Raw genomic sequence first — 144,179 nt, 5'->3', positions numbered from 1 at the left:
AAATAAATTTGTTGAATGGTTATGAAATACAAATAAAAGTCAACTTAGTTTCATCGTAAGCGAATGATTCCGGTCTCGTATAAACGTTTGATGCTGTAGGATATCCGCCATGTTCTCTTAGGTCAAATAGGTCAAATCGCTAATTAACCAATCAAAAAGCTGGATGATGCCAACGTGTTCAAATTACCATAGCTTATTTAAATATGTTAATGTTATTGAACGCAATGCGGAAGAGATTGATGTTGTAGTACGATATTTTGGCTTGGATTTTGATGCGAAAACGGCATGATTTTTTTTAAATAAAAAAATTAGTTGTTTTTAAAAAATAAACTGGCCATCTGAAGAATAATTTAACATTGTTCACAGTGATAACAGCTCATTCTCGAAAGGAAGCTTACCCGCTCACGCTAGTCATGATAAAAATCATACACGTGTACTCTTGAATAGACAGACGTCAATGACTACGGTAAAACTTACTCTATTTTAGCCGGCAAGATTGATTGAAATGTCTGAAAAATGACGCCAAAATACACCTTAAAAGTCCCATTTTATTTTCTTAAATCCCATTTTATTTTTTATTCCAAAGGCGAATTTACGGCAGAATTTGGTACCTCAAATAAGGGACACGTGAGCTTTGATTCTAACCGGATACACTGCACTGGGTCGGGGAGATAGTTTGCTAAACTTCCATGTATCTTTTGTCCAATGGGTACCTGTACTTCGAACATTCGCAAGTTTTCCTAGGTAGTGCGAGACAGCTTTGTCTTTTGACCTATTAGTTTTGTGCTGACCTCTTCTCCGCGTCTTGATGTTTTGTTTTGCTTGTCATAATACTCACTGATTGATGACTTTGTTTAGATTTTGAGTTACAACTCGGCCACGACCTTTGCTTTTACCGTGAAACATGAGGAAGTTTACGTCAATTGACGGACATTGCATTTTTTTAAAACTAATGAAGCACACTGTCTATCATCCTCATTTTTTCATTTGCTGATTTCTATTCTGAAAAATTCGACCGTCCGAAAATGCACCTTAATTTTGACTCTAAAAACACGTCACATTTCTAACACCAATTATTTAAAACCGGTCGAAATTTTCAAGTTTTTACGGTACTTTAGATATCAGTGTGAAAGCTTAAAATTGGTTAATTATGCAAATTAGGTAATTAATATGTACAGATTGTAACCCACAATTATTCAGGTCTGTCTATTGTCCTACAGCATCCATGTACATTCATTGATATGTGATGTATAGTACCTGAGATATCAGTGTGAAAGTTGGTTAATTATGCAAATTAGGTGATTAATATGCACAAATATTTACCGGAAACTAATTGGGTCTGCATAATTCTAGATTCATTGAAATGTGATGATTAGTACTTTAGATATCAGTAGAAAAGCTGAAAATTAATTATGCAAATTAGGTAATTAATATGCACAATTATTTACCCTAAGACTAATCAGGTCTCTGCATAGTCCTAAAGGATCTATGTACCATGTTTCATTGAAATGCGATGATTAGTACTTGAGATACCCATGGAAAAGCTGAAAATTAACTAATTATGCAAATTAGGTGATTAATATGCACAAATATTTATCGAAAACAATCAATCTCTACATAATCCTTGAGTATGTAAGTACCAAGTTTCATTGAAATGTAATGCTAACTACTTATATCAAATGCTGAAAATTAATTAATTATGCAAATTAGGTAATTAATATGTACTGATATTACCATAAAAACTATCAGGTCTGTGCAGTGTTGTATGACATCTATGTACCAAGTTTCATTGAAATGTGATGATTAGTACTTGAGATATCAGTGGAAAAACCGAAAATTGACTAATCATTATGCAAATTAGGTAATTAGTATCCACGGATTATTACCAAAAACTAATCAAAACCTAGCATTAGTTCAGAGCATCTATGTACCAAGTTTCATCAAAATCCAATGAGTGGTTGTTTAGATATCAGTGGAACAGTCATGGAACCACTAAAAAATAGCTAATTATCATGCAAATTAGGTAATTAATATGCACGGATTTTTACCAAAAATTAATCAAATCTGCGCATATGTTCAGAGCATCTATGTACCAAGTTTCATCAAAATCCAATGAGTGGTTCTTTAGATATCAGTGGAACAGTCATAGAACAGCTAAAAATTAGCTAATTATCATGCAAATTAGGTAATTAACGAGCATGGATTTTTACCAAAACCTAATCAAATCTGCGCATTGGCCCAGAGCATCTATGCACCAAGTTTTATCAAAAACCGATGTATGGTTCTTGAGATAGCAGTGGAACAGTCGGACACACATACACACATACACACATACACACACACATACACACATACACACATACACACATACAGACACACTAACTGCAAAGACTCCCATTTTGTGCTTCGCACATGGGAGTCAACAAAAAGTCACAATACTGAAACTTTCAAAGTAGTTACAGAATCAAATAGAAATACAAATCAGTACTGAGAATACAGTAACAAGCATTGGCAACATTCACAAAATTTACATAAATTAAAATTGCTACAAAATATATACACACTTAACACCAAATGTAAATGTCAACTTACAGTTAAGATACCTCATGCTGCTGAGTGGAAAGCAAATTTAATGTGAAAGCAAACATGTTAGTAAAGCTTGAATTATATTTTATGATATCAGTGTTGGTGTAGAATAGGGGTTCATATTTATCACTAGAAAATATGATTTTAGTGATAAAATCAGTACATACCAAATACTTTCATGATGAATAAACTTCACATGGTATGATATAAATCATAGAACATTACCAAACCTCGTCTTTGATTTTGTCAATGGCGACAATGAAGTTGAAGCATTTCCTGCCCTCTTATGACAAGATTGTGTAATTACTTCATATCCTTTGTTTGTTCAATGCACAAGGCACATTACAAATTAGTAAATTAGTGTTAAGAATACTGTTGAAGAGGTATTGACATGTCATTGCTGCCCATAAAAAGATGATAAGGCATGGTGTAATATATGACAGAATGTCATGCTATGTTTTGTTGGATATGAAAGCAAATTTAACGAGTGATGCAGTAAATCCTGTGGCCATATATTTTCACAAGTGACACGAGTGAAATTGCAGCATGGATTGAATTGCAGCCATCAAAGAGATTCTCATTATAGCCAAAATCATTTATTTACAGCATATAGAATTACCGGTACATGTACCTACATTGTAGGTTTCATTTTCAAGGTGATTTTGTATATACTTACCAACTGATTTTGCCTACAGTGGTGTCCACAAGTCATACAGTCAAGGCAGTTATTATAGTATTGCATATAAAATCCATCATGGCAAGGACTACACCTGAACAAAAAAGAAAATTTCAGTCATTATAGATGTGATGAAAAAATAATGTTTTTGAGTGGAAATTTATTTAGTTTACCCTACAAATTGCAGATGATATTAATTAATGTACTATTAATCAAAGCAATAATGATGCTTCTCACAATTAGTTGTGAATAACCCTGGAAAAATCTGTGAACATATTTTTTAGCTAAAAACAAGATTGAACCATATCACTTTTACACATGAATTTGTCGTTTAATTGTTTTGGGAATGATGTTTTGCGTATTTGCAAAATGAGAATGTTATATAAAACATACCTTTTTGTTTTTGAAGCACTAGTGCGAAATCTTTCCTCCATATGAGTCCCAGGGTAACATAGAAAATCATGTATCGGTAATTCAATTTCTTCAAAGCCCTTCAGCCTCAGTTTGTAACATTTTCTCCCAGCATATACGATTGAAACCTACGAAGATAACATGGAAAAGAAGTACTTGAACTGTACAGTGCTGTACGAATAGACCATTTTCCGTTCACTGCGAGAATCACACGTTATGCGTGAAATCGAACGTAAAAACAGGACAAACAATGGTCATAGCGTCGTAGTCGCGTCAAACATCGCGTGGGATTCGACAAACGCGAAAGTATTTCGGGGACATTTCCATGCTTAATAATGTGCTGTCCACATTTGATGATAGGCAATTTCGATTAAGTAAGGGTATTCGGAAGCAATATTCCTCTGTCGAAGATCGGCCGGTCAATGTAAGCTGCGAAATAAAGAAATTCTAGTTCAAAATCAAATCGTTCGATTTTTGCGGCAGACGTTCGACGCGCGTCTTTCATGCATCTCGCGAGATCTCGCAATTGTATGGAAAATCACCTATTTGTCAGACATTCTAGCCATGCTGAATTTGGTATTTTACCTGGTATATACAATACCATATTTCTGCTATTAGAAGTACATGTACACCGACATTTGGATGTATTGTATGCTGGAACATTAAAATATGCCTATATAGATAGACATTACCATTTAAGGGATCGCACCCACTGCTAATTAAGGCAAATATTAAAAATATATTGATACTTAGGAGTTTGCCATGAAAATAATACCACAGTGGTTCATGAGCCGAAAACTGATATTAAACTTACCATATAGCCTCTGAAGAAATTTGATTTGCACACATAACTCCTCCCTGAACAGGCATGCCTCTCCTATCATTTTGTACTTTTGACTACTTTTGACTACTTAGTAGGCTAGTGAAGTAAGTTTATAAACAAGAGAAATGCATGCTAAATAATTAGAATAATCAATTGTTCATAACTTAGTGATGATGTAATCAATTATTTTAATCAATTATTATTATTATTATTATTATTATTATTATTATTATTATTATTATTATTATTATTTGTTGTTGCCATACCAATTGATTTTATAATTTATCATGGTGTTCACAGTAATTAGTGGTAGGTGTTCTACAAATAATACAAATATGAATGCAAGTTTAATGTACTGCTCTTTACATGGTAGTCGATTTGTCATTTCTTGAACCTAGAAATTTTGTTTCCTATGAAGTTTTTTTATTGATTTACATTCATATGGGACCAAAGAACAATTTTAGCTTGGTTACCAAAATTGCAACATTGGGCAACTCTGCTAATTTGCATAATCCAAGATGGCCACCAAACGTCATTTTGAAAATGTAAATTTTGACCCACCCGTCCTACTATAGTGTGTAATACCTCTTTTTAAGGGTTTTCTTGTGTGTAGAATTCATTTCTGATGTTATTTTTTTATTTGCAGGTCAACGTTTAGTGCTAAAGGTCAGGTCAATATTAACTTTGACCTTTATTATTTTATTTATTTATATTTGAATAGCAGTAGCGAATATTGCACCTAAACGTTTGAAATGAATTATTGTTTTTTTTTCTAATTTTACTGTTTCTTTTCTGGGTATCAGAGATGACTGATGCTGGGAAATGCCTCCTGCCAACCTGCAGCAAGTCTGGGCGACTAAAAACATTCAAATTACAAGCCGTGCAAAGACTTATTGCATGTGCAACAGAGCGGCATGATGATGAAACCCTTACTAGAATGCAGGATGTTTTGGACTCTCAAGGAGAGGATGCATCAGTAGAAGTTCATCAAGGCTGCTACTGTTCATTCACCTCTAAGGATCATATTAAACAAGTTGTTAATAAGAAGAGAAAGGAAGGTTTACTAGATAGTGATGAACCTCCCGCTGCCAGAATCAGAAGATCACAAGTGACAGAGTTTCATTTTAAGAAACAATGCTTGTTTTGTGCAGCAGTTTGTGAACCTGTTAATCCTAAACATCCCGATAGGTGGGACAGAGTGGTACAGTGTGAAAGAAAGGGTCTCAAAGATGCTCCACCTTTCAATGATGTTGTACTACAGTATTGTGATGATCGAAATGATTTGTGGAGTCGAAAAGTTGCTATGCGTTGACATGGTGTACATGACTTATCTGCAGCTGAGGCACAGTATCACGTTCGCTGTTATGATGAATTCAGAAAAATTCCCATGCATGCTGACCAGAGCCCAATGATTGATGATACTGCATTGAAGCTGCTTGTTGATGAGATGTATACTAAAAGAAAACTATGTACTTGGACTTCTATTGAACTGTATGATAAGTATGTGAGTCATGGTGGTCAGTTGTCACGAAAGCAAATGTTTACCAATCTGGTTACGTATTTGGGTGATGATGTGGCGGTGCTTTACATTGAGGGTTGTGCATCTATTGTTGGTTTTCGGGAGTTTGTAGTTTGTAGGCAAAATCTTAAAGTTTGTCAAAGTGGACACATTGGATGAGGACAAAAAGGATGCTTTGGTCCGAAAGATCAAAACTGAGGCACGTGAAATTCCTTCCAATAACAAAATATATGATCTTGGTGACTTTACATTTGCCAAAACAAAAGAACACACTAGTGCCACACTGCTCAGGTTTGTCTCCAAGCTGGTATCACATGGTGAAATTACAAAGGCATCACTGAGTTTATCACAATCAATACAATATCACATTACCAATACACGAACCCAAACAGCACTTGGGTTGGATGTGAAACTACATCACAAGTTTGGTAGCAGTGATCTCATTCAAATTTTGAATGGACATGGATATACTGTGTCATATGATGAGGTGTTACGGTTCCGCAAGTCAGCGGCAAAGTATGTTGGTGATAATGCTGCCACACTGCATAGGATGATGGGACTCACGCAAACAGTTGGAGTCGTATTTGGTTGGTATGATAACTTTGACTTGCTGGTGTCAACCCCAAATGGTCGCCGTGAGACACATGCCATGGCCACAGAATTTCAGATGCATCCTGCTGGGATCATTGAGACTGTAAACATTCAGACGGTCATCAGCACAATTGTAATCCCACGCCTTACATCCAAGCAGGCCAAGTCTGTGGGTAATAGCAAGGCCATAACAATTATACACTACACTGGTCTTAAGAAAGTAATTCCTCCTGCCGTACCAACTGACAAGACCACTGGGATCAGTTTCAATGAAGTATGTGCTCGTCAGGCCAGTCTGATGGCTGCACAAGAAAAAGACACACAGTGGCTCAACAGCTTGAGAGAAGGGCAAGATGCTATGGAGTGGAATGGTTTCAACAATCAGCTTGCCAGGAACCATAGCATACTAAGACCTGGCAGCACGTATATGTTTGGTCCTTTGATTGATGCACCTCCTTCCCACCCAGACACGATACTTACAACCCTGACATACATGCAGGGGTCGCTGGTCGACATGGGAATGACATATGTTCACCTCACTATGGACATGCAGCTGTTTGTTGTAACAAAGCAGGTATGCTGGAACCAGCCAGTGCAGTTCTATAATGTAATCGCTCATCCTGGTGGAATGCATATTATACAGTCATTCCTCAGCAGCATTGGAAAACTAATGCAAGGTTCAGCTCTGGAAGTGTATGTGGCTGCAGCATATGGAGGGCTGACAGGCATATTCAATTGCAAATCCTGGGTGAAAGCAATGAGAGCCTTTCGTGGTGTATCAGCATCAATCTTGAAGCGTTTTCTATCAACTGGGCCAAAGACATTTGAACAGATAGAGAAGTACCTGACAATGCTCGCCTCCATCCCACTGGCCGGCACTGGGTAGACAACTTTATTCTTCCTACACTACTCATCCACCAGTTTGAACGTGCAGAGAGAGAAGGTAACATTTACTTGAAGCAGCAATCCTTGGAGCGAATGATGAAGTACTTCTTCCTTGCTGGCCATGTGCAATATGCTCGATATTTGACCCAGTACCTGCTGGAGATGCGCAGACATCATGCCATAGAAGCTATGCCAGACCTTGTCTGTCGGCACCATGATGGATATTGGAATGCTGTCTCTGCTGACCAGTTTGGTGAGCAGACTGCTATTAAGATGGGAAAAGGAGCTCTCAAGGGAATGACACTGTCTGCTGAGCTTGTGTGTGAGTGGATTGATGCATTCCCTATCACTGTACATGTATCAGACTGTGTGGATCGTATGTACTCTGCTTATACACCAGGAAAAAATGCACAGAGACAGCACAAAGAAGAGTAAAGCATCGACGTGTCTTGGATGCAAAAGATAGAAGTCTCATTGATGCAGAGGTTGAGAAGTATCCTCACCCACTAGAAGATCATCGACCTCATCTGTACAATCCAGTCACTGGCCAAATTGCCCCCTCTGTTGTGAATATTGCTGACTCGATTGCGATTGGAGAAAAAATGGAGAGAAAATACATTGCCAGTCTTCCTAATGGTTTTTACAACCCTATAAGTAGCCCTATCAAGACAATGTCTATTCTCAAGAAAAACGTGAAGGGCAACAAAGTCAGGCCAGTAATAGACCTTGAAAACATTTTTCTTCGGTTATTGGTGATTGGTCAGCAAAGACAGATGAAGCTTGAGCCGCTGTTTGCCTATGAACTGTGTGCTGTGCCTGCATCAATCATCGATGAGTATGGTTGTCTTCGCAAAGGTAGCAAGTCAGAGCTGGTTAAACGACTAGCTGTGCCTGAGACATTGCCAACATCAGCTGATATTGTCATCGTGGATGTTTCACAGTTGTTCTACCATATTGTATGGCCACATAAGGGTAGTCAGATCTAATCACATCCATTCACAGACGTTTGAGTCATTACCCAGCTGCTACTGAGAAAATCATTGTCTTCGACAAGTACCAAGATGTCTCTGCAAAGGATCATGAGAGAATGCGTCGGGCTGGGGATATTATTACCGACTATGAACTTTCTATCACAAGTTCTTTACCCAAACGAGATGTCATTCTGAAAAGCAAAAACAACAAGCGGAGACTTGCGAGTATGTTGCACACCTTCAGTGTTGAAGACAATGTGACAATGGATAATCATATTGACAGGGCATTTGGTCATGATGAGGCAGATATAACTATGGTTTCCTATGTCATTGTGGCAGCTAACTCTGGAAAGGCTGTGATACGTGTGCTTAGTGATGACACTGATGTGTTTGTTCTGTTAGTGTATTGGGTGTATCGAATGGACCTACAGTGCAAAGTACAGATAGAGCGTTGGGATGGGACACTCCTGAATATTAATGCAACCTGTGCTAACCTAGGCCCAAAATGTTGCAACTCCTGGGAATGCATGCCCTCAGTGGGTGCGACACGACCTCATATCTGTATGGCAAAGGCAAGATTGGTGCACTAAAAACTTTGCTAGCAGGGAACTTCCCAGGTTTAGCTGATGTGCTGGGTGAGGTGGCTGCCACAGATGATGATTTGCTAGAGGCAGTAAAACCCTTTCTTCTGGCTCTTTATGGCCAGCTACCAGGAACTACTATGGAATCTGCCCGCTTTACATTGTTCACCAAAAAGAAGAAATATCCTAAAGTGATGGCACTTCCTCCAACGACACCCAACCTCTTGCAGCATGTTTTAAGGGCTCATTTACAAGTGATGTTGTGGAAAGCAGCAGACGATCAAGTTCCACCTGTTGAGTCAGCTGATATCACAAAATTTGGATGGGAGATCCAGGAGAGTACCCCAGTTCCTGTCAGTGCTAAGGGTGACCCAGTACCGCCAGAACTAATTGATGTGATTCAGTGTCAATGCAAAGCACAAGGTAAAAAATGTATCACTGAGGCATGTGGCTGCCACAAAGAACATCTTTCGTGCACGTCATACTGTAATTGCTCTGGTGAATATGGCTGCTGCAATCCATACACGAACAGACGAGATGTTGAAGTTACAGACGAAGTGGGTGTAGACATGGAGACTTTTCAGGATAATGTAGACCAGGATGCTGAGGAAGATTTTGATGATGATGCGGAACAGGAAGATGTGGAGAGTAGTCTTTCTGATCCTGATAATGAGTGGGAGCATACAGATTTTTAATTTCAGATATAAAAGATTAAGACTATCTACTTATTGTGTTATTTTACACTTATTATGAATACCATTTTTGTGTCATGTAATTACAGATTTCACAGAAAGAAAACATGAATAAAGTTAATTATGAATGTTGATAAATTTGTTATTTTTATTTTGTGTTCTAACCTAAGCTTCGCCCTGGGCTTTCACACATGAGATTAACCAGCAAAATAACACCAGGAATAGATTGTATACACAGAAAAACCATTAAAAAGAGGTATTGCACATTATTCTAGAACAAACGGGTCAAAAGTTTAATTTTCCAGATGACGTTTGGTGGCCATCTTGGATTATGCAAATTAGCAGAGTTGCCCAATGTTGCAATTTTGGCAACCAAGCTAAAATTGTTCTTTGGTCCCATATGAATGTAAATCAATAAAAAAACTTCATAGGAAACAACATTTCTTGGTTTAGTATTGGACAGATAGAAATGTCAAACCGACTATGGGTAATATAGAAATTAATTATATTTTTTAGTAAACCATATAAAACAATATGTTTAGATTAAACGAGCTTATTAATTCAAAAAAGAATTTTCTGATTTTATTAATATTTTTTTTCTTGAGTTGGTATGATTCAGAAAAAAAGTTGATTACAGTTACATGTAATTAATTATTATGTAATTAAACTACAGACTATTATAAATTATTGTCAGTTATTTATCTACACAAATTATTATTATTATTATTATTATTTAAATGGCAGTAAAATAAATTATTCTTAGTAAAAAACTGTACAGTTGTAACACATCATAACATTCTGATTTCACTAATACATAGCTTGTTTATTTCCGGTTAGGGATTGTTTTTGTAATATAGAATTATGGAGCCAGTATTCACTTTGAAACGGTCTTTGAACAAGAACATTGATTTTGTTAAATGCATACTATGCCAAGCCCAGAAAGCTGATCCATTGAACAAAATCACAGAAAAGGGTCTGGTAACCTTAAAGGAGGCTATGAAAAAAACGAAAAGACGATGTTTTTGAAAGATTGTGGCCTCTTGTACAGGAACATGAACAGTTTCTCTCAAAAAACCAAAGTGTCACAGGTCATGTCGTAGTAGCTATACTCATAAAAGAGCTATTTGTGAGGTTGCGGCCAAAAGATCTAAACAGGTATCTGAAGATGTGATGCTTTCTGAAGCATCAGGGTACAGGACAACACTAAGAAAAGATACTCCTCTAAATTATAAAGTGGTGTGCTTCTTATGTGAAAAGGAGCGAGATTCGAAAGGAAAACATACTCTTGTGTTAATTGCAACTAAACAGCGTCAAGATTAAATTTTCCAGAAGGCAAAGGAACTAAATGACGAAACAATTCTCCAAAAAATTCAAGGTCATGGTGGCACATATCACACTGATATGATTGCAGCTGACTTTAGATACCATAGATCATGTATGAATGATTTTATGAATAGGCGTTGCAAAAGAACTACTGAAAATGTTAATGTTCAGCAATCAGATCATGATGCAGCGTTTCCAATGCTGATCTCAGAAATAACGCAAAAATTAACTGAGGGTGGTGTTTACTACATGACACAACTAAGAGATAGATATCGTGAAATTCTTTCTGAAAATGGTGTAGAAAATGCACATACATACAGAAGTCAAAGTCTGCAGCAGAGAATTTTGAAGCATTTTGGATCTGATGTGCAGGTGTTGACACAAAAGGGTATGTCAAGTCTGATATGTGCTTCCCATATTACAATTCAAGAACTGTGTTCAATGACTGCAAGGTTAAAACAAAAACTTGATGAAACACGGCTGATTCCAGAGTCTGATACCAGTAGTGATGAGGAAGGCATTCAAAAGATTCAAACTGTCAAGGCAGACTCTTATGCATCAGCCAAATACCTGAAGAGTGCTATTAAGTCTAAAGCAAAAGAGCACAGTAACAGACGCCGACAAATTGATGTTACGTCATCTACTACATCTGAAAATGATTTAGACATTTCCTATAAGCAAGCCTACACAATTGTGCCAGCAGAGTTATACAACCACCTTGCATGGATGGTAAGCAGTGCAGAAGCAACAACTGGAACAGATGGTAGAGTGTTACTCACAAATGAACTAAAAAGAAGGTCCTTAATTTGGCACAGGATGTCATGGCAGCAAACACCTCCATTGCAATGCCAAAGCATGTAGGACTTGCACTCCACGTACTAAGGCAAACGAGGAGTAAGAAGCTACTAACAATGTTCAATAGATTTGGTAATACTACAAGTTATTCAGATGCTCAGCGATATGTTGCTGCTATAGCAGATTCAGTTGAAGAGCAGGTAGAACGAAATGGTTTGTTTATCCCTTCTAATATTAGTGAAGGTGTTTTCATGCACTGTGCATTTGATAATTTAGACTTTCATGAAAATACAAAAGATGGCAAGACTTTGCATGCAACAACGCACAATATATACCAGTATACTGGAGAAATACATAGTTCTGATCCCCCACGGTGCCTCTACCAAAAGGCAGAAAAACAACACTCCATGATCCTGTTGATTTTCATCCTGCAGAATGCCACATGAAGATCTCTTTCCGACATTCCACTGCTCTATTCACACCTATCCTCAGAAACTGGCACAGATCTGTGCAGTGATGACATTGTTTGGTATCTGCTGCGAATGCTACCAACAGGGCAGTTGTTACTTGGAGATGATACTAGAGAAATAACTCCCCCAACATGGAACTCCTTTTATGAGATACTAATCGGTAAGAAATCTGCTAGAACGATTATTGGATATGGACCAATAGTCTCAGAGTCTCCAACAAATCCAGAGATTGCTCAAACTTCACTGGATTATTTCACCAGTTTTACAACAAGAATGGGTCAGGAATGCACAGTTGTCACATGCGATCAAGCAATATATGATATTGTGCAAGGAATAAAGAAGAAATGCTCACAGAAATATAATAATGTTGTAGTGCGACTTGGGAGTTTTCATATAGCTGAGAATTTTATGGGTTCTTATTACTATTGGATTCTTCATGAAGGCCAGTTGTTTCGAAGAAGTCCTACTCACAAATGGTATATTTGGTAGGGGCACAGTTAACAAGATCTTAAATGGAAAAGATTACTATCAAATGTTGAAATGCCATTCGCTAGTCAGTGAAGCAATAATGAGATTGAAATGGGAAGCATTTGAAGAGTGGTTAATGGAAAAAGATTAGGAAATATCACTTGCGAGTTTGTCAGACAAAGCAAACAACCTGCTGAACTGTATGGAGAGAAAAGACACTAGTGGTTCTACAACTAAATTACATGGAGTTAAAGAAACATTACAAGAGTTAATGGTACTGTGGGGTGAATATGAGGAACAATTAAGTGTAACAGCAAGATTCTGGCAATGGTACTTGGACATGGTGTTAATTCTAAGACGGTATATTCATGCTGAGAGGTCATTCAACTGGAGGAAACCTTTAAAGGAGGTGCAGAATATGATCCCATACATTGTGAGCTCTAGACATCAAAATTATATGATATGCCTTCCTATATATCTCCAAGAAATGACACAATTGTCCGACAAATTTCCTGAGGTACACCAGAGATTTCTGGAAGGAGATTTTACAGTCCATCGGACAGAAGGAATCTTCAATGGGGTATAGAGTGACCTTGCCCTGGAGCAGACATACAACAAAGAGGGAAAGACGTCTCTACTGAAAGGAATAACAACACAGAACCCTGCTGCACGTGAGAAGTACATCAAATCTGCTCCAGTAATGACAAAAGTTTCTGAAAACATTAAATCAATGGTGAATATGCAACATTCAACTTCCAGTCATCATGGCGATTCAAGTAATTTATCCATTGAAGAACTTAACATTGTTATGAAAATGAAGAACAGGATTAATGCTGATATGATCAATCCATTTACTTGTACAAACAAGGATGATCTGATAAATATTGCAACTGGTATGAAAGCAAAGTCCACAGATGTTGTTAATGCAAAGAAAATCGGAATTGAAGCTATGAAAAAAAAGCAGAAGAAGAGATGTTGTCTAAAATTGAACCACCAAACATTGTAACATTTTCAACAGACAGAAAGTCAACCAAATCAAAAGGTTCTTTGTTGAAAATGTACCAAGATGAATCTGTGGTTACAAGAATGCTTTGTTTTTTACAAGACACAGACCAGAAACATGAAGCATTCAAATATGAATGGTGTAGCTGCTACAATTGATGAACTATCTTGCTTGTGTCACGAAGAAGCAGATACCAGACTTATTGCACTTTTGGCATACTGCACATCATCACTTGGATATCAATGTGCTGTTGTTCAAGCAACAGATACTGACATCTTAATATTGTGTTTCTATCATTATTGTATGCTAGACAATCTTTTGGAGCTGTGGGTTGAGAAAATGGGCTTGTTTCTCCCTATTCATGATCTGGTGTCGGCCCTGTGCCAAAAATATGGAAATAGTCCCCAAAATCTGGCTTCTGCTGTCTTGGCTGTGTACACGTTAACTGGTTGTGACACTGTGAGTTACCCATTTCGACAGGGGAAGCGAAAAGCAGCAAAGGTTGCACTTTCCATTGTCGGAAGCTTGGATTGCTTGGCTGCATTTGGAAATGAAGGTGAAGACGCCATAGTGACACAACGAGTTATTGACCAAGCAAGAAAAACGTTTGTTCAACTTTATGGACACACAGGATTTGAATCCCTTGACATACTTCGAGAACATTTATTTGAGGGGAGGCAAGGGGGGTAGCTGGTACGGTTTTACGGGAAATAAAAAGGGCTTTTCACAATTTACGAAGAAAAAAAAGACGTTTTTACAGTTTACAGTGTTAACAAATGGAACATTGAATGGTCCGAAGAGCTCTCCGACTCAAATTCTCCACCATTGCTGCGCCGTGTGAAGAGACGCATGCGCATATTACCCTCGTAATGCTCTTCATTCGATTAGAGGGCCTTTTACGTCTTGACATTCAATTTTGTAGTGAATTGTGTCATCTAGTCGTTTTACAGTTTCTAAAATGTAATTTCCCTGGATTATTCCTTACGATTTTTTTTATTTGGATGTGAATTTTTGTACGTACGAGAAAAATGACACATTTTTAGTGTTCGAAAAAAATATTTGATTGATTACGTTGTACGTCTAGCCTGTGATTACAGAATTACGGAATTTATTTTTTCTATTTACGTTGTACGAACAAAAAAATATTGCAATTATGTTGAACGAAAATAACCCTTGCCCCTCCCCCCTTATTTGCAACAAGAAATAGGGAATTGAGAGCATTGCCTCCAACTGAAGATGCATTCTACCAGCATTTATTAAGAGCATTATATCAGCTGTTAATATACAAACGAGCACGTATGAACGATATGAACTTGCCACCCGTTATTAACTTTGGCCGTTTTGTGGAGAGCGGAAAGCTAGTTCCCGTAATGACAAAACCGAGTAAACCTAGCACTGTAAAGTCCACATATTGCAAATGTGTGAAATCCCATTGTCTGCGAGAATGTTCTTGTGCTAGAGCTAACATTCCCTGCATAGTTGCTTGTAAATGTACAGGGGACTCAAATAAAAGTGAACGAGTTGCTATAATCTCAGACTCTGATTCTGATAGCTGCTATGCAATGTTATAATTGTAACTATATGTAACTATATGCTATTGTTTTATTGTGATAGATAATAAATATGTGATAATTTTTGTTCTTTGCTGCTAAAATTGTAGTTCAGTCTCATAAATTATGCCTCTATAAATTGCAAAAATATCAGTTAATCCTAGAATGAAGTTATTTGAAAATCGCATACATTAATTATAAAATATGCAAATTAGCTCATTAATATGCACATGCGGTAATTATATTAACTTTGCACTATTCAAACAACAAGTTATAAAACCATGTTTACTATTATTTAAGCATTTCCTTGGCAAAATACATTAAGTTAGTTCATGTATTTCCAAATGTGAAATATAATTTCGATTTTTATATCGCGGCAGGGGCACTTATTACAAAACAGCTATAACAAATTTGCGCAAGAGGTTTCAGCTTGCCAACAATTTCCACCCCAATTAGATGTAATGTGTTAAAATATATTAATAAATAAAATTAAAGATAAACTAACAAAAAAGAATATTAATTATTGGCGATCCGCTTCGCTAGATTGCCCTTTTGTCGTTTTGTGTGTGTGTGTGTGGGGGGGTGATTTCCAGTGTTTTCACGTATTATTTCTTCTGTGATTTTTTTTGCTTGGCCGATTTTCTCAAACATGGCAGGTCACACTTTCACCCTAGTTATTAGGAAAAATCGGAAAAAAAATGATTTTGTTTTTTTGATAGCTTCGAGCCAAATGTATCTCCTTCTACAAATTTGGGATAAAACATCCTAGACATAGCTCATTCTACTCAGCTTGAGTGTGGGCACAAAGTAACTATTTAAATTTTTGATATCTCTTTTTATTACCGAGAAACTTCACCAGCACCGGCTTTTAACTCCTCTGTGATTTTTTTGGCTCGGCTGATTTTGTTCATACTTCACAGGTAGGTCGTACCGTCACTAATTGAAAAAAAAAATCCTGGCCCACCACTGCCATTGCAACAGCTAAAAACTGATTTTTGAATACTTTTGCCCCAAATGTATTATCTCCTACCAGTTTTGTAATAGCAGTGTTCAGATGATTATGCTTTTTATTTTGGCTCAGATGATCATGCTTTTTTATTTTGGCTGTTGCGCACTGGAAAAAGATCGCCAACGCCGACGTTGTTACACTGCATCAACGTAATCCCAACGCAACTTTGAACTTTGAATGAACTGTAAATGCTGCCTTCATTCTAGAAAATACTATCGCAAAACGGTTGGAAATGTAACAGCAGAATACGTCCTAGTAATAAACTAAGTGACTTCTAAAGACTGAATGTTTTTTGCGAACTTCGTATACAGGGCCCATTTAGTTATAAATTGACGTTAGCTTCACTATTTTGTCCCGGACTGTTTACTAGTACTTACTTACTTGTCAGTGTCTGACTATTATATACAGCCCAGAACACGTCAGAATAGTAAAACAAAAAATCAGGAAATGTCAGTTGCCCGTGCTTTGAGAGCCGTTGAACCAAAACAATTTGTCACCCTTCGCCGTCCACAGCATCGATATGATTTTATATTGCAAAGAAAAGAACACTAAATGCAGCTATTCCGGTCACCAACCGAATCATCAATTTTCATGAGTTATGCAACTGGTATTTCCATCTATTTGCTTAATGGTCTGAACTTAAAAATTGTCAAGTTCGAAAGTGTGTTTTTACCGTGACGTACAGTGACGCGAACATACAACTACGTGTTGAACAGGAAGTCCATCTTGGGCTAGTGGCATTGTTAAATTTTATAGAGTACAGGAAATGTTTCATTAAGGAATTGTTATGCATATCAAAATCCTTTATTGGAACAGAACATGTTATATATTCACCAAAAACAACGTTGCTATGTTTCTAGGTGACAACCACAGTACCTCTATCCTCTATCTAGAGGGACTGTGGTCTAATAAATACTAGTATACTCGGTCACAGTATCTGATGGGGGAAACCCTTGTTTATTTAACTATTTTTAAACCTGGCTTTTGTTATAAGGTCATGGTGATAAAAGGTGGCCTCTCATTGGTCAATGGAATGGATTTCACTCGTTTCATGTTTAAAGAGCGCCGCCAGCGGTAACTCTGTCAAATTTATGTTGTCGCCTGATTGGCGAAATCGGCTACTATGAAAGAGTTTCTTATGAATACCCCCCCCCCCCCCGAGGTTTGATCATTTAAAATATGTAAATATTTGCAAAAATCAGCCACGCTATTGACGGAATGTGATTTAAAGTACTAATAACTTTGACATTTATATATTTATTTCTAAAAGTTATTTGAATTTTCATTGAATTGAACTTTATTCCTGGACTTTATACTCGTACTGTATTGTCATCGTCCGCCTGCACGGTGTTGTTCCGTTCGGACATTCTTCCCTCTGATAGTGGAGTGCTTCGCCGGAACATTCACCTTGAAAATTCAAGATGCTGTATTGTATCAGAGGTACATTATTTGGGGCATGGAACTATAGTTCTGGGTTTATAGTTCCATGCTTGGGGTTTGTAACTACGGTGACACATGGAACTATAAACCCAGTTCCATGGGGTTTATTGTTCCATGGGTGACATGATACCAAGATCCCGTCACAATCTCGCTCTCGCATAAGCGTTCCACTTTGCGAATGCGCATGCCCGAGGTAACTAGGATACTGGGATGTTCAGGTGGATCAAAATAGCTGCCCACGATATGACGGATTACGAGAACTATATTTTCTGTACATTTTCGATGTATTACATTTTTCACTATGATGGTGACAAGAAAAGTTTATTTTTTTCATTACAAACCTTGAACATTGATATGCGTCATGTCAGAAGGTCGTAGCCTCAGTCTCGCTATCTACGAGAAGAGACTTGAATGGGATCTTGACATGATGTCACCATACAGTACTATGCGAGTTGCAAACCCCAAGTAATGTACCTCTGATTGTTTATTCGTCATGTGACTAACGCTGATTGATCATCTGGAAACACGGATTGAGATACATCGAATACATGTATTAGGAAACGATGTTTTGTACACAGTAAGTTGAATTTATTTATTTATTTATTTATTTATTTACTTATTTATTTAATGTACTTTACATGTGTCGCTGTTCTGCCTTTTTCACAATACTAGTACTCCGATTTGTGCAGGTATTTGTGTGTACGTGTACCCTTCGTTGAACCGCATTGACCAATCACCACAGAGCTACTGTTCCGGAAGTTACACCAACTTTTTTTTTATACAATATTCATGAGGCGATCGGTGTACAGGCTATTTTTAGAGTTGGTGGATTTTTTTTCCCATGCGCGTACGATTTGGCAAGATGGCCTGGAAATGTTACAAGTTTGGTGTTTTTGTATCATTGGTAAGTGGTATTTCCGCTCATGCATGTCTTGGCGATCGCGCATTTTCCGATGTTTCTGGGTTGTTCGTAACCGCAGCCATAAACCTGTCTTTTAAGGTCTATGCTGCAGCTAGGTTGTTCGTCGTGTTTGCGACAACGCAGTCCTTTTCAGAAACAAGTGACTGGCGAATGGAGATTTTCGTGAGTGCCCAACTCCTCAAACCAATGGCGGAATTTTTAATATTGATATTTAGATGGTCGTGTAACTGTCTATAAATGTCGTGGGTTGTACAATCTATTAAAATGATTAATCCTCTTTCTCCCATAATGTAATTTTTAATGTAATTTTAAGGCCATGCAAGCTCCTGTGACCTGTATTATCCAGGGTCACGCCGGCGTCGAGCAGAAAACCAGTAGCGGCTACTTTATCCGTTTTTAGCTCCGCTGTCGACTTTGTCGAGCGGAGCTTATCATATGAGTGATTGTCCGTCGTCGTCCGGCGTCCGTCGTCCGTGTCTTCTTGAAAACTACAAGCCTGAATGCTTTGATACTTGGTGTATACCGGTATGTACCTTGGGTAGACCTCTCTCAGATTTGTTCATTTCATGATCATATCTTCAATTCTCTAATTTTGGTGAATATTTTTGTAATTTTTGGTAAAAAGTGATATTTTCGACTTCCTGTTAAAAACCGCAAGTCTAATTGCTTTGATATTACATATATAGGTACTACTACATGTGGACCACTCTCAGATTTGTTCATTTTGTAATGATATCTTTAGTTCTCTAATTTTAATGAATATTTTTGTCATTTTTGGTAAAAAGTGATATTTTCAACTTCTTGTTAAAAACCGCAAGTCCAATTGCTTTGATATTACATATATAGGTACTACATGTGGACCTCTCTCAGATTTGTTCATTTTGTAATGATATCTTTAATTCTCTAATTTTGGTGAATATATTTGTCATTTTTGGTAAAAAGTGATATTTTCGACTTTTTGTTAAAAACCACAAGTCCAATTGCTTTGATATTACATATATAGGTACTACATGTGGACCTCTCTCAGATTTGTTCATTTTGTAATTATATCGTCAATTCTCTAATTTTGATGAATATTTTTGTCATTTTTGGTAAAAAGTGATATTTTCGACTTCTTGTTAAAAACTGCAAGTCCAATTGCTTTGATATTACATGTATAGGTACTACTTGTGGACCTCTCTCAGATTTGTTCATTTTGCAATGATATCTTTAATTCTCTAATTTTGGTGAATATTTTTGTCATTTTTGGTAAAAAGTGATATTTTCGACTTCTTGTTAAAAACCACAAGTCCAATTGCTTTGATATTACATATATAGGTACTACATGTGGACCACTCTCAAATTTGTTCATTTTGTATAGATATCGTCAATTCTTTAATTTTGGTGAATATTTTTGTCATTTTTGGTAAAAAGTGATATTTTCGACTTCTTGTTAACCGCAAGTCCAATTGCTTTGATACTACATATATAGGTACTACATGTGAACCTCTCTCAGATTTATTCATTTTGTAATGATATCTCTAATTCTCTAATTTTGGTGAATATTTTTGTCATTTTTGGTAAAAAGTGATATTTTCTTCTTGTTAAAAACCACAATCATTTATGGTGAAAAATGTTATTTTTGAATTCTTGTTGAAAACAGTCCCATTGCATTGATACTATGCATAATGTTCATTTTCTAATGATATCTTCTGTTCTTTAATTGAAATGTGCATTGCTAACAGCGGAGCTATCTCAGCCGACAGGCTGCTTGTTAATATTCGTGTGCAATATTTACTGTAATTCATTGGATGCCAACCCCCTATATAGATTATCAAGCCCCTGTGGTGAAATAAATTGTAGTATTTTGATTGGATCCGACACTATCTATGTATCGTTTCGTAAACTTTGAACGAATGAGGACGAACCATCTGCGACTGCGTGGTTGTGTAAGTACTAGCATGGAGGCATCGATATATCCCATATGAATCCCCCTAAAACTGTAACCTCCAAAACCCTGCGTTTCATGTAAAGCTTGTAGTGACCGCTTCAAAATATGTTTAACAATGTTAAAATAATAGTTTACCAGAGATCATGCATTATTCAGTATACCGGTAATGTGAAATACTTTATTTTAGGTGAAATTAATTTTTGTTGAAAATGGAATTTATTATCACTGATTTTTTATGAGTTGAATGTAAAATAGAGGGAAAAAGGAATATTTGTTGGATTTAGTTTTCACTTACTCCTTCCTTCAGTGAAAATTCCAAGGGAAAATAAAATATTTTACAGTACTTGGATTATGGGAACTTTATAGGAGATGCACTTTTGATCCAAAAAGTATTTTGGTGTGGATCTGAAAACTTGATTACCTGGCAACCATCACAGTGAAAACAAATGCTGAAAACTCTCAGAAAATAATACCTTGGGATAGTTGTTGATACTCGATCCCCTGAACAGTGTAACTAGATTACCCCTTCTTGTGTAAAATATACAAATTTGGTTGCTCAGGAATACTTCACAGTTGAGTTTCTGCTGTTTCCTCGACTTAAGCTAATTTCACTAGCTCTTAATTTCAACTGGCGTTCCAAAGCAGCTCATGCAGATCCCATAGAAGTACATGGTACAGTGGTGCACGTCTTTGCAACATTCTGTGATAGCTCCACTCTGAGAATACTTTTATAGGTATACCCTGTTCTTTGGATTAATTCCACTAATCTTCACGAGTCATCATTGGAAACTTACAGTTTTAATGTGTACACATTTTGTGTGCACTGGTTGGCATGGATCGATCATTTTCATCAGGAAAATAGTACAGGATTCTTTCGTAAATTCGCCCATTCGAAAAATCGCCCTGGGCGGTTTCATGGCTGTGCCCTTATTTGGGGTTCAAATTTTCAAAAAATTATCATCAAATATTTTTAGGGGCTTATATTTTCATTGAAAAATCCACTTATACCGATTTTCAATGCCGGCAGTTGGAGCACCCAAAATGAAAGAAACTTCTACAGAAGCTAATCTAAAATTTTATACATTTTTTCTTGCTGGATTAAAAAGTAGATAGCGTATCTTTCTCACATTAACGAACCTCGTGCGCCAAATACAATTATTTTGTTTCATTTTATTAGTAAAAGACGTTTCAAATAAAAACGAACTGCAACTGCATTGCTCGGTAGCAAGTGATCGCGGTATCGCAAAGATTGTGTTCTTTGACCTGACAGGTCAAATCAATAATTAACCAATTAAAACGATGGATGATGCCAACGTGTTCAAAATACCATAGCTCATTTAAATTTGTTAATGTTATTGAACGTAGCTCGGAAGAGATTTGTCAATGTTGTTGTACGATCTTTTGGCTTGGATTTTGATGGAAAAGTGGCATGATTTGTTTTTAAATAAAAAATTTAGTTGTTTTACAAAGATAAACTAAGCATTTGTAGTATAATTCAACATTGTTTACAGCTATAACAGCTTATTGTCGAAACAAAGCTAACCTATTCGCGCTAGTCGCAATAAACATCAATACCGGTACTCTTGAATAGGCATCAATGACTATGGCGAAATTTTTAGGCATCAAAAAAGATTAAAATAACACCTTAAAAAAACTGCCGAAAAACGCCCTGGGCGGTTTCTTGGTCCTAATTTTTTTTTTTTTAAACCTGAACTGCCGTTTAACGGCCCTGGGTGAATTTACGGCAGAATCCGGTATATCTGCATGTTCACTACTGTTGTAATTAAATGTACTGATACATGAATTTGTTCCTGTTAAAAAAATAGCTTACATGTATGTCCACCGTTGTTGCAGGAGATTCACTTTCTGGTTGACAGAAATTCAAACAATGGATGTCACATTTCTATGGTCTATGCAATATTTTTTGGGTTGGGGTGTTCGGCAGCTGCTCAAAAACCTGGACTTCAAAAAAAATTGACGTTCAGGCTGCATTCTTGTCCAAAAATTAAAGTTTCTTTGCCAAAAAGTGGCCTAAATTATTATAAAATGGCTGAAAATCTTAAAATTGGGGGTCAAAAATATCGACTTGACTGTGAAATAATGACCACGTAACAATAAATTAAACATCAGGAAAACCTGTATCAATATAAAGTATATAGTAACAAATTACATTGCTGCAAATCAATATTTCATATCTCACACAAATATATCCATTTGACTACTCATAATACTTTGTATATGTATTTCTGTACATTACTATTTATTTAATTTCTTTATGTTACTGGTGAAATGAAATTTAAATTCAATTTCAATATTACCGTAAAATCTGTATTAGAAGCCGCATTCCTAATAGAAGCCACACCCATCCTTTTTGAACGATTGAGACCAAAAAAATTCACCATTCCTCATATGTGTAGATTCTCTAATAGAAGCCGCATCCCCTCTGTTGCATTGTACCATTTTAATAGAAGCCGCGGCTTTTAATACAGATTTTGGAGTACACATAAAAGCATATATATGTTGGTGCAATCAAACTAAGTACCGGTTTTTCTCATTTATTCAAGGTTTTTACCTGTAGGACATCAGCCGATGGAAATTTACGTCAGTGCTATAAAACAGACCCTGAAAAAAGAACTTTCAAGCTCAGGGATGGTACAACGTGTGACCTTTGTCAACCTGGCAATTTCATGGTGCAGTCATGTACTGCTGATTCTGTAACACAGTAAGAATAAAATCATTTCTGAATTACAGTGAATCATGTTATGCATTCCTTTATGTTCGGGTAATGCAAGTTTGAAGCAGAGGAGTATTTTAAGAGGAGTACAATGACTGTATGTAAAATGATGGTCATTTATAGTATACTAATTTGCGGTAGTAAAAATAATTATTTTTTCAAGTGCACGAATTAATAGCGTAAAAACAGAAATTATTGGTTTTTGGTGCGCGAATTAAAAGAGTACTTTTTGATCGATTCAAAAAGGAGCTGTTTTCATAAATTTATTAGTGATTTGTTTTGTTTTCCAATGAACACGATTACAGGACGTTTTTTTAGTGCCTCTGAGACTCATGGCTAGCGACATTCATGGCGTATAGTCGGGCAGAGAACACGCACTGCGTCAAGGACCACGCACCATGTTACACTTGAAATGAAACAGTGAAATGGCAAAGGTCACTCTGTACACAAACAAACAATGAACACGTGGCTACAAAGTAGTCGTCTGGCTCTGCACTGGCTTTTTTTTATTTTTCTAGGCATCGCCCGGGCGATGTTATGGCAGATATTACGAAGCCCATCTTGTCTGGAAAAATAACCCTTCGTTGATAAAAATGATCTCAGAAAATGTTTAGAAAAAATAATGTTTCGCGTTGACCAAATATAATCATGCAAAGTATAAATTCAAAGTGTTTCAATACATTGGTGAGAGGTCGCATTTTACGTGAACATGCATTAAGAAGAAAAAGCAAGCCAAAGTCAAAACGGGGTGCATCATGGACATGACACAACACACGCTGCAACAACTGAGTGATCAGCGACATCATTTTGGGACGTAATTGAACTTCAAGTACTTCTTTGCAAAACTTGCTGCGTGGAGATGCTGACATCAAGTGTGTGTTGACCGAAGTTTGACCCCAAGTCACGCACTGAACCGGCGCGTTACCTTAGCAACCCTTTTCTTTCATGCCCCGCGCGTCAATCTAGTAAAATTGTACTGTAATTACGCAACTTGTATGCAACTCCGTACTGGCTTTGCTTTTCTAATTACGCAAATTTTGTACCGGCTCTGAATATTTCAACTTCGTAATTTATTGCTTTCATGATAATTAGTTTTTTTAACCACGCGTTTGAATTACGTGAGGCATTGGGCAATGACCTACAGAGTTCATGCACTGATATTTAAATTCGGGCCACCCAGCTTGACACAAATCAATATAGTTACTTTTCATTTGTTCAAAAAATCTTTCAACTCTCACAAATACCATGGACGCAAAGAGTTAACTGGGGTTTAAATGAAAAAGAATGTCTTTCTTGGACAACAAATACGTCAGTACAAGATTATGTGTGCAAGGTTAGATTTATAGAACGTACATGACCGCTTAACTCTGTGTTTTTTACCGAATCCGGTATAATGAAAATGTGACACGAGGTCAATCACCCAACCAATCAAAAACGTTAATTTACGCACCATAGGGCGGTTCACTTAAATGATAAACATAATAGAATAATGGCGGACACTTGGTCGATGCAACCCTGTGGATCAGCGACGAAAAAGCCCTGTACTAAGCTTTCCATCACGGAAATTCGTGACCGATGAATTTTTATCGACTAAGTAATAATCTTGCCCAACATCTGTAGTGTCGTTGGGGAATGATTTTTTTCAGGTCAAATCTTTACCGAACCTAAACTGCATGCTTAACTGAAAGGCTGTGATGACGGAGATCATCTGCGATTGCGGCTACACCAAGTACTGATAACATAAAAACTCAAACAAAATGTATATTTTTAATGTCTTCATGCAATATATTCTGAGTTACCCACTTTATTCTGGCCCACGAATTAATAGGATACAATTTTAAACATGTTTTTGAACGCCGCGAATTAAAAGGATACATTAAAAAATTAGCGTTCGAAAATAAAATGGGTGCGCGAATTAATAGACCGCGAATTAATCAAGTTTTTTACGGTAAATGTTTGTTATTACTTTGCTCTTGTGCATGCACTTTCATAAATGTATCTGTGATTCTAATAAGTAAATTTGTTTTTTGTTTTGTAGAATAGAGCAAATACTATGTACTATGATTATCTGATAAGATAACTAACTTACTCATGCTTAATAACAGATTGTTAGGAATGAGTTTCTGGTCATATACATTTATATGCATGGTCACCTGTCTAGGTGTTGTTTATACATGTACATATGCATAGTCACCTGTCTAGGTGTTGTTTATACATGTACATATGCATAGTCACCTGTCTAGGTGTTGTTTATACATGTACACATATGCATAGTCACCTGTCTAGGTGTTGTTTACATGTACACATATGCATGGTCACCTGTCTAGGTGTTGTTTAAACATGTACATATGCATAGTCACCTCTCTAGGTGCTGTTTACATGTACACATATGCATGGTCACCTGTCTAGGTGTTGTTTAAACATGTACATATGCATAGTCACCTCTCTAGGTGCTGTTTACATGTACACATATGCATGGTCACCTGTCTAGGTGTTGTTTAAACATGTACATATGCATAGTCACCTGTCTAGGTGCTGTTTACATGTATATATGCATATATATAGTCACCTGTCGAGGTGCTGTTTACATGTACATATGTATAGCCACCTGTCTAGGTGTTGTTTACATGTACATATGCATGGTCACCTGTCTAGGTGTTGTTTATACATGTACATATGCATAGTCACCTGTCTAGGTGTTGTTTATACATGTACATATGCATAGTCACCTGTCTAGGTGTTGTTTATACATGTACACATATGCATAGTCACCTGTCTAGGTGTTGTTTACATGTACACATATGCATGGTCACCTGTCTAGGTGTTGTTTATACATGTACATATGCATAGTCACCTGTCTAGGTGTTGTTTATACATGTACATATGCATAGTCACCTGTCTAGGTGTTGTTTATACATGTACACATATGCATAGTCACCTGTCTAGGTGTTGTTTACATGTACACATATGCATGGTCACCTGTCTAGGTGCTGTTTAAACATGTACATATGCATAGTCACCTCTCTAGGTGCTGTTTACATGTACACATATGCATGGTCACCTGTCTAGGTGTTGTTTAAACATGTACATATGCATAGTCACCTCTCTAGGTGCTGTTTACATGTACACATATGCATGGTCACCTGTCTAGGTGTTGTTTAAACATGTACATATGCATAGTCACCTGTCTAGGTGCTGTTTACATGTATATATGCATATATATAGCCACCTGTCGAGGTGCTGTTTACATGTACATATGCATAGCCACCTGTCTAGGTGTTGTTTACATGTACATATGCATGGTCACCTGTCTAGGTGTTGTTTATATATGTACATATGCATAGTCACCTGTCTAGGTGTTGTTTATACATGTACATATGCATAGTCACCTGTCTAGGTGTTGTTTACATGTACACATATGCATGGTCACCTGTCTAGGTGTTGTTTAAACATGTACATATGCATAGTCACCTCTCTAGGTGCTGTTTACATGTATATATGCATAGCCACCTGTCTAGGTGCTGTTTACATGTACATATGCATAGCCACCTGTCTAGGTGCTGTTTACATGTACATATGCATAGTCACCTGTCTAGGTGCTGTTTACATGTATATATGCATAGCCACCTGTCTAGGTGCTGTTTACATGTATATGTGCATATAAATAGCCACCTGTCTAGGTGCTGTTTACATGTACATATGCATGGTCACCTGTCTAGGTGTTGTCTATACATGTACATATGCATAGTCACCTGTCTAGGTGCTGTTTACATGTACACATATGCATGGTCACTTGTCTAGGTGTTGTTTAAACATGTACATATGCATAGTCACCTGTCTAGGTGCTGTTTACATGTTTATATGCATAGCCACCTGTCAAGGTGCTGTTTACATGTACACATATCCATGGTCACCTGTCTAGGTGTTGTTTAAACATGTACATATGTATAGTCACCTGTCTAGGTGCTGTTTACATGTATATATGCATAGCCACCTGTCTAGATGCTGTTTACATGTACATATGCATAGCCACCTGTCTAGGTGTTGTTTATACATGTACATATGCATATCCACCTGTCTAGGTGCTGTTTACATGTACACATATGCATGGTCACCTGTCTAGGAGTTGTTTAAACATGTACATATGCATAGTCACCTGTCTAGGTGCTGTTTACATGTATATATGCATATATATAGCCACCTGTATAGGTGCTGTTTACATGTACATATGCATGGTCACCTGTCTAGGTGTTGTTTATACATGTACATATGCATAGTCACCTGTCTAGGTGTTGTTTATACATGTACATATGCATAGTCACCTGTCTAGGTGTTGTTTATACATGTACATATGCATAGTCACCTGTCTAGGTGTTGGTTACATGTACACATATGCATGGTCACCTGTTTAGGTGTTGTTTAAACATGTACATATGCATAGTCACCTCTCTAGGTGCTGTTTACATGTACACATATGCATGGTCACCTGTCTAGGTGTTGTTTAAACATGTACATATGCATAGTCACCTGTCTAGGTGCTGTTTACATGTATATATGCATATATATAGCCACCTGTCGAGGTGCTGTTTACATGTACATATGCATAGTCACCTCTCTAGGTGCTGTTTACATGTACACATATGCATGGTCACCTGTCTAGGTGTTGTTTAAACATGTACATATGCATAGTCACCTGTCTAGGTGCTGTTTACATGTATATATGCATATATGCATATATATAGCCACCTGTCGAGGTGCTGTTTTCATGTACATATGCATAGCCACCTGTCTAGGTGTTGTTTACATGTACATATGCATGGTCACCTGTCTAGGTGTTGTTTATACATGTACATATGCATGATCACCTGTCTAGGTGTTGCTTACATGTATGTATGCATAGCCAGCTGTTTAGGTGCTGTTTACATGTACATATGCATAGCCACCTGTCTAGGTGTTGTTTATACATGTACATATGCATATCCACCTGTCTAGGTGCTGTTTACATGTACACATATGCATGGTCACCTGTCTAGGTGTTGTTTAAACATGTACATATGCATAGTCACCTGTCTAGGTGCTGTTTACATGTATATATGCATATATATAGCCACCTGTATAGATGCTGTTTACATGTACATATGCATGGTCACCTGTCTAGGTGTTGTTTATACATGTACATATGCATAGTCACCTGTCTAGGTGTTGTTTATACATGTACATATGCATAGTCACCTGTCTAGGTGTTGTTTATACATGTACATATGCATACTCACCTGTCTAGGTGTTGTTTACATGTACACATATGCATGGTCACCTGTCTAGGTGTTGTTTAAACATGTACATATGTATAGTCACCTCTCTAGGTGCTGTTTACATGTATATATGCATAGCCACCTGTCTAGGTGCTGTTTACATGTACATATGCATAGCCACCTGTCTAGGTGTTGTTTATACATGTACATATGCATAGTCACCTGTCTAGGTGCTGTTTACATGTATATATGCATAGCCACCTGTCTAGGTGCTGTTTACATGTATATGTGCATATAAATAGCCACCTGTCTAGGTGCTGTTTACATGTACATATGCATGGTCACTTGTCTAGGTGCTGTTTACATGTACACATATGCATGGTCACCTGTCTAGGTGTTGTTTAAACATGTACATATGCATAGTCACCTGTCTAGGTGCTGTTTACTTGTATATATGCATAGCCACCTGTCAAGGTGCTGTTTACTTGTACACATATCCATGGTCACCTGTCTAGGTGTTGTTTAAACATGTACATATGCATAGTCACCTGTCTAGGTGCTGTTTACATGTATATATGCATAGCCACCTGTCTAGGTGCTGTTTACATGTATATATGCATAGCCACCTGTCTAGGTGCTGTTTACATGTACACATATCCATGGTCACCTGTCTAGGTGTTGTTTAAACATGTACATATGTATAGTCACTTGTCTAGGTGCTGTTTACATGTATATATGCATAGCCACCTGTCTAGATGCTGTTTACATGTACATATGCATAGCCACCTGTCTAGGTGTTGTTTATACATGTACATATGCATAGCCACCTGTCTAGGTGCTGTTTACATGTACATATGCATAGTCACCTGTCTAGGTGATGTTTACATGTATATATGCATAGCCACCTGTCTAGGTGCTGTTTACATGTACATATGCATAGTCACCTGTCTAGGTGCTATTTACATGTACATATGCATAGCCAGCTGTCTAGGTGCTGTTTACATGTACATATACATAGTCACCTGTCTAGATGCTGTTTACATGTACATATGCATAGTCACCTGTCTAGGTGCTGTTTACATGTATGTATGCATAGCCACCTGTCTAGGTGCTGTTTACATGTACATGTGCATAGTCACCTGTCTAGGTGCTGTTTACATGTACATATACATAGTCACCTGTCTAGGTGCTGTTTACATGTACATATGCATAGTCACCTGTCTAGGTGCTGTTTACATGTACATATACATAGTCACCTGTCTAGGTGCTGTTTACATGTACATATACATGGTCACCTGTCTAGGTGCTGTTTACATGTACATATACATAGTCACCTGTCTAGATGCTGTTTACATGTACATATGCATAGTCACCTGTCTAGGTGCTGTTTACATGTATGTATGCATAGCCACCTGTCTAGGTGCTGTTTACATGTACATATGCATAGTCACCTGTCTAGGTGCTGTTTACATGTATGTATGCATAGCCACCTGTCTAGGTGCTGTTTACATGTACATATGCATAGCCACCTGTCTAGATGCTGTTTACATGTATGTATGCATAGCCAGCTCTTTAGGTGCTGTTTACATGTACATATACATAGTCACCTGTCTAGGTGCTGTTTACATGTACATATGCATAGTCACCTGTCTAGGTGCTGTTTACATGTATGTATGCATAGCCACCTGTCTAGGTGCTGTTTACATGTACATATGCATAGTCACCTGTCTAGGTGCTGTTTACATGTATGTATGCATAGCCACCTGTCTAGATGCTGTTTACATGTACATATGCATAGTCACCTGTGTAGATGCTGTTTACATGTACATATGCATAGTCACCTGTCTAGGTGCTGTTTACATGTACATATACATAGCCACCTGTCTAGGTGCTATTTACATGTACATATGCATAGCCTGCTGTCTAGGTGCTGTTTACATGTACATATGCATAGCCACCTGTCTAGATGCTGTTTACATGTATGTATGCATAGCCAGCTCTTTAGGTGCTGTTTACATGTACATATACATAGTCACCTGTCTAGGTGCTGTTTACATGTACATATGCATAGTCACCTGTCTAGGTGCTGTTTACATGTATGTATGCATAGCCACCTGTCTAGGTGCTGTTTACATGTACATATGCATAGTCACCTGTCTAGGTGCTGTTTACATGTACATATGCATAGCCAGCTGTCTAGGTGCTGTTTACATGTACATATACATAGTCACCTGTCTAGGTGCTGTTTACATGTACATATGCATAGCCACCTGTCTAGGTGCTGTTTACATGTACATATGCATAGCCACCTGTCTAGATGCTGTTTACATGTACATATGCATAGTCACCCGTCTAGGTGCTGTTTACATGTACATATGCATAGCCACCTGTCTAGGTGCTGTTTACATGTATGTATGCATAGCCAGCTCTTTAGGTGCTGTTTACATGTACATATGCATAGCCACCTGTCTAGGTGCTGTTTACATGTACATATATGCATGATCACCTGTCTAGGTGTTGCTTACATGTATGTATGCATAGCCAGCTGTTTAGGTGCTGTTTACATGTACATATGCATAGCCACCTGTCTAGGTGCTGTTTACATGTACATATGCATAGCCACCTGTCTAGGTGCTGTTTACATGTACATATATGCATATAGTTTGTAACCCAAAGATTATTTTGGGACTGTTAATTCATTAGAAAACACACAAAAAAAATGGCAACTACAATTGTTATATATTATTTTCAGGTGCAAGTTATGTGAACATAATATGTATTTACCGTATTACAACTTTTGTCAAGAATGCTGGCTATGTTCTGAACGTTGTTTTGGAAAAAATCAAGTGGTAAGTCTATAGTTCTTTCATTAAATTACTGTATTTTGTAATGAAATTTCAAAATACAAGAACTTAAATATTACAGGGTGTGGCTTGGATAATACTATACATATACTTTACATTTTAATCTCCAGATTTCATATCTATCCCGTATAACATTTGGCTGAAACACTACATTTATTGTTGTGGTCGATGCCTACCTGCACTCCTATTTTTTTGAGAAAGTTGTTTATACATTGCATAATAATGTTAATTGGTTTATTATGTAAAATCATGGAGATATATTGCTCGATGGCACTATGAAATAGCGTTCTTCTTGTGTTACAGAGACATGTTTTGAGAAACTTGTCCTAAATGTTTTCCAAAAATCACTAAATTTAGAACAATTCTATAGGGCTCAACTTTGAAAAAAAATTGCATTTTTGACGTTTTGAAACGTAATTTTTGTAAATAATTTCAAATCATCTTATCGGTCTCCAGCCTACTAATTGAGATATGGTATATTGTCATAGGAAATTGACAAAATAGTCTCTATTCCTTAAAAAAAAAAAAAAAAACATTTCTCACCAAAATTAGACTGATGAATGACAACTTTTTTTTAGGTCAATACACTCATAAACCCAAGGAAAACAATTTAGTGAAAAATGAATTTGCATACATGAATAGGCTTCTATGTTAATAGTGATTAATGTTTTCAAACAACTATGTATTTTCATGCTTTCAAGGAAAGAGTCTGTACAATGGGTAAGTGCTGCTGAGTTGGTGAATGATAAAATTAATAAGTGCAGCTTTATGCTGGTTGACTGCTTACATGTTGACTTGATATGTATATTTAACTGAGCTATTTGCTAAGGATGAAACCCTGATTTTTTTTTAACCAATTGATAAGGTAAAAGGAACCTTGATTTTTTTTGGCATGTGTTAACAAGGCTTAATATATAATACTCATGCACATGTCCTTCAAAATGTCTCGTCATAAAACCTGGTGTTTGATCGTTGTTTGATTTTTTCAAATACTGGCATATTGCATGTCTATGGTAATCATACATAGACTGTGCTTCGACATTGACCTTTTAAAGCGAACCTAAATGCGGCCTTAATTTATAGTTGTGTATATTCTAAACTGTTTTTGAAATAATATTGCAGTGGTTTAATTTTGTTTTAATTATAACTGTAGCTTGGATAGGCATTTGAAGTGCTTGCAATTAAACACCTTGGAGGCCATTCATAGAGGGGAATAAACAACGAACGAACATATTTAACATCCGGGTACTTTTCAAAGCTATGACGTGAAAGGCCATAAATACCTCATTCCACATTCAGTTTACCTTTCAAAAATTGTTAGTTACTTTTTTTTTTGGTGAAATCTGTCCAAACACATCCTACTTTGATATCGGTAATTCACTTCTGCATTGTATTACCAAAATGTCTTGCATCGATATGACACAGCATTTAAAAAACAGATATGATCTATCAGGTCAAATGATGTTGTTGCAGGTCAAATGATGTTGTTGCAGGTCAAATGATGTTGTTGCAGGTCAAATGATGTTGTTGCAGATCAAATTGTGAAATTGTGCATTAAGAGTTTGCTGATGAAGACTTTGATTTTGAGCATGTTCCAGCAGACCCTATTAATTTTAACCTTGTTAATTCTGATGTTAAGAAATTAATATCGTAAATAAAATGCATATTTTTTGTGGCCATGCATTTCTGTTTTTTCATTGTAAAAATGTTGTGGAAATCAATGACAACGTAACTAATTTTGCAATTTTATTTTCCCCAAGAAGACGTAATAGGTCACACAGTGAATTACAATTGTCATTTGCACAAGTTACTGTATTTTTATTTTTTTATTTGTTTTTTATTTCATCATTTATTTCTTAGCTAAATGACTGAATTTGATTGCATAACAAACATTTTTCTTGGTGAATGTAAAATTGCAGGTTTTGTGTCTCTAAACAATTGGATAATAAGCTGGGATAATGATGTTAGATGCGTTTGTATTTTAAGTCACAATTTTAAGTAATTATTATTCATGTCCTATGTGACAAAGGTGTCTGGTAATATAGTTATAAACATATGTTACAGTACTGCAAATTACTTTATTTTCACTTGAAATTTATTTTCACTGGAGGAATGATTCAGTGGAAATAAAATCCAGCGAATATACCTTTTTTTCCTATTTTTTTACATTCAACTCTATATAAAACAGCTAAAATGTCTTTTTAGCAAAAATTGTTTTCAGCTAATGATGATAATGATGATGTCACAACACCTTTGCTAGATTGACCAATTGGACTTCTGACATCCATTTTAAATTTATAGCAGTGCATAAGATTAACTGTCCAAATATGGTTGGTTTATTGCTGGCATAATGGTTGTGGCTTCAAGTAATCATAATCATGTAATATTGTTTGTTTCACAGGTTGTCCAGGAGTGCGATGGTGTACATAAAAGAGAATGTGGTTGCGAACCCGGTACTTATCCAATGTATGACAATATGTGTATACGATATTCGTGTCCACCTGGAGAAAGAGTGTCATTGAGAGGTCAGTTAACCAAAAAGCGTTAAATTAGAGTTTTTTCAAACAATTAGAGCATGCCTCACTAAAATACGTTATAAATTGAATTTTTCTCAGTTAAGTAATTCAATAATTTTGCTTTTGATGGAATATAACACATTTTGCAAAATCTAACAAATTATCAAAAAAAAAATTGAAACCTCTAAAATCAAAATGTTGCACCCACCTCGGCCAGAAGGATTAAAATTAGCTGTTGAAATGTGCCATTTTTTACTGTTGATTAAAAAGCACACAATGAGAGTCTTTGCAGTTACCCTGTCTATGTGCATTAGCTATATTAACGTTGCGACAACTTTGACTTATCTTCACACCTAACAAGTGATGACAAACCTACCAAGTGGAGACCCTCACTATTTTTCATAATTTATATTAATATTTTAGCAAATTTAAGTCAAATGCAAGTAGCTCAGGGTAGGTAAAGAAGGAAGATATGGTTCAATTTATATTAATATTAATATTAATATAACTGTACCATACCTACCCCCTTGACTAACTCTAAGATTTGCAAACATTTCTATGTTAAGTCACAGGATGTATGATGTTATTTCTACTTTGTTGCATTTTTATTTAATTAAACAATTTAGATTAAATTAAACTCTAATTAAATCGCAACCCTATATAAGGTTGCATTTTAATCTAAACATAATGCAACTATATTAAAAGTTAATTCAATGCGTATCATCACAACGACAGTAAGATGTTTACGCATTTGTGTGTGTGTACTTTTATTACCGTACTATTGTTACAAGGACAAAAATACAGATATATACAACTTCCAAGCACACTCACACCTTTCTAGGATGTTTTTAATAATGCACAGACCTGATCGGTTTTGGTTTAAAATATGTTCATGAATATCTCATTTGCATAATATTTAGTCAGTTTTTGTTTTTTCCATCAATATCCCGAGTACTAATGTTCTTATTGCAATGAATCTTGGTACATAAATAAAGACAATGCGAGAACCTAATTAGTTGGGTTTAAATACATCCATATTTATTACCTAACTTGCGTAATAATTGTTGGTCTTCCACCATTAAAAGAACAAAACATCACATTCTAATGAATCTAGGTACATAGGTGTCCTGGAACAATGCACTGAGAGCTGATTGGGTTGAAATCTGTGCGTAATAATTATCTAATTTGCATAATAATTAACCAATTTTCACCCTGTATCTCAAAAAACAATTATTGCATTTTATTTCAGTATAAGTAAGTCTTAGAATATCAGTGACTGCAGGGGCCAATGCTTGAGACTTGATTAGTTTTGGATTGAAATTTGAGTACTGTAAAATATTTTATTTTCGCTTGGAATTAATTTTCGCTATTTTTCGCTGCAGGAGTGATTCAGTGAAAATAAAACTCAGCGAATATACCTTTTTTGCTGTGCTATATTTTACATTTACATTGTAACTCGCCAAAAATCAGTGAAAATAAATTCCATACAAAACACCTAAAACTTATTTTCAGCTAAAATAAATTCCAGCTAAAATAAAGTATTTTACAGTATACAAATTGAATAATTTGCATAATCATCACATTTCATTGAAATTTAGTACATAGATGCTCTTGGGGTAATCACAAACATGATTAGTTTAATGATGAAAAACATGCATATTGTTTATCTATTTGTTATTAGCTAATTTCTAATACTCAAAAAATCATATTTAAAGCGCGGCAGTTGTCGCGCCGCGTCCTGTTTGATATGAGACTCATAGCGACGTATACAATGCATGTAAGATACATTGTTTATTTACATGAAATTCGAACACGCGCTGCGCGATGACCACCACGCTTTAAATTGAATTGGGCAGAGGTACTTTGGAATAAATCAAACAGCAAATCATACATGTAGATGTACAATCAAATTAATTTTCTGCAAGTTTTATAAACATCAATACTATTGATAACATTGTTTTTAATGTTGTGTATCTTAAATATCAGACAAATATATTACTCACCAAGATTATTGTTTGAAGGCTAATTTTAAATTTTAAATTACTTATTATGTCTCCAATACTCTTAGCACACCAGATTTCTGTCTAAGCTTTCTTTTATTCTACTTTTAGCCAAGTTTGGTATTGATGTTCGCTGTCGGCGATGTCCGAAAAATACTTACTCCAGTGCTATGAACAGTCTGATCTTTTGTACGCCCCACACAGACTGCTACGCCATCAATCAGGACATTAAGTTTCCAGGCAATGCTACCCATGATGCAGTGTGTGTGAGCCATGAACCAGTTGACGAATTGTTGCCATCAGATGCTTTGAATAATCAAATTAAATCAGATGCTGATAATAAATACAGTGAAGGTATAGGATACTTGTCCTGTAATAACAATTATTAAATGCAGGATATTTTTTAAACGCCTATTACCCTGGGGAGCAGATCCTCTGGCAACCATAAAATTCTGATTGACCAGGGATCACATGTGGCCACAGTCTTCAACTGTGACCTGTCTGATAGTTATTTTGTCCCCAAGGAAGCCATAGAATAATCCATTTTAACTTAGAATTATCAAAAATTCTACACCCTGGTAGGGAGAACCCTATCTCCCTACTTAGTGGAACCGCTAAATTACAGTGCTCCCTATTGCAGTTTTTTTCTAGAAAAACCATTGCCATGTCTTTCTCATTCATATATCCTTTTATTCTGTACTCGTTACTTTTATTTCTTGATCTTCATATTACTGTCATTTTAACCTCTGTGTGCAGTGCAAGTATAGCGTAAAATTATAAAGTACTTAATTTTGTTTTCCACTGTCATTCAGTACTTTCCAGAGGACATTTGAAGCATAGTTGTGTTGCTAGATTAGTCAAACAAGTATGATTGGCACATATAACAATTGATCAACAATTGAAAAATTTGCATATCATAAGTCTATTTAAATGGGACCATGATATGCCATGCATGGTTGTGAACGTCACCTGTGCATGCGTCAGACGGCCATAGCGTGTCATTGTTTACAAACAAGCGTCTACCCATAAGCCTTTGCGTTTTTAGCATGTGTTGCTATCGTCGCTTGGGACTCTATTCCCGTGTGTGCACAGGTGGCGACCCTCCGGCTTTAAGCTATATGCCTATTGTTTACATTTGTACATATCATTTACATTTCAGATGCGATTGTAAACACAACTTCTGATACTGACTTGAGAGACACTTTGGCGAAGTCCAGTGTTAATAACTCATCCAAGGATGTCTTAACATCTACAATGCCTCACAGTGAAGTTTCACCAGAAATTTTACCAGAGAATACGGTAATTAATGTATCAGATGCCATGGCAACAAGAATAGAGCCTGACTTGCTTCAAAGGGAAGTATCACCTGATATCTTATCAAAGAATACAGTATTTAATCAATCAGATCAGATGGAACCTGAGTTGCCAGATAATGGAAAGAAAGGAACTGATCTTGATTCAGTATCAGATACTGTGGGGCCCACATTACCAGATACAGTTCCAGATATTCCACAAGAAAATGAGCTGCCAGATTCCTCTTCAGAGAGTACTGAACCAAAACTGTATGATCCAGATGCCCTGCCAGAGAACATTGAGTCTAATATAAAGGTATACAAACAAATGTATTATAGCTTCCTACTTAATATTTTGAGCCCATGCCATGAGCTTATTCAGGTTTTTGAGGAACATTCAATGCATCTCCGTACCAAGATACATCGTACATCCACCCCTCGCGCTTACTTTGATCTTTGCCGGCAGTTTCCCATCCCTCTTTTAGAGGGTCTATGATGCAAATAGCAAACGATACTTAAATGCACTTTTAATAAAAGCACATCTCCAATAGTAGAGCCTATTAACCAAAAAATTGCATTTGCTGTATAATAAATCTTAGTGCGCTTAGAGCTAATTTAAGATAAGTGCAATATAAATACTCTTTATTATTATTATTATTATTATTATGGCCACACCGACTTAATTTTATGGATGACATCTGCACGCACATTAGTTTTCGTCTGTTCTCAAAAACAAAAAAAATCTCCAGCGACGAGTCTCCACAGATTGTTTTCTGTCTGGAACTTGCCGACTCATATTATCACAAAGTGCCAGCTTGTCGTAAAACTAGTTTTGGACCACCTCAAAACATGCCAATTTTGTCCTAAATGATTCTAACATGACGACCACGTGAGCATAAAAGTTGAGAGGAAAAATGGAGGGATTGTTGTAGACTGGTACGTAATTGACGTCGGCCAGGGAGATGTGACGTTTACACAGCTATACGAGAGTTTGGTAGCGGCAAGCGAGTTTCGCCCAGACAACTTTAAAGACATATTGTCCAGAGTGGCTATCTCGCGTTTCTTCTGCAACGATGAGAGAAATGGGAGAGGAGGGGAGGTGTATGGTGGTCTAAAAGTTGGTCAGGCGACAAGTCAGTTTGGTTGTTTTGTTAGCATTGAAGTCAACAAAACTGCAAAGAAAGCAGAGGAAGTTCCTCGGCCGAAGTCCGCTTTCGAGGTGAAGAAAATTTTCTTCTTATTTTTTTTTCATTATCTGATTTGAATAATTTGCTTGCACACACAGTGCAATGTTTTGTTAGTTATTGTCATAAAATAGTGATATGTACATTCCGCCTTGACTTGTACTGAAAATGGTGTTCATGCTGTACCTTGAATGCAGTGTTTCTGACTGAAGGTACTTCATCATGACTACATGTACGAGAGCTTGTCTGAAATGGTTATACCTGTGAGAGGTGTACATCAACATCAACAAAGACTTCTTGTTGTATTTTTGTTACACTCTGTTCTGTGGTTCAATTTGTAATACCAGCTCCGTAGTCCTGTGGTTTTAGCAGTATTTTTTTTTTTTTTGGCAGGATTTTTTTTTTCGCCCTCCCGCATTAGTTTTCAGGTCTCCAGAGGATGTCATCCATAAAATTAAATCAGTGTTACCTATTTAAATAATACCCAAATTTACATGCACTATTTAAGAAAATATGATATATTATTACTTTTGTAGAATATTGACACCTATCCTGTCAAAGATGAATTTGAGGAGAATGGTGATGGTGTCATTCAAAATAATGATGATGGTGAGAAAGAGAAGGATAGAAATGTTAATCAAGGTACAGGAACTACTGCAGTTTAAGTGAAATTTATGTGATGAATAATAAATTTGTATACCTTGGCAATATAGTCCTGGTAATATACTTATTGAGAATTTCTTCCTATTTAAGTACACTATTTTTTCAGACATTTTGACATGCTAATTATTTATTAATTTACTTAAAAATAACACTTTTGTTTCTTTTCTAGTTTCTACTGTTCCACAGTCAGTCGGTTCAACTGAACAGTCTGATGACACTAATCAAATAAATGAAAAACAATCTAGTTTATATTCCCACACCATTGGTTTGATTGTTAGCGTTGTGTGCATTGTTTTAACTGGGGTATCAGTGACTGGAGCATATATCTGCCATCGTTTTAAGCGTGCAAAGAAGAAGATGTCACCAAAGAGATCACAACAATCTGTAGGTTATTCAATGGTGAATGTAGGCATGGGACCAGAGCAAGGTATTTGTAGTGATTCAGAATTCTTTTCATATTGTATACATGATATCCATTTAAAGCGTGGCTCTGCAATCCTAGGGATTGCACCAGTGCATCATGGGAAATGTCATTTGCATGGACCGCCCAGTTATTTACTTGGTACATAGCTGTTATCATTTCAACTGAAGGTGTTAATTCCGTAATATAACATTTGAAAGGACTTATTAAATGTTGTTTTTAACACATTTGAATTTAAATTACTATTTGAATTTAAAAGCTTTCAACTTTTTTCAGACTCTTACACAACTCTAGATGTGTGTGTAAAGTACTATTATAATCACCTTTACTTAAATTTCCCAAAATAAACTTTATAATTTTATTTACTCCACAGAATATGTTAGTGGTCAAACCACTTTGCGAACTAATTTATCATGTACTCGACTTCTTCAACAAAATCTTGTTCTAAAACCTGGTAAGTCTTGCAAATAATTGTACGTATACTACCTTTTAAAATACTACAACTTTGAAAATTATCTAGAAACTATTATTCCAAAACACACGTCGACAATATAACCAAGCTAAGAATCAGTGCACATACACTGCAAATAGAAATAGGAAAACACAAAAATATTGATCTGATCAAAAAAAAAAATGCTTAATATGGCCAGATTCTACAGTGCAAATATTACAAAAAATGGAGAGATGATCTCTTCAACAAACACAACATACTCCAGGACAATTGCTCTGACTATGAAAATTTGATAAACATACTAAATCGAAAAAATAGACAAATGTTAAAAGAGTTAAAGTGCCTGTGAAATGGCTGCTATTTTCACGCCTAAAATTATCTATTGATACATAAATATTATTAATTTTTATGTTTCTAAGCATGAATTATTTTTTTTAAGTGAAAAAATGTGTTTTAAACTCAGTCTACGACAACTTTATTTTCGTGTATTTTAAAACATAAATTCCCTTTGTGACGTCAGAAGGGAAAGTTGCATGGCAGCTTGCATTGCCGATACGTGTAAATAAAGCAAATTTCTGGTGCTGTTTTCTCATCTTTGACTATATTGACACTTATGTACTTGTTCGTCGAGGAGGATTGGACCATAATGAACACATAGTATCAAGTTTGTTGCATGTGGTTGAGTTAGATGCGAAATATGTCCGGTCTGGTGTAGCTGGTCATCGTGGTCGGCACTGTCACCGGCGCACGTTTGTACACTGTCGCTGGACTCGGGCACTGAACAAAATCAATTGACGCCTGAATTGTCTTGTTATTTAGCAGGTTACTAGGCACATCACTGTTTTATTTCATCGATCGTCTGAGTAAAGAAAACATTTAAAATTAAAATAAAAAGAGAACATATTTTGACATTCTAAACATTAAATTATAGTGATCAATAAAATAGAGAAATAATTAAAAAAAAAAAGACAAATCACAGTTACTAAATAAATGACTGCCGCGTGGAAATAAATTTGTTGAAATGGGTGAACGTGTCGGGTCACGACGGGGAAAAGTGCGTGAATGGCGGCGTTTAATTGGATAACAAAAATAATTGAGAGCAACTCACATACAGACAAATTCAGACGATTTAGCATGATTTTCATAATTATGACATATTAAAAAATACTTGTTGAAAACACATTGGCAGCCCAAGCCTGGATTCTTATTCTATAAATTATTACCCAGATCAAGCAACAAAGGTGTGAATTCGACATTCAACACCAATCACCGGACAATTCAGACACTTTAGTAGCCTGTGAAAATTAAAACAGCCTGAGGGCTGAGTAATTTCCTGTTTGTCCGACGCTTCGTCTTCGTGCCACTATCAAAATTACTGCTAACTTTTACATAACACGGGTGGTCTCTATAAAGCGACATTCAGGATCGCAAAAAAAAATCAAATCATTTGAAACACTTACTCGACGTCTCTCTCCCTTCTGAAATCCGCCTCAGTGATCATGGGCTGGTCCGGAATCTATTTTTTTAAAAACGTTTTGTAATGCGCCTCGTTGTTTTGTCATGGACAAGGACAGTTTTTCGAAAAAAAGAATCTGAGGTGAAGTGAACACTACATATGACGCTGTAAGGAGGAGGTCCACCCTAACTTTTCTCGTTATTTTCACAGCTTTCGTCCACCAATTTTGCACCTTCGGAACGATTGGGAACGTGTAAATACTTACACTATGACTATACGCACTACTGCAACCATCCACAACACAACGTTTAACCATCGTAAATGTTTGTTGGGAAAACAACTTCTAAAAACTAAAATAAAATAAAATAGACAAAAAAAAGGAAGAAACGACGATCAATGTATATATTTTAAAAGTGTGTTGAATGACACAGTGTTATAAAAGTACGGCCCAGGGGTATGGCTTCCTCTCATATTTTAGCATTTGGTGGCGCACTTTCGGCGAGAGTCGGAAATCCAGAAACAGTCGACCGTTTCAGGATAGGTGGACGTGGCTACTGCACGGGAAATATCTCAAATTTACTTGGATACGAGTAATCATTTTCAGCAAAAAAATCAATAACTGCCCATTTCAGTGAGGCACAGATCTAAAATGGGAAACGTGTGGGTGGGCATTGCACAGGCACTTTAAGTAAATTTATTTACCAGTGTTTTACTATGAGGGAAGACAGTTTAAAAAAAAGATTTTATTTTTTATTATACATGTTTTTTATAAATTATCTTTTTTTTCTTTCTTTCTTAACTGTTATATATTTTATTAGTGTTAGTTATATTTGTAATTTTTATTTTCTATCATATTTTATATATATATTACCTTTATTGTATTGATACGATTTCAATAAAGTTAATATTATTATTATTACAACTTTACTTCTACTTAATAAAATAATGACAATTCAGATTTGGTATTTGTTGTATTAAAGCTTTTTAAAATCAATTACAATTAAACTACACATACAATACAATAATAGATTTTAAATAAACTACAACTAAATCACCATACCATTTTGAAAAGATTGTAAGAGCATTGCTCTCCTACTCACACAACCAATGTGCAGGGCTATTAATCCAGCGTTGAGGGGGAATGCATCCATTTCAAAGGTCAAATTTTATAAAATTGTCTTAGTACATAGGAATATCAAAGAACATGCGGAGGTTAGCTCATTAGGCATCAATGCTTACATTTTTGGCTCCCAGGATATTTTCAAAAGACAAAGCCTGCTGTAGATACCCAGTAAACCCTTTTAGTGACTGACTATTTCTGTCACCAATCATAAGTTTTAAACCCACGAAATTTTTTCAGAATTTTTCAAAATTTGGTTCAAAACATTTTAGCCAATTGTACAATATGTCTATTTGGTCCAAAGTTCAGAAAAAAAAATATGGAAAAATACATGAATAGTGGCAAAATGTTGAACCAAAATTTGGCCAGGAAAAATTATGGCCCTCAAGGGTAAATGCATCTCTATTTTTGATAGAATAAATATGGTGTTTATTTCTTCCTATCTTTTAGATAAATATATTGAAGAACTGTTAGAGGATATTGCCAGTGGTGTCCGTAGAAATTACTGGAAGGCCTTCCTGCGATCCAGTCCAAGTCCTGGACTAACAGATAAGGACATTGAAGATATGGAATACAAATATGGCAATGAAGTACTAACTGAGGTTATCTACCAATGTCTGTGTTGTTGGAAGAATCGCTGTGGACTGAATCCACCTTTGAAGGAACTTTTACAGTCCTTGGTAAAATTTGACAATGTTCTGTGTCGTAAAGTGATATGTGAAAACTGTACGTGGGAGGATGTACCAAATACTGCTGCTTGTGATTAAACTATTTACTTTTCTGCCACATTGTGCTTTCGGGGAAAATCAGTTTCAAAATTTAGTCGTCATAAAAATTTATTCAGAATGATCATGATAAATTTGGGTTTGTATATGCGCTAATTATGTACCACTGGTCTGAAACTGATTTTGAGAAAAATATTTTCCAAAAATTAGGGAAATTTTGGTATGATTTTTCCATTGTGCTGTAAATGTATCTGCACTCTATGAATTCTAAATAAGGAACAATTATCTAAGATGGTGTGTGTGTTTCAAAGTTTTAACAGCCTTTCTTAGTCCAGTGCTACACTTGTCAGTTGAGGTGAAGTTACTGTATAAAAATTATGGATATTATACATAACGACAACAGGAGTATTGACTGATGCAAAGTGGAAACCAATATTACCGGTATGCATTGTATGGTTGATATGCATGTATTAACTTTTATACCACCTGACTTTCTTGCCCAAATTTGTCTGCATTTTTTTCGTATATTCTTCAATATTTCTGGAAATGAACCCTAATTTTGGAGCCAACAGACAAAATGTGAGTCAATTTTCAGTTATATTTTCTGAGCTTGAAAAGAGAACTAGTGGTGGAAAAGTTCAAGTGCATTTAACAATAGTTTTTGGCTTGCTCATAGTGAATGGAATAGAAAGTCGTAATAGTGGAAAAATGTCGGCCATTTTCTTCCATGTAAACTTCTTTTTTTTTCTTGCCATTACTTATTACTGTAGAATACTTTATTTTCGCTTGGAATTTATTTTCGCTATTTTCGCTGAAGGGATGATTCCGTGAAAATAAAATCCAGCGAATATACTTTTTTTCATATATTTCACATTAAACTCATCAAAAATCAGTGAAAATAAATTCCAAGCAAAACGCCCAAAAAGCCTTTTCAGCGAAAATTAATTCCAGCGAAAATAAAGTATTCCACAGTATTTTGCCGATCACTATTAAACTTATAGATCACCTGTATACCGGTAGTTTTTGGAGTTGATTTGCTAAAATTTATTGGTTTTTTTTTGGTGATTTTTTTTCAAGTGTCTATACACTAGCAGTGCTGTTTGCACTAATTTATTACAGTGGATATTGTAACCAGTTCTGTAAACAAATGCTGTAACTGGAAATCATTTTTTTAGTAATGTACATAGTTTTACCGATCTAAATTGTTCTTTTACATACTATCATTAATATCACTCAATATAATTTTATTTATTAATAAGATAGAATATCTTATTTGCCAGAAAAGTTTTTTTAGTGTTGGATTACGTTTGCTATATTTTATATTTATTTCCACTCTACCTGCATGTAATGCATTGATTTTCATATACATGTAAGTTGTAAGTTAGTATGTCTAAATAATTTAATAATGTTACTGATGTCTAATAATTTTTATTATATCAAATATTGAAAAAAAAATATTTTTAATAAAAATTATTAAAACATTATTTTAAAGCAATATAGTTTTTTTTTAGTGTTAGATTACATTTGCTATATTTTATATTTTTTTCCACTCTACCTGCATGTAATGCATTGATTTTCATATAAGTTGTAAGTTAGTATGTCTAAATAATTTAATAATGTTACTGATGTCTAATAATTTTTATTATATCAAATATTGAAAAAAAAAATATTTTAATAAAATTATTAAAACATTATTTTAAAGCAATATAGTTTTTTTAGTGTTAGATTACGTTTGCTATATTTTATATTTTTTTCCACTCTACCTGCATGTAATGCATTGATTTTCATATAAGTTGTAAGTTAGTATGTCTAAATAATTTAATAATGTTACTGATGTCTAATAATTTTTATTATATCAAATATTGAAAAAAAAATATTTTTAATAAAAATTATTAAAACATTATTTTAAAGCAATATAGTTTTTTTAGTGTTAGATTACATTTGCTATATTTTATATTTTTTTACACTGTACCTGCATGTAATGCATTAATTTTCATATAAGTTGTAAGTTGGTATGTTTAAATAATTTAATAATGTTACTGATGTCTAATAATTTTTATTATCAAATATTGAAAAAAAAATATTTTTAATAAAAATTATTAAAACAATATATTAAAGCAATATTGTAAAAATATTACATTTTAGGAATACATATTCTACAAATAGTTGTTGATGATAAGTTTCAGTATTTGTGTATTTTGTTTTGATGCGTTTTTGCTTGACAGGCGATATATAGACACAGGCGATGTGTACATCATGTATCATGTAATCACCAACCCTGTGTGAATCATCATATGCAGTAAATACCAGTGTAATACACTGCTTTCTGATTGGATGAATTCTGAAATTAATATCCCAGTATTTTTTCTGAATTTTTTACTCAAAATGGCTGATCATCTGAATTCATAGTTGATGTACCATATTTTCTCTATTACAAGCGCTTCACTGATAGCACATAAAACAAAAATTACCTGAGGGCAGTAATCATTGTATGCCAAATCATTGAGATTTGACTTGGTTTTGTTGTACGTGCGTGCGTGCGTACATACATACTCCTTTGTCATAAATAAATGTATGTGCTAATAATAGAGCAAAAAGAGTTGTTAGTACATTGTACTTAATTCCTGTTGTGTTTTGAGTTCCATCTGTTTGTGTGTTTGTGGATCAGATGTTATTCCTCGTACAATGACAAGTCATAATTGCAGACATATGCATGTTGATTTGTTTCCATTTTAATGACCGACTGTCAGCCATTTTTTGTTTCTAAATGAGCATTTGAACTTGTCATTAACTATGTTTCAGTCATGCTTGGACAATATCATTGAGAACAATGTCATATTAACAATGTCTTGTGAATTTATATTTCTTAATTAATTATCCATACCAAATAATGCTTACATAATCAACTAAACCTTCTGTACATTTTTAATAAAAATAGCAGCAATTCATAGGAAAAAGTTTTACTTTCTGCATAGAATATAATCATTGCAATATGTGTAAATATGTCTTTTACTGTACTGTACAGAGCAAATATTTATATATTAGTATGTATTTATTAGCTCAAAAATTTTAAGGATAAAGAATATAATACTACATAAGAATTTGTTTATATCCCCAAATATTTGACTGTAAAAGCAGTTTCGGTAAACATAATTTAAGTGCTATTATAGAATCCTATTGAATTCTGGGTAATTTGTATATTACTGGTATGCCATGTTCTTGTGAAGAGTGAAGAAAGTTAATGTATCACATGGCGTGTGACATGACAAAGTTGTCTAAAATCTGCAGGCTTGAAGCTTGATACAGTATGCAGTCACATGACTAATGTGTCGCATATCGTGTCACATGACAAAGTTGTCCAAAATCTGCAGGCTTGAAGCTTGATACAGTATGCAGTCACATGACTAATGTGTCGCATGATGTGTCACATGACAAAGTTGTCCAAAATCTGCATGCTTGTAGCTTGATACAGTCTGCAGTCACATGACTAATGTGTCACATAACGTGTCACATGACAAAGTTGTCCAAAATCTGCATGGTTGTAGCTTAATACAGTATGCAGTCACATGACTAATATGTCACATGACGTGTCACATGACAAAGTTGTTCAAAATCTGCATGCTTGTAGCTTGATACAGTATGCAGTCACATGACTAATGTGTCACATATCGTGTCACATGACAAAGTTGTCCAAAATCTGCAGGCTTGAAGCTTGATACAGTATGCAGTCACATGACTAATGTGTCACATATCGTGTCACATGACAAAGTTGTCCAAAATCTGCAGGCTTGAAGCTTGATACAGTATGCAGTCACATGACTAATGTGTCACATGATGTGTCACATGACAAAGTTGTCCAAAATCTGCATGCTTGTAGCTTGATACAGTATGCAGTCACATGACTAATGTGTCACATATCGTGTCACATGACAAAGTTGTCCAAAATCTGCATGGTTGTAGCTTAATACAGTATGCAGTCACATGACTAATATGTCACATGACGTGTCACATGACAAAGTTGTTCAAAATCTGCATGCTTGTAGCTTGATACAGTATGCAGTCACATGACTAATGTGTCACATATCGTGTCCCATGACAAAGTTGTCCAAAATCTGCATGCTTGAAGCTTGATACAGTATGCAGTCACATGACTAATGTGTCACATATCGTGTCACATGACAAAGTTGTCCAAAATCTGCAGGCTTGAAGCTTGATACAGTATGCAGTCACATGACTAATGTGTCACATGATGTGTCACATGACAAAGTTATCCAAAATCTGCATGCTTGTAGCTTGATACAGTATGCAGTCACATGACTAATGTGTCACATATCGTGTCACATGACAAAGTTGTCCAAAATCTGCATGGTTGTAGCTTAATACAGTATGCAGTCACATGACTAATATGTCACATGACGTGTCACATGACAAAGTTGTTCAAAATCTGCATGCTTGTAGCTTGATACAGTATGCAGTCACATGACTAATGTGTCACATATCGTGTCACATGACAAAGTTGTCCAAAATCTGCATGGTTGTAGCTTAATACAGTATGCAGTCACATGACTAATGTGTCACATGACGTGTCACATGACAAAGTTGTTCAAAATCTACATGCTTGTAGCTTGATACAGTATGCAGTTAAATGAGAAATTCTAAGGTAATAACTTTTTTTGGTAATAGATTTTTTTGATATGTAACAGGTGAAATTTGCGTTATTACATTAGTATTCTGATATTTTCAAAACTTTTGTTTTTGTTTCGATATTCTGTTCCTGATATTTTCAAAGCATTTTCTTGTTTCGATAATCTGTTCAGAGTGTCCATTGCAAACTTTGGAGAGACTATTTCATTTTAAGCTACCAAGAGACCCCTGATGTTGATGTAATTTTCCTGTTGGAATTTTTGTAGGTCAGTTTGAATTTATTTCTATCTTCTAAAGAATTGCCCCCAAATCAATACTACAGACTTGTTTTAAATGTTAAGATGTATAAATCATGAAGTGAAACTTATTGTAACTTTTCAAGCTGGTCATGAAAAGAAAAGATTCTTTGAATAAAAATATCATTTCTAAATATGCAAATTATTTTGGCTGATTTTTTTCAAAAATATTATATACTAAAGACCTACATGTATGCCCTACAAAAGATTCATTTCTGGTCCAGGGATGTTTATTAATGTGTTTTTAGCACCATCAAAGATGACAGACCGGTCACTGGTAGCATATCTCTCACTGGGTGAGTGTGCTACAGACTCAATGGGAAGGCTAATTCCACTGGCTGAGATTCATTCACTAACAAATGCGACTTTGGGGGAACCTTGGTTAAGGTCCGCAGATTCTTGTGTTCGACAGAGCCTGGTTGATGCCAGGATAGCGTATTAAAATTGTTATTTGATATGGAGATGGCCGCACAGCCCTGTCATGCAGTCTCAAACATGAATATGACTTCTGTGGCAAAATGCATTATGTGTCAGCACTTGCAATTTGCACATACAAAAAAAAAAGTCAGGAGACACAATAGTGACACTCAATGTCCAGAACTGTCGCCTAGCTGGCACAAAAAAATTAAAAAAAAAAAAAAAGATGATAGAGTGGAGCTGTTTATAAAGGTGATTGTCCACTTTCCCTCCATCTGTCAACAATTCCATTTTTAACTACCGATACCTATTGCTGTGATACTTGGTATGTAGGTACCTTGGGTAGACCTCTGTCAGATTTGGTCATTTTGTAAAGATATCTTCAACAAGATTATAACAATTGTAATTGCCATGGCAATAATTAAGCAACATGGTTGTAATCATATGGCAAGAACATTGTGGGAACACTAATTACCATGGGAAATAGTTACAGAATATATCAACTTTTTTAAAGAGGAAGACACTCTCCAAAGACAGCAGAGCTATTTTGGCTGTTAGGTCATTTGTTTAGTCCCTGTGTGGAAGCAGACCTAAAAGGGAGACTTGTGGATTTACCTTCGTGCATGCATGCATGCATGTGTGTTTGTCCATTCGTATGTCAGCCATCGATTAAGTTCAAATTTCACATACACTGTGAAATACATTATTTTAGCTGGAATTAATATTTGGCTGTTTTTGATGAAGTTTATTTTGATTAGCTGAATGATAAAATATAGGGAAAATGTACATTCACTGATTCATCCTTTCAAGCAAAAATAATTTTAAGTGAAAATAAGTACTGTAAAACATGTTGAAAAGCGGCATGCAATTTTAGCGAATTGTAAAATGACGTAATAGCGAAATGTTGATTTAGCGAATCTTACTTGTCATTGTTGATTTCTTTGTTTGGCGGCCATTTTGAATTGATAATAAAGTCATTAGCGACATCTTGAATTAGCGAATCGGTTCTCTCACTAAATTCGCGAAAAAGACATGCTCGCAAAAAAAACATGTTTTACAGTACTTTACAGAACTCCTGACATTATATTGGATATATAAACATTTGTTTTATGATTCGATTCAAGATGGCTGAATGGCAGCCATTTTTAGGTAAAAAATATACTGGGTATCAATCACACATTTTCACCATTCTGGAAGTGAATCTCAATTGCGCTTTGACAAATTCTATGCAAGCTTGTTATGTATGTTGAACATAATAGGACATTGATGCACATAAATTTATTTTTCAGATCAGGTTAAAATGGCTAGCTGCATGGCAGTCATTTTGTTGTAAAGAATGCTGTTCCAGATTCATATATTTGACATGTCTGGACTGATCAAGTTTAAACTTCACACGTACACATTACATTATACATATCTAATATTACATAATGTTTCATGAGTCAATTCAAGATGGCTGAATGGTAGCCATTTTACGGTCAACAGTGTATTAAATCACACATTTTGGATCTCAGTCATGCATGGACAGATTCTATACAAACTAAGTACATATGTTGAACATAATTGGACCTTGATGTACGTCTTTTTATTTCCTGGATCAGATTCAAAATGGCTGACTGCATGATTACCGGTACCAGTTCTGTATTCGTAAATCTGACATGCCTGGACCAATCAAGTTCAAACTTAACATACCGGTACATCAGACATATGTACATGCATTTTTGTCATCATCAAATTCATAATAGCTAATTGGCTTTCATCTACCAGGGTAATTCTTTAAGGGAGTACATTTCCATGGAGCCATATCTTATACACACTTCACACATACACCAAACATCTGGTCATTTATCTCATGTCCATAAAAAACATTGACAATGGATTTTTAAATTGGTTTGCATTGATATGATGCAGAAAAAAACAAGCTGAAAACATTTGCATGTAGTGTATACCGGTAATACTTTATTTCAACTGGAATTAATTTTCGCTGAATAGACTTTTCAGGTTTTTTGTATGGAATTTATTTTCACTGATTTTTGACGATTTGAATGTAAAATATAGGGAAAAAAGTATATTCACAGGATTTTATTTTCACTGAATCATTCTTTCAGCGAAAATAGAGAAAATTAATTCCAAGCAAAAATAAAGTATTTCACAGTATTTGCATTTGCTCAAATTAGCTAATTAAACTGCATAGACCATATACTATTATTAGTAATTTATCTACACAAACAGTATGCATTAACTTAATTACCAATTGTAAGTACTAAGTATATATAACGAGAATTTATAAAAAAATATGCAAATTAGTTTATCAATATGCGTATAACATTAACAACCTTATTTGTCTGCATGAACAGTAATCATACAAATTTCAATCCATTTGAGTGAACTTGTATAGATAGACAAATAACATGCTAAAAGCAATTAATTATGCAAATTAGTTAATAAATATTCACAGATTAGAAGCTATTACCAGACACTCATCCCAAACCAACTATGTACAAAGTTTCATTTATGTAAACTGTTGTGAAGATATATACACAGAACATGCTAAAACCATTTAATTTTGTGAATTAGCGAATTAAAATGTAAATTGATACAGCCATGAAACTACTCAAGCAGTCCAGTGTAGCATGTTTCAATCCATTCAGTGTGCAAATTGTTGGACAGTAAACAAACATGCTGAAAGTAGATAATTAGTATGCAAATTAGCTAATTGATATGTACTGTTTCCCAAGCGTTTTGGGTCCAAATAGAGTTTCAGGCTTTGTATAGGGAAGAAATGTGTTAACTCCATATTGAAGTTTGCAAAGAGTTGTGGGATAGAAAGTTGAACTGTAGAGGGCGTTTGCTGAGGTGGGGGCTCAAATCTCTTCCATAAAGCCCTATGTTAAAAACAGCTTTTTACCTCTCCTGTTTTCAACCAAAGCGTTGGATTTGTTTTCAATGTATGGTTATATTGTTGGACTTTCCATTAATTTTAATGGGAAGATTGTTTTGAAGGTTTGTATTTATATTTTTTACTGTTTTTGGCTGCAAGCTGTCTAACCGTAAGAACAGGAGTGATAGGTAAGTGTATCTGATTTGTGATTTCTATTCATTTATTCATTCTTATTTATGTTTTATTATTTTCTGTGTCACAGAAAAAAACTTGTCTATTCAAAAATTTTGATTGAATTTAAATCAGATTTAGAAATCTTATAGCCAATGGGTTTTCTTTCACCACATTTTATCTGAAACGCGACGTACGAGGGCGTACTCCAATTATGTCTGTTAGACTTGTTTATTGACAAGTACTGATGACCTGTGGACTCTCAATTAGACACTTCCAAACTGGTTGCATTTCTGAGAATATGGAAGGTAGAAAGACTTACAAATATGTGTGTCTTGTTTACATCATTTTTGTAAGAGCTGGCCACCATTTTATTGCATACATGTGGTTTCAATAAGTTAAAACAATATTTTGATTTCTGTAATCCTTTTTTGGGGGGGGGATTTAACCAGCAAACGCTCATATTGTCGTCTATGGAGTACTATAATTAGTGGCAGCGGCTTAACCACGCATTTAGCGGCTCACAGGCCCTGCATAAATCCCAGTAGCGGCCTTTTGAGGTTACGTTTTGGCATTTATAGGCACTATTTCGACACTAAATAGATATCTAAGTATTATAACCTTTATTTTATTTATTTCTGGGTTCCATAAGCCATACTTAGATCGTCTAAAACTTTTAATTCCGTGTCGTCCTAGGGGGCCAGATAGATTAGATTAGACTAGACTAGACTAGACTAGACTAGACTAGACTAGACTAGACTAGACTAGACTAGACTAGACTAGACTAGACTAACAGACAGACAGACAGACAGACAGACAGACAGACAGACAGACAGACAGACAGACAGATAGATATTTTATTTGACACAAAATTTAGCATGAATGAAAAAAAACATACAATAAATCAATGGTCAAGAAAAACACAAACAAAACAATAGACTAAACTAAAGCTTAGAAATAAAATCAATAAATTTTCCCAAGCAATTGACAATGAAGCTATCTTTAGTGCCTAGCAAGCACTTGAATTTCTCATGAGTTGATAACTTGCAAATGTTGTCATCATAAATTGCTAATTCAGCTTCAAATTTAGTACGAGCTTGTACAATCTGACTATTTTTACAATTGAGTAATACATGAAATTCATCCCCAATAGCCTGTTCATTACATAGAAAACAAAACCTTTGCTCTGGAGGTGTTTTATTATATCTAAGTTTTTCAATTGGCAATGCGTGAGAAGAAATTCGAAACTTAGTGAAGCTGACCCTGTGTTGCACATTTTTGATTTGTTCTAAATATGGTTCAAATTCAAAATTTTGTTTAAACTTGTTAAAAGTACGTAGCTTATTCTTTTCTGGTTTAAATACCGTTGGCAACCAGACTTTATTATAGTAAACTTGTTTGAATTTGGTTTTGAATTCTATAGTGTTAGATTCATCGCTAATTTTAGTTAATGTGAATAATCTTTTAACAAATGCTGTCCATGAATTACCGTTCATTTTATTGTCAGTATTAAAAGCACAGTCCAGAAGATGATTATGTTTAATTGATTTTAGCCTTTCATAATACTTCAATGTTTGTGAACTAATGTCAATAATGAGAGGATAGCTACCAAGTTCAGCTCTAGTTGCTGCATTGCTGGCCTTATTATTAACACCTAAAATCTGTTTGCAAAGTTTAATGTGGAGTTGTTCAAAGTATGTTTTGTCATTAAACAGACTTTGTATAAAATTGTCTTCAGTTATTTCGTTATTTTTTGTTTTAACAAGTTTGAAAGTAAAAGCCCCCATATCTCAGATCCATATAATAAAATGGGTAGGATTGTACTGCGATATAACTGAATAGCATTTTTTGGCGAAACTATATAATTGTGTAGGCTAAGTGTTTGTTTTAATGCACCTATTGCACGCATTGCTTTTTTGACTAGATTATCGATAGCAATTGTAAAATTACCACTACTTTGAAAAGTGATACCTAAGTAGGTATATGTTGGGACAACTTTTACCTGTTGGTCTCCTAAGTAAAATTTGCCATCTATCTTTCTTCCCCTGTTATTAAAAATAATAATTTTAGTTTTGTTAATATTAAGTCCAAGTCTCCATTTGATACAGTAGCTTTTAAACAAATTAAGATTATCTTGTAGTCCTGTACTTGTGTTTGAAAAAATGACAATGTCATCTGCAAAAAGTAGGCAATTAATATTGGTGCCATTAAGACTGACAGACTCAGATTTTTTAAGACTGTCAGATAGGTCATTGATGTATATGTTAAATAATAATGGGCTGAAGTTGCATCCTTGTTTAACACCACTAGATGATACAAATGGTTTGGTGCACCCCTGACCAGTCTTAATAGCATAGCTAGTATTTGAATACATTGATTGAATCAAATTTATACATTTTCCTGTTACTCCTGCTTTCCCTAATTTAAATAATAGCCCTTCACGCCAAACACTATCAAAAGCTTTGCGTAAGTCAACAAAGCAGGCATAAAAATATTTCTTGCCAATGCTATTTGTATATTTATTGATAATTGACTTAAGAATGAAGATGTTGTACTCTGTTGTCCTCCTATTCTTTCTAAATCCAAACTGAGAATCTTGTAAGAAATTATTATTGTTAAGAACATTTTGAATTCTATTATGAATAATGCTATTAAAAATTTTAGATGTACCATTAGAAAGGGCTATTCCCCTGTAATTATTGATATCTGAAATGTTTCCAGATTTGTGAATAGGGACTATATAACTTGTATTCCACTCTGCTGGAAAACATCCACTTGATAAAATTTGATTGAATAGTTTATTAATACAAGCTAATAGTAATGGGTTATAGCACTTAAACATTTCATTGATAATAGAATCAGGACCTGCTGATTTACCACATTTAGTTTTTTTAATTGCAGTAATGATTTCATTGTTGGTAATTTGTTTATCAAGATCTGGATTACCATTGGATTTTTTGTTCAAGCTGTTGACAAAATATTTAACTTCAGAATCAATCTCTGAATTAGAATTTAATGGTTGAAATTTAATGTTTAACAGTGCTGAAAAATAGTCAGTCCAGTCAGTAGTTTGAATTGGGGGTAAATGATTAGTGCTGTTAACGCTATTGAACTCTTTAATATTTTTAATAGCCTCCCAAAAATCTTTTGGGTTTTTATTTTCCAAATTCATTAAATTTTGAAGTAACATCGACTTGAATTCATTTTTCTTAAATTTAACTAGTTTTTTGTAGTTTTTGTTCAAGTTTTTTCTCTGTATTCTCAAGTTTTTTGGTATTTCAAGTTTTTTCTCTGTATTCTCAAGTTTGTTGGTATTTTTTCAAGGATATATAAGAGATAATTAAAATGTACCTCCCAGTTATTACCTACATCATACCAATATATATAATAGTGAGTCCCTATTAGTTTGAGCTTTAGATGTTGACAGGTGAGTGACCTTCCTTTCCACGCTCTACACTAGTGAGCGTGAAGCATGCTGGGAGCGAGCGCCCTCTGTGTGGAGAGTGCTTCCTTTCGTGATATTTAAATTGAAATCCTTACTATGATTATGAGATGCTGTTTCTGATTGGTCTGATATCGAGTATAGTGCTCGCGAAATAATGCAATTGTTTTTCTCATTTTGCTCGTGTTTCTTCGTTAATTCGTTGTCAAAACATTCGGTGCAATTACTCCCCCAATATTTCACTAATAAAGGGGTTAACTAAGTCTAAGTATCTTATAAATTTATCAGAATGCCGTGTGAGACCACAGACTTTTAGCCATTCACGTTCCACTTTTTATAAGCGGTAGCGTGACGTCATAAATTAAAGTCACAAAAAAAAATTCAGTTCTCAAATTGCGGGACGTCTAAAGTTTAGCGCCTTGGTATTTTATAATGTTCATCGCCATTTTAACATTTTAAAGGATTTAGACATATTCTCAACTTTGTCTTGACATATGGTTTATCAATCATTTGACTTGAAACATAAGACCTAACCACGTGACGTGCCAAATGTAACAGCGGCGTTGATTGGAAGACTTTGGGGGGAATTCCATCCGTGTTATTTTTAGAACGTAGTTTGAATGCGGACTATGAATGGCAATGTATGAATGGAGAAGGCGTGTTAATTTTGTAGTAATTTTGTAGTGTTGTGACTATTCGTTTGTATTGATGTCTGGAAAGTCTGTCAGGAAATGGTGGCATGGGTTGTTCTTCTTAATCTTGGTGAGTTAATTATACTAGGACTAGGCATTCGTTTGCGATGGCTGTTTCGCGTCGTTTTTAAGCCCAGATAGGCTTGATAGACGCATGATGTATCATGGATGTACTAGAAGATCTACGTAACACCGGCACGGCGAGGACTGTGGGCCGAATGATCAGCGGAAGGAGGCAAACCTACAGGATTGTACTCGGGGCTAGGCGACACAACCCGAGCCAAGAGAGCGGCCCGAAATCAGCTAGGCTGCATTCCTATTATTTGTTTGGCCCCTCGATCCTGGGGAAATAATTCTTGGCTTCCATGTTGTATCACTGAAATTTACATCCGGGTATCCGGAAGGTAACCTGGAGAGACCCAACATGACGCGGAAATAAGTTTATTTATTATGTACATCCAAATCGGAAGAAGTCACCAGATCAGTAGCCGTGGTTTCGCGGCGTTTTGGGTCCGGGAAGGTATTTTGCTTCGTCTGTCAATTATATATACATCGTCGGTATATAGAATTGACAGACGAAGCAAAATACCTTCCCGGACCCAAAACGCCGCGAAACCACAGCTACCAGATCAGGAGACAAATTCATGTACTTACAGAAATATTTTTTACAACCCTAGGTCAAGAATGTGCAATTTCTAAGACCTGTGCGCGCATTTAGAACAGCAAACTTTCCCAGGGGTCACCCTATATTAAACACCCCGGAGGGGGGGATACTCACATTGAAGTGCTATATGTGTATGTGCCGCCAAAAGGGGTCCCAAATTCACCACTGCTGTCTGAAAAGGGGTATGTTATTTTACCCTGTCTGTCTGGGTATCTTTTTTTCATTATTTCTGTCCGTATTTTTCAAAGACTGTCTCTAGAGCTTGAGTGATCCAACAAGCAGGAGAAGGAAGCTGATTTTTTTTTTTTTCTGTAAAGCCCACTTGCATTTCCCTTGGTACCATTTATGCTTACTGACTGGAAAAGGGTGTCAAATATCCACAGTTTGTCTGAAAACGGGTAGGCAATTTGAGTTTATTTCTGTCTGATAAGGGGTAGGGCTTTCAAACAACTAGCTACATACCCCTGTCAGTATTTTTTGCCCCACACACACACATGCTCATTAACTGTACAAACTGCATTCCTTTTCAAAAGTGTGCAGTATTTTGCAGGAAAAAGAACCTGTCCCCACAGCATTAAAATTAATGATTTTTGTGTGTTAAAATAATTACTGCAATCCCTATACGTACCGGTAAGTGAACACCTTACCTATACAGTGTGTTCTTCCCAGCAGTGCTGCCAAACATGTGCTGCAGTACTGTCACTGGTCTAACCTTGAACCACAGGCATTATCATGACATTCAAAATTAGGCTATTCAAAGATGATTTAGTCATGTGTTAAAAAGTGCTTTAGTTTAAATGAAGTATCATTTTTTCTTAATAACTAGCTTACCACTACTAGTACATTCTCTGATGTTGGACTTCGATGTTATAAAAAAGATTCTGACAAACGAACTTTCAAACTTGATAATGGCTTGACATGTGACCTTTGTGAGCCGGGTAACTATATGACACAGTCATGCACTGTTGCTACGGTAACAAGGTAAGAATTCTATTGCTTCATTTATGAAAATGTAAAACCAAAAATGTCTATATATAAAGTCTCTGTTTCAATCATTTTGATGTAGAAATCTGTGCGTATAAAGACAACTCAAAGAAATCATTTCCACCATTTGATTTGTAAATAAACTATAATCAATTTTAAACTACTGTAAAACATGTCTTTTTTGCAAGCATGTCTTTACAGAGAATTTAGCGAGAGAACTGATTCGCTAATTCAAGATGTCGCTAAGGACTTTATTATAAATTCAAAATGGCCAAGGCTTGGGGTTTTGTATACAGTAATCCGGAACATAAATACCTGGGGCGCTTCTTAATTACACTTAACAGTTTTTCTTTGTTTTTATGGAGGTAATAACTGCGCATTTGTTTTGGCACGCGACAGACAAGAGTATTGTGAAAACAGGAAATCAACAATGACGAGAGATTCCCTAAATCAACATTTCGCTATTACGTCATTTTACCACAACGCTGAACATCGTCTGTCATCATTTTGGCCTTTGAATATAGGATCATTACAGGTGGTCAATGGACTTTCAATTTTATTTACCGGTCCCCGCGGGATAACTGAACTTCCAAGCTGGCTAGCAGCCAGCTTTGTTTTTTCACAAAATCCTAAAAAAAATGTTTAAGTGAGTACTATTGTCATCAACAATTTCAACCTATTCAATTGTTCTCTCCTCCAAAACTGCATAGAATATAGACTAATTTGTGTAACAATATAGTATGTTAATCACCTCTATTGTAATCATTGTTATGCTAAATGGCCTCTATTGTTCACCCATAATTAAACAGTTTGGAAACCCTACTCTTTATAGCCCTGGGAACCCTGTATTCTGTGTTGTTTTTACCAACGTCACTAATATGAGATATTTAGGTGGCAATTTAAGCTTGCTAAATGTTAAGTTACGTTTTGACTGTACTGTACATTGGGATTGCCCAAATGTCATTTTAGGGCAGATGGTCTGTATATGAATCTGGTCACTAACACTGGTTTGATTATATTTGTATATTTATACAGTAAGGCAACAAAAAATTATTTGTTTTAGTTTGAAACTCGCCCTTTGATTTTCTTGTTCCAAATCTTACTGTTTATCATAATAGAGATATTTAAACAACTTATCCAGGCTTAAATATACATGCCCTCCATATAATCTTTATTAAATAATGAGCTCATATTTAATAAATTGAATTTATCTCAGTATTATACAAACGATTCTATCAAAGTATCACAGCCAGAGTCTAATGATAAATTGTTTTTTGTTTTCAGTTGTTCACGATGCGATGAAGGGTTGTATATGCCGTACTATAATTCATGTCCATCGTGTTGGGTGTGTTCAGAAAACTGCAGTGGACGAAATCAAGTGGTATGTCAAAACAAATAATTGTTCTTACTAGTATTTACTAGTATTTATTTGTATTTAATGTTGATTGATTGTTATTCAAATGAATTTTGTTTGTTGAGAAAGCTTCTAAATGTATATTATTCAGTTGTTTTACTACTTTTCAAGTGACATGTGAATGACAGAATTACAGTCTATTTACATATTTTGGTTATGAAATGTGATAAATATATCTTTTAGAAGTGGTAAAAAATACCAAATTTGTTTACATTTTATTAGTCTTCGCTCAGACGAAGTCCGAAAACTTATAATTCGGTCGCCGTGCGTCCGTCTGGAGTCATATCTCAGAATCCTTTGGACCGATTCTGTTCATTCTTTACATGTGCCTAGTATTTTATGTGAGACATATGCACATGCAGTGGTTTAGCGATTTGATTCAAAATGGCCGACTGACAGCCATCTTGTTTTTTGAAAATGTTGTATTTTGGACATGCTTTGTAAGTTTTCATTCAAATTTGGTACATAGATTATACATGTTAGGATACATGTCCTCCGACCGACCGTCCGTCCGCCAGTCTGTCCAGAGTCATATTTCAGAATCCTTTGGACAGATTCCGTTCATTCTTTGCATGTGCCTAGTACCTTATGTGGGACATATGCACATGCAGTGGTTTAGTGATTTGACTCAAAATGGCCGACTTGCAGCCATCTTGTTTTTTGAAAATGTTGTACAATGTATTTTGGACATGCTTTGTCAGTTTTCATTCAAACTTGGTACATAGATTATACATGTTAGGATACATGTCCATGACGATTTCTTTCGCAATTGGATCAAAGATGGCCGACTGTCAGGCATCTTGTTTTGTTTTTTATATGCGATATCTTGGACGTGCTTTGTCAGTTTTCATTCAAATTTGGCACATACTTTATACATGTTAGGATCCATGTCCATGACAATTTGTTTCAAAATCTGATCATGGATGGCCGATTGACATCCATCTGACTTTTTGGCCTTACTACTATATTTCCACAATTTATGTACAATTTTCATTCGTATTTGGCACATACATCATACATGTCAGTTTGTTTCATAATCAGATCAAAGATGGCCGAATAACAGCTGTTTTTATTTTTGGCCATATTACATTGTACTACTACACGAAACACGTGTTTTGATGTAAATAAACAATCTGTTGTATACGCCACTTGGGACTCAAGTTTCAAAGACACGCTCGCGACAACCCCTCCGCTTTAATATGACGAGCACAAAGAGAACTTTCAAAAATTTAACGGGGACTGTGTCATTTTCAATGACTTGATTTATATCTTATTTTTTCATGCAAAACCAGATCTGTTTCTTTGATTACCTGGTACTAAAAATAAACAACACCAAATGTTGAACAATTTTAAAATATCCCATTCTACTTGACTAAATATGTTCAAATTCTTCCAGTTAGTTATTTTTTATGCAATTCATGAAAATTTGGCTTTTGTTAAATCTCAGAGATAATTGAAGTGAACTACAGTTAAACCTGTGTATAGTGTACACCCAAGGGACTTCATAAAAATGGTTGTTATAGACAGGTGATTTTTATATGGAGGTTGGATTGGATTTTTTATGGATCACTAACTCGTACATTTGACATGATATTTGTTTAGAAATAATTAGATAGTACTTTTGCAACAAAAATACATTTATTTGAGCTGATGAAAATCAAAATCTAATAAGTTTGATTTGAGAAAATTAAAATTTGTTTCATAAACAGTATGCTAATTATTATTTCACTCTCTAAACAAAGACTAGTCTCCAGAACTAGGGTGATAGGGTGATCAATAGACCATTTTCCGTTCACTGCGAGAATCACGCGTTATGCGTGAAATCGAACGTAAAAACAGGACAAACAAAGGTCATAGCGTCGTAGTGGCGTCAAACATCGCGTGGGATTCGACAAACGCGAAAGTATTTCGGGGACATTTCCATGCATAATAATGAGCTGTCCACATTTGATGATAGGCAATTTCGATTAAGTAAGGGTATTCGGAAGCAATATTTCTCTGTCGAAGATCGGCCGGTCAATGTAAGCTACGAAATAAAGAAATTCTAGTTCAAAATCAAATCGTTCGATTTTTGCGGCAGACAATCGACGCGCGTCTTTCATGCATCTCGCGAGATCTCGCAATTGTACGAAAAATCACCTATTGAGAAAGGTGGTTTTTATACACAGGTTGCTCATATGTTATGCCTTTGGACTGCCTAAAGTGTAGATACTATAGGTAAGGTAGTCTGGATATAGAAGTTGTCACTGACACTGATGTAAATTTATACAAAATTTCATTACATTGACAAATTCAGGATTGATTTTATTAATTATGGTTCATCATAGGTTGTCCAGAACTGTGATGGTGTTCATGAACAAAAATGTGGTTGCTTGCCGGGTACTTATCCGATTTATGATAGCAGGTGTACAAGACAATCCTGTCCGCCTGGGGAGAGGGTGTCACTGAGAGGTCAGTATAGATAGAAATAGTATACCCTCGATATAACGCAACACTGTTGCAAAAAAAAAAAAAATTGTGATGCAAGACACAATAGTAAATCATACAATGATGCAGTAATCTTGAAAAAAATCTTACTATGAAGTTTAGATTACAATGAAATTAACATTTAAAAACAAAATAAGTTTAGAAGCTCCCTTAAGCCATATACAGTCTTTATTTTATCTTGAATATCCACTCTCCAGCAGTCACCATGGCAACTCAACATGATTTTGTAATTGCATGTACATTTGGGCCACACACTAGATAGAATGTTTAATCAAAACACAATTATTAAGATACTGCTAAGATTTTCTGATGCTGACTAACTTTCCAAACTAACAGTCGTCTGAATCAATCCAGTGCAAGTACACTTTGACATCTGTTCACGATATTTTTGATTACCCAATTCATTGCTTATCAGTATTTTTTAAAAATTTTAGAAAAATACATAAAACACAATTTTAGCAGGAATCATTAGCCATAATTGATTAACTATTTTAAATTGTACTATAATACATGTTGTTTTATTATGTGCAAATATCATTTTTAAAGTTTTATACTTTTTCTTGTAGCTCAGTATGGTTTCGATGTTCGGTGTCGACGTTGTCCGAAGAAAACGTACTCCAGTACGATTAACAGTCGGACATCTTGTACCCCTCGCACTGACTGTTCTGCTCTTGGTCAGATCTTTGAGTTTACTGGCAACAGTACCCATGATGCAGTGTGTGCCGAGATCCCAGCACTTGCACCTCTACCACCAGAGATGACTGCAACAGTTGCTGCATCTGTGAAAGAGAATGAATCAACTGCAACTGCATCTGACGATAATGATTTAATGGATGGTAAGAACCATGTTTTTTTTTTTATATTAATAAATTGTATATTTGTTTATTGACAAAACATTGAATCTGGAGTGGACAGCAGTAATGTCTGAAAAAAAAATGAAAGTTACATTAATTGCAAAGTAAAAAGAAATGGAAAGGTATAATTATAAACTAAATTAGTAAGAAAATAATCTATTGTGAATTGGTGATGGTTTCTGTCTGGATTCACAGTCAATTCGTCCCAATTCACGTTTTGTCCCAACACATTCATGCCACAAGTCTATTCGCTCCAATTCACTTTCGTTCAATTGCGTTTGGTTAGCCTTTATACAAACTTGTGTAGGGAGACTTTTATATATTGGTAACAAGACTATTATGCATGGTGCTTGTATATAAATTACAACAATATTTACTGTGTTTCTCCATCCATACAAAATGTATTTAAAAATAAAAAAACTTTCACCAGATTTACCATTTTTAGAACATTAATTACACTATAATCTTGAAATGAATAACTTGATTTGACAATTGACGGATAAACGTGTTCTGAAGTGTAATAGAATAAATGCTCTTGTATGTACGATGAGTGCGTAATGACGATTACCCAGTAGATATAGTTTGTTAGGATCTTGTTGCACGTATTGGACGAGTCAGTATCAGGCTAACCTAATAAATCGAATGAATCGACTTTGGGAAGAATAAACTTGTGGAATAAATAAAAATTGGGGCGAATAAACTCATTGGAAGATTCAACCTGTGGGACAAATCGGCCATCCACCGCTGTCTGACACTGAAGATGTTTTGTATTAATTTGGCTACTGGAATAGCTGAACGGTGCTCATTAACATTTTTTTTATTTTCAAAATTTTTGTTGGCGAAATCAATAATATGGTTGTTTCTCCACATCTTTGTTGATTGCTGCAAGAGCATGCTAGCATGAAATAAATTCATTTTCATTACATTGTTCATGGATTCTGCACCCTACATCAAACATGTACATATAATTCTAGTCTAATTCCTTCTATCGAACATTATAGTGTCAATTATAGAGGAAGTGTAAAATATATCAAACTGTTTGGAATCATTCATAATTCAGGTACAGTCTAAGCTGTGTATAGTGACTATCTAAATTGTCTTTTATAGACAGGGTGGTCTTTATATGCAGATTAATTATTAAATTTGTGAATCACTATGGACTGATAGTTTGTATACAATGATGGTCACTATCACAGGTTCATTGACAGTATCAACTGATTTCATTGACAGTATCAACTGATTTCATTGACAGTATCAGCTGATTTCATTGACAGTATCAACTGATTTCATTGACAGTATCAGCTGATTTCATTGACAGTATCAACTGATTTCATTGACAGTATCAACTGATTTCATTGACAGTATCAACTGATTTCATTGACAGTATCAACTGATTTCATTGACAGTATCAGTTGATTTCATTGACAGTATCAGTTGATTTCATTGACAGTATCAACTGATTTCATTGACAGTATCAGCTGATTTCATTGACAGTATCAGCTGATTGCATTGACAGTATCAGCTGATTGCATTGACAGTATCAGCTGATTTCATTGACAGTATCAGCTGATTTCATTGACAGTATCAACTGATTTCATTGACAGTATCAACTGATTAGCTGATTGCAATAACCATATTAACTGACTACAATGACAATGCCTGCCAATTTCAATGACTGTATTTAATGACTGTATTAACTGATTTCCAATGACCGTTTAACTGGTTACAATGACTGTATAAGCTGATTTTAATGACTATTAACTGATTTCAATGACGGACTGTATTACCTGATTTCAATGACCATATCAGCTGATTTCAATGATTGTATTCAATTATTCAATGACTGTATCAGCTGATTTCAATGACTGCATTAACTGATTTCAATGACAGTATTAACTGATTTCAATGACTGCATTAACTGATTTCAATGACTACATTAACTGACTTCATTGACTGCATTAACTGATATAAATGACTGTATTAACTGATTTTAATTGTGTGCTATTAATTGTTTCTTGCAAACTGTACTTACTTTGCAGTATCTATGCTTATATAAATTAATGCAGCAGTAATCCAAAGGTAGTAAATCTATCGCTATTTCTGTACATACAATTATTTCTCTATTTGATGTGCTTAATAAGTAAAAAAATCCTGTTATCTATTTTCCAACTAAAACTTTGGTACCACATACATGATGTACATACTGTATTGATCTATTAGCTGCTCATGCACTTGTGAAAATGACAGAGGTATAACTATGTCAAAAAGGTAGTATTTAAATAATTCAGTATATAACGAATGCTATTGTTGGTTTACGTGTATGGTACTTCGATTGGCAATGCCTTCTAGTAGAGAAAACATGTTATTTCACCTTTTATGTGTTTTTGTATTGTTTAGAATTGGCTACTGGTTTAGATCAAATTGTATAGAAAAAAAAATGTGTATTTATTATGTGAAAAATGACCATGGTTGACTTTGGCAGTCATTGAATTAAATCATGTTTGTGTTCTTAAAATATTTTTTTTATTTTTTCATGCACATCTAATGGAGAAATATGGTAATGCTTTACTATTGCCTTAAATTAATGCTAAATATTAAACATAAATGTTAATAAGCTAAAATTATACAGTTCCACAACTTTTTTTAAAAACCTGTCAGACATACATCTTGATGAATAGATGATTTTCCGTACAATTGCGAGATCTTGCGAGATGCATGAAAGACGCGCGTCGAACGTCTGCCGCAAAAATCGAACGATTTGATTTTGAACTCAAAATTCTTTATTTCGTAGCTCACATCAACCGGCCGATCTTTGACAGAGGAATTTTGATTCCGAATATCCTTACTTAATCGAAATTGTCTATCATCAAATGTCGACAGCACATCATTAAGCATGGAAATGTCCCCCAAAATACTTTCATGTTTGTCGAATCCCACGCGATGTTTGACGCCACTACGATGCTATGACCTTTGTTTGTCCTGTTTTTACGTTCGATTTCACACATAACGCGTGATTCTCGCAGTGAACGGAAAATGGTCTATTGTAGCGTCTGTCACTCATCAGAATAGAGCTTGACTGGAATAAGTTAAATTCATGAAATGAACGTAATATATGCATGGTGCGAATGTAAAGAAAATAACATATGTACTGGATATGTACACTCTTCCATGGAAACCGATAAATCTCCAAAATCTTACCGCTGAGTTATCAGATCGGGAGGCTTCTGACTAGCTAATATGATGTTTTAATTTGCTTGTTTTATAATCCCAAAATTGTAATTTACAATTAATTTTAGTAGTTTTGTTGAAATACTAATAATACGACAAAAGTAAAATAGTTGAGGCCATATGGAAGCCTCGATACCATAGGTGATTTATTTTCCATTCACTGCGTGTTCTTTTGTATTGCGTGAAAGGGGAAAAGCCGAGCATCCACCACAAACAATTTTAAATTAATAATTTGATTTTTTCCATAGCTCAATTTCAAAATGCTTATCTTTCAGAGGGGAATTTCTGCTGAGATACCCTTAATACTTCATAAAAACTGATCATCAGCACTTTATTTATAGCGAACATATTTGTTTGTCTTGTTAGTCCCCGTTTGGACGCAGTCCGAAAACGGGGACTTATGTTTTGCCCTGTGTGCGTCCGTGCGTCCGTGATCACCTGTATCTCGAACATGCATGGACCGATTAAGTTCAAACTTCACTCATACATCACACTTTATATGGGACATATGCACATGCATTTTTTTCATGATCCGATTAACGATAGCCGAATAGCGGCCATTTTAAGGCCGAAAATGCATCAAAATCGCACATTTTCACCATTCCGGACCCGGATCTCAGTTATGCATGGACGGATTTTGTTCAAATTTGGTACATACATTAAACATAATAGGACCTTGATGCACGTCATTTTTTTTTGGGGATCGGGTTCGAAATGGCCGACTGGCGGCCATTTTGTTTTAAAGAATTCAGTTCTGGATCCGTATCTGAGACATGCTTGGATTGATCGAGTTCAAACTTCACACACACAAGGTACATCATGTCACAAATATGCATGTGCATTTGTTTCATGATCTCATTAACGATAGCCAAATGGCGGCTGCTTTAAGGCCGAAAATGCATTGAAATCGCACATTTTCACCATTCCGGACCCGGATCTCAGTTATGCATGGACGGATTTCATTCAAATTTGGTACATACATTAAACATAATAGGACCTTGATGCACGTCATTTTTTTTTTCGGATCAAGTTCGAAATAGCCGACTGGCGGCCATTTTGTTTTAAAGAATTCAGTTCTGGATCCGTATCCGAGACATGTCTGGATTGATCAAGTTCAAACTTCACACACACAAGGTACATCATGTCACAAATATGTATGTGCATTTGTTTCATGATCTCATTAACGATAGCCAAATGGGGGCCGCTTTAAGGCCGAAAATGCATTGAAATCGCACATTTTCACCATTCCGGACCCGTATCTCAGTTATGCATGGATGGATTTTGTTCAAATTTGGTACATACATTAAACATAATAGGACCTTGATGCACGTCTTTTTTTTTTCGGATCAAGTTCAAAATGGCCATTTTGTTAAAGAATTCAGTTCTGGATCCGTATCCAAGACATGTCTGGATTGATCAAGTTCAAACTTTACACACACATGGTACATCATGTCACAAATAGATATGTGCATTTGTTTCATGATCTGCTTAACAATAGCGGAATGATGGCCATTTTAAGGCCGAAAATGCATCAAAATCACGTATTTTCACAATTCCAGAACCGGATCTCAGTCATGCATGGATGGATTTTGTTCAGATTTAGCACAATGTGTTGTACATATGCAGGTGCATTTCGGTCATGATCTGCTTTGAATGTATATGTCACTCAAATATGAACGGAACAGGGACGTGTCATTGACAATGACTTGTTTTGATGCTCGATTTCACTCATAAATCGGGATCCTCCACTGAACAGTCTTTTCTGCATTGAGATACGGTAATGTGTAAAATGTGTTGTAGTGACCTTGGGATAAATGTTTTTCCTACACATTGACTATAGAAAGGAGCAGCATTAACTTCAAATTACAAATTTATTCACTATATTACCTGTGACTGTCTTCAGATTCGCAGACACAGCCGAACACTGCCAGTTTGAATCTACCAAGGTCGCCAAACAGTATAGATGCACTGACACCACCCTATGCTGCTTCTGACGGCACTGCTTTGGTAACATTAAGAGATGGTTATGGTTTAACTGAATCACAAACAAAACAGCCTGTGACATTGGTAATAACTTATCCATTATGTTCTTATAAATACAGGCCTGGGTCTCACCAGGAAATAAATATGTATTTGAAGAGTTGTTCATCAGTTCAGAAAGTATGAGAAAATTACTCATCCGTAGGTGACTTTAGACTCAGACATGAAGTATTTTGTTCCTCTTATAATGGAGATAAGTGTACTCAAATGGTCATTATTGTTAAACAGATGATCTCTCTGAAAAATACATATAGAATATGACCTGTGGCACACTTATTTGCCAAATCAGGCACAGAGCTTGAATTGTCTATTCAGTTTTGTTGTTTGATGTGAAGATTGTTGGATATCCATCGTTCTTCTTCATATGATGTCTAATTTTGATTGTTGCTACACCAGGAGTGTAGTTTGATTCCCTGATAAAAGGGGATATACAAACAGTCTTTCGTAAATCCATTTACTGTAGTTTTTCTTGAGTTTATTATGATTTTTTTAATTGTCCTAATTTACTCTACTAGATTGTTGTACACACTGTAAAATACTTTATTTTAGCTGGAATAAATTTTCGCTGAAAAGACTTTTTAGGTGTTTTGTATGGAATTTATTTTCACTGATTTTTGACGAGTTGAATGTAAAATATAGAAAAATAGATATACGCGCTGGATTATATTTTCATTGAATCCTTCCTTCAGACCAAAATAGCGAAAATAAATTCCAAGTGAAAATTAAGTATGTTACAGTATTTGTGATCTCACAGATTATCGGAATGAATGAGTTCATGCATCTATTTTCATACAGGCTCCTGTAGTCACTACAAATGCAAATTATTTTCCCAACGTTGAAAATGGTAGTCTTCAAATCATTGTCACCAATGCTAATGGGACTGGTCCTTCAGATGAGGAGAACAAAGGTATAGTAGTGGTTTGCCTGTTCTCATCATTTGCCATTCCGCTTACGCCTAGGTACGGCGCTAGTAATATCTCTCGATGGATATCCCAAATTTTTGGAAAAATCATGCGTTGCTTAGCATGTGTTCAGAAATGTTCACTATATGTTAGTTGGGAATTCCATGTAGATAAAAAGATCTCATGGTGGACAGTGTTTACATGAAAACATTAATTCATTCAATCAGTTGAAACTACAGTCAAATACAGACCTTATTGAGATGTCATACCTATAAGCATTACTAGAGTTAGTGGAGTGGCTTACAATAATCACAATATTCTAAATGTATGCTGACTTAGACAAGGTTGTATGATTGTCATTGAATAATGGATTTTAATGTTTTATTTGCTTTATTAGACACACCTCTCTAATAGAAGCACACATCAACCACAAATTGCGTAATTTGTGATCAGACACACCTCTGACATTTACGCAAGAAATTTCTCTATCTGAATTTAAATAATTAGCTTTTTAAAATGGTTGTGATTTTAGAATACAAAATTACATTAAAATTTTGACTGGTCTGATTTTCAGAGTAAAAATCAGTGATTATAAATATGTTAGGTGACATATATGCTGCATATCAAATCAACAGTTTTATCAAAACACAATTACTTATGTCTAAAAACAATAATTTAAAAACATTTTATGATTACGACTGAGTAATCAGAAAAAAGTGTGGCAGTTTATTGCACAAATAGGTAACAAATCTGTCACCATCATAAAAGCTGTTAAAATTCTTCCGCTAATAGTTTTATCTTAGTGCCAATCCCCGATTCAAAAATATGAACAAAAAATCAACTCCAAGGGATCAAATTTCAACTTTGATAATGATATTTAATTCCACAATGCTCTTTTAAGCACAAATGGCCGACTGGTGGTCATTTTGTTTTTATTCATGTCCATGCAGATTTCTCACTAATATATTGCTAGATTCAGTTGAAAATAACAGGTGCGTGTCATATTTTTGTTGAAAATAGCTGACAATCATTGCAGTTTTTATGGTATCCATGCTTGTTTCACTGTATGTGTGATTATAATAACCACAATTTGTCAGTCTCTCCACTTCCTGTCTTGCTGCATTGAAATTTTGCAATTTTAGCGAATTGTGGTAAAATGGCGTAATAGCGAAATGTTTATTTTAATAGCGAATATCTCTTGTCATTGTTTTCACAATACATGCCTGTCGCGTGCCAAAATCACCTCCATAAAAACAAAGAAAAACTGTCAATTGTAATTAGGAAGCGCCCCCATATTTTTATGTTCCTGATTACTGTATACAAATCCCCAGACCTTGGCCATTTTGAATTATAATAAAGTCATAAGCGACATCTTAATTTAGCGAATCAGTTCTCTCGCTAAATTTGCTAAAAAGACATGCTCGTGAAAAAGACATGTTTTACAGTATATCATGTGACTTGTGCTGATAATTGTAATGGATTACCAGTAAAAGCACATGGCGACTGTGTATTTACATGCAATAGTTTTAGACATGATGGTGATGACTATGAAGATTGTATAATGACTAATATTTCTTTCCTGGTATTTTCTAGATTCTAGTTATTCGACAATCAACCCACCAAATATCAACAGAATCACTAAGAGGGATGATGGTTTTGATTTTGGTATCTCCTATATTTCTTTGATCGGCTTTCTTGCTTTTGTGGTAGTCATACTAGTAGTAGCACTGTGGTGGAGGTTTTGTCAATGTTCAACTAACAAGACTGCTTCAACAAAGAAGTATGGGTTATCATCAAAACAAAAGAAGAAACTGCAAAGATTGTCTGGATGTTGTGCAGTCAATATAGTGAATAGCGATTCAGAATTAGGTATTTGTTATAAATACTATGTTCTAATAACTAACTGAAAGTTGGGCCCTCTAGTGGTGTAGTTGTAAGTAAAGCCATTCACATGATGTACATGGTCTCTAGTAAATGAGATTATCCGTATTCTGATGGTGATTGTCTACTATACTAAACTAAACTACTAGTAAATGAGATTTACCTTATTCTGAAGGTGGTATTCCACTATACTATATTAAACTAAACCAAACAAAATTGACGCTTCTATTCATTTACATCATATTGGAGTCACAGAAAAGCCTTGTCAATAGAGGGCAGTGTTTAAGAAACAGAGGAGCCTTATCACTTGAGGGCGCTAGTCACAGGAAAGGTGTATTGGATGCATTATTTAAAGGCCCAATTCACTTGCCCCGGGCAAGTGTGAATTGGAGGTGTGGCTATGCTAATGAGTGTTGTTAGTAGCGCGTCCCTTTCCCCGGTTCGTGTTTTTGACTTTTATTCGCCAAAATCTCAGCTCATACATTATTTATTGTTATAAATGCTACACACAGTCACTGCTGTGGTATCCATAGTCACATGCATCCATTTTGGCACAACATAATCGACCAGTAAGTTTGAGAAAACATGTCTTTACCGGAGCTTGGCTGGATCTGTTTACTACAGTGTGACAAGCAAGGAAATAATCCCTAATGCTTAGGAGCGTATTTATAGTATACCTGGGCCTTTAATGATATCTGCAACAAGTGTTGATATTTTAAATTAAATCAATATTAAAAAGCTGTCAAAAGAAAGTCAAGGGTACCACAACTTCATGATGTAATTTTTCTATAGCACTAAACCCTACTTTGGGTTTGAAAATTGGCAAATTTGAGTACAGTTGAGTTTTGAAGTTGGGTTTATTATTTGGGGGGGGGGGTAAATCTAGATCTGCCAATTATAAAGAAGATTTTATTTTGTATGTAGCAATATGAATGGCAGTCAACTGAGTAAATATGGCATTGAGCAGGGTCTTTTTTGTGTGAATCGTTATATAGGATGTACAAACAGAACTTACAATTTCAAATAGAACTGGTATTTCTTTTGACGCAGACAGCCATTCAGTCATTTGACCCGGACGTTGTTGTGAACTTGCATTACGGTGACTCATTTCAGAAATTCTGGATGGTTGAAAAAAAAACTGTAATCTGACGAGATGGCATATCAAATCAAATTAATCTATAACTCACAACTGACTAAAATTAACTAACTAAAATAAAAATCCCTAGATATTGTGAATGTGTGCAAATGGGAGCAAGTTCTATAATGGCAGACATCTGAAGATGATATACATTCTTGTTGGGTGGAACTCATAAACACATATGGTGACACTGTCCCTTTTACAATTTTCCTTGCAATGTCGTCTTAGTAATAATTAATGGTATTAAATTTGTTTTTTTCAGAAGAACGGCATTCACGAAGACGTAGTGTTGGACAGACATCGTCATGTAGGACACTTCTTCAAAAGAACATCACCCTGAAAGATGGTATGATGATCAAATAACAAGCTGCCTGTCAGCTGATATAGCTTTGTTGATTAGATACATAATGAGGAGCGAAAATCAAACTCAGTCTGATCATTTTCATAAGCTTCTAGGGGCATCATTCTTTATAAACTGACTTTACCTGGTACTGTAAAACCTGCAATTTCAGTATTTTAAAGCGCGGAGGACGTATTTCATGTAAATAAACAATGTATTTTACACGCATTGTATACGTCACTATGAGTCCCATATCGAACAGGACGCGGCACGACGACTGTCGCCCTTCAATGTTTTGCTCATATATGTTCACTGGATTCTAAGTTCACAAGCAAACCAGGGGAATAATGAGTTCTATTGTCATTTTACATGTTTACATAGATTTAATTTAAAGATAGTGGATTACTATTAAAGCTGGAATCAATTTTCATTGAAAAGACAATCAGATTTTTTGTATGGAGTTTATTAGTCCCTGTTCGAACGAAGTCCGAAAACGAGGACTTATAATTCGGTCTCCGTCCGTCCGTCCGTCCGTCCGTCCGTCCGTGCGTCTGTGCGTCCGTCCGGAGTCATATCTCAGAATCCCTTGGACCGATTCCGTTCATTCTTTGCATGTGCCCAGTACTTTATGTGGGACATATGCACATGCAGTGGTTTAGCGATTCGATTCAAAATGGCCGACTGGCAGCCATCTTGTTTTTTGAAAATGTTGTATTTTGGACATGTTTTGTCAGTTTTCATTCAAATTTAGTACATAGATCATACATGTTAGGATACATGTCCATGACCATTTGTGAGTTCCTGAGTCTGTCCGTCCGTGCGTCAGTCTGTCCAGAGTCATATTTCAGAATCCTGTGGACCGATTCCGTTCATTCTTTGCATGTGCCGAGTACCTTATGTGGGACATATGCACATGCAGTGGTTTAGCGATTCGATTCAAAATGGGCGACTGGCAGCCATCTTGTTTTTTGAAAATGTTTTGAAAATTTTGGACATGCTTTTTCAGTTGTCATTCAAACTTGGTACATAGATTATACATGTTAGGATACATGTCCATGACCATTTATTTTGCAATTGGATCAAAGATGGTCGACTGGCAGGCATCTTGTTTTGTTTTTTTATGCGGTATCTTGGACGTGCTCTGTCAGTTTTCATTCAAATTTGGCACATACATGTACTTTATACATGTTAGGATGCATATCCATGACAATTTGTTTCAAAATCTGGTCAAGGATGGCCGATTGACAGTCATCTGACTTTTTGGCCTTACTACTATATTTCCACAATTTATGTACCATATTCATTCGTATTTGGCACATACATCATACATGTCAGTTTGTTTCATAATCAGATCAAAGATGGCCGAATAACGGCTGTTTTTATTTTTGGCCATATTACTACTACACGGAACACGTGTTTTGATGTAAATAAACAATCTGTTGTATACACCACTTGGAACTCAAGTTTCAAGGACACGCTCGTGACAACCCCTCCGCTTTAATATGACGAGCACAAAGAGAACTTTCAAAAATTTAACGGGGACTGTGTCATTTTCAATGACTTGTTTTCACTGATTTTGATGACTTGAATGTAAAAATATAGCAAAACGGGTACTTTCGTTGTCGCGACTTTATACCCTCGTTGGCCAATTACCGTACTGGACCGCTTAGCGCCCAGGGTCCTCAACTCAGAAAATCATTATTTTTTAGGGGTGGGCGCTTACCCAAGCACCCCCCTCGGAAAAGAGTGCAAATGACAATTTTAATTTATCATGTGACACATTGAGTGGGATATTACGTCTTTGAGGGGAAATAAAATTACGAAATTAGACTTTTACAATGAATTAGAAAAAATATGCATATTTTATTACAATATAAATTACATACCACCTGAGTTTACGAGATTAAAAATATTAGTCTGTTGGAACACGGTAAAAGTAAAAATCTTCATCATTATCTCCACTGACGAATGTGCTGGATCATACGCAAACTCTTGATAAAAAGCACTTTCCGCCATGATGTATTTGCATGATTTGACCTACAGTAACATCCTTTGACCTAATGGGTCAATTCTGTAACCAATCAGAATACTGTGTTGTACCAACGCAATTCTTCGAGAATTCCCAAAGACTTTCTGGTAATGCAATACGAAAGTGAATTTTCGCTGTCGAAGTACGATGTCTTGGAATTGATTTCGCCGAATAAACGACATGTTTTTTTGAAAAAAATGGTGACCAGCAATTTTTGATAGGTAAACTGAATATGGCATGAAATATTTACCGCATTTTGCTTTTATTAACAGGTCATTGTCGAATCATAGTTTATGCATAGTTACCGTGGTCTAAGCATTCACAACATATTCGCGGCGGCCGATATCCATGCTGAACCATATAAAACGATTACCAGTATTCGTTAAGAAATAATCAAAGACCATGTTTTAAATTAGTGGCATTTTGAAGGGGTGGGGCTTTGCCGAATGTGACACCGAATATAAAAATTGTGCAAAAGGGGGGGGGGCGCTTGACCGAGCATGGGTGCTAACGCGGTCCAGTACGGTAAATACACAATGCGATGAAACATCAGTTCTACTTCACGACTTAGCCAAGGGTCACTTAATTTCAATCGAGATATTAAAACCCAGTGAATCACTATGCATAGTCAGTAAATGACATACTCTCAGACAGACATTGTTTATACCATTCTTTTTATAGGCATATCCATTGCCGTGATGTTACAAGAGACTGCTCCGAGAATTCGAAGACGATATTGGAAACGGTTCATGCGCAAGCGACCATGTCCTGGTCTTTCTGATGCTGATATTGATGGGGTTGAATATAAATGTAGAGGAGAGGACCTTGGCGAGGTGGTATATGAGTGTCTTAAAATTTGGAAGAACAGAGCTGGTACAAACCTGTCAGTTCGGAATCTCCTGTGGTCGTTAGCAGATTTTGATAATGATCTTGCCAAGGATTTATTAGAAATGTACTGTCAAGTAGAACAAGTTGCAAACTCAAGCCTATGATATTTATAACATTCTAGATATGCTTGAATCCAACATTGCCCAAAATATCCTGGTAGATTTATCGTTCACAAGATAAATTATTACAAAGACAAAGGGACCACCCATACAGATGCACGTTGTTTTACTTTTTTGAAATGATCAAATATGGCCGACTGGCAGCCATTTTGATTGTTAATCATGGCTTTTGTCTGTCCATTGATATTTCTCTGAGATGCCTTGACTGATTTCAATGATACTAGGTACAAAGACACAATGAGGAGGTATACATACATAATGTATTCACATTGATTTATTTCCTGATTTTATCAAATATGGCTGCCTGGCGGCCATTTTGAATGTCAAAATCCTGTAAAAAACATTTTTTTTGGTGTGTCCATCATCATTTCTCGGAGATGCCTGGACCAATTATGCTGAGACTTGGTACAAAGACAGAGTGACTACTGGTACAGATGCACATTGATTTATTTTTTCAAGGAATCAATTAATGAGCTCATTTGCATATTTAATTATTAATTTGAATTCTTGTTAATATCTTGTGAATAGTCCAAATCAGACCAAACTTGTTAGAAACTTGATTTGTCAATATAAGATATATGCTATGCAATATTGAGTTTCAATTTAATTAATGAGCTAATTTTTATATTCAATGAATTTTGAATTTTTGTTTATCTTGTGAGCTAATGGTCCAAATGAGATTGGTATAGACTTACTTGATCTGTCAATATACAATGTGCTATGCAATATTGAGTTTCAATTTAATTAATGAGCTCATTTGCATATTTAATGAATGTTTGTTGATATCTTGTGAACTAATGGTCCAAATAAGATCAAAGTTGGTATAGACTTACTTGATCTGTCAATATACATTATGTACTATGTACTATGTTTCAACTTAATTATCAAGCTCATTTGCATATTTAATTAATTTAGAATTTGTCTTAATATCTTGTGAATTATTAGTCCAAATAAGACCATACTTGGTATAGACTTACTTGATATGTCGATATAGGGTATGTGCCTTGTAATGTTGATTTTTAACCTAATCTTCCTACCCGATTTTATACATATGCATTCAAACTTTATAATTCATAACCAACTATAATCACATCTGACAATTGTTAATTTATAGAAGCTATGATTTTCTGTGATATTTTAAAAATATATATATTACGATTAATGTTTTCTTTCCTCCCCATCCTATTGTTACTGACCTTGCTGTGATGCATTTTGTGTATGTTTTTGTTGCCTTCACCACTTACTGTGTGTCCACGTTGGTGCCTGGTGAAGGCTGTGTTTAGCACTGAGCTTTTGCAGGGGCAGGTTATAGTTGCGAGAATTTCCACAGTTCTTCAAACAATTATAGGTTTACAGGACAATGTTTACAAGCTTGATACACAATACAGTCCCCTACATGGTTCCAATAGCTTCTAGCTTAAACAAACGATTAACAACTCTGAACTCTAGGTGGCGCTGACAATATATCTTCAAAACTACAAAAACAGTACAATCTAAATTGCCCATAACAAAATGAAACTTATACAAATTCTGTCACCAAGACTCCAATAAAAGCGAAAAATTTTGAGAATTACAGACAAATTGATGAACAAAATTTGATTCTACCACGATGTATAATAAGTTTTGCAAGTACAAATAAATTTTAACTCAATGCTGATCTACTTACTCTTCTGGCTAGCATCCCTCATCCAGACAAGTCAATAACCAATTTCTGTACTATGCAGCAAGGTAAACATAGCATGGCGGTCATCGACCTTGCTAAGTTGGTATCACACGGCCTCTCCAGGGTTTAGTCTTCACCAGTACTCTTCTTAAGGCTCCCTTTCGATCTGATATTAAATGGATGACTTCACCCAATGGCCGTACATTTCTTGCAGTATTTTCATCTTTCGCTTGATCTTCAATCATTTTTGACGTTCTTGAAGTGATGGCAAGTACTCCTTTGTCCATCGTTTCCAAAATAGTTCTGATAGATATTGTACTTGTTTCCATCTACTGCATATACATCACTCTTCTCACTTAGACCAGGTGGCAGAGAAGATCCTTTCATATGTAGCAGCATGTTGGGTATTAATGCTTCCCTGCCGTCTTCTGACGGCTTGGTTATTGAGCGACTGTTTATTGTGTGTTCTACCTCACATAGAAACGTCCTTAGGCTTTCATCAGTTAATTGTTGCTGCTTCACCATGACCTGCAACAGTTGTCAAATCGTGCGAATATTTGCCGTTCCTACACACAGACACAGTGGGAACCAAACGATGGGTTGAACTTCCAATTTATTCCATCCCTCAATACATTCTCATGTATTTCTTTTTTCAATTTGCAATTTCAGGACTCGATTTGCCCCACCGAGAAATTGGTTCTCGTCATCAAGTAAATTGCCTAATGGCATTAAGAAATGAATCTGTACTCATTGCATCAGCTACCTCAATGTGGACAGCACGTAATGCCAGGCATGTCAATACAACACAATAACGCTTCACCAAACTCTTTTTTAGTTTCACATATATAGGACCAAAGTAGTCAACACCCACATTAGTAAAGGGTGGGTCACCAGCTTTCAATCGATCAGTTGGGAGGTCTGCAATCTTCTGCTCACAAAACTTGGCCCGATTTCGTCTACATGTCACACATTTGCTAACCATCTTTCTTACTGCTGAGTTAGCATTGGGAATCAAATCTGTCTGACTTAACCCAGACAGCATATAAGATTTTCATGAATTTCAGATATAATCAAATCTGATACACGTGTTTTCTTAGGCACAATAATTGGATGTCTTGAACAAGCTTGAACATCCTCCAAGACACAACAAACCCTTGTTCAAAATAAGATCTAGTTTGTAAATGCAGCTACCTTTCAAGCCACTACCAGTATGGTGTATTTTATTCATTTTTAAGTTGTTAATTTCTCTAAGGAATGCATTTCGCTGTGCAAACCGAATAACTGCATTCACTGCCTTCTGTAAATTTTGAACCTTTAATTCATATTTCTCAGTAGTTTTTTAGTCATCTAGTTTTCGAGAGTGCCTCATAAGCATTTCACCTACTCTCTGAATCCATGCTCATTCCCTTTTTAGTTGATACCAGCTTGAGTAATGCCCAATTAATTTGTGCTGACACACTGTGTACCACATAATGCTTTAAATAATATTTAAACATAATATATAAACTCATTTTATCGGCAAATACTGGTTTAGGTCATTCTTCTTGTTTGCAACACAATTAGTCAAGACTATATCCTATTCTCAAGACAAGCATCAATGATGGATTGACCTCTGGAATAAGCATCAGCTGGGTTTTGGTCTGTTTTCACACAGGCCCAGTTTCTTGGTTCAGAACCTCCTCGTATTATTGCTATTCTGTTGGCTGCAAGTGTTTGTATTATTGCCCCTTGTTGTTCATATCCTTGGCTAACAGTCCAAAAGAAGGACTTGTTGATTGGTATGTCCAATTCCTTTTTTTAGAACCTAATCCATACGAACTGCTATTGTAGCAGCAGTCATGGAATGGGAATTTGCTTCAGTGGGGCTACTCCATCGTCCGGTGGTGTTCCGCTCGAATATTCCTCCCGTGCGTTGATTCTATTTATAACCGCATATGTCACGTGGTTGTGCGATAAAAAATTTACCGACCAATAGAAAGCTCTGTTACAATGACTGCAAAAAGCGCTTGGAGCTTTGCATTTCTGATGTCTTCATTTCTGCCGATATAAGTTGCAGCGACACCATGAGCTTTGAGGTATAACACCAACTCTTCTGTAATATTCAACAGTGGCAACAACACTATTACCACGCTTGGTGGTCGCAAATAATGTAAACGAATATTGTATTGCCTTGACATCCAAGCCAATGCAGCTTTCACTGTGCGAGCAATATTTATTCGGGGGGGGGGGGACATTTTCACCGCCTAGCAGCCGTCATGGTAAAAACAAAGGCCAAACACTCTCAGAAAACAGTACTTTGGGATGGTTGTTGACACCTACTGGAGCTTGGAACAAGATTACCCTGCATATGCAACGTATTTAAATTTGGTTGTTCAGGATTTCTTTAAAGTTAAATTTGTGCTTTTTTCTCTCTCGATTTTTAGCTATTTTCAACGGCGCCCTTCATGGCGTTGTCGCACATGATCATAAAAGTGAAAACTCTTTTAGACCCATTTTTTGTCTTTAGATTTTACTTCTGGCCATTCCTCTGCTTGCTTTACATAAGCTCTAGCCATCATATAGGGGTTTCCATATTCCTCCTCAAGTTTCTTTGCCTTTTTATATCCTTCGTTAGGGTTCATATGTACGCAACTGCCAACCAATTCTTTAGCATGTTCTTCAGTGCACTGCTCCAAGTAGTAAAGCCGATCATCAGGTTCTTCAGTATTGATTTCATTGCCATGTTTGAATGCACGCCTTGTATTTCAATGCCTCGCCATTAAACACCAATGTTTTCTTTGGGGAAAGAGCTGCATGCTTATTATGCTCAATAAGGTGACTTTCAGCCAATCAATTATGTTGTAACAAAGCGTATTTGACGCAAATTGAAAGGTTGTCGCACCATCCAATCACTTTTGTTCTTGTGCTTCAACAGGCTTCATAATTATTTACTCGAGCAGCATCGGTATATTTTCACAAAGAGGTAGGATTTGACCTCAGTTCAAAAAGAAAAACTAGGCTGAGATAAATTAGGGTACACAGCGAATCAGTTTTCTTTGCGAGTTGAGAAAATAGAGTAAACCAGACTAGGGTAGATGATTTTCTGTACCGAAGGTCTTCTCGGAATCATGAATTTCCAACTGTTCATCGACTGGTCGCCAAATATATACGGCAACAACTAAATTTGATACTTTGTTTTTTTCTGAAGCCCAATAAATTATTTATAAATGTCAAGCTCTGTTCGATTTTTTCAGGGCATCGTGGCCTGTTTTTACTATCACAGAGGGACTAGTTTGTGGAAAAAAATACAGATCGAGCCCAGCCACTGATCGTGACTCAGTTTTGATGTCATATTTTACCGGACCGACATGGTTTTGGCATCGTTATATTTGGAATAATTTCCTCGCCTCTCTGCTCTTGATCCAAAGGAGTCAGCATTGCCCTTTCTAAGTAACTGTCTTGATAGTCATTACTGAAAGGTGCGAGCGGCCCTGGATATAAACGAAACACAGTACGCCACATCAGCATGATGTGGAGCATAGTCAATTCACATTACATTTGTATGTATGCTAAATTCAAATAGACTAGTTTGTTTCTCTTACCTTGTCCACAGTAACACTTTCATCCCAATTTCATAAAATAAAATAAACAATTACATTTCATTTGCTAAAATCAGAACACCCAAATAGGCACTCGCGAAGCAAGGAAACACTGTTGAAGTTGCGTTCGCGAATGATACAAAGTGGCATAGATTTGAAACGTCGTTCAGAACATAATAATAGTTAATACTCGTTGTATCCCCCAAACTATGTCTTTAAAACCACCATTTCGACCACTCCTGTGTCAGTGACCAGTGTTTTGGCGAGCAGTCAGAGTTTTCAATAAGTGAGCGGGAGGAAAAAAACGATAAAGATGCGATCGTTTTCTAGTCGGAAAATACTGTGTGGTCAGAAATTAAGCGGTGGGAGGTGGGCAAAGAAGTGGGAGGTTGGGCAAAATGAGTACTGTAGTTCAAGTGATGTCAGCGTATTTCCACTCAATTTAGTTTTAACTCGTATATTTATTTACTCACTGTCTTCACTTTCAGATTAGTTCTTCTACTGATTTCTCGCAACCAACAACGCGATTTTTCATTTGGCATTTCATTCATACACACAACACCTCTATGTTTCAACTTTTAAATTGTCAGTTAACAAGGTCCTTCATAGTTGCACTTCTATGGGATTGACGTACTAGAATGAATGGTTCAATTATCAGTGTTCACTAATGACGTCATTGACTGGCCCTCTAGAGGCTAAATAACGCCAAGCAAAGTTGGCGTGTGTCGTCTACTTCACACACCATTTTATACTCAGGGCATTTCGCAGCACATACACGTTGTTTTTATCACCAGAATTCATTTCAGATCTTAAATATCATGCACGAAGTGACAAAAGCCAGAACTCTGCTCCTCTTTAATATGGTGAATATTAAACATGATGGTTCAAATTAATCACACACGATCCCACCAGACGCCGACAAACACTGTTTATATCTGATAATCACTATTACTACTACCATGGACGTACTAAAACAGAATGAACCACTGATCAATTTCCTTTGATCTATCTGTTTTGCCGCTGATTATTTTGAAGTAATAAATAAATAAAAACTGGTGTTTACGTCTAATTACACCTAGGATCATAATCGCATAGCCGAGGGATCCCCAAGTCTGTTTACACAGTGCGTTCGGTAGTTCTCGAAGTCGTTTGACACATTCAGGTCATCATGTGGTCATGTGACATTTACCCCTATGCAAGTAGTGTCACACGTAGTGGAGCTCATTGCTACTGAAAGTGAAAACAGATTAACAAAACAGCAGCAAGCTGACGGCATGCTTTAAACCTGCTATCTTGAGCTATCACTAACGTCGACCACAGTAAAAAACAGGAATAATAAAAATTCGAATCTGATATTAAACTGTCGCAATTTGTCGCAAATCAAGATAAAGTTGAAATAGGTAAGTAAAAATTTCAACAACAATAATTCCCATTGCCATATTAAAGAGGAGCAGAGGTCTGGCTTTTGTCACTCCGTACATGATATTTGAGATCTAAAAATGAATCCTGGTGATAAAAACAACTTGTATGTGCTGCGATATGCCCTAAATATCGAGTATAAAACTGTTTGTGAAGTGGACGACAAACGCCAACTTTACTTGGCGTTATTTCGCCTCTAGAGGGCCAGTCAATGACGTCATTAGTGGACATTCATTCTAGTACGCCAATCCCATAGAAGTGCTTTCATGAATGATATTGTCAACTAACAATTTAAAAGTTGAAACATGAAGGTGCTGTGCGTATGAATGCCATAACAATTCATGTTAAGTTTCTTGAAATGCCAAATGAAAAATCATGTTGTTGGTTGCGAGAAATCGGCAGAAGAACTAATCTGAAAATGATGACAGTGAGTAAATAAATATACGAGTTAAAACTAAATTAGAAATACGCTAACATTACTTGAACTACAGTACTCATTTCGCCCAATGTCTCACCGCTTATCGCTTAATTTCCCACCACACAGTATTTTCCAACCGAAAAACGACCACTTTTTTATCTTTTTTTTTTCGTCCCGCTCGCTTATTGAAAACTCTGACCGCTCGCCCAAACACTGATCACTGGCACAGGAGTGGTCGAAATGGTGGTATTTATGACACAGTTTGGAGGATACAACGAGTATTAACTACTATTAAATTCTGAACGACACTTCAAATGTATGATTTTAGTGAATGAAATGTAATTATATTTTATTTTATAGAATTAGGGTGAAAGTGTTACTGTGGACAAGGTAAGCGAAACAAACTAGTCTTATGCTATTTATATATATTTACTACAATTTCTACATCTAATGTTGTTTTAAATTTTTTTATGAAATAAACTTCATTCATTCACATTCATTTCCCGCCAATTTATATGAGCAGTCGACTCTTACAGGGTTATCTGACATGTTGGTGGTTGGTGACCAAAATTGCTAAACTGGCGTTTTCTCGTCTGAAGCTGAATATTTTTGGCAATAGACAACAGCTACTAGCATTGGTGGTCCCAGTCTCCTGATATTGGATGGTACTGGCCCGCTAGAGCCGCCTGCACCTCAAAATCAGTCCAATGTTTCATATTTCATAAACTATATGAATTGATTAGTATGTTTGGTTTCTAAAAATACTTAAGAGGATGGTGAGATAATACATACTATGCAAACGTTTCACTTTTTTAAAACTTTCATTATCTGTTATCAGGTACACATGTCACATGGTTTTAGTCTTCAATATGTTAGTGAGAATTCCATGGAAACTAAGTTGATACCATAATATTTTATACATTTAATAAATTATTTATATACATCTGTTCCGTTGACCCACTTATATTAGTGTATCAACTTTCTTTCTTTTTAACATTAAAACAGTGATGGTTCATATTAATCACGCACGATCCCACCAGACGCCGACAATAACTGTTAATATATAATCTGAAAATCATTATTACTACCATGTACACAAATAATCTAAATACTAAATAGCATTAAAACAACTGCCATAAAATTAAAAAGTACGATCCACATACTTAATATTTCAACAATCTAGATGTAGGTTATCAAAAATAAAATTTTGCATTAAAATGACACAAATATATGCATGTTTATATGTATATTTTTTTTAAATATCCATATAACATTTCACTTTTGGGAAACTTTGCTATGAATTGTCAACCATGTTCAATTTTGGTGCAACTAGCAAATGCAATGTTCAAAATATAGGGTAAAATAAAATAGTTTTAGGCATAGAAATAAGTGACAGAATAAATACATTAATTATGCTGATAATGAGAACCAAGGTCTGTCAATTAGATAAAGGAACTAAACTGATATCTTACTGTTATGAGCATAACTCAAAATAATACAAGTGCATTGTTTCATGACTATTTTTTCAAATCAGGCTAGTATTTTATTACATATATTACTGCACTATTATTTGAAAACCTTTTTTTTGTTTACAATTCGTGCTATATTATTTTATAAGGTACATTGAGATTAATAGAGTATATGTAGTATTAATTGGCTAGTATCTGAGATTAGATATGTTGCAGAACTAATATTTGTTTACCCACAGGTACCTGGTAGACCACTTATATAAATAAAAATAATATAGTGTTACTCAAAGTCTTTTAGAGAAAATTATCACCGCCAGAAAAGAATTTGCCGGAATTATTATCTGGGTGGCAACACACCAGACATAATATCGAATACAGCAGTGTGTATATATCGAGTTTGCATGATAGAGATGTAATCTCTATATATATTAATATTTATAAAGTGACATTTGAAACTTTTCAAGGCCATTTTACCGACAACTACCAAATATTACTGCTCATACATGTATCGTTTAATTTACATAATCCCACGTTTTGCTAATGCGACTGAGATAAATAGACTTTATGTACGTACGTTTTCATCATTCCATCACGACGAGGCAGCATCATACACAATTGGAGGCTTCACAAGGTAAGTGCCATTGGAAACTCAGATTTCACTTTACTATTATCCTACCTGTCTTAGGTGAACATTGTATAGATGTGACGATAGGAATTGTACACGTCCAGCAATGTATTTGACAATTCAAACTTATTTCTACATGGGATGTCTGCATTTTCACATCCCAATAAAGAATATACGCCATGTCTTAACGAATGAACAGTAATATTTAATATTGAATGCATGGTTACACCCCGATTGGCCACACTTTAATTCCCAAGTAGTGTGCGGTAGAGATTTTGCCATCACACTCCATTCCATTCTTTCAGCAGATATATCAAAATCGAAGTGATTACACTATTTTCTTCCAAAAATGACATACCACAGTGTTAAATAATAATAATGTATACTGTTCTAAATATTCATCTTTTATACGTTATATTTCGTTGAATGTTTCAAGTAGACTTTTCATACTCTGGTTTCTCTGTATTTTCAAAGCCTGGTAGTGTTTGTACAGTGATTGATTTCATACTGTTCCCTTGTCTACGACGATCAGCGAGATAATCTATTGTTATTTAATAATGGTTGTTGTTTAGGAATCATTGTAGTCCAATATGAATTGGTGCGTGGATTATATGAAGTTTTTTCTCCTTGCATAGTGATAAGATCCGCGGTCGAACGAAGACAGGGCTATTCTATCATGACACTGCCCCGTACTGTTTTATTACCTTGACACGTGCATACGAGGTCATGTACCCCTTGTACCGTTCTGATTCAGTGATTTTGACATACTCTTATGTTATATAACGGCGGATTTAGTAACTTATCTTGATTTTGAAATAATAGTTCCATTATATTTGCAGAAACAGTAATTTACATAGTGTACCAGTTCAATGTTTAGTTCCTAGTGAGATTGTCCAGTTTTCGGACAGTGGGTAAATTCGTCAGTGTACCACGATTGAAATTTTTGAATTGAATTTTTGTATTTAGTGTCGTATATCCGCATGATAACCCAGAAGCTGCGACAAAACTTAATATATTGCGAAAAGGCTGTTCAAACGTCAGGCGATATAATGGTGGCAGTCATGAACTGGTGTTTCATGTCCGATAGCCATATACGTGACGTACTCATAAGTAAAAGTAATCACACAAGTTGTCTTGCTTGCTGTTATGTGACAAAATGATTAAATAGAGGAAAGGTACCATTATATTAGACCTATTTGTAATAACGTCTACATATGATCAAATCTGATGTCAACATTTCTTTCTCAATACCGGAGCAAGAGAAATGTTGTGTTTCGTTAATAGAATGAATTCATTACCGTTCACTAGTTTACATGATCTATTTTAATATACGCTACGCCCCAGTGAGTCAAGTTATTCGTTTTCCGATTAAATGGAGATGATTTGTTAGATACAAAATTATTTTTACAAAATAAGAACGAATGTATAAAACTTGATGTCGTTGAACATTGTTATACTCGGACTAATCTTTTCGGATATATTGATTTGTTAGCAGGGTGCCTTAACAACAAAAGTAAATAGTGGTTAAATACAAAAAAATGCAGAAGGCCTTCGATTCTGTCCATCTGCAGGTACTCAGACATAACGTGTCATGATTTTAGTTTGAATGAAATGCGTCTACCAGAATGAGTTTAATTTTTTTATGACATGCTTTTACATTGTAAATTCATAGTACTGTGACGTAAACATGAGACGGGTCTTGTGTGTGGCTACTCCGTATTTGTGGGTTGTGGTGTACTTATCTTTTATATCTTCACTTCTCTTCAGCTCTGCTGTTGCTCGAGGTGGGAATCGTTTGGCACAATGTATTGTCACATGGTGTGAGGGGGGGGACTAGTAATACATGCAATAATTTCCAACAACACTTTCTAATGTATATGGTTCCTTTTATTCGATAAATAACGCGAGATAACGATCATGTCTATCAAAAAGTAACATTGTTTTACACGGATGTAATAAATGGAGGGTGCCAAGATATATCCACAGATTTCAATTCTATTAACGTGATAATATTTTCAAGGATTCAGGGAAAAGCTCTGAGCCTGACTTGGAGGAGGGTATGGTAGGTTCCATTCTTCCGGATGTGCTAACTATTTTTTTCTGTTTTGGATTTATTGCTATTATCGCTAAACAAAAAGAAGATTGAAATGCGCTTGAGGGGTGAGTTGTATGTAAATAAAAAATTGCCTTCCAAGTCAAGTTCAGACCTAATATCAATCCCCATAAGTCAGTTGTTACTGTTTTGAGTTATGTCATTGTGTTTTTGGAGCGACTTGTGAACAATTGAGTATGAAGCTTTCTTCCAAGCAACTATTCTTTTAATTTTAGAATGGGATTTCTGGCGAGTATTGCAATGGTTTTTGTGCTGGTGGGTGTGTCCCAGGTACAGTCGAAAGTAAGAAGTCTCGTTACATAATTCAGATTGCACACACAATTAATTACATTCGATTGAGATTTAGAAATATTGCCTAAATAAATACTGTTGTTATAACAATATCACATTTGTTCACCGATGACATCGTATTTAAAAACACATGTTGAAAACTAAGATGTATGATAATCTTATCTATAAAAACGCGACAATATATATTCGATAGGCTTCTTACATATCATGTATGTGAACTACACATGGCTTGCAACATTTGCACAAGTATTTCATTTAGACAATTATTTGAGAGAGGAAGAAGGTAAAGCTCAATTAAAAATATTCTACCAATTGTCATTCTTTTCATCATAATTTGAACAATGCTTTACCTTATCCTAATGTGAACTCACAAGAGAACTATTTGTTTTCCAGCCCGAGAACCATGGTAGTAAACGACAACTTGGTAAGTACATTTTCAACAAATTATCCTACCAGTTTTGGAAGGGACATGTATCAGACAGGATACACAGAAAGTGTACGAGTTCAACTAAACGCCCGTTTTACTAGTACATAATTGGCATCGCGTTGAACTCCTCGGAGTTCACGTGTGGTGTGATCAAAATGAACGCGCCCAATTTATTCAACATGGGGTCTACACATCTTTCTCTTACTGGTTTAACTATTTACTTGCACCTTTTTTTTGTATTGATGTCAGTCAAAAATCTGTATTACAACGACAAGTCAAACCATCTATGATTGGGTATGTTATTTCTGCTTCTGGTGCAGTTTACATAAAACGACTTTAACTTACAATTTCATGTCTAATAATTCAGTAAGTGTTAAAGCGGGGGAGTCGTCACCTACGCACGCATTATGTATTCGTATTATTATAGTAAAATACTAGAGCTGACTAGCAAATACACGTTAATGAGTGTAACTGGGAAGTAAAGACTGTCGTTGGTAGGAATAATAAACACAAACACTATTATGAAAAAAGTTTAGACACAAATAGCGCAATTTCGCTTGTGCATGGGGCACGCCGTATTCCCAATCAAATTAAATTGCCTGCGATGGGACATCCACATAGCTGATGCAAGTTATGCACATGTGTATGTCCATGGAAGGTACTAACGGAAGGAGCCACGACGCCTATCAAGTGGCCACTTAAGCCTCTTAATTGGCTTATTTCCTTTTGTTTCAACCCAAATTAATCCTGATAAGGCCATTGTCTAGCTCACCTTTGATGTCCATGATAGTTTGCGATTGTTTACACAAGTAACTAGTTAGCGGAGTATGATACAACCCCGCCATTTTGTTAATGTGACTATGAAATATATGCGCATTAAGAAACTACGGTCATCACACATGCGCACTGGGTTTGTTTAGGTGTAAAAGGTCAAAATACGTATTTCACAACCGGAAATTAAACAGATGAACGTTTGACTTCACAAATTTCCCATGTTTTAAATATTAGCAACTGTAACTAGAACAATATTTCGAGTGCATACAACAATTCCTAAGAACTCCTAAGAAATATTATCACAGAGAAAGTGTCGAGGCATGCTCTTTTTTCGATACTATCTTTTCTGTTGGTGTTCGCCGATGTCCGGTGGTCAAAAATTTCGACAGTTTCGTGCGCCAAACCCACGCACTGACAAGGTACCATTGAATAATGCAATCGTCACAAGCAATCATTGATTAAGTCTCATTATCATTACAAATACAAAATTCACGATATTTCATCAGTTCTTCTTCAATCAATGTTATATCTGACAATTTTCCATTAAAGTTCGCCATTTTCAATATTGTACATGCGAGGTTCGACTATCGCTTCTGAACATGCTCTGAATAATACCGAATGCTCGAGATTAGCATAACCCATTGTACGAAGGTGTTAAAAGCTAACAAGAACCAATGTTTGTGAACAAATATTGACAAATGATCATGAGGTAAAGCTAAAACAACAGCGTCGTGGCTCCATCCGTTAGTACCTTCCATGGTATGTCGGCGAGAAAAGGGTCATTACAGAATAACATTCTCTACCGACATTTTATTATCTCAGTAATATTGTTGTGTTTTTTTCATCAAGAATGCTGGAATGGTCCTGACGGCGCAGATTATCGAGGAACTTTTGCTACCACTATGAGTGGTACTCCTTGTACGAGCTGGTTTGCAAAGGTTCATAGAGCACACATCTATGGCGACGCAGGTCTAGAAAACAATTACTGTCGTAATCCAAATGGGGACACACGCCCTTGGTGTTATGTTAGTGACCATAGTAATGATTTCGAATATTGTTATTTCGAAATGTGTGGTAGGTGAATTTTTTTCTCCTTCTTTTTCATCGTTATTAAAACTATTTCAAGGAGAATTTAACAGATTGCCATGTGTATTGCTTGTATACTTGTATATTCCCACTTTATTGATAAGTGTATGTTGCTGATCACCGCAATGACGTCACTAGGTCGTAGTACATCGTCACTTGCACATATCAACAACAACATCATAAAGGTATTTGATTGATGATTTGTATTTATTCAATAGCAACAGGAGGAGGTTCGGGTGATCCACACATGGTAACTTTCGATGGTGTCAAATATGATTTTCAAGGTTTTTGTAATTATATTATCGTCAAGGACTGTCAACATTCTGGTCATTATAATTTTGAAATTATTGCTGATTTTCGTGGACGTGATCAACAAAACAAACCACCGACGAGAATGGTGGCCATAACTATAATTACAAACAAGATTCCAGTAATACGATTGCTAGAAAATAATTCATTTTTGGTAAGAAAACAAATTATCATTTTCAGTCTGAAATTTCACAAAATAGAAAGTCATAGTCATTTTATTTTATATATCGACGATAAACCGTATAATGGTATGAAGAAGTACGTGACTAAATCATGGTATTTTCATTTCATAGATTGGCGATAAACCGTACAATGGTTCAGAAGTATTTACTTCTGAGTTTGGTTCCGTTACTCCAAGAGGTAACACTCTTGTTGTTAACCTAATTCCTATGAAACTATTTCTGACATGGAATGGTAAAATTCACAAGATTACAGTGCAACTCGAAGATCCAGATATGTATGGTAATGTATGTGGTTTGTTGGGAAACTCTGATGGTAATCCCGATAACCCACGATGCTGAGATATTTGGGAACAGTTGGGCTGTGCCAGGAAGGTGAGAAGAGTATTCATATATTTTATAATCTATAATCTATGCCTAAAAAAACCATAATTTTGACATATAGTGATTTGAAACACGAAATTGTGCGTTTTACTTCCGGTAGGGGGGGGGGTACTCACATTGAAGTGCTATATGTATATGTGCCACCAAAAGGGGTCCCAAATTCACCACTTCTGTCTGAAAAGGCGTATGTTATTTGACTCTGTCTGTCTGAAAAGGGGTATTCTTTTATAATTATTTCTGTCTGAAAAGGGGTCCATATTTTCTAAATGCTGTCTCTAGAGCTTGAGTGATTTTTTTCTTTCTACAACTTCATCTCGATCGTCGAGGTCTATCCCCGGGAGTCCATCAGCTTTTCCCTTGGTACCATTTATGCTTACTGTCTGGAAAGGGGTGTCAAATATCCACAGTTTGTCTGAAAAGGGGTAGGCAATTTGAGTTTATTTCTGTCTGATAAGGGATAGGGGTTTCAAACAACCAGCTACACACTCCTGTCAGTAGTTTTTGCAAGTGCCCCCCCCCCTCCGGGGGAGTTTACTGTTATCGAAATATCCAAATAAACATTCAAGTACAAGTTAAATAAAGTTGGACAAAAAGAAAATTTTCAATGTAATATTGAGCAAGATTCTGTGTAACACCATTCATTTCTTACTTGATATTTTTTGCTTTTCCAGCTGCGTGTAACTACCAACCTATCTTCTCAAGTACAGTAACGAAGAATGAATTCTGTTTTGCATGCAGGTGATGGGTACATTTTATCGAATATAGTCCTGTTACACAGTGTTTCTCGTTAATGGCTTTTTATTCACTTCTTTATGTAGTGGTTGACAAATAAACGCATAGACGCATTATGCTATGATTATTAGATAGTGTTTTTTTATTGTAAAAATGTCGACCAACGAATTCAGATTTACGTGTAGTAAAACATTTTTGACAGCTTTTGCATATTCATAAATATGATTTGACCTTTGCCAAAATTGTACTCAGTGTTATAGCAAAATAACTAAACAAGCAGCCTCTTAGCTGAGATAGCTCCGCGGTCAGCAATGATTAGCAATTAAAAAACTGAGGATATCAAAGCGAAAAGTTGCCACTGACTACAAACAATCACTTATATATCATAAGTTCCGCTCGACAAAGTCGACAGCGTAGCTATAAAAGGTAGCTAAGAAATTCACCTTCAAGATAATTAATTTTTACACGAACGACGTTTGTCTCAAATGCAATTATTATTATTATTATTTTTATTATTTATCAATTGAATTAATTAGTATTAAATCTGTCAAAGTCTTCCCAACATTTTTTTTTCAAGTTTTACAAATCCATGTCTAGACAAAGCGAGCAAAATATGGGATCTATTGCTGATCCTCATATGTATAAATACAGCATGATCGCTATAGTTATTCAATACCCCCTCTCCAAATTATACAAATTATACTACGAAACCTCAAAACGCTATCCAATCCCAATAACTCGTAACGTAAGACAAATGTGTATATTCAATAGGGTATGTTCAGGGGTACAGAAATGGATAATGAGTGTGTCTTTTAATATATTATTTATTTCCGGTGGTTGCGGCACACCCTAAATGCAAGTACAAGTAATAACATACTTTATAGTTAAAAGGTTTATATATAGAAAGTACTTACATATTATAAAATAAGAATGATATTCATTTTCAGGGACCGCCGTAAAAAAACATATGAAACAATAATTCGTCGTGGGGTGGATTTGTATAACTTACATTTTATTTTCACCTTTATATAAAAATATCAGTTTCAATCTAATTTTACAATGAATTCTACACAGGAGTATCGTATCTTTTGTTAACCATATATTAAAATCCAAGTTAACGGCTACAGATGCTAAAATATTCCATGAACCTTGTTCATGCTGTTGTATATAATGATTCAAAATTATTGATCACTCATTAATAAGCTTATCAGAGATTTATTTACACGAGTTTCAATTCATTTTAGAAAACTGATAGCATATGATAAAATGTAGTAGTTAATTAGTTAATATGACAATTAAAATATGAGTTCACAATCGGTGTTAGGTAATTCAACTACAGAAAGAGTATGCATGTATCGTTTTTTTCAATCTACTGTATTTGAGCTAACTGTTACTTAATCATTTAAACAGCTTGAAGGTGGTTGATCAGTATGTACACTAGTTGATTGACTAATATTAACAAGTTAATATTTAACTACACACACATATGTGTGCACCAACTTCCCATAAATTTGTGTAAATTTAAAAAAACTATAATAAAAATGGTTATTTAATAGGTACATATTAAGTCGAAACTATTATAAAAAATACATCTGTGTGCCATGTTTGCATTAGTCTTATTGCTTTTTTCTTGGAATCTATGCATTTGAAAACTTGCAATTACTTATATGATGAATTGTGTTTTAACCCAAAATTCAGAAATGCCAAAGTTGGCTGTTAAATTTCTATCTACTCTAACAGATGGAAGTATACAAAGTGTTCACGTGGTCATGTGCAGTTGAAATAATGTGTCCATCAAAACATTCCCGCTTATACAAGATTTGATTTATTATTTCATTTTCTAGTAAATTGGATTGCAGGTTTTCATCATTTTCCAAGGATCCAAAGTCCACGCACGTCAACAAGAGAGAAAATGAAAAAATGTTAACTCTGTTTCTTATCTAAAAGGCGTAATGATTAAAATATTTGAAAATAAAACAGAAAAAAAAATCACATTTCTTTGTACATGCGAGGGCCGAAGACGACGCATTCAGCAGACTAATTGCGAGGAAACAGAGTAACACGATATTTGGGTGGCACGTGAACAGGACCAAAACTTCCACTAGTCACGTGACGTAGGTTGTCATCTCCATCGACATCTTGAAATGAGAACTTCTTCAATAGTGAAACAAATATGAGAAACAGGTTCATATTGGCTAGTTGTTTACCCATGCATTCTCGCCGCCCTGTAACCAAAACGACAGTTGTAGTGTTAGGTACATGTTTAATTTACATATGTTGCAGCGCAAGTAGTATGTTAATTAGCTTATAAACATAAATATTCATTAGTAAGATATTTACATCGTGGTATAAAGATACCCTGGGTATTTGAGTTATAGTACCATGTAGGTAGCTGCAATATGTATTTATTTGATTTGAATATATCTGAAATTCATGAAAGAAGCCAAGACTTTGGAAGATCTTATATGCTGTCTGAGTTACGTCAGAAACGAGAAAGATGGTTAGCAAATGTGTGACATGTGAGAGTTGACTACTTTGGTTCTATAGATGTACAACTAAAAAGGAGTTTCGTGAAGCATTATAGTTCACTTTGGCGGGGTATGGGAACGACAAATTCGTACGATTCGACAACTGTTGCAGGTCGTGGTAAAGCAGCAACAATTAACTGATGAAAGCCGGAGGACATTTCTATGCGGCGGTAGAACACACAATTACTAGTAGCTCAATAACCAAGCCGTCAGAAGACAGCAGGGACTTAGAAGCATTAATACCCAACATGCTGCTAAAAATGAAAGGATCTTCTCTGCCACCAGGTCTAAGTGAGAAGAGTGATGTATATGAAGTACATAGATAGAAAAAAATACAATACCTGCTTGTACAATACTATTTTGGAAACGATAGACAAAGAGTATCTACCTCCACTTCAAAGTATGGGACGTGGTGTTGGTGAAAGATGAAAATACTGCAAGTGATGTCAGACCAAAAGGGAGCAGTAAGAAGAGTACATGTGAAGACTCAATCCTGGAGAGGCCATACGATAAGCTCTGCACACTATTGGAAGCAGAGTTGTAATGGCGCGAAATAGTATATTGATACCATGCTGAATATGAAACTGGTTAGGGCGAGTAGTTTTTGCCAGTTTGGCATTATAATATGTTGTACTTAGAGATATGGATGGATGGATGGATGGATGAATGAAGATGGAGTCCCGTTGAACCAAAGTAAGGTCGATGACCTTACGATGTTGCAGCATGGTACAGAAATTGTTTATGGATGTAAGCCAGAAGACTATATAGATTGCGATTGAGTTGAAATATATTTGTACTTTTAAATCTTATTGAACATCGCGATAGAATCCCTATATGTTCATGGATTTTTATGTGATTCTCGAAATTACTTGCTTTTATTATAGTCTTGGTAACAGAATTTGTTTAAGTTAGAAATTGACATTTTGTTAAGGGCTATTTGAGGGCTGGTGTTGAGTTTTTTTTGCTGTTTTTGAAGATGTATTTAGAGCGCCAACTAGAATTCAGATTTGTTAATCATTGGAACCGCGTTGGGAACTGTCTTGTGGCGGGTTTTTACGAGCGTGTTTTTGTGCGAGTTACTGTAATTTAGGATTAGAGTTAAAAGAACGAGCAGTGTTGTCAGAATAAACAAGCCATGATAGGATCTGAGGTGTCCACGTTTAATTATTGACGGAAATGTGTTAAGCTGCAATTCATCATTTCTCGTATTGAGCTCATGAGGGTTGCCCTGTAAACCTATAGTTGTTTGGAGAACTGTGGAAATTCTCGCGACTTCACTGCTACTAAATAAAGCATCGCATCACAGTTGGTACGTCGCACGACCGCATAAAGCCATTGAGACCACATACACCAGGTACACCAGGGTCACTGATATTTACCTATAGAAAATGGTATGTATGCCTCTATTGTTTTCACTCGACCATTTTCATCCAAAAATCTGTCAGGTCGAAATTCCTCAGGATTATTCCAATGGATTTTATCATAATGCACTGACCAGATATTCATAAATATTGTTGTACCTTTGGGTATGACGTAACCATTCAATTCAATGTCTGTCATCGCCTGTAAAAAAATGGAATCACATAATTATTTTGGTCAAGGTTGTTTGGTCAACTAAATGCCGAGTACGATCACGTGCGCCCATAAAACAAATAAAGCGCATTTTAATCATAAATACATGTACGCCCTCTATAGCATGACAACGTCTGCAAATCTTGGCGGAACAGGTCAAGACAAATACGACAATTATGTATGTGTATGTTATAGAAGGACTTTTTTGTTCAGTTCAGTTCAGTCATTCGCAATCGATGCTAAAATGCAAAAAATTGCATGGTTTGTTTATTTTGTTATTTTCTCCGCCAAAGGTGGTTGTTTTTGGTGGCGTTGTTTTCTGTAAGCAGGATAACTCAAAAAGTATTATATGAATTCTCGTAATAATTCGGTAGTTGCCCTTGATACAAGCACGAATGGATTATCATGACATTGTCAGAAGAGGATTTCCTTGATATAAACTTATTGATTACATTTTGTTTTGGTAGAGTGAATCTGCAAAAAAAAAATCGGGAAGTTTTTTTATTCATAGCTCATGAACGGACCAATCGATTAGATATGGGCAAAAATTCAGATATTCTTGGTATTCAGGCTGTTGTTTATTCACAACTCAAACAAATATGTCGTCGCGTCGCGTTCTGCTCGATGTTGTTCTCATAATGACATACTAGTATACAACGCGTGTATTAAAAATACATTCATTGTTTACATGAACTTTGAACAAGGCGCTGCGCGAACCACTGTCCCTTAAAAAGAGGTTATAAATGGATTCTCGTGACATTTTCAGGAGTACCAAAAAAAGTTGGTTCAGATCTGGATCTCGTTACCATAGAAAGTGTGTCTACATTGTCCTGGTTAAAATGCAAGTGACGTAAATGACGTCACACTTACCTCGTGTGGGCCGCCCATCCAGGCGACACTTGCATGACGGGATATTTCCTTCAAACACGCATCTGTGTAAGGCATTTTGTCTTTATGACGCATATTTGGGAATTCATCTTCGGCAAGAACGCTGTCAATCTCACTTTGTACTCTGCGTTGAATATCCGGGTATTTTATCATATATAAGAACATCCACGTAAGGGTGAAAAAAGTCGTATTGATTCCACCGATAAACAATTCAAACACCCCTTGTGAAAGATTGTTATGTGTGAATGAGCTTCGTGTACCGGAAATGATGTCCTCTTCCATTCTCGCGAGAAAAGCGTCGATAAAATCTTTCGGGGTTTCCTTGACGAAATCTTTCTTGTGCTCCTGAATCTCTTTCTTCGCATAATTCAAGATGGCGTCGTATGGTTTGTAGATTCGCTTGTACGCAGGCGTTGCGACATGCCGCAGAAAAGGGAAAAAATCAACAACCGAGGTGCTAGCAACATTATCACTAAATTCGTCGAACATCTGCAGAAGATTTTGTAAAACAGGATCGCTATATTCAAACCTGCGACCAAAACATAGGCAACTAATCACGTTTCCCACAGCATTTTGCAGGTGTCGGGGCAGGCTAATCGGTTTTCCTACTTCGTCCAGCAACGCGTTACAGAGGGCGTTTGCTTCTTCTTGGATGCGGTCTTCCAGCAGTTGGTTACCCAGACGACGATGAAAAGCTTCCACGACAAAGTTGCGTTGCTCCCGCCATTCGTCGTTGTACTGTTGTGCTGCAATGCCTGGAACAACATTTGTATGACAAATTACGCAGAAATGTAAGTTCAATTCGAGTGGCAGTCATTCATCATTATTTATAAAATGGGAGTACATTTGTTTTGGATAGCTCAATAAAATAAGATGAACTAAGCCACGTATTCCATAAATTGGGTTGTACCATCGACTCTTAAATTTGCCAATGGACGTTCTAGATTTTTCGGAGTTATGGCGTGGTATACACTGATAAGATCAAAGAATCCACAACAACATTAACAATTATGCGACAAATTAACTACAAATTAATTAATCAATTGTATAGAACAAATTAGTTAAGGTAGCGAGAAGGTTTTGTGACGTTTTTAAATAAAACATTCTTTGTCTGTTGTCTCGTTCAGAACAGTAATTTAGGTTATATATATATCAAAAGACTAAGTATAGAGGTGCAAGTTCGCACAAACTGGACAGACATTGTTTACATAACTATCACGTGACATCAAAAATGGCGAACCTTGTAAAAATGACTAAGTCCGCGATTGCGAGAGCACAGTGCGGAATTTCCTGGTGAAATTTACGTCATTCATTGTCCGTAATCAAGTCAATTGAAATGCGTCTCCGATAATCAAAAGACCTATTATTCCGATTTCTATGCAGGTTTGTTTTTTTTGTCCCCAAATTATTTCATACTTGACACCTTTAACAGACTATTATTCTGTGACAAAGCATTTTCTTTAAAAACCCAGACATACTTCGCACCATCATTATCTTTTGAACGATAACTGCGAGTTTGAATGTCCTAGTCCGAACGCACTTGATTTGGCGGCGGTCCCAATGAGTCGTACTCGATCAAAGAAAAGCGTGAAAAATGAAGAAAACTGCTGGCATTTGAGTCCGTACTCCAGGAACGTTCGGGTTTTCCATTGTTATGCAAACGAACAACGAGGGATAATCCTCTGACAAACATTACTGTCCCACTGTACACGCTGACAGTTTACAAACAAGCTAATCCTTCAAGTGTCTCTGATAAGACAACTAATAAAACGGTTTTCATGGTGAAACAAAATGGCCGATGTTTGAAAACAAATTGCTGTGTCAGAGTGCGACACTGAGTGGCAGATTTTTCTTTGCCTCGTCTGTCAACGCTTTCTTTCTTTTCTTCGCCATTGCGTTAGAAAAAAAATGTATTAGTAAAATAGAATATTGACTTGGAAAATAAAACGATTTAAAAGAAAGTTGTGCAAAGTTGCAGTACTTCTTTCGCACAACCTCCCGCCCGCTTCCGCTTTCCAATCACCTTTTTCTCTCGCTTTTGCGACCGCTTGTTGAATTCGACCGGACAATTTCCGCTTTATTTTCGACCGCGCAAACCCCGAAATATCACCGCCCACCTGCTCGCTCGCGCGCATTTAAAATTCGGACTAACAGAATACTAATTTCCGAGGTTCACATTGTCTTATAATTGTCTTTCTGTTTTTTATAGATGTTGAACAGTTGACAAAAGTTCAAATACTTTTTGTTTTAACTATATATAATTATATGCACGCAACCTGACCCTTTGACCTCGATTTGGCTTGGACTGAATATTTTATTTTAAACAATATTCTGACGTGAAATACAAAATGTATTTCAACACAAGTACGACATGGTTGTCTGGGGTTTCTTTCCTGATTGTTGAGTCTTCGCAATGTGTTTTGTATTATTATTGTTGTTTTCCCCCGAAGCTGAAGGACCGCAGTTACATGCATGGGCTGAGTGAAAGAAAATATTTCTAAGCCTAAAATAAAACCTAATATTACACCTCTTTGTGTATTTGTTAATTTTACATATGTTTGTCATGACAGTATGTTTGTAAATATCTAGAAAAATCTCGTCTTTCGTTGATAATTTCGATTGTTTGTTTGGAATGTCGATCCCAGTTGGTTTCTCCATACTGAGTTTAGGAAGGGCGTCGATGACAATCAGCCGAGAGAAGACAAACATTGACCGTAATTCATGGAGATCATGTCCGTAATTTGTGGGCTGAAACCCCAAATAATTAATCAAGTATTATTATTTTAATATATATTTTATTTTACATCGCAAAACTAAACCATGCCCAAAACAGAGCTAGAGTTGTTCGCGGTGAAACAACCGCATTGAAGACGATGCAACTTCAACTAGCCATTTCTTACCTTGAAATAAAAAAAATAAAAAAATTCGAAAAGCATCGGGGAAAATATTAATAATCATCCTTATCAATCGCTTGCTTTATTTTATTCGAATCCATGAAATTCACGATTTTTTTTTTACATTTGTTGGCAACTTCCGCGCTAAAAAAGATTGAAAATGTGGGTGTGGTTAGTTTGCAAAGTCCTGTTGATAATACGGACAAATATGGTTCTGTGACCCAGGTCGTGCTCCGATCAGTTGACTCTCAGCCAATCAATGATGTTGTAACAAAGCATATTTGACGCTAATTGAAGGGTCGTCGTACAATCCAATCGCCCATTTTTTGTGGGAACACTTTTGCGGTACGTATAGGAATAGACCGAGCTCATTCAATGATCGTGACTTAATTTTAAAAATTTTACCAGACGAGGACCGATGTGGATTCGGTATCGTTATTTTTGGAATTAATCACTAACATTTCCTTGTTTCTCTGCTCTGTCAAAAGGAGTTACCAAGGCTTTTTTCACGTAACTGTCTCATTAAAATTAAAAAAAATATTACATCTAGAACAAGCACCAAAAACACGTAACTAGAGGTCCCAGTTCAGTTGCTTTCACGATACAAGTGTAATACAATTATTAGATTTGAAGTGTCGTTCAGAATGTAATAATAGTTAATACTAGTTGTATGTTCACACTTTACTATCAAAACCACCATTTCGACCACCCATGTGCCAGTTTTCAGTGTTTGGGCGAGCGGTCAATGTTTTCAATGAGCGAGCGAGCGAAAAAAAAACGCGATTAAAATGCGGTCGGTTTCCGGTCGGACAAGACCGCGTGGTCGGAAATTAAGCGATAAGCGGTCGATGAAAAAGCGGAAGGTTGGGCGAAATGAGTACTGTATGACCATGTTTCTCCGACGAAGTCTCGACTTACAATAATGCTGACAATGGACGTTAGATAAACACGCATTGTTTGCAACTGGAAGCTTATCACCCGTTATATCAGAATCGTCAACAACAGAGTATACAGATAAGATGTTATCATTTAAACCCTTTCAAAGATAAACATTATGCAAATATCCACGAAACGCCAGTTGTAGTCTTTTCTGCTAGTGTTTTAAAACACTAATTTGAGCAACGTTATTTCGCAATTTCGATCTTTTGTAAACCTGGGATGATGTATCAAGGTCTAAAGTAACCGTTTTATCAATTTTTGAAAAATCAAGAAAAAAGTGAAAATTTCCCTTCTTGCTACCTTAAAGTAGAAGTCTACTACATTGGTCGTAAATAGCAAATATTCATTGGTTAGTATGTTTAGCTATTGCCCTATGGCAACATGAAATAGATTTCATGTATGTGTTACAGTGACGTATTTTGAGAAACTTGTCCTAATATTTTTCAAAAATCGCTATATGTAGATCAATTCTATAAAGCATATTTGTTGAAGAAAAAATGCATTTTTTTGCCAATTTTTAAAACCCAGATTTTTGAAATAATTGAAATAACAAACAGTACCCCGTCATTCACAATATATTTTACAGCATATATCACGAGCCTACAGTAAGTATCTTTATATTTCCCGGAGATTTATTCGAAAATGAATAAATTCTGGGTACGTTAAATCATGTGTAGGTTTCTACCTTTAATCGTGGTCTTTTTTATTGATACGCGAGCACATAGAGGAGGGAAGCGCCGATCCAATCGTCTCATTTAAATTTCAATGATTTGGAGATTTATTTCAAATGAAAACATTTGGATATATGAATGTACAGTATAGTTATATACATAACAATAAACATAGGTTCATTGACTTCATTGTACCACGACACGACATCTTTTTTTTGTTTCAGTTTAATATTAGTACTCACTGATCTCACCCATTGATTCTACGATGTTTATACCATTCATTTAAATTGCGCCCTCTAGTGACAGACGTCTGTGGATGTCAAAATGATGTATAAGGCAATGTCGTATGCGACAACTGTGTTTGGTTGTGTAGACGTTCGTCGTTGTAGTAAAATTCTCAAAAATAAATTATATATATATAAATCTTGTTATATATTTATATATTAAATCATTAAAGACGTCAACGATTTATTTTTGTAAATAATTGAGGTATACTTGTCGAAATTCTAACGTTTAATTGTTCGGGAAAACAAATTCTAACTGTTATTTTATTATTATGATTATTAAATATTTTGCTAGAATAAACAATATCGTCAACAATTTTGACAGAGGTACATGAAAACACAGTGAGCAGTCGGTTGGGTCAGTTTTGTTAACATTGTGTGGTTGGACATTTAAAGTGACAACACTCCTTGATTGTAAACAACTATGGGGTGGTGGGAAAGATTGAAATTTTGAAAAACATCGTCATTCACATCACGCCTTTTGCACAACTCCAAATTAGATGTCAGCAGCCAAACATTAGTTGATGATTAACGAATGGATATTGAAAATCTTCAGTTTACTCCTCGCAATACTAGCTATAATACTTTACTGGGTTCGAAGGCGCTTGTCTCGTGTAAAATCAATTGTTTGTCCAACATGGCGCCGTATTGAAGTCACTGTTGTCGAAATTAAGATAGAGATGCAGTTTATTCGGCTTGCTTTTTAATTGAGTAATTAGACAATGAAGATGGTATTATATATCCAACATGTTATATATTTTCTGAAAGCTTATTATACAAACTTTGTAAAACTTGTTTTTATTTTAAATATCCAGAATGCGTTTTTGATTTTGGGTCAAAAATATGCTTTTTTGGACAAAAGTGGTTTAAAAAAAATTAGCTTAAAAACTTCAAGTCCGTTTGTGGGTAAAATTACATCACTGGATACCTTGGTATACTACTAATTCAAATGCGTCCACTCATCTCTCTAACGGTTTTCAAAGTCGCACAGCATGACCTCAAAGTTCACTCTTTTCTATTTTTGCATAATTTATATATCCATGTTAATTGCGGACTTGTTATTTTTGTTCCACTCGCCGTAATAAACTGTCCGGACGCATTTTGAAGGGGGAACACCTTGTCAATAATGTGTGAAATTTTCGAGGCAAATGGCCAAAGCGTCTATCAGCTATTTTAATTTAAAACCCAAGAATTCACCAAAAATAGAAGACGAGAAAAAGGCTAATTTGCAAATTTGCGCGTTAAACCGGGAATTACTGCTTTGTCATACTTTGTCATACTTTCTAGACTATTGAAATTGAAAGTTAACGTATAGACATAGACATTTTATGTAAAATCGTTGGACCAGAACAACTGCTCTTGAATATATAAATCAGAAACACGTCATTCATACCAGTGTTTTGATGGGGTCGGTAAAAACACGTGTCAATGCCCAGTAAATATGACGTCATCTCATGAATTATTAAACAGGAGGCGGTCCTAGGAAAGTGACCTTTTATCACGATCAAAACATCATGGCTTCTCTTTGATGTATTTTCAATAAAAAATCTACGAGTATTTCAGAGCCTATGGTTTACCGTGAAGAGTACAAAGTGGGATATTAAATTATTTATCCTCGATAATTGTTATGTAGTATTGAGAACCAACTCCAGGAAGCGAACGCACAATAATAACAAATCGCGTAATCCTAGAATCGAAACGCGAGGCACAGAAGTTTTGTTCAGCGTTTCCAATCCCATTTTTCCCACTGCAACATATTTGTTAAAAGAAATATTTGAATTCTGTTCGTTTTTTAAGGAGACATTTTTTTATTTTTTTACGATTTTGGTAACGCCTTATTCAGGGATTTTCTAAGACAGTCGCAGACAATCAGCGCACGGATGTACGTACAAAACATGCTGTTGTACTACCGGCGACGGTCGCCTGCAACGTAAAAGTTCAAAAATTTCGACTGGTTTTAAATAATTGTGTTGGATTAAATAATTAGTGTTTGAAATCTGACATGTTTTAAGAGTGCAAAATTAAGGTGCATTTTCGAGCGGTCGAATTTTTCCGAATAGAAATCAGCAAATGAAAAAAATCGGAGTGCTAAACAGTGTGTTAGTTTTAAAAAAATGGAATCTCCGTCAAATTGACGTAAACTTCCCCATTTTTCACGGAAAAAGCAAAGGTCGTGGCCGAGTTGCAGGCTAAAAAACTCAAAAATCAAAACAAAATCATCAATCAGTAAGTATTATGACAAGGAAAACAAAACATCAGACGCGGAGAAGCGGTCAGCGCGTCAAAAGAGTTGTTAATATATCAAGTTACCTCTCTCTGTGATTTATTTTTCATTGAAATTATTTGGTTATTTTCAATTAATTTTAGCGTACCTCTGCAATTTATTTTAGCATTGTCAGTTGTTTGCTTCATTGAATTAAACTGAGTTCGTCCGGTTGCAAACAAAGCTGTCTCGCACTACCTAGCAAAACTTGCGAATGATCGAAGTACAGGTACCCATTAGACAAAAGATACACGAAAGTTTGTATCTCCCTGACCCAGTGCAATATATCCGGTTAGAATCAAAGCTCACGTGTCCCTTATTTGAGGGACCAGATTCTGCCGTAAATTCGGGATGGGATTTAGAAAAAAAAATAGGACTTTTAAGGTGTATTTTGGCGTCATTTTCGGACATTTCAATCATTCCTGAATGATGCGTGAATTGAATGAACTATGACCCGTACAATCTCGATTTGCATATTGTCAATCAAAGGTCCTGTTATTTGGTTACTCATGCAAATTAGGCAATTGGACATAAACATTGCCACGTGTGAGTGTTTTTTATTTTTAATCAGAAAATAAACAGCAATTTTAACGGTGTTCCAATAAGAATTCATTGGTCAAATTTTCACAGAATGTTCTTTAGATAAAAATCTATATAAAAAACGAAAAAAACTATTTTTGATTGAAATTCACAAATAAACTGCATCTCTACCTTAAACCAGGATAGGCACTGAACTGGAAAACGCGTAATTATTAGGGGCGAATATTTTGGCTGGGAACGTTATTACAAGTTTCGGAACAAAAATGCCGTCATCAATTATTAACGTGCCCCTTGTAAAAAATAAAACAACTGTGGCATGTTTTCTCCAGTAATGTCGTGCTGTACACTTTCCGCTCGTATCGCGTCCATTAATTAAATCATGGAGGTAGAAAAGAGAAGGAGTGAGGACGCTATTTAAGCCCATGTTAATCTTATAAACATCCTTTGTCTTCGCTCTGGTTAAGCCACTTATTGTTTTTGTTTAGAAGTCGTTTTATCTACATGATGATAGCCGCTTATTTACACAAGAAAACGAGAGTAGAACTGAAAAAAAATAAATTCCGTTTAAACATCGTCTATAAAATTGAATGCGCAAACCATAAATAAAAGAATTGTGCATGCGCAATGACCTTTATCGGATCACAAAGGTCATTTCACACTTATAGATAGCGGAAATTCTGCATACGGACGCTACCAAGATGTGTGATTACTTCTTTTCTGGTATTTTTCATCACAATAGTCGTCCAACTTTGGACATTAATTAAAAAAATCCCGCAAATTTCCGCAGTGAAATTTAAAGATACATGATGAGATTATAACAAGATGTTTTGACTCGTCATTTTTCATTGGTGTGCAGAACTGTGCAGATGTTTAAAATCGCGCATTTTGTTGTGTAAGATTTGGGGCGTTGAGTGCACTCAGCGTACGTCTTTCCCTGCATTTTGTATTATTGTTATCTGTTTGGGCATGCGCAGTGCGTTGAGAATCTTCACGAAGTTTCCGAATACAGCCGAAACACGTAAGCCGATTAACTGTGACATTGTACAGCGTGTTTGCAAACTAATTACAATGTGTATGTGAGTAAACAAATCCAAAGCATCATGAAACCAGCGGAAACAATAGCGTCCTCACTCCTTCTCTTTTCTACCTCCATGATTAAATCAATTATTTACTTTTGTTTAGACCCTCGCAGTACTAGCTATAATACCCAATGTTCAAGGTAACCAGTGTGCCCCCTTCCGCTATTAAACATGGGCACATCATTGTTTTTTTGAATGCCGCGTTGACGTTCGATATGGGACTCATATCGACGTACACAACGCGTGTGAAATACATTGTTTATTTCCATGAAATTCGAACACGCACTGCGCGACGACCACCGCGCTTTAAGCAAGTTTAAACCATTGTGCTTTTTGATATTTTTTCAACGTTTTAAATTAAAGCTACACTAACACATACAATTAGAGAAAACTAATAAATTGTTTCTAATATATCAAATTTATGTTTGCGTTTATCTGTAGTAACTGCTTTCCGTGTCTGCAATTCGTTCCACCCTGTGAATTGAATTTGACGAGGAATGGCTACCAGTAATAAAATAAATGCGCATGAGCATTATTATAAGTTCATCAGGGGTTTACCGGAGTAAGTTTGTTATAAACAATACAGATAGCCAGTGGAATGCGCGCGTTTTTTTTACAGATGTCCACAACTCATTAATATTCATGACTAGTGAACACATTTATGTAATTTACATATACAGAGCAGAAGTATTGGAACTTTGAAGCATGCAAAATGCAAGCTCAATGGTGGACAACAAAAAATCAAAAGTTAAAATCGCAATGAGGATAATTATAACAACGCTTTAAAATGAAATTGGGGGCGAAATTATCGTCAACAACTGGACGCGTTAAAAATCATTGAAATCTAAATGTTCGGCACAAACTATCAAAGATGACATAATATATCATACCATAGTTCAATAAAAAAAATGAATAACCTCAGAAAGTTTATTTGCCAGATGTCAGTTAAAGCGGATTTCGCCGTTTTGTTTGTTATTCGTTTTCTCCGCATCCATGAAGCCGATGTACTATTACCCCCCCCCCCATGGTTTTCGTTTCTCTCCCACTCGTATGTGAGCACTGTTTTATAATGTTGAATACACAATACATTCCCGGTAACTTTATGGTATGAAATTATTGATTAGTGATTAGGTATTCAAATTAGTGATTAATCTCTTATAAAGGATCATACTTACCGTGGTCCCCTAGTATCATCCTAAGTAACGAATACGTGGGTCTTCCAGCCAGCTCCACGCGCTTTAGAGCATCTTTATGGGCTTCGTATCCATTCAATACCACCACGGTCGTTACCCCCAATCTAACACTGAATACAGACCCGTACCTTTCTGCCCATCGCATAAACGTCATCGGTAGTTTGTCGTCGACGTCCAATAAGCATCCGATCAGCGGATACCCGCTTGGCCCCGGTGGGAGCGATGTTAGAGCATGCGTCCATTTGTTCCTCTGTAGAATCACAACGATCAGTGAAAAAAGTACAACAAGACCAATGCCAAATGTATTCACTTCGGTGTATAACCTTCCTTGAACTTCGTCCTTGTCATACATGGTTTTCCGTATCCGTAAACACGATCTTAAGGTTAGAAAAAGTTCTTCATAGTGCGTCGCAGATTGCGTCAAAAGTGCCTGGAATGTTCAAATCAGCGTATTTGTTTTGGTTTGAATAATTAACGCGGGTGAATGACAGGCCAGAACAAGGTGGTTGTGACTTTATAGAGGTATCCGAACCAGAGCAAGCATACCATTACAAGTCGGGGGCGTGTCCCTCCGAATTGAGGGGTTTACACCAAAATCGGGGAGGGATAGCAATTACTCTACACGGAACGTACTTTTCTGGCCAATAATTGTTTTTTCTTTCAAAACTCGGCTTGTGAGTTTCAATGCACAAATATTATTATAGATCGTCGAGGATTTCATATGTGTAACGTTCCTCCCGTGTATAGTAAATAGCTCTAGTGTTCTATTTTGATAACATCGTAGTCCTAAAAGCGACCTACTTTAAAAGAGTCAAAGTAGCTGATTTGCATAGAGGTCACGTGGTACAACAGTTTGGTCACCTTCAAATGTCTTTCTTTGTGGCTAAAAAGTAGATTGCCCTCGTTTTGGACAATGTTGTTGACAAGGTTTTTCTTTAATTTCATTGAGGCGTGCGTTTAACTGTTCTATTGTTCCACAATCCATCAAGTTCATTTATTCTTTAACGCCAAAGTGAACTGTTTAACCTTTCACAGACAAACTGGGAATTGAAGCCAATAGGAAATGATGTCATTTTTGTCCGAAACTAACACCGAATTCACAAGAGATTTTTGCGAAATGCTGTACTATAATTTTGGGCGAGAAAATATAACAATCAAATTGTTCAGGATACGACATTTTGGGGGTAAAATGCACGGAGAAACATTAAAATGTTAGATTTGTTTTTTAAAAAATCCCTAAAACATATACTTCCCACATCGTAACAACCCCCCCCCCCTCTCAGTAGTGAGCGTTTGGGACGAGCTGGTCGACACCCTGGATAACGCATTAAATTGGCGTAATGCCATTCGATTTGGAAGATGGCCAGATAGCCCCTTCACGATGTCTAAAAAGGTATCGCGGGTTCAACGGTGGGTTACTCGGGTACGTGTGATCACTGCTCGAAATACCAATGCCGCAGAATGCTGCTACACACAGCATTGTGTTCGGTTGAAGGTCGTATTGACCATATTGCATGTCAGGCTATAATCACCAAGCATCATAGAGCCACAGTCGCCACGGTGTTTCATGTTCGACCTGAGTCCGAATGCAGCGTGTGTAATTAGCCCGGAGCCACTACACACAAATTACCTACCTGGGACGTAATTTGTTCTGTTTTTAGAATTTTAGTTAAAATCATGGGTCCTATTTATTGTTCAAAGGGCATGTGCGACATTTGTGTTTGTGAACATTGATTTACCCACAATTCAAAGCGCTCTTCTAATGGAAATCGCGAGTACGTGTTTTCACCTGGGCGCGACGTGCATTAAGTACCACCGATGACTCGTTCGGTGCCTTCCAATCGCCAATCTTTGTTCATATGAGACCCATATTTTGCATATGGGTGGCGCGACGACTATCGCCTTTTAAGATGGATAATAGTAATTGCGTACAAGTGAGAGATCCCGTGTGCGAAGCGTCGGGACTGCGTCGACACTGACGCGGGCCGCAATTTTACAAAAATCGAGAGCGAGTGGCTGATTGAGGGTCAAAGAGCGCTAAATCAGAGCCAATCAGCGAGCAGTTTTTAACAACTAGTAGGAAAATGACATTGTTTGGTACGCAGTGGAAGACGATGCGAAACTACACGATTGCGCCTGGTCGACTACCCAAGCAAAACACTTAACAGTAAAACAAATCAGAGACCAGCTTATTTACAATTTAGTTCTGCCGTGTATATATACTTCTATCTATCTGACAAATCGCACCCTTTCGGGAATATCGAAATGTTGTTCAAGCAAATATGGAAAATATTGTAAATTATGAACATTTGAGAGTTCTACTGGAGGAATTTTCGATCTCGCGTCGATGGTGTCCAGAGTTTCCCACATTTCCGTCTTTAGTTCTATTATAATAACAGAAAATAAAATACGAGTAATACTTTCACATTTTTCTTTATAATAAAAATACATCAACTTTGCATTTTACGAGAAAGTGCTAATTCTTCAAAAATAAAATGTGTTCTTATGTAGAGGGATAGGGTACTTCTCAGTGTTTGGAAGAAGGATGACGATCTGTTTCCATCGTCCGAACCGCACGGTTTCGTTAAAGCCGGTCATTCATAACCGGCCCACGAACCCGTGCGTGATCGTGTTAAGAAAAGCTGTATTTCACTGCAGTTAAATTTAGTTATTTGATTGGGCGCGTCAAGGGGCTGGCGCCACCAATCAGCGTTGCTGTATCATAAATGTGAACAATGGCGGCTTTGAGCTGATTCACCGGGATTCAAGAACAGAAGGTCTATATTCGTTGATACGTTTCGAAAAAAAAATATTCCAACGTTGAAAAATGTTTGTGGCAAGTGAATGCAGACGATGGAATGTCTAAATATTTGGGCAAACTGACAAAACTGTCGAAACATATCGACTTGCCCGATCCAGTTCCGTTACAACAAACACATCATTCCCTCAAATACAGCACTAATTCGCTGGATTTTATTTTCACTTATAATAATAATTTTATTAATTGTATAATGGCCTCCGGCCCATTACAATCATGCAAATTATTGACAAGAAATAAATTTACATTACAAAATATGTATGAAAATATAGATGAAGAGTGTGTCAATACATAATATAAGCCCTATATAATAATGTGATGGGGATATTAATATATATATACATACAAGCTTATTAGGTTATTCTCATTTGATCTTTGATTAAAAAACACTTATAAATAAATAGAGCCAAAGAGTTAATGATTTGGCTTTTAGAGGAACTTAATAGTTGTACTAGAGTATTCAAATTTGGGGGTTGTGTCTCATTTGGAAGATATTTTCACTTAATCATTCCTATAGCGAAAATTGTACTTCACAGTAATGTGTCGTTTCTATCATGAGTTCTGATTGTAATGCAATGCAAATGAACCTTATAATCGTTTGTTGAGACTTTGGCCGAATAAATGGTCCTTGGCTGCCGAAGATGATCTGGTTCATGTAGATAGTTTAACCACAGTCAGCTGGCTCACACGTGATAATAAAATAATCACGATATTTACTATATGGGGGACCGCCATCTTGAATGCAGCGTAAAACTAAATTATGTTAGACTCTATCATGCTTATACAAATATGCTTGAAAACAAATGAAAGTAAATGGATGTAATTGTTTTATTTTTATTCAATTCCATTTCCAATATCAACTAGATCTTTGTGGTTAATACCACAAATGCGAACACACTCGAAGGAATGTGAGAAAAAACACATGTGGTTCTCCCCATTCGATACAAATCCTATCCTGAGGCTCTTAATTTTAAAGTTTTAATTAACAAGTATCAACGAGACCGTCGTACGTCAATACAACTTGCCATTCATGTTTTCTTCTGCATAAAATTAACAACTCTTATGTTTCATCATATTATTGCATTAAAGCTGGGAGGTCGTTGCCTGTGCACGCGCGGGAATTGAGTCCCAAGCGATGATAGCAACACACGCTAAGAACGCAAAGGCTCATGGGTAGAAGCTTGTTTGTAAACAATGGCATGCTATGGCCATCTGGCGCATGCATAGGTGACGACTCCCCCGCTTTAATCACCGAATTACCGCACATGCGCGAAATGTGGAATCGATCTCAACAAAGAGCATGGCCATGTTGATGCTTGCGCAGCTCGACACCTGTAAAATAATTAAAGGGCAGCGGTCGTCGCGCACCACGTGTTTCAATTTCGTGTAAACAAACAATGTATTTTACAAGTGTTGTATACGTCGCTATGAGAAAATCGCCATTTATCAACACAAAACTCGGTTATATGTGGCGCGACGACCACGCCCTCATCATATTTCGACTGTTTCAAAAACAGAATCTGTCATATTTTTCAATGTAACTGATTTTTCGGTAACAGACGGAGGCAGCTCTGGTATAGCGTCAGTCGACCAAGTGGCGTTTTCTTTGACATGGGACCCACAAACGTCATCGTTAGACCTCGAGGCCCGCTACAAAATCCCATGCTGTCTGTATATCTGTCACCATTCGACTGAGACGGCACCTAACATAAATGACGTCATTTGTGCACATCGTGTCACCATAATAGCGCATGAAGTCATCCAATCGCCACGTATCAATAAGTTTCAAATATTTTGTCTGTTTGTCTTGTAATGGCTCAGACCACAGGCTTCCAAGGATGTGATTAGTCAGTTCGGCCACGTGGGGTAGCCTATGCAGGTCCCTCGCTTCTGATAGGTCGAGCAGCTCGTTGTAGTCGTTTGTTATCCAATGAAGCCACGGAACGTCATCGAATCTCACTATGTTGTCATGGTTTACTTTTTCCTGTGAAGACAAATATATGCAAATATTGCATGCGACAATATATATTCGTAAATGGCCGCCGAGATCTCATTGAGAGTGATAAGGTCACGAGACTTGTATTAACCCTCAAGTAGCGTTTCGTTCTCCAGTCGAAAGTCAGAATTTGATACGTCATAAAGCCTGTCATGAAACAAGCTGCCATTTCATTGGTCTGATTGTTAAGTGTCACGGTTGGGTAGCCAATCGGACATACTCTTGCAAGTAGCTTCGCAATAACTCCCTTTCTCTGTTGCCATTGCGTCCACTGATCCAGATACCATGGTTACATAGGGTAAGGGCAAAGCAATGCATTATGGGATGTTAGTTTAGAAAAAAAAGTAAATAAATTGTCGCTCAAGCTGGTCTAGTCTGACGTCACTTAATGCGTTGATGCACCCTTGTCGACGAACTCGCTTGGACGCAAACATTGTCGGCGAGGGCGTAGCAATTTACACCCAACTTATTACTGGTGGGTACTTGTAATGTTTTCATTATTCAATATACGGAGTGAGTGTATATATATCCATACCTTAAAACCAGACCATTTTTTTTTGTGCTCTGAAGTGATCTTTTGCATCTGTTGCGACCATTTGTTTTCCATAGTATCTATAAGAAATTCCGTATTAATCATGTCTCATGTAATTATCGTCTCACACAGTGATACATAGGGTCGAGCCATTATTGTGTCGTGAGTAGAAACAAAGAAAACGACTTTCTACATGCTGGTGCACTTTACTCGAGTCTCTCACCCAGTAAACGACACAAAAAAATCTATCTGACATCTGCCACCAAGTTATCTCATATAGAAATGATGTCCCACCCCTCAATTTATTATTTTATCTCGTGCTATCCAAGGTTGTACTAGTATTAGCACTGTCAACAAAGCGTCAAAGGGTGGTTATAAAATGAAGAAGAAACATAAACGCACTGCCCTCGTGCAGTACAATTTGAATTTCCTTTGTTTTTATCTACGCTATCGAACGATGACCACTTACTACGCCGTTGTGGGCGTTTATACCGTATTGAGACGCATAAGTATAATCATCATTTTATTGTATTAAGACGTTCATTAAAAAAATTCTGTTGCCCATATTGTAAGCCACAATTAAACAGACTCGTTAGTTAACTGACCCAATTTATCTTCAATTGACGGCGCCCTCAGTGTCAAGATCGGCGTGATGGGATCGCCATATTCCGCCCAGAAAAGCGACATGACATTCATGGAAGTGTGCAAGATGCCGTCATTCCTATCAGAGAGAAAAATCTGAAATAAAAAATTAGAAGTTAATGTTCGTACGAAAAAAATTATAAATTACGTAATAGTGTTTGCAGTGTTCCGAAACTGAAGAGTGATCGAGAAAAATTGTTTTTTTCTTCCCGGCGGTTCACCTTGACTTTCGCGTTCACGTTTTGGTTAACAAATTAGAAAATAATAATAATAATACTAACAATAAAAACATGGTGATAAGAAATGACTTTGTGCAAGTAGTTCACGTTTATAAGCGGACTCGTGGCTTCAAGTGCCATGTAATATTTTTGTCCGAGCTCGTCACACAATCTGCGGCCTCGTCCACAGCTGACAGTCGTGGAATAATCACCAAAGTCTTTGTTCAAACATGTAAATATTTGATATAAAACACCGCAATATCCGAAAAAAGTTACATTTGTTTGGCCAATTTGTTTAAAACGGTGTCCAACGTGAATATCCTCGAAAGAGCCTACAAGTTTTATTTAAGGGCGCAACTTACATAAATAATGTGCTGTTTTTATAGAATGATGAGCAATACAATGAAATAGACATAGACTATCTGTGACGTCATAGCGTTACTGGACAGTTGATTTACAATCACAACGAGTATGTATGGACTTGTAAAGGCAAATAGTTACAAACATCAAAAAAGAACTAGTATTAGCACGGACTCGCCTTTTCTGTTTCTGGTATACCAAAGCATGTAGCCGCGACCAAACAAAGTTCTTTGATCGTAGTAGCAGCCGTCACCCCTACTGTCACATTCTCTTTCGTTGCAAGCCACTGGATTACTACATTTTCCGGAACTGTAAAAACAAAACGCAGATGGACGTAATAAATACTTCGCCTTCGCACCAAAAGTTTCTCGGCAAACTGCGCGACGTTTGTAATATCATAATGAAAACATGGTGTATATGTGCATGTGATATTCGTTCCACTACTTGGTCTCCCACTTAATATACGTTCAACATGTTTAATGACTAGCGATTTTCCCGGAAAATGGCCACCACTCTGAGGTTCCCACCTTTATTCCTGAATCTACCATCTTGAAAAGTAGTCCGAAACGTGTTCATTTCTTGCACTCTTTCACTTAGTCGTTCTCTCATAGATTCCCTGTAGCGCCTATCGTCGTCTTCCAGCTGGACAAGACGAGTTAGCAACTCACTTTGTTTTTCGTCCTAGACAAAACATATCAAATATTCTATTACGCAGTTTAATTTTAGGGTTATGATGCCAAGTGACGTCACAGGGCTCTGACCTAAAGTAGACACAACTGCCCAGGTAACTTCCGTTATATGTCACGGTTGTTACGGACATCGCCTATATTTCTTGTAGTCTTGTAAGCCAAGATAGAATAAACTTAAAGCGGAGGGGTCGTCACCTGCCCACGGGAATTGAGTCCAATGACAACGTACGTTAAAACACAAAGGCTCATGGGTAGACGCTTGTTAGTAAACAATGACGCTGTGGCCATCTGACGCACGCGCAGGTGACGACCCCCCCCCCCCCTTTTTTAACGTGCATTTGTATGTCGTAATGTATTGTAAAAGTTAACATATCGCGTGAACATTGTTTTAATGAAAGGAAACGGACAAAAACCGTTCCCGTCCAGCATGTCTGCCCGTCAAAAGCGTGGACGGAATCTCAGTCACGTTTTCAAGGTTACGCAATTTTTTCTTACTTTTTTCTTTCAAACTTATAATTTTTTACTATGTATCAAGTACTAGTAGTTATATCCGCCGGCGTAGTTATTTTTTCTGTGGAAATGCGTACCCCGGTAAAAACGTTGGGTTTCCCTAGAAATGATTGACGACCCTGGGTTCTTGACATGCGTTCTTCATTACGATCGTACTCCGTGGAATGTTCCTCGTTATTACAGCCACGCGTCTAATGACATGTGGCAGACTTGCTAATTGATATAAACAGGTGCTCTTACCGGGGGCTATCTTTAGAGCGTGCAGTTAAAACAAACTGCCTGGAGCACTGACTTACCAATAGTCGGAAGTTAGTCTAAACATCGGGAATGGAATGGGGGCAATTTATATCCAACCAACTACGTGTATTTTTATAGATACTAGGTAAACAGATAATAATAACATACATTTGAGTACATGACGTAAGTTTGAGAGGTCATTCATTTGTCGTACACTGACGTCATCACAAGGTAATCTTGTCATATTTAGCTTAACCTCGATTTTTGTATGTTCATGACGTCACAAACACTGAAAACTAGGAGAATCGGTCGATTAAGAAGTTGTTAGATCGGCGGACAAGAGCGTACACGGACATTTGTGGTTTTGAACGAAATGTCTCCCATTTTCGTTGATTCTACTATTCGGCTAAATAAAAAAATGTTGGTCAATTTTGAGATACAAGCACGAGGACTCCATAGAAAAGCTCCAACATTGTGTAATAAATCATATGTAATCTGACGTACGAATATTTGCTAAATGTGGCTTTAAACATATATCATACGAACCCTGGTTTAAAAACATGAAAGATATTTATCTAGGTTTGTCCGATAATGGCCAGTCGTCCATGCTCTGATCTGGTCATAAAATAACCAGTATCTACCTTCTATTTAACCCGTGTACGGGACAAGCTTAGTTGATTTTGATAGGCTTAGTTGATTTTGAATAAATTAACCCACAGAATGACGTAACACACTAAAAAAAGGGTAATTTGATAGAAGAAATTGACCACTAAATAAATAAATGTAGTCATGTCAACTGAAAACATGTCACCTTCAATTAAGTAATATGTGCTGATGACGCAATGGCACAGGTCGTACATAATTTGATCCAAATTTAATGTATATTTACTTGAGTCCTGGTCCGAAAAGAGTTATACATGTATATCAACAAACCTTATACATGCGTAAACGGCATTTCAAATCTTCTAACCCAGTCTTCTGATACTGTTCCAAGTCCTTCCCAACACGGTCGTCCTCAATGTCGTGTATCTGTATAAGGACAAATCCGTCTGTCATTATACCATTGAACAGTATGTAATCTCCATATATTACTCAGATCAACGGGCAAAGAGTTTAATTACAGATCTTGAAGCTCCGGCTCTAACGATGACTGACATGAGAGTAAGAACCCGTCACCCCGGGGACAATCCGTTATTCTTTGTGATGATACATGTGTTAATTAACGTGCACATGGGACTGCAATATCCTCCCAATACCTCATGCCACGTTTTTTGTGGTCGAATGTACGCTAGTGTATACTAATACTGCTGACATTTGTCCGTCCATACACGAGGTCAATTAAGGCATTCGGCGAATCACATTGTAAGAGAATCGGTACATAATGCTTGTTTATTGTTATAATGACTTTTACATTATTTAAATTGAGTCAAACTGCGCATATATTGACAATACTTTGTTTCTTTCTGTGTTTATGTAATGTTTTTTTTTTGTTTTTTTTTGGGGGGGGTTAACTATCTTTTATTCCATACAATAGAAATTCTTTACAACACAATGTCAACATACAACAAATGTCACAGCTAGTATAACCCATACAAAATAGACACTGAATACCCATTAACAATTGAAGTCTCCCCACTTGTCCAGGAACATTTGGACATTGTACGTCTTCTATTTGAAATTTCTAACTCTATCTTTTGCGTGTAACGTATATCAGATTTTATGAGATTAAAGCATGGTAGTTCCTTTTTTAATTTACACGTATATATATTTCTTTTAACAATTATAATTATGTGGTTTAGTAGAGGGGAGAAGTCCTTGTCTCCTAATATAATCTGTTTTGCTGTCAATGTTCTAGGACATCCTAGTTTTGTTCCCCATAGATTAAAAATTGATGTCCAGAGGACTTTAATAGACTCGCATTCAACAAAAAGATGCACTAGGTTCTCGATGGCACCATGACAAAATGAGCATAAATCTGACGATACTAATGGTGAATTCATATGGAATAACATTTCATTTGTGTACAGGATATTGTGGTTTAATTTCCACTGAAACTCCCGTAGTTTGCTGCATAGAGTTACCAAAAAAGGCATGGAATAATGAAATTCCTAATCCTTGTTATCCAGATTACACAAAGTATTAAGAAAGAGTTGACTTTGGGGTGTTGTAAAAACATGGGAGGTGAACAGCTTACGTAGTTGCTTTTGGGTGGTATTTTCAAGTATAATTATTTGTTCACCGGTGACTTGACTAATAGGAGGCTCTGGACGTACACAAATTGCACGGCTATTTCTCCAGTCTAATGGCAGTGCAGAGATAATGCCATACCACTGAAGTAGCTGAACATAATTGAGCCCTAGTGCTTGTAGATTAGCCCAATTTTTAATTTTCCCATTTGTGTCAAATATATCTGCAATATAAATTATTCCTGCATTAAAAAACGCTCTGTAAAAGATAATTTTATTTTGAATGAGAATATTTTTGTTATTCCATATGATTTCATATTCATGCGAGATATTTTTATTAGGCCCAATTTCACTCCACTGTTTTAGTAAAATGTATTAGAATAATGGGAGTTTAACGTTGAGTAAGTCAACAGAAAAATTACATTTAAAAATGAAATCTCCTCCCACATATTCCAGGTAATTGGTAAAAAATAATTTCCAAGGGTGAAATTTAGGAGATAGGTATCGTTTTACCCACCCAACATTAATGGCTTTTTGCATTGCATGTGTATCAATCATACCCAAACCTCCGTGGCCTATGTCTCCTATCAGTGTGCTGCGTGCTACTCTATCGTGTCCTTGCCATATGAATGTATATACTTTAGTATTTATGAGTTTAATATCCCGTTGTAGAATTGGAATATGGTTGAAAATAAATAGTAATTTTGGAATAACAAAAGTTTTAATAATCTGAGTTCTGCCAATAATTGTCAAACTTCGTCTAGACCAGCATTGCAACACACTATTTAAGCACTTTATTGGTATATTTACGTTCATTTCATATGCTGCTTTAGCATCATAGGAAAAGAAGACACCCACAATTTTATGTAATGTTATACTATACACATTGCTAACTGGGCAATACACAATGCTGATTGGACAAAAAACTATGCTAACTGGCCAATACTCATGTAGACTGGGAAATACACACTGCAGACTGGGCAATACACAATGCTGACTGGGCAGTACGAAATTCTGACTGGGCAAAACACAGTCACGGTGGTGAAATACACACTGATCTGGGCAGTACACGATGCTCACTGGGCAATATACAATGCAGACTGGGAAATATACACTGCTATCTGAACAGTACACGATGCTGACTGGGCAATACACAATGCTGACTGGGCAGTACACAATGCTGACTGGGCAATACACAATGCTGAATGGGCAATACACAATGCTGACTGGGCAGTACACAATGCTGACTGGGCAGTACACGATGCTCACTGGGCAATATACAATGCAGACTGACAGGCGTATGTGGCATTTTGTATACTATTACGTTCGAGTACGTTCTATTATGCTGCCATGCTTCTGGAAAACTTAGACAATTTGTCATTGTTTATGCTAATCGAGCGTCGCGCACACTCTTTCAAATAGATACTAACGATATACCGAGCAGCTAAACCAGCATAAACACTTTAAAAGACAATTTTGATTACTTTTGTCACTTTTTTGTATTTTTTGGTCCGCGATTTCAAGTCGATACACTGGAATCTGAATTGTCATAAACTAATGAAATAATATTATTTGATAAAATAGGCAAGTACGAATGCGCGTTTGATTACTGGTGCGTACTATTCATTTAAAACTTACATCAATCATACGTACCTGTCTGGTATCTTCCATCTTCGAATTGCTCGATTCATTACCACCTTGCGGCGGCGCTCGTCTTCGACTTCTTCGCATTTTATACTGAAGAGAAATTTGTGAAACAAAAGTGTCAACAATATAATTATTAAATTGTTTGTGTATGTGCATCAACGGATTCAACGAAAGTATAGAAGTATGACCAGTGACGAAATTTGAGCAGGAAACCAATAGAAAGCTATAATTGTTTTGAACGTCCAATGTGTATATACAAATATACAGTGGCAGATTTTGAGAAGGTACAGGGGCGCGCGCCCCCTCTAAACTCTAAACTAATGCAATGCGGAAATGACGTCATTGTAAAGATACGCCTCCTCCGACTGAACATCTTGCATCCGCCCTCGTCTGCTATAATATGTCGTATGCAGTCGAATAGCACACGCCGTAAAACACCGCATGCCGTAAAACACCGCATGCCGTAAAACACCGCATGCCGTAAAACATCATATGTTATTATCATTGCTTAAAGGGGACAGTTGTCGTGCCCCGTCCTTTTCGATATGGGACTCATAGCGACGTATACAACGCGTGTAAAAAAACATTGTTTATTTACATTACTGTATCAAGTTATATGATTCACAGTACAAGTAACACTGGTATCCAGGCGCCAGGTCATATTCTTTATTCGACTTTATTACAATTTTGATTATTTTATAAAATGTTTAAAACATCTAGTATATATACTAGTATTTGGTATGCGCCTATATCACGTGATACACATGCACGCGAAATAGAACTTGAATCAGCGATTACGAATGTCGTGGTCAATTCTGAATCAGAATGAATGTGAAAGTAAAAAGTAAAGGGAATGAACGTTTTCTATGGTGTTGTTTTTAATTTAATACACAGTAGAGTGCACTTCGTCGGTAGATGCATGAGCTATTGTGGTTTAACGGTAGTTTAGGATCCAATCTAGATTCGTTTACAAATATTTTTGTTTTGAAACAGCCGCTTTTCTGCGATATCAGAGTCAGTGGGCAAACAAGTGGTAATGCAACACATATAACGTATTTACTCATAGTTAGTATGCGAGGGAAACTATCTACAATTGTTGGCAGGGATTCGAGATGGTTTACCCTTTAGTTGTCGCCATCCACACGACGTGTACGTCAGCTTACTGTGTAAATATAACATAGTAGTCATACGACGTGTGTGGGGTTTGTTCTTTTAATAGACGGCGTTGAAGTGCACATACTGAAACTAAATTAAAAAAATCAAACTTGGAGTTCGGGCAATTGTCGAACGCTGTATTAAATATTTTCCTAAGGCTAGATGTACATTTTTCAGTGTTATTGAACGATATATGATAGTTTACATAAGAAGCTCGTTATTGGAAATCTGTACATAGATCCATAACGATTAGCACACACCAGTGCACAGACCGGCCACCTACCGGCCCCGTCCATCCCGTTCATAGTTGGGGTAGGTTCTACTATCACTGGGTGATATGTTACGATACGCCATGGACCACATCGTGGCTGTGATGTTTGATACACGCGTTGTTATAAGCGAAAATCAACGCGAATAACTTGTTGTCGTTGGTGATATACGTTAGCCCCAGGTATAAAACCAAACGACGCGATTGGACGTCTGCGTTATACATGTATTGGTGCCCGTGTTGAATGCAGAACACGACGAGAACCCTTTCCTATCAGAAATATTAAATACGCGCGAATCAATCAGAAAATTGAATATTACTCCAGAAAATATCTTTTTCAACTGTTCTTACCTTATAAAAGAATGTCGAAATTTTCGTTCGCCGACTGAGAGCAACGTCACTACCAATCTGTTCGGAGTCGTATTCAGTTAAAACCAATCAGGGTCGCGGGAAATAGTTTCACGTATATTGGTTTTGCATTCCTCCAAGTGCAACCATTCAGTATAATTATTTTCACCGTCTTAAGCAGCATAGTCAGCCCAGTATGTGGCTAATCGGTCAGGAAGTAAAGGCTACGCCTCGATAACAGTATTCACTTGTATGGGCATACCAACATAGCATGTCCAACTAGCCTGTCAGACTGGGTGAAGACTTCCGAGGATTTCTCTGTGTGCATTACAACACACTGCGTTTGCGCGTGTATGGATAATTACACCTACCCCCCAAGAGGTACGAATCATATCATATCGCATCATATCACATCATAGCATATCGCATCATATCACATCATAGCATATCTTATATCATTATTAATTTATGACAAATACTTTATTTCTTAGTGTATGTATATGAACCAAACGTTGACAAATTGTCTTTGACGATACAATAAGGCACTATTCTATTCTATTCTATTCTATTCTATTCTATTCTATTCTATTCTATTCTATTCTATTCTATTCTATTCTATTCTATTCTATAGCTACATACTTTTATTTACAAATGAAAAGTTGACAGGTCTGATAGTTTTAAGTAATAGTTTACCTGTCTGCTGGAATGGGCTATTTAAAATCACATATGGATGGTTAAAAATCCTATAATATGACGTCACTGTTATCATATTACATCACATCACGTTATATCGGATATCACATATCGTAGTATATAATATCGGTTTTCAATATTTCATATATATCTTCGAGTACAACATTTCTTTTGCCGTCCCTTCGGGTTAGAGGCGCGTCAAATATATAACAATCCTTGGAATATACACTTCTCCGTGACATTAAAAAGAATGTCGGCCGTGACTGTACTATCGTACACGTTTTTAATGGATTGTTCTGAATTCGTAACATTCTATTCATGAATATTTGCAATACAACAACAAGTACGCGTGGCATGTGAGCTACAAACTTTTGACAAACTTCAGTTTGGCCTTGTACTGTGACAAGTCAAAACACGTTTGTCACATTACAGCATACTCAATGAGAACAATGCTCGAGTTGAAACATATTCGTTACTTTCAGAGTTGACACAAAGTCTACTATACGCCATGCAACACGCGAGTTTATTTACATGCTTATGGAATCAATATAAACAGTTTTCCTTACAAGGCATTTTAGCACTACGGTGCGAAAAAGTGTTAAATTCCAATAAATGTTCAATATTGATTTAAATCCATTTGGATATATCTATGAACGTTTATAAAACTTGTCAACTGCCATATTATGAGTATGATATACGAAAATAATTTTGCACAAATTGTAAATTTGCATAATGCATAATGTCATCTACAAATTGCTGACGTGACAAAATTGCTCATCAGTATTCAATGGTTACAATCTCCTTCCCCGACTAACATAGTAACAATCTCCTTCCCCGACTAACATAGTAACAATCTCCTTCCCGGGTAAATTGATTACAATCTCCTTCCGCGACCAACATAGTAACAATCTTCTTCCGCGACCAACATAGTAACAATCTCCGTCCCCGACCAACATAGTAACAATCTCCTTTCACGACTAACATAGTAACAATCTCCTTCCCCAACCAACATAGTAACAATCTCCTTTCACGACTAACATAGTAACAATCTCCTTCCCCAACTAACATAGTAACAATCTCCTTCCCCGACTAATATAGTAACAATCTCCTTCCCCAACCAACATAGTAACAATCTCCTTTCACGACTAACATAGTAACAATCTCCTTCCCCAACTAACATAGTAACAATCTCCTTTCACGACTAACATAGTAACAATCTCCTTTCACGACTAACATAGTAACAATCTCTTTCCCGACCAACATAGTAACAATCTCCTTCCCCGACTAACATAGTAACAATCTCCTTTCACGACTAACATAGTAACAATCTCCTTTCACGACTAACATAGTAACAATCTCCTTCCCCAACTAACATAGTAACAATCTCCTTTCACGACTAACATAGTAACAATCTCCTTTCACGACTAACATAGTAACAATCTCCTTTCACGACTAACATAGTAACAATCTCCTTCCCCAACTAACATAGTAACAATCTCCTTTCACGACTAACATAGTAACAATCTCCTTTCACGACCAACATAGTAACAATCTCCTTCCCCGACTAACATAGTAACAATCTCCTTCCCCAACTAACATAGTAACAATCTCTTTTCACGACTAACATAGTAACAATCTCCTTTCATGACTAACATAGTAACAATCTCTTTCCCGACCAACATAGTAACAATCTCCTTCCCCGACTAACATAGTAACAATCTCCTTTCACGACTAACATAGTAACAATCTCCTTTCACGACTAACATAGTAACAATCTCCTTTCACGACTAACATAGTAACAATCTCCTTTCACGACTAACATAGTAACAATCTCCTTTCACGACTAACATAGTAACAATCTCCTTTCACGACTAACATAGTAACAATCTCCTTCCCCAACTAACATAGTAACAATCTCCTTTCACGACTAACATAGTAACAATCTCCTTTCACGACTAACATAGTAACAATCTCCTTCCACGACCAACATAGTAACAATCTCCTTCCCCGACTAACAGAGTAACAATCTCCTTTCACGACTAACATAGTAACAATCTCCTTCCCCGACCAACATAGTAACAATCTCCTTTCACGACTAACATAGTAACAATCTCCTTCCCCGACTAACATAGTAACAATCTCTTTCCCCGACCAACATAGTAACAATCTCCTTTCACGACTAACATAGTAACAATCTCCTTTCACGACTAACATAGTAACAATCTCCTTCCCCAACTAACATAGTAACAATCTCCTTTCACGACTAATATAGTAACAATCTCCTTTCACGACTAACATAGTAACAATCTCCTTTCACGACTAATATAGTAACAATCTCCTTCCCCGACTAACATAGTAACAATCTCTTTCCCCGACCAACATAGTAACAATCTCCTTTCACGACTAACATAGTAACAATCTCCTTTCACGACTAACATAGTAACAATCTCCTTCCCCAACTAACATAGTAACAATCTCCTTTCACGACTAACATAGTAACAATCTCCTTTCACGACTAACATAGTAACAATCTCCTTTCACGACTAATATAGTAACAATCTTCTTTCACGACTAACATAGTAACAATCTCTTTCCCGACCAACATAGTAACAATCTCCTTTCACGACTAACATAGTAGCAATCTCCTTTCACGACTAACATAGTAACAATCTCCTTTCACGACTAACATAGTAACAATCTCCTTCCCCAACTAACATAGTAACAATCTCCTTTCACGACTAATATAGTAACAATCTCCTTTCACGACTAACATAGTAACAATCTCCTTTCACGACTAACATAGTAACAATCTCCTTTCACGACTAACATAGTAACAATCTCCTTCCCCGACCAACATAGTAACAATCTCCTTTCACGACTAACATAGTAACAATCTCCTTTCACGACTAACATAGTAACAATCTCCTTTCACGACTAACATAGTAACAATCTCCTTTCACGACTAACATAGTAACAATCTCCTTCCCCGACCAACATAGTAACAATCTCCTTTCACGACTAACATAGTAACAATCTCCTTCCCCGACCAACATAGTAACAATCTCCTTTCACGACTAACATAGTAACAATCTCCTTTCACGACTAACATAGTAACAATCTCCTTTCACGACTAACATAGTAACAATCTCCTTTCACGACTAACATAGTAACAATCTCCTTTCACGACTAACGAAGTAACAATCTCCTTTCACGACTAACATAGTAACAATCTCCTTCCCCGACTAACATAGTAACAATCTCTTTCCTCGACTAACATAGTAACAATCTCCTTTCACGACCAACATAGTAACAATCTCCTTTCACGACTAACATAGTAACAATCTCCTTTCACGACTAACATAGTAACAATCTCCTTTCACGACTAACATAGTAACAATCTCCTTCCCCGACTAACATAGTAACAATCTCTTTCCCCGACCAACATAGTAACAATCTCCTTTCACGACTAACATAGTAACAATCTCCTTTCACGACTAACATAGTAACAATCTCCTTCCCCGACCAACATAGTAACAATCTCCTTTCACGACCAACATAGTAACAATCTCCTTTCACGACTAACATAGTAACAATCTCCTTTCACGACTAACATAGTAACAATCTCTTTCCTCGACTAACATAGTAACAATCTCCTTTCACGACCAACATAGTAACAATCTCCTTTCACGACTAACATAATAACAATCTCCTTCCCCGACCAACATAGTAACAATCTCCTTTCACGACCAACATAGTAACAATCTCCTTTCACGACTAACATAGTAACAATCTCCTCTCACTACTAACATAGTAACAATCTCCTTTCACGACTAACATAGTAACAATCTCCTCTCACTACTAACATAGTAACAATCTCCTTTCACGACTAACATAGTAACAATCTCCTTTCACGACTAACATAGTAACAATCTCCTTTCACGACTAACATAGTAACAATCTCCTTTCACGACTAACATAGTAACAATCTCCTCTCACTACTAACATAGTAACAATCTCCTTCCCCGACTAACATAGTAACAATCTCCTCTCACGACTAACATAGTAACAATCTCTTTCCTCGACCAACACAGTAACTATATCCCTCCCGACCAACATAGTAACAATCTCCCTCCTCAACTAACATAGTAACAATCTCATTTCCCCTTTGTCAAATTCAAGTTTATAATCTTTTAAATTTAAAATACTAGTAGTATATAATTAAACCGGCAAAACTGTAGATCTAAGGTATATTGTAAAACATTCTCTGTCTGAAATTCAAAACAAGATTAGCGTAACAATTCATGTGAGGTATACACCAATTAATGTGTCATGCACAGTGACTGGTGTGACCATTCTTTTGATTCCTTTCAAATGTAAGCAATAATATAGTTTCGATTAACATGGAAACTAAACGAGCAACATAACTGGCACGCTCTTTGCGTTCTACGCTAATATGTATTATGTAAGGCACTATACAAATTCAAATTTGCGTAATGAGAATTATGTGTGTGATTATGTTTGAGAAATAGGGTATGACATTTGTACACCATAGTAACCCATGGTTACAACCTCTTTTCTAACTAATAGCCTATTTGAACTACATTTAGTCAGCGTGTTTTACCAAAGAAACTATGCTAAATCGAAGCTCTGTCTAATATGATGGTTGTACGCATGATTTATTGTGTTGTGTTACGACGGAAAAAACGCTGCGATAGTCTAAAATCTTGAATAAACGTGTATAAGCTCTGAAATCCATGAATTAACGTGCATTTGTTATTTAATTAATTGTGCGCATCGACTGATATGTCCACGTGCATACTTTTGATATCGTTAATGAATAGCTAAATTATAACAACTGTAAGAAAAACAAGTTCTTTGCTTTTTCGTCGCCGCAACAGTACTCATACGTGTTTCTTGCGTGCAATGTCTGTTTCATTTTGTATTTGAGGGACAGCACTGTTTGAATGTTGAGAGTCAACGCAAGTTATGGTTCAATTACGACAAGTTGGTCGAATGCAACCGAGAAATTCAACGTGCAAATTGCTTTCCCGTACTTGGTACATTGGATTTGGTGCCAATTCAATCTTTTCTGTTTTTTTAATTATTAATGTTAAATGTATGAAATTATCAATGTGTAAGGTTTGAACAACTCACATAATGATACCAGTTCATCGTAATGACATTATGTGAAAGCCCGACTATAATCCCTTTTGTGTTCTCGGTTCTCGTTTGCAGTCTTGCGGAAAACGTTTATATAGTCCTAACGTAGCACTGTGTATATTACAACAAATAAAGGCCTCTCCTACGTCAGCAACTTGGCATGGTATTTTACTTATGACATACATGCCTGGATGTCCAGTAAAGCAAAGAACTATCGTAGATGAACATGTGCGTCGTCAGATATAGCGGATGGATAACGAACGGGAACTTCTCCCGTCAAACTACCCACACACGTAAACAATTAAATTAGAGACATGGGACAACGCCCCGCGGCTGGGGCTGAATGGAAGACACAGCTTTCGACAAGGGCTCGGGAGAATCTCCACCGAGCCCGCACTTCGGTTGACGTGATGTTGAAGGAGAAAGAACGACTCGGGCAAGAGAAACTGCGACAGGAGTTCGCCGCGAACGCTGATCGGGTAAAGCACGTGTACTCGAGGCAACGGGAGGAGTTCGGCGACGTATTTAAGCAGAATTGGAAGCTGTTAAGTAGGTAAGTTTGTTGTATATCACATGTGTTCGTCATATCAGGTACCTGTGTGTGCACGGTACAATACATTGTTATTTTTGTTACAAGACGATCGCATGTAATTTAGTTCGTGAGTGAAATACGGCATACATTTACATTACTGATGAGATTAGTTATAAATCTCTAGAGGAACGAGGCGGCTCTAACTTTTAATTACTTAACAATAGATTATGATAATTGCTCAATATCAGTTTGGCAACCTATATTAATTTTTTCCAACCGATTGTTTATATAATACGCGTTTCTCACACGGTTCTCTTAAATTTATTGCACACACATTAAAACCCTTGATTGGAATTGAACATTTCTCGCATTTTTGTACATGATATTCGATCGATTAAATTATTTGATGCTATATCTTCACCTAAACGACCCTTGGTACATTTTTTTATTGACTTGACATTGAAATTGTTCTTCAAAATAGTTGACCGTCCCATGCAGCTGCCTAACAGCACGTATCGAATGTAACACGCTGTTATTACATTTACATTTTCACTTCAAGTCACGTTTCTGGGCACTGAGAATTATTCTTTCAATTTTAGTGTCCTATATTTGACTGTTATTAGTACGGAAATCTAATTCGAGTATAACTAATTAAAGAGATACAAAACTACCAAAATACGCCTCATCTTATGTGACTTATGTTTTGTGTCAGTTTCAGGCCCTCTATCTTCGCACACTAACAAACGGAAACGGAAAAAAATACGTAAAAAAAGTAATACTGTCACAGCTATCACAATTTCTGTTAGGATCAAATGACGTGGTTAATCGTAACTATAGTTACTCAAGTTAGAAAATCCTAAATAATTATAAACGATAATATAATACAAATACAATCTCTGGTTACCATGGTAACCATTTGTTGCCATTCCTAAATAAATATAAACGATAATATAATAAAAATAATGTTTAATTTGGGAAAAACTCTATGGTTTCTATGGTAACCATTTGTTGCCATTTTTAAATCAATATAAACGAAAATACAATAAAAATAATGTTAAATTTGGGAAAACTTACCGGTTACTATGGTAACAATTTGTTGCCGCTTGGTGTCGGTTATGTTGCATATACTCAACATCAGAGTCAACGGTCAACGTGAACCTGCTTACAAGCCTGTGCCTGATTGGCTACCTAACCCTAACAGTCAGGCCAATCAGAGAGCAACTTGTTTTGTTTTTTCTGGACGCAAGTTCTGTATATGCTTCGACTCAAATGGTCTGTCATATGTCATATCGAATTTGTTTTCACAAATAACGGTGTTTATCTCATAGTTAGACAATGTTCATTCATCAGTATATATTATTAGACGCGGTAATTCCCAACGTCTTAATAATGTAAATTTTGTGGTTCATGGTATTTTGAACTCGATGTCGACTTTACGGGCGTGTTTTTTTCCGGAAATTGCAGCTTATAAATAAAATTATCATACCTTTTCTTGATAATGTTATCAGATGTTCTTAGAAAGAAAATGATGAAAGTTAGCTAATTGCTTCAATATTACCATGGTAATGAAGTCGAATTGTTTTAATTTTGTTTTGCTTTACTTCAAAAAAATGGATCAGAGAATTTAATGCAAGAAGTAATACAAATTTGAAAAATGTAATACACATCCTATTGTTTCTGTGTTTTCTTCTTGGTTTACCTCAATATTTAAATTCGTAGAATGCATATTTAAAAGGTGCATACACGTGACATGCGTATTATTTACCTCACATACTTATTTCTATTAGATTCTCCCATTATTTCCGGTTCAAATGGCCGCCGAGATCTCGTTGAGAACGAGAGAGACAGGAGCTTGGATTATGCACCAACTCCCGGTGTAGTGTTTCATTATCTCTCCAGTCCGTCATGCCTCCGCCATTTCAAATACAACGGAAACAGAGGCGCAATGGCAGAAGAGAATATAACTCTTTTTGAGTGGTCAAAAAAATCGCCCTCTCGTTTTTCAACGATATCTTGCATCTTGCGGCGGGGGAGTCGTCACCTGCGCATGCGTTAGACGGCCAGAGCGTGTCATTTTTACAAACAAGCGTCTACCCATGAACCTTTGCATTTTTAGCATGCGTTGTTATCGTGCGCCGGTGACGACCACTCCGCTTTAAGTTTACTCACATCGGCTATCACATTATCACTGAGATTTCCTTGACTTTTACAATACGGTTTTATATTACTCTGTTGTTCACAACAACCCGATCAAATATGGTCACCAAACTACTTTTGGCACGAAACCCATAAAAAGGTCTCCTCATATTTCAAAATTGCTTTCGGTTACATATGTCGAAAAAATCACATGTCGTGATGAGATGGGTACTTATTGTTGTCATTAATCATTACACAATTCTGACGAATGCTATTTAGTTTTGGTGAAATAACTCTTCAAAGTTTTTTCTTCAAAAATATATTTTATGTTGGGTAAAAATAAAATAAAATCGATTATGTGTGTTTAACACTAATAAAAACTATCGAAATCCTACATTGTGATAAACATTTCGCCTCTAGGAAGTCTAACGACATTAAATCAAACTATATCACACATATATGCGTCAGTTCCAACACTGAGAGTCACTTGTCTTTCCTTACTGATTTTTGTGCAAATTGCGAACAGAAGTACTGGCGCTGAATATATTATTGCCATAGTAACCATTTCTGTTAGTGAATGAATTGAACACAGGCAGTACATGGTTGGTAGCGACAATCATGAACTTGACGTTGACAAAACGTAGCAGTGAAGGATAGAAGTCAAGTGCACATAATGTTATGGGAATGGAGAGTGATTAACGTCACGGCGAAAACCGATAAAACTCAACCAGTTGCGACTGCCATTTATGTTTTCGACGTTTAACATATGTTTAGAGGTATCGGTGCACGGTTGTCACTGGCAACCAATTAAGTCGAGGACCATTAAATCCACCTGTGACAGTTCGACACCACCACGTGACGATATCAGGTAAAATATCGTGGCGATTTACGGGCCAGTAATGGTCGTCATATTGTGATAATTTATCCCGGTAGCCAAAAAACAAATATATATATATAATTCGCCGCGAATTCCAGATTTATTCATCAAATAATAAGAGGGTATATTATTTTATGACCAACCATATGAAATGTGTCTTTTCTCAGATTCCAGAAAAACAGTCTGAAATCTCAATCGATTGTCACACCACCAGATGAACCCACTAACTGTAAGTAACCTCACCAATCGTATTAATTCTCCTAACTTTGTAGTACTGATAGTTCCACGCGCAATACGATGACATGTTTTCCAGTTCAACCGACTTGTTCCGCTACGCTGACAAAAACCAAGCCGTGCAAAGCAAGTCTCCATTTACGTTTGACGCTTTAAAACGATATAAGGTGACGACACTGAATACCAGTCGCAGTTCCAACGTAATTTGTTGTCCTGGGTACCACGGTGTATATTTATTACCACCCGCCGTTTCGTGTTCTCCCAATATTTCAACTATTTCCAGTGACGATTATTGAGTAATGATTACTGCCATGTCGACCCAAGATGATATACTATATCCCGGGGGAATGTACGTCAAATGAGTGCTCTGACAGTCTTAATTAAAGGGAACGGCGTCGGGGCCTGGAGTGAAAAGTTCATTCTGTGTTTATCCATGAGTACTGACAACTACAGGCGTGTATGATTGGTATATCAGTGTAACGAACAATTCGTGAACGCATGACAAAATTTCATGTGTTTTTTTATGCATTTCGGCGAAAACGCATCGCCATTACTGTTTTTTAAATCTGTGTACTAAATATTCAAAATTCGAGTTGATCAACACCATTATTACACTTTTCCCGTGTGCCAGTACTTGTTTAATATTTTTATTTTAATCACAGTGCGTTGATTTTTGAACATTTTCGGTCAACTATTTTCTGAACATATGTGGTTCTACTTCAATTATGACATTCCTCCGTTCAATACCGCGTACTCACAGCCCCAGTATGCCGTACGCCGAGAGGTATGATATACCGACTGAACCCGTCAGTTTACATACTACCGGTTCAGTAACTCGATGAGCCCTCGGGAAATACACCCATAACACAGTGTTTTACGCGTGTTATTGATTTTGTGAAGTTGCCCTGAAGTATTGGATTCTTAATACTTGCACGCGACAGTAATTTGCGCAGACGGCGGTGGGCGAGGACAGAATTCTTGAGTCGATGATCTGCCTGTATAAGCCCATAGCATCTGTCGTGTCGTGCTGCGCAGCTATTTAATAAAAAAAAAGCGGGATTAAAGTCAGGTCGGCTCTCAACTTACAATATAGTTTGAACATTTCAGCACATGTCGTGTCTTATCCTCGGTTTAGAACAGATAAATCTCTTATTTAGGACCTGTGGTTTTATTGTTGTTGTCTTCGTTATCGTTGTCGTAGTTGTCAGAGTTTACGAATTTATGTTCCCTCAGCCTGACCACCAAACTCAACTTTCGCCACCTTTCACAAAATAAATCTGCATAACATTTTACATATTATTAATAGTCAATGGGCAGTTATATTTATTTAATCCATAATTATCCAATAAATAACGGAAACAAACATCAATGTGACGAATTTCACAAAACTTGTTGACACTTGCCACCGCAGACAAAATGTAAGTCGCTTTATAAAGTAGTTCCGCGGAAGTTTTGTCTCTTATTTTCAATAATGACAAAAAATCTTAAAAATTGTTTTTCGGATGGTATTTATTCAATCTAAAACTAATATTCAAATTAGAGGAAATTATACTCGTATATGAAATTATTGCGCCATGTGATATTATAATATGTACCACGATCTTTTTCACTTTAAAATCCGAATCGGGAACCTCGGCAGTGTGCCCATTTAGCAAGTTTTGTTTGAAGACTGATCAACAGTCAACTAGCTGAACTGTTATTTTGACTCAGGGTTCCTACAAAATCAGTCCAGGGCATACTGAACTTCAGTTTTGTCCTTTGTGCCGTTCATGTATTGTATACATCGCTTTAAAAAAAATAAAGACAATCTTTTCTCTGGAACATTCAATGCGAGCCTTAGAGACGATAAGGTCACGTAGTTAGGACCATTATATAAATATACAGCATATTTTTTGCTTACTCTGAATTTTTAATTCCATCGCCACTGTTTCTATTGATCAGTATTAGTTTCCATAAACATTTATTAAGTAATATGCATTTAATTACTGAATAATATTTTTATTTTATTTTCCGTCGGTCGTAGCATCACTCGGTGATAGCCGCGGTAATGATTATGCACAAAGCAAAGCAAATGTTCGATGATGTGACACTGTCGTTACGTCTGAACTCAACCCTTTGGCTTTCACATTACGTTTCTATTAGGTTGTTTCAGATATATTCGAAAATATAGGTTAAAATGTAGGCAATAATAATTATGGACCAATTATGGACAGTTGGTACAACCAAGGCCAACCGTCCCATCATACACGAACGGTTTACACACATTTGTCTGAGAAACGCGTACTATTCCAAATTTTCACTGCGATCATTTTCAAAACATTAATTTTTTTTTAGAAATGTCCGCACACACTACATTGTTTCCACCGAATCACAACGCTTCATAGTATATCCTGTGCCGGTCTAAAACTAGTAATATAAAAAAATATTATATGTTGAAAGGCAATAAATCGATAATAATTACAAAACAAGGTGGCTATAATCGTCATTTTAGTTTCAACTTATTAGTTTGGCACTGTTTTCTGTTTCATCAGACCGGCAGGATAAACTGCAGTGGTGTATCTTTTGTTTTGATTGTATTTCTGGACTTAATTAACCATAATTGACTAATGATCGTACAAATACCTATGGCTATATGCACTAAATATGATATTTCCTAACAGCCGGGCGCACTTGTGGCATTTAATAATTAAAAATTCTTGTTTTCTTTATTCGATCAGTCACTTCGTCCTACGCATCGTCAGGAAGTACCTATTAATTGTTATTCTGATTCACACCGCCGCGATTTACAAATTGAATTCTGTAGAAATCACCTCGCGGTGAAGTCGTATACAGGGGTTCAAATTTCCCCGAATGGGGTCTGTGCGTGATTTCAGACTATTGAAACAGACATTGAAAATTTCCACCACTGTTAATTTCAAACTGTTTGACTACAAGTGCTGCCAAACCTAGTTTTCAGTTGAACGTCAACGCGTTCGTAAACCTACAGTGAGTGGTGAATTGTGCCAAGTATCATTATTGTCGTTGTGGCATCAATTTTGGGATACACGCGCGGATTTAGTGGGAGGCGCGCTCCCTCCTTCAGCCCGCAAAAAAAAAAGTTGACAAATCAATTGACAAACCCAGCCCACCGGAGGACTACTTCTGCCACTTCCATAGGAGCTCGCTCCCTGCTTACCGAATTTCTGGATCCGCCAATGCCTATATACATCACATTTACTTGCAAAGAATAATAACACCTTTATGCAAATAGAATGGTTGAATTAGGAATATGGCTAGTGTACAAACGGGGTGAGTTTTATTGTTAAAGTGGTAAAGCGACTTTGCTCCACGTGTAAATAATAGCGCCTAATTTTCACATTTGTGTATACTTCTTTACATGGAGGTTTATCTATGGATAATCTATAACAGTTGATGTGAAACTGAAGTGCTCCCAGTGTGCTCTCACGCAACCGATGACGTCATATACCAACAATGGTTTTAGGGTTTCCAAAGGACGCTCGAAAATTCCCATGTCCTTTTTAATTCAGTTGCCCGGTCATACATTCCGATCCTCTGTTCAATTTCGATCGCGTGAAGAAACGTCGCTATGGACTACATCTAGGATAAAATGTTGGAAAATCTCCTTTGTGTGTGTTTCATTCTGTTTGAAAATTTCATAATAGGCAGTCAGAGAAGGGAATCTTGCATCTCACAGACCCTGGGTCCACAAAAGACCCAAATCCCGCCTTTTAAAACAGTCGGGATCAAATGACGAAAACGCGATATCGTCAAGGAACCATGCATGGACGACGCCATGTGATCCACAAGAGCGAAAGAAAATTGTACTTGAATGTGTGACGTATTTCTTTTATCTGATGACAGGTTATATCGTACACTACGAATAAGTTTTAGGTTTCGTTTCATGACCTTGTCTGTCGAGTCGCGACCGGCCAATTTTCAATGATGTTTTCTGATATTTTTTTTTTAAATTTTGACGCCCGTTTGAAGTCAGACAGTAAACGTTTAAACAAGAAATGCTTTGTGGTGAAGACGGTAAACTGAAGCAATGAACAGTTGTCGACATGATGAAGTCACCTGCGCATGCGTCAGATGGCCATAGCGTGTCGTTGCCTTTGCGTTTTTAACGCGTGTTGTTATCGTCGTTTGGGACTCAATTCGCGCGTGTGCGTAGACGACGACCCTCCTGCTTTAAATGCCGTGCTGCAAACGATTTTTATTTCTGTTTACTATATGTAAACTACGCCCTCTGTGGTTACGTTATACGAAGCCATATTGCGATCACGTACATGTACGCCGCCGTGTACACATCGTTATTGACCCGGACCAGCTCAAGAGGATATCGAATATCGCATATAGAAGTTTTTGAATAGGTTCACTCTCGGTGCCACAACAACTTGAGTAAACAGTACACAAAGACGAGAGAATACAAACAAATTAAATCAATTGCACGACAAACGCTCACAATATCCGATTCCAATAAAGAGTGGCGGGTCACGTCTTTGGTCGCCGACAGCAGTTTTCTATGGAATATTCCCGAATGCATGTAACTTCCCCGACGATAAAATGAAATATTATAACCATTCAACTAACAATGACTTAGATTTGTCCATTCGAAGGACCACTCTGTCTGAACAAAGAACTAAATCTTGGCTTCATCCGAGATATTTTACCGCCTGCTACATGGCTCAATGACTTTCGTTCAAGTTTATTATCATTATATTATTATTCGTAGTGCACGATTCGCTGTAGAAAATGAATTATCACAGATGTAACCCTACACGAAATATATGCTATTATAATAGAACATTTGGCGGGATTTTTTACAATAGACAAACACGATTGTGGACTAATTGCTGTATTTTTAGATGGAAATTCGATGCAACTTTGTTGAAATGCGATACGCTGCATTGGTGACCAACTCGACACGCGCGTCACAATCGTACCTACGGTTGTGTTTCCCACCATTTACTTAACGATGGTACTAGTCGGATGTACTGCGGGGTGTGTTCTTCAAATGAATGTTTTGCCGTCGTACGGTCGGGTTTCATACTGCAATAGTGACAGGTTGTATTTTAAATTTCTTCTGCAGGTCCTGACTACCTGTTGGTGACTCAGAAATCATCCCAAGGCTGTCGCTCTCGGAAACTTCGTATTACGCCCAATCTGAAAGTCATCGATATTTTGGAGGAAACTTTGGATTTATACTCGTTGCCATACCGTTGCCTTGACGACATACAACTTTCGAGTAGGAAATTGGATTTATGTTTGCACGTGGATTGCGATTCGTCGTCTATGCAGGATGTGTTCAGTGACCTGACAGTTATGCCTCGTACTGGGCGAAATCTGGTTGCACCCGAATTATACCTAACGAGACACAGAAAAACGGACTCAGGTGGATCTTCTCGTAGTGACTCCGGGTTTAATTCGGCTTCTGGACGCAGCAAAAAATCGAGTCGGTCGGGTAGCTCGCAGGTTAGTTTCGTTTCGTTGACTCGCGATAGAGCCGAGGCATTCTGTATTGAAGGGGATATGGAACGACTCGATAATCGGCATGAAAAGGCAGTGTCCGCTTACTGTCGGGCTTATTCGGAAGAGCCGAAGTACGCGATCGGGCATTTAAAAACCATTCCGAAAGAATCACTTGATATTACGATCAAATTATTGGAGGAATGGTGTCAGTTTACGGAAGAGGCCCAGGCGAAACGATCTCGCAATGGGGTGAACATAAACTGCGACCAAATATGCGAATTTCTGCTGGGCGCCGGACATGGAATAGCGCCTTCTAGCATCCCGGCAAATTCAACGCAAGTAGACATGTTATTCAAGGAGAAAAAATACAAAGACGTCATAGAAAGATGCAGCAGACTTTTGGATCAGTATCCACTAAAACCGACCAGGGTTTTATTACAGCGGGGATTGGCATATCTGTTACTAGGGAAACGAGAGAAACTGATGATTGCTGACTATTTAAAAGCTTATTTAGACGATACTCAGGAAACAGAACTTTACGTACGAAATTGCCAAAAAGAACATTTACCACGAATAATTGAACTTTTTCGCTCTTGTGCAACCGCGGAGCGCCCCCAGAAAGGTGGCGCGAAAGCTGTCGATCAATGGAGAAATCTGGTTATTGATTGTTTTCAATTTATTCTATTGTTTAAACCGACAGACACCAAAGCGTTACACGCTCTAGCAAATAATTTGAGAGAACGGAAAAATTACAATGAAGCGATAACGATGTTCTCGACTGCTTTACAGCGCGCTAGCGCAAAATCCAACACTTCCTCCAAGACGATAATCGAGCTACTGATTCTGCGCAGTGAGTGTTATCTGGGAATCGGTGACGGGGAGGTGGCTGTTAAAGACGTAATATTCGCGGTTGCCATGGATAAAGCAACAGCCAAATCGATGATTTTTAAACACTTGAAAAAGAACTCCCAGCGAGAAATCGTGGTTAGCGCTTTGGAAATGGCGGAAATTTGTATGAATACCCATAAAAGGGAAATTCGTGGGAACATCGCTTCCAATGGGATAAGACGGGATAAGCAGAAAACGTTGATAAAACAAGCCGTCCAGTATTATAAACTTATATTACTAATGGTGCCCAAACACAAACATGCAATGGCGTGCTGTGGGGAGTGTTTCTGTCTTCAGGGCAACCACTCGGAAGCAATCATGCTTTTCAGTTGCGTGCTCGAAATCGAAAATGTCTGCTCGACTCTCTGTGCACGTGGGATGTGCCATTTCCACGTGGGTGACCTCGCTGACGGCCTGGACGATTTTGCAAAGGCGGTGGAAAACTTTCCGGATAACGTTCAGGCTCTCTGTGGACGAGGGTATGCAAATTTGGTCACGAATGACCCGGATGGAGCTGTGAAAGACTACCTAAAGGCGATTGTTTTTAGTGTAATGGACAGCGTGAATTACGCGATTGAAATGCCCGTACCTCAACAACGGTCTTTGCAACATTATTTACAAATGGAAGTTAATAAACTTTTAGACCGAGTTGCCAAGAAAGTATCCCGGGACGAGGATGCGAAAGTCAAACTTAAAGCCGATACAATAAAGTAAGTTACGAACGAGGAGAATATGGCTCATTCGACGCACTTCATTTGTTGTGGGTGCGTAGGTTAACGGTAACTTCTAACACGGTAACCGTGGTTAAAGCAGGGGAGTCTTCACCTGCGCATGCGTCAGATGGCCATGGCGTGTCATTGTTTACAAACAAGCATGAGCCCATGAGCCTTTGCGTTTTTGCGTGCGTTGCTATGGTCGCTTGGGACTCAATTCCCGCGCGTGCGCAGGTGACGACCCCCACCCGCTTTAAGATAAGGATATTCTGATTTGTTGAGCAATTATTTATTACTCAAGTTTATTTAAAAGTGCGGATACAAAAATGGGGAAGTTTTTGAATTCTAAACTTCCTTTTGAATTATGCATTTTGACTATTATTTGAAGGGAAATCACAAAGCCAATGCTTCTATGGAAATCAGTTCGGGCACACTTTTGCTTATTGTTGTTTATTTGATATATCGTTCGCTCAACATCTTCGCTAGCCAAGGTTTAAGTTTATTCGGCCAAGCCTTTGAACAGACCTTGGCAGAACGACCATCAAATATGCGTATTCCAACAGCGCCCCCGTTAGTCCGTTGCGGCTAATCATTGTCTAATCAGTTTGCGCGTTACAGATCCTTCTTTGACGTTTCATTTTAAACAAAATGGCGGCGCCCATGAATCTAAATCACACAAAAAATACAAATGATTTTTAATTATTTGCTGTTCCATTTCCCTCACACTAAACTATATTTGTCCGCGACTTTATTTCCCTTTACTTTTTTGTTATCGTGCCTCAGTTTAAAGTGCGGTGTCGTGGCGCAATATTCGAAATTTGTGTAATCAATGTATTTCACACTTGTTGAATACATATCGATAAGGAAGCGGCGCGACAACAAGTCTTTTAAACACACACACAGACTCTATAAATTTCGTAAGCTCTTGCTTGAAAACATATTTCGAGATTATAATTTTCTGTTGTTGTTTTTTTAATTATCAGAATACTAGAAACCGCGCTGTGTATCGGTGAGTTCTTAAAATATTTAAACGTTGATGACGTCAGTATCTGTTTATTGATGGTCCAGGCATTGCGCTATCTGAATCGACATGACGATGCAGAGAGGGAACTATGTGAGTTCACTGATCGCCACCCTGACAATGAGGTTGCCATGGTACATTTGTCAACGTTCAGGATGAAACTCGGAAAGACAGACCAAGCTCTGAAGGTAAGACAGTGCTCTGACTGTAAACAATTGCTCATGTAAGGGCGTACGCGTAAGTACGACAGAGCCATCACACAATCGGGCATCATCAAGATGGATATGATGAAATTATGTTATGCGTGATCAGGGTACTTATGTGACGTGTTATCTTAGATCATGTTATTTGTGGGAGTAGAACAAGCCACCCAATGAAGGCCCCTTAGTTTTCCAAGCAAGGTAATTGACACCAGTAATTAATAAACAATGCTCGCTAGCTCAAGTATATTCGTACATGTCTGGACTTGCCCTACATTACCGGAAGTCACGGTAACGCACGCAGTTGGACCACACTCTATCTCTGGCACGCCCACCATGTGTAGCATGTCTCTCTTCCATTTTAAAACCCGCTACGTAAATCACGACATGATTCCTGTATCACGCAACCCAGATAACGACCGGACATTATTAACACACAATTCTATGACGATTCTCGTCTTTCCGCAGGATTACCTTGATGTACTTCGTCGGAAAGGAGCCAGCGGTCTATCCGCTGCTTTCGCGCAGATCAACTCTGCAGATCGTGTGGGTATTCAGGACGAGGCGCATATGCACGCCGTGCAGTTACTCAAAGAATCCAGATCCGCGGACTCCTTCAAAGATGCGATTGATTGTTTCACAGTTGCTATCGCCGCTGCGGGTAAGTGTGTTTTTCCTAGGGACGCACGTCAAAATATATGTCATTTGTCATTTGAATTTTTAATGTAATTTAGTTACGGGAAAGTCATTTGCATTCCCGAGGGGTTTACTCGCCCACTTCTCGGGCGAGGTGCTCTGCGACCAGTTAAAAAAAATGACCCAACTAAATCGACTAGTAGTTACTAATTGGTGCAAAGCGATTTGAAATTGAGGTACAACTTACTCAAAAACTCTGACTGACTGTTTTATTCCGAATATTTCATTAGCCATGATAGAAGTGAGCTGCAACAAAAGTACCTATATATACAGTAATTGCAAACACCGTCATGCAAATGCGATTAAAGGGTGGCGGTCATCGCGCAGCGCGTGTTCGAATTATATGTCAACAAACAATGTATTTTACACGCGTTGTATACGTCGCTATGAGTCTCATATCGAACAGGACGCGACGCGACGTCCACTGTCCTTTGAAGAGGCAATGCGGATACATTTTCACAATTTAAAATAATTTTGTTTGATATCACACCTTGATAATTATTGAAATAAAAATGTTATTAACAAACAAAGCAGTATTCTTCAGATGCAATATAGAAACGCTAGTTCGCATGCGCTCTGGATTTACCTATACGCACAGATAATTCGAAGCGCCAGTGATTTTACAATTCGTCTAACGAATACATGTTCAATGCTAAAACAACGCTTTTGTTTCACGAAAAAAACAACAACATAACGATGTCCTAAATATATTTACAATGCGTAGTACCAAATAAACACTTTTCCGTTCACTGCGAGATCCCGCGTTATGCGTGAAATCGAACGTAAAAACAAAGGTCATAGCGTCATAGTGGCGACAAACATCGTGTGGGATTCGACAAACGCGAAAGTATTTCGAGGGATATTACCATGCTTAATAATGTGCTGTACACATTTGATGATAGGCAATTTTGATGAAGTAAGGGTATTCAAACGCAATATTCTTCTGTCAAAAATCGGCCTTTCGATGTGAGCTACGAAATTTAAAAAAATCGAGTTCAAAATTAAATTTGAATTTTGCCGCGGCGGCATATGTTCGGCGCAAGTCTTTCATGCAATTCGCGAGAACTCGCAGTTAAACAGAAAATCACCTTTATAGGGCTTAGATCAACACCCCATATTTTTCGGTATGTCCAAACTTTATTATTTATTGGGAAAGAACACAATATGTTCTTCTGTCGTCATTTGCGTCGCCTCAAAAGTGTGCTTTACACGGATTTTAAATTTCGACAGCATTATAGGTGGAGACGGCTAACTTTCCTTTCCGTTTTTCACAATTTCCAGGTGTAAAATCTGCCAAATCTCTGCTGGCCAGGGCCGAGTGTTACGCCCATCTTGGGGACCAGATTGCTGCCATCGCCGATTTCACCACGGTTCTAAAATATGACCCGGATGTGCAGGAGGCCCTCTGTGGCAGGGCGTGTATGCAGTTGACATTGAATCACCAGCAGGTAAGGTGGTCACGTGATTAGTCTACTAGTATGTTGCTTCATTATGCATAAGTGACGTTGATTTGATTTCATGTTCTTACTTTTTACAATTATGAAAATTAACTATAGGCGCTTTTTGCTAATTTTTAACTGAGTCCCTATTTACAATATATTACGTGCACGCATCCCTCTGACTGGGGCGCCCGAGTCTTGAGACGCCATCGCCAGTTAGTAAAAAAACGTCACGGTGTTATGCAAGCTCGATCCTTGTAAAATGTGTGTGCGTTATGTGGTTGGTTAAAAGGTATACCCTATAAACATCGACAACTCCACACGGATACCTCGAATCAAAGTGAAGTACGATCCCATTGAAACAAATGTTAAAAACAAATTGAAAAATGGTTACTAGTTCTCTGTTTTTGTAGCATCATGACAGCCGTTACTATCACTTGCAGTGGTTAGCAATTTACAAGTATACGATTAATTATGCCATTCGTGGTTGTGTGCGATTAAACCCTGATAATCCCGACATATAATACTGCGGCGTCTCCTTTTTAAACTATTTACCAAGTGTGAAAACCGACTGTATAAACCTTACATGGATTTCTTTTGATAGGATACTGTAGTCGACTATTTGCATTCACTCTCCGTAAACTTTGAGTACACAAAGAAACACATCTCATCGTTGCCAGAGCAACCACGTCTTCTAGTTGTCTACTGGCTTCACCAACACGCCATGAACTTATTGTCGCAAAATGTGTCCCACCATGATGGTCAGCTGATGTCATACGCAAAGCTGATTGGTCAAATACTGGTTGCAATGGACGAGGATAATTCAACTTGGCACGGACTGTATGCTGACGCCCTTATTGTCGAAGGTGGGTTTATACTCCATATGTGACGTTCAAGTAGTGGCAACGATAACAAGACCCAATAATTTTCAAAAAAATTCTTGCGTGAATTTTAAACAATATTCATTTTACTTTATATTTCGCCAGGCGAATACGAAACAGCACTTGAGCACCTGAATAAAGTGACGGAGCTGACACCGGACGATTTGACAGCGGTGGCACGGTGTGCTTTGATTCACATCAAACTCGGTAACCTGGAGATGGCCGTACTTCAGCTAGGGAGACTAGCGGAAGACGATACGCAAGGACTTAATTTCGTAATGAAAGTTTTAGATCCAAACCAACAAGCCGAGCTAGCAAAGGTTTGTGGATACATAATTATGCACACATTAATTAGCATATCTTGCACGGGTTGTCACGTGACGTGAATACACGTTTTTTATTCGATGATTCTCCATTGTTTCAAATTATTGCTGACCGACACTGCAACCTAGAGTTTATTCCCATAAAGAGTACAACTTTGAAGCCAGTTTGAGCCGAATTCAAATTGTGTTCCACTGAGCATGTTACTGTGCATATATGCAATGCATTATGGGAAAATACCTAAATCATAATCACCCTGGAAATTCACTAATTCAATCAATTTTTTGAATTTTCACAATATTAGAATTCACATCAACACTAATATACGAATTTCATTCCACTACATGTCACCATATAAACCAGTGTGAACATTTTGACCATTTTCTATGATATTCGGGACTCTTGTTTCACGAAAACCCCTATAAATCCAACATGACATTATAGAAGTGTTAGGAAAGGATTTTATTCGTGGAATTTTTTTTTCAGGTATTTTCCATAACTTAATCTTGTGTGGGCATACAATGACTTTCTATTTATCTATATATCATTTTTCTAATAGTTGATAATGGTTATTAGGTTTTTATTTGTCCAACAAAACTTTCCAATTTGGCTTGTTTTATCGTCGTCACCTTAATATATAATTTTTATAAGTTTATGGTAAATTTGCCGAACTGGGAGTTTTAACAGATATAAATAAATAAGGAATGCATTTTTTCGTTTTTACTGTCTCCAGAAATCTTGTACTCACCCCTGTAAACTTTTTGTATGCTTCGCATGCCAAGTGGGACTCACATAGTGTTGTGTCATTATATTTTTTTGTCATGCCCGTAACATATTATAATTATTCAATATTTGTGATTTGTAAAGATCATGTGACCAAACAAATAACATATACATTCAGTAATCCTATATATATATATATATATATATTTCAGTTTGCTTCAGACCAAGCCGAAAAACTGACGAGGGGTAACGAGCACAACAAAGCGTTACATTTCTACAGCCTCGCTGTGCTGGCGAGCGACGGCAAACAAACAGACCTCTTCCGGAAACGCGGCAAGTGCCTGGCGCGCCTGGAGTTGTATGACCGCGCCGAAAGGGATCTGTCGACCGTATTAAAGCTGGAGAAGAGTAATCCGTTGGTCAGTGACTACTGCGCACGGGGACACGTGTATTTGTTGCACGACAAAGACCATCAAGGCTGCAACGATTACATCAGAGCACTGGATCTGAACTCCTCGTCCGCGCTGAGCATGGTTGCGTCAAAGCCAGGACGCAGCAACCTCGCTCGCGTGTTTTATAATTACGCGCAACACAACTTTGACAATAAAAAGTTTCCCGAGTCGCTAATGGTTTGTGATTTTGGACTGAGGATTGATGAGAAAAATGTTGATCTCAGAAAACTTAAATCCAAAGCCAACAAACAAATGGGCTCAGGATGTGTTCTCCAGTGACCAGGTACATTATTTATAAAACAATGAAACTTCAATGGAAATGTTATCAAAGCGTTACATTTGTCTGCCAAATGCATGCGTTTGTTGTATTCAAATGCTTTAATTGAAACAAATAGTAACTGGACGAATACAATGTTACACAGAAGCATGATAATCAAAATATTTACATGAAAACAAATAATTTAACACATCGTGCCTGTAGTTGGCGCTAGTTCTTGCCGGCAACACTGCCTAACCACGGTTTGACGTAAACCTCGACGTAACCATAGTAAATATATATTATTTGTGTCAATATTTACACTTGTGTTTTCCTATAAGTCTTGCCGAATACGACAGTTCATCTTGAGAATATTACGTTTTGAATGCTGATTTTTTTCTGGATCGGCAACATTTACTGATCATTTTCCTCGATATGTTATGCTATCGACAATAGTACATACATTGTATTTTTTTATTTTTGATCCGATAAAATAGTATTTCTCTAAAACCATTCATAGTATTCTATATACTAAATATTGTATGAATAACTCCAGTCAGGCTCAGCTACTATTTTGTTGTGATAATCAAAGTTTTATTTCAAAGATCGCACCGGAATTATGAACCATTTATGGGAGAGTAATCTGTGTGTGCGCAACCACGGAATAATTTTTATGTGCGGGCCTGACATTCTTTGATTTGTTTGTGCGTTTAGTGCTACTCCACTTAAAGCGGGGGAGTCGTCACCTGCGCATGCTTCAGATGGCCATTGTTTACAAACAAGCGTTTACCTATGAGCCTTTGCGTTTTTAGCGTGTGTTGTTATCGTCGCTTGGAACTCAATTCCCGCGCGTGCGCAGGAGACGACCCTCCCGCTTTAATCAACACCAGGTAAAAACTACAATTATTGTTGTGATATCAGTACGAATCGAACGGTTTAAATACATATAATACCAGTGACATCATAGTACTAGTATATCACGATTATCAAGTTACCAGCATGTAATATAAACGTTCTTATTTATACACTTTTATTTGTACACCTTTTAGTGTAATTTTCAACGAAGCTGACATAAATGCATAGAAAATAAATAAGTTTACATCAAAATAAAAATAGTTCACAGGGGTATAATTTTAATACAAATAACATTCAAAATGGGAATGCAATTTTAAAGCCGGGGAGTCGTCACCTACTCATGCGTCAGAGGGCCACAGCGTGTTGTTGTTCACAAACAGGCGTCTACACATGAACCTTCGCGTTTTTTGCGTGCGTTGTTATCGGCGTTTGGGACTCAATTATCGCACATGCGCAGGTGACAACCCCTCCGCTTTAATGAAAACCGAACTTCATTTTTCACTTCTATGCATATTCATGAAACGCGCAGTATCCATGCACAAATCTGGGCTTATTTGCGTGCATTAAATTGAGTCAGTCCGAAGAACTGGAACAGATAATAATTATTCCGTACAACCAACTGCGATTTGATTCAACCATAAAATTGGCGGCACAACACATTCCTCTGGGATAATCAATACTTCCAACACATCGTTGAAGCGTTGCTGTTAATTGAATTTCAACCCATTTTAAAGGGCGGCAGTCCTCGCACCGCGTCCTGTTCGATATGGGACTCATAGCGACGTACACAACGCGTGTAAAATACATTGTTTATTTACATGAAATTCGAACACGCGCTGCGCGAAGACCACCGCGCTTTAATGTTGTATAATTAAATTGCATTCCTATCAGTCCTATATAGGACATTTCAAATCGCAAATTCGTGAAATGATAGCTGCTGATATCACCATAAGTTGGTGTATCCCACTCCCGGGATCTCGCTACACGGCGTACGAATTATTATTTAAAGTGTGTGACTAGGCTGACATTCTGTCGGAGATTATTTTATTTAGTATATAATTTACTAATTTCGGTTTCAAATACCCCAGGAAAGTGTTCTATGTTCTTCGTGTAATTAGGTGCTCGTATGCAAGGGATTTTTCCACGCAAAAACGCCGAATTCAGCCGAATTGTGTTATCGGTTGGCTTAATATAACTCCAACGGATCGCATTTTTGTGAAAGATTGGTATCTTTGTCCTGATTTGTAGGAATCTGAAAAACGCGTTTCACAACTTGTCTCTTATTTAGTTTTATGCTGCATTCAAGATGGCGGCCCCCTTATAGTAAATATTATATTTATTTTATTATCACGTGTGCGCCAGCTGACTGTGTGTTCAATGGACGCACCAGTCTGAAAAGCGAGCGGGTTAGCCAGTACCTAACCTAACATAGTGGGCGATAGTTATTGCGCCCTCGTCGACGGATTCAGTCTGATACAAACTGAACATGTCAGGCGAGTCAGTTCCCTGACCTTGTATAGGGAACTGTGGCGGATCAAGCGGGGCACAGGGGGCCCGCGCCCTTTCTAAACCCGTGGTTACTCATATTCAATAATACAATGACGTCATTGTATAGGTGCCCCCTCTATAAACTGAAAATCCTACATGTGCCCCTTGGGCTGTACTTGGGGCATTTGTTGAGGAAGTTGTATGCACGGTTCTAGAATCAGTTAAATATACTATTCCCTTCACTGTATGACCATGGAACTATAAACCCTTTATAGTTCCATGGTATGACCAAGTATAGTGTTATAAATGTCAATACTTGTTTAGATCATTATATGCCTAGGTACAATGCTAGTACTATCTCATTACTCATTCAGATATCACACACTA

At 36.6% G+C, this 144,179-nt stretch overlaps 6 protein-coding genes across 6 annotated transcripts; 4 read left to right on the top strand and 2 right to left on the bottom strand.

Annotated features, from left to right (window-relative positions):
• The first annotated feature begins 18,606 nt into the window (after positions 1–18,606).
• LOC146734056 (uncharacterized) lies at positions 18,607–43,508 on the top strand. The gene is made up of 10 exons (XM_085508510.1): positions 18,607–18,697; positions 23,210–23,367; positions 31,384–31,480; positions 33,822–34,020; positions 36,123–36,365; positions 37,171–37,619; positions 39,024–39,129; positions 39,320–39,577; positions 39,945–40,025; positions 43,049–43,508. Exons 1-10 carry the CDS (start codon positions 18,635–18,637, stop codon positions 43,363–43,365), a joined length of 1,971 nt encoding a protein of 656 aa, XP_085364636.1. The 5' UTR covers positions 18,607–18,634; the 3' UTR covers positions 43,366–43,508.
• A 12,282-nt stretch (positions 43,509–55,790) lies between these two features.
• LOC100367273 (uncharacterized) lies at positions 55,791–76,691 on the top strand. Its single transcript, XM_002736909.4, has 10 exons — positions 55,791–55,936; positions 57,357–57,511; positions 58,799–58,895; positions 61,256–61,379; positions 61,982–62,251; positions 67,401–67,564; positions 68,333–68,444; positions 70,033–70,308; positions 71,721–71,804; positions 74,509–76,691. The coding sequence occupies exons 1-10, from the start codon at positions 55,883–55,885 to the stop codon at positions 74,817–74,819; spliced, it is 1,647 nt and encodes a 548-aa protein (XP_002736955.1). The 5' UTR covers positions 55,791–55,882; the 3' UTR covers positions 74,820–76,691.
• Positions 76,692–83,968: 7,277 nt separating this feature from the next.
• LOC102805547 (uncharacterized) lies at positions 83,969–90,431 on the top strand. The gene is made up of 7 exons (XM_006819145.3): positions 83,969–84,012; positions 86,335–86,401; positions 86,804–86,834; positions 88,461–88,685; positions 88,916–89,160; positions 89,300–89,560; positions 90,241–90,431. Exons 2-6 carry the CDS (start codon positions 86,336–86,338, stop codon positions 89,525–89,527), a joined length of 795 nt encoding a protein of 264 aa, XP_006819208.2. The 5' UTR covers positions 83,969–84,012; position 86,335; the 3' UTR covers positions 89,528–89,560; positions 90,241–90,431.
• Positions 90,432–91,292: 861 nt separating this feature from the next.
• On the bottom strand, positions 91,293–105,682 carry LOC100367731 (cytochrome P450 2D15-like). The gene is made up of 4 exons (XM_002736911.4): positions 105,135–105,682; positions 95,272–96,044; positions 94,209–94,392; positions 91,293–92,526 (listed from the first exon to the last, which is right to left on the bottom strand). Exons 1-4 carry the CDS (start codon positions 105,502–105,504, stop codon positions 92,339–92,341), a joined length of 1,515 nt encoding a protein of 504 aa, XP_002736957.1. The 5' UTR covers positions 105,505–105,682; the 3' UTR covers positions 91,293–92,338.
• Positions 105,683–108,780: 3,098 nt separating this feature from the next.
• On the bottom strand, positions 108,781–118,938 carry LOC144356197 (uncharacterized). Its single transcript, XM_085508337.1, has 8 exons — positions 118,762–118,938; positions 116,994–117,077; positions 114,088–114,183; positions 112,246–112,399; positions 111,897–112,027; positions 111,104–111,236; positions 110,502–110,578; positions 108,781–109,954 (listed from the first exon to the last, which is right to left on the bottom strand). Exons 2-8 carry the CDS (start codon positions 117,069–117,071, stop codon positions 109,604–109,606), a joined length of 1,020 nt encoding a protein of 339 aa, XP_085364463.1. The 5' UTR covers positions 117,072–117,077; positions 118,762–118,938; the 3' UTR covers positions 108,781–109,603.
• A 5,987-nt stretch (positions 118,939–124,925) lies between these two features.
• On the top strand, positions 124,926–141,959 carry LOC100373435 (uncharacterized). The gene is made up of 9 exons (XM_002738944.3): positions 124,926–125,164; positions 128,324–128,385; positions 133,480–135,457; positions 136,444–136,669; positions 137,150–137,342; positions 138,659–138,825; positions 139,421–139,682; positions 139,803–140,017; positions 140,954–141,959. Exons 1-9 carry the CDS (start codon positions 124,926–124,928, stop codon positions 141,470–141,472), a joined length of 3,861 nt encoding a protein of 1,286 aa, XP_002738990.1. The 3' UTR covers positions 141,473–141,959.
• The last annotated feature ends 2,220 nt before the right edge of the window (positions 141,960–144,179 follow it).

Source organism: Saccoglossus kowalevskii, chromosome 15, assembly GCF_978046115.1.
Source record: "Saccoglossus kowalevskii chromosome 15, keSacKowa6.1, whole genome shotgun sequence".
Lineage (NCBI taxonomy): Eukaryota > Metazoa > Hemichordata > Enteropneusta > Harrimaniidae > Saccoglossus > Saccoglossus kowalevskii.
Note: the sequence above shows the minus strand (reverse complement) of the source record. Positions and strands in the feature narration are given on the sequence as shown.

Excerpts from the sequence above, each read along its gene's own strand:
- LOC146734056 (XM_085508510.1), top strand. The coding sequence starts at position 18,635 with ATGCGCGTACGATTTGGCAAGATGGCCTGGAAATGTTACAAGTTTGGT. Across the intron at positions 39,130-39,319 it reads GGATAGAAATGTTAATCAAG|TTTCTACTGTTCCACAGTCA; the intron begins GTACAGGAACTA and ends TTTCTTTTCTAG. Across the intron at positions 40,026-43,048 it reads AAATCTTGTTCTAAAACCTG|ATAAATATATTGAAGAACTG; the intron begins GTAAGTCTTGCA and ends CCTATCTTTTAG.
- LOC100367273 (XM_002736909.4), top strand. The coding sequence starts at position 55,883 with ATGTCTGGAAAGTCTGTCAGGAAATGGTGGCATGGGTTGTTCTTCTTA. Across the intron at positions 55,937-57,356 it reads GGTTGTTCTTCTTAATCTTG|CTTACCACTACTAGTACATT; the intron begins GTGAGTTAATTA and ends CTTAATAACTAG. Across the intron at positions 71,805-74,508 it reads GAACATCACCCTGAAAGATG|GCATATCCATTGCCGTGATG; the intron begins GTATGATGATCA and ends TTCTTTTTATAG.
- LOC102805547 (XM_006819145.3), top strand. The coding sequence starts at position 86,336 with ATGGGATTTCTGGCGAGTATTGCAATGGTTTTTGTGCTGGTGGGTGTG. Across the intron at positions 86,835-88,460 it reads TGGTAGTAAACGACAACTTG|AATGCTGGAATGGTCCTGAC; the intron begins GTAAGTACATTT and ends TTTTTCATCAAG. Across the intron at positions 89,161-89,299 it reads TAGAAAATAATTCATTTTTG|ATTGGCGATAAACCGTACAA; the intron begins GTAAGAAAACAA and ends TTCATTTCATAG.
- LOC100367731 (XM_002736911.4), bottom strand. The coding sequence starts at position 105,504 with ATGTATGACAAGGACGAAGTTCAAGGAAGGTTATACACCGAAGTGAAT. Across the intron at positions 96,045-105,134 it reads GATGATACTAGGGGACCACG|GCATTGCAGCACAACAGTAC; the intron begins GTAAGTATGATC and ends ATGTTGTTCCAG. Across the intron at positions 94,393-95,271 it reads GGATGGGCGGCCCACACGAG|GCGATGACAGACATTGAATT; the intron begins GTAAGTGTGACG and ends ATTTTTTTACAG.
- LOC144356197 (XM_085508337.1), bottom strand. The coding sequence starts at position 117,071 with ATGCGAAGAAGTCGAAGACGAGCGCCGCCGCAAGGTGGTAATGAATCG. Across the intron at positions 111,237-111,896 it reads GTATACCAGAAACAGAAAAG|ATTTTTCTCTCTGATAGGAA; the intron begins GCGAGTCCGTGC and ends TTTTTATTTCAG. Across the intron at positions 109,955-110,501 it reads AAAAATGGTCTGGTTTTAAG|GAAAAAGTAAACCATGACAA; the intron begins GTATGGATATAT and ends TTGTCTTCACAG.
- LOC100373435 (XM_002738944.3), top strand. The coding sequence starts at position 124,926 with ATGGGACAACGCCCCGCGGCTGGGGCTGAATGGAAGACACAGCTTTCG. Across the intron at positions 125,165-128,323 it reads AATTGGAAGCTGTTAAGTAG|ATTCCAGAAAAACAGTCTGA; the intron begins GTAAGTTTGTTG and ends GTCTTTTCTCAG. Across the intron at positions 139,683-139,802 it reads TGACGCCCTTATTGTCGAAG|GCGAATACGAAACAGCACTT; the intron begins GTGGGTTTATAC and ends ATATTTCGCCAG.